The sequence below is a fragment of the Helicoverpa armigera genome, chromosome 5 (genome assembly GCF_030705265.1).
Source record: "Helicoverpa armigera isolate CAAS_96S chromosome 5, ASM3070526v1, whole genome shotgun sequence".
Taxonomy (NCBI): Eukaryota; Metazoa; Arthropoda; class Insecta; order Lepidoptera; family Noctuidae; genus Helicoverpa; species Helicoverpa armigera.
Genome location: NC_087124.1, coordinates 304,881 through 423,612, shown reverse-complemented (window position 1 = coordinate 423,612; position 118,732 = coordinate 304,881). Strand labels below are relative to the sequence as shown.

At 34.6% G+C, this 118,732-nt stretch overlaps 1 protein-coding gene across 1 annotated transcript; it reads right to left on the bottom strand.

Annotated features, from left to right (window-relative positions):
- Positions 1 to 287: 287 nt before the first annotated feature.
- On the bottom strand, positions 288 to 76,252 carry LOC110377648 (uncharacterized). Its single transcript, XM_021336601.3, has 2 exons — positions 74,963 to 76,252; positions 288 to 2,810 (listed from the first exon to the last, which is right to left on the bottom strand). Exons 1-2 carry the CDS (start codon positions 75,717 to 75,719, stop codon positions 1,405 to 1,407), a joined length of 2,163 nt encoding a protein of 720 aa, XP_021192276.3. The 5' UTR covers positions 75,720 to 76,252; the 3' UTR covers positions 288 to 1,404.
- Between the last annotated feature and the right edge of the window lie 42,480 nt (positions 76,253 to 118,732).

Here is a 118,732-nt window from a genome sequence, read left to right as displayed (position 1 = left end):
GTTTGTGTATTATTAGATGAGATAGCATGTCTCTTTGCAGTCACTAGATGTACCTAATTGTTTTTTTTTTCATAACATACCTATTGCGTTTTTATATCAAGGAATACACGACAATAGATACTGCTTTTGATGATTTTTTGTGGTAAAAACTAATGACAGTTTTATTCAGCTTTTATGGACCTTAGTAGAAACCAAAATGAATATTTTTGACTGCTCTTTGACACTACTACTAGTTTTGGAAAGTATATTCTAAAATTGTGAAGGTAAAATACAAGAAAAAACTGAAATTATTTTTAAATCATTTATTTATTTTTCGTCGAAAAAATATCCTCCGCTACAAATATGATAGGATTACGATGACCCGCTAGGGAAGGTGTACACGTGCGAATGGAATGCGTAAGTACAGACTGACTGCTCGTGATCGGGAGCCCTAATGCACACATAGAAGCAGCCAAGGAACATAACTAACTATTAATGACTAGATGGTGCAATAGGTAGGTATACAAAAGATGAAAAAGACGATAAAAGAAAAAAGGACGAGACTGGACTTGTACGTGGACTTTATTTGTCCCATTAAACTTAGTAGTGTTGTGCTAGCAATATCGATATATCTGCACCATCTAGCCACATAATTAATTAAGGTCATTGTGCTGCTTGAAGCTGTGGATCCAACAGAAACTAATCGCCGAGACAGGCTGATAAGCGACACTATTTACGAGGGGCAACGATCGAACACTGTGTAAACACAATAGTACTATGTAGTTATTTTGTCCTAGAACCCCACGCCAATGCATTACTGCCAATACATTTCATATAAATGTAGTTGCACCCACTAGCACCGCCCACAGCCCACCTCGACAACTATTACAATATACTTACTTTAAACAATAAATATCGACAAAACAAAACAGATGTTCGCATCCATAGTAACTACAATAAATCTTTACAAATAAAATCTCCGATAAATTTCATCTAATACGTGACTTACATTACAATATATACAAACATTTAAACATAGTAATACGACAACTGGATGAAGTACTGCTGTACCCTGTATTTACAAAGAAGTGCATTTCTAACACGACAGAGACTGACAACCAACTGCTATAGCAATCCGGGAATAGGTTGTTTTGGCTCAATATTTAAAACTAGTCATAAAACCCTACGAAAGTACCTCTCTAACATTATATAATTTATACCCTAATAAAGAATTCACAATAATATTTCACTACGTGCATTGATTTTGCCAGACCAATTAATATCTAAATCTATTCTCGAATAATTCGACAGTTCTCAACATGGCTGCCGCCCCGCTAGAGATCAAGGGAGCGTTGCTTGTCCTTGGGACATCAATTTTCTTTGAAAATGAAACACTCGTTAAGGGGCGGCCATGGTTTGGAAAATTTAGACCATAATAGTATTACCGATGATACTCTCTTTGCCATCCAATAGTTCAGAGTACCCCGACTCGTCGCTGCAGGCGCTGTCATTGTCCCCCGTGTTTTTAAAGACTTCGGTTTCTGTGCTCGAGTTGAGGCTGTCTACATCAGTCAGATTGTCTATGAGAGATTCAAACTTTCCATCGAAATCTGACATAATATTAGTATCGGCACGCAGAGGGGGATATGTTGATCTTCGCCTGAAGGTGTTCTTCTCACCGATTGGCACATGATTCACCTCCTCGGAGCCAGTGGTAGGGTCTGTGTTATTCATAATGTGAACAGAATTAAAGCTTCTATTGCTGCTCCTCATGTCGTTGTGTTCGAAGCTGGGGTCCATGTAGGAGGCAGTAGTGTCCGCGTGCTCCTTGTGCTCTTCCTGAGGGAACGAGGGCAGGGACGACGGCTCGGTGTCAGTGACCGTGCTGGCGGTCTCGCAGCCCGAAGAAACAGACCCGTCGTCGCTATCCGTGACGAGGTAGTTACTTTGCATTAGAGCCTTACAGTCGCCCTCCGCCACAGCGTTGTCACTCAGTTCGTTCGATTCGGCAATCGCTTCCAGCAATCTCGATTCTTTTTCTCCTTCACTATGACTAGTATCATCGATACGTCCATTCTTTTGGCTTTCCTTCACCAACAATTCCAAAAATTCATCGGAGACGGTCACATTACCGCTTCCGGAGTCTGACAGCGTTCTGTTTATAATTCCCTCGGGACATGATGTCTTCCTCGGGGACTTTATGTCGGTCCTTCGTCTGTCGAGCGTTTGTGAGGAATAGAAGTTGTCCGTCGTGAGAGACGTCCGTGACCAGGGCTCGCTGTTCTGTTTGGCGTTCATCTCCGCCTCCTCTTCGTCTTCTTCTGAACAAAGTTCTTCAATAGCTCCGAGTTTCGGAGCTGACTTAGACCTCTCTAGTGGTGGTCTGTAGTTCATAGCTCCCACGCTGAGCAGGATCTTCCTGCGCGGCATACTTGGGTTTTCATATACACTGTTAGCGAGACTGAGCCTGGCATTTTGTTTTGAGATTCTGTCCTTCTTGAACTCATTTAGGGCTTGCTTCAGTTTGACTTGAAGTTCCTCTGTAATCTTCTTTGATATTGATTCTTTGGTGCAAAGGACGGCGTGGCAGCGGAGCTCGTGCTTGAGCTTCTTGCCCTCGTGGCGGTACACCCAGCAGAAGAGCTTGGGGTAGTGGGGCGGGCTGGCGCAGTACGTGATGCGGTGGGACCAGTACTCGGTGAGCCCGTGCTCTTTGGTGAACCCCTTGAGACCGGAGTTGGTGACGGACAGCTTCATCACCACGTCGGGCTTGGTCGACTGCTGGTAGTTGCGCCAGAGTGTCGCCAGTGGCTTCTCAACACAGTTCTCACCTGTAAACAACAAAATTCAATATTAGTTTTATGCCGTTATCATTTACACGGGGCGTCGAATATCAACGAGACATCAGGTTTTGTAATTTATAGAATATATTATCGTAATTAATTAAATTCTAGTACTGGATTTTGAATATGTGTTTTGAACTAGCTCAACAGGTTTGGAATATCGTCTGAAAGGAAACTATTTTAGATAAGCAAACTTAGTTATAACTTCACCAATTACCGATTAATGTTAAGGAAGAATCTGACAGGTTTGTTAGGCCCAATTCTCAAATTTAAATAGAGGCATATAAAATTAAAACCAGCTTCCTAATTTACAAGGTACTGATAACTAATCAGTCCGTGTTACAAGGCACCTTCGCCCACCTGCACATTGTCAGCGCATAATCTGTTATTGTAATGATCTGTCGATCGCAACGTTTCGAGGTGAACCAGGGAATGTAGTGCGAGCGAGATGCATTCGTTAACGTGCTCTCCGTGACACGGCGGCTATGACGTCATTCAATTTTGGAACTTGAGGAAGGATATTTGAGAAAATGATAAATACTATATAACGACAAAGACACTATATTTAAATAAATATGACTTGTTGTTCCTAAGGATAAGTTCAAAACTATAATTTATAATTAAATCTAATTCAGGTTTATAGATCCCACAAGGCAAATAATTATACTTCTACCCTATACAATTTATCTCAATATTTGTTAATTTGATTTATGGGTGTTAAACAACCCTTGAATTCCCCGAGTAAATAAATTGGGCCGAAACATCAAAGCTGGCGAACCTTTGTGTAAAACTAATGCAATTAAATCTGTTGAGTAAATGTGGTGTTGCGCTGTTGAAGATCAAAAGCGGTTTATTTAAACGTAAAATTCTATAATAGAACCCCGATAAAACCAAACGTTGTCACGTTATATCATGTACGTAAATAAACACGGCGTCCTCTACAATTATCATATCAAAGCTTCTTACACGTAAATACATATTATACATTATCGTTAAAGTGTATAAACATACATAATTAAATATCAACGTAAAACGTGTGCAATTCATTTACAAAGCGTGGCTCATTCCTTAAATCCTTTAGTATCCAAAAGAAGCTAGTTAGCTAAAATCCATGATACTTGATAGTATTTAAACTAAATCAAGTTTTTAGTAACTCGCTTCAACTGTAACAGAATCAGGACACTTCAACAAAGGGACAACAGTATTACATCTCGATATAAAACTACGGCCCTTATAACTTATAGTGAGCAACTTCATTATACTACAGCTGAAGTATTATCTACTTTGCTAGTTCTTCAAGGCTTTATCGATAGTAGGTCAGTGGGGAGAGCTGTAATAATATCCTTACATAGGTATAAGTTTTCTTTTTGTATTGGTTCTGCATAAATTAATCGCTAAAACATCAAGATTTTTCTATGAAAATATAAGGTTGAATGCCCACAAACGACTTACTAAAATATGTATAAAAACTTACTTGTATCTGATGGGATAATATTCTAGTTTATTTTGTTCTTAAAGCACTTGGCTGTCGTAAAGTTTTTATTTAAGTAGGTATAATATTGTGAGACAAATCGTACTGAAATATAATGCACTCAATTATAATGTCTGCTACATAGACATGCATTTGTAGTGAGGTGTATATCTTAAATCTGGTCTCATGCCACAATAATCTAGAAATCTCCTTACCCAATGAGAGGGAAACAGATAAAAACTAACCCAGGCGTTCCGTACATAGATTTATGGCATTTTCTCTATTGTTGCGCATGCACATGCGCTTGGGAAATCTATGAGAAACGTTTTATCTAAACTCGATCGTGTTAAAAAAAGGGCAAAATCATTTATTATGAATACGGAACTTTATTTCTATTGATAGTAAAGTATAGTGTAATAAGTGTCTGGGACAAACTGGAAATAAAACTGTAGTGTCAAAACTGTCTGACACTGACACAATTGACATTATAACAAGGGTAAGGGAGACTTTATTTGATTGCTGTCTGGGATTTTTAAATGATATGGGTATCTGTCAAAATTTTACCGTTAAAAAAATTTCTCATTCAACTTTTGCCCATAAATGTGATACAAAATTGAAGTATACATTTTTGACTCATTAACTAATATTATCAAAAGTTTTAGCCACAGGTTTCGAGTTATGTATTCCATACTACAATAATATTTATTTCGTCAACATTTATGTCAACATTCTTACGATTCCAATTAACACAATGTCAAACAGTAAATCGCAACACTTCGTCAGTATCGATCGTGTAATCGACTTTTGATCGATATCCGCTAAAGAGTCGATTATTGCAATAATCGGTCGTGGTCTGATCTAGGTGCTAATATAATTAGTAACATGATAATTACAATATGTTAACACGTTTCGTGATATGTAACATGTTAACACATGTACAGTCATGTGCAATTATTTGTATCACGTTAAGGAAATAGAAAAACATTTTGCCAATCACTTTTTCTGTGAAGCTTTGCTCTAGTAATTTGTTTTTACATCCTGGATGATTAAGTGTTCATATACGACTAGCAACTAGATGTAAATGCATGTCTGTCAAAGTCAGCCTGGGTACAACATAATTTAGAGAACACGTTTTGAAAACTAGATTTGATAAACCAAAGTAAACGTGAATGAATTGAATGTATAAATGGAATGTGTAGCTAAGAAGGGAGTTTATGATAGAAGATAAGCACCTTTAATCGTTATCAGACAACAGTCTATGCACAGGACAAGAAGAAGAAGAAACTATGTATTCGCATAAAATTATGTCATACAAATAAAATAGTTTTTAAAAGAATGTCCGGGTACATTCAACCCCTAAAAAAATCTAAATCCTAAAAGCCTTTGACGCGGCGCCATGTCCCCATAACTAAGAGATGAATCAACCCATAAACTGTTGGGATGAGTCGCGACTACCCATAAACCAAGCTCGTAAACCATTGGTTACTATGTACCGAGTTTATATACATTTAATTGTATGGAAAGGATGATAAAGAAGCTTGGAATGGGTTCCGGATAAGACTCCAAGAAAACGGGAGGGTTTCATTTTTATTTACATTTTTTGTCTGTTGTAGCCTTTTTTTCTCTGGCTTATATAATGAATGCGAAAGTAAGCTTTTTTATGCGTATATGCTGAAGCAATTTACATGAAATGTTCTGTGGAGATAACGTGAAAACTAATTTACTTGGTAGCTTGTTATATTGAAAACACATATTACCTACATGAGACTATAAAAATACAACAGCCATTAAACATATCTTTTAATAACTACATAGACTTCAGCATTTTCTAATAGAAATCTAAGTTTATTGCTGAATAATCTATCTGAACATCCTGTACAGTGCGCGCCACGCATGCGCGGTAAACATCCACTTCCAAGTCAGGCGCATCCTAATCGCGATGCATTTGTAAATAGTGCTAACTTACCTAAAACATCCTTTGAATAACAAATGAACATTTTGTAATTATCGTACGTTTTTTTAAAGGATTTTACGAATATAGCGAACTAATCAATATTTGTGTAGTGAACTTAAATAGCTGAATCGATTGAGATGACATTAAGAAATGGAGTAGGTAAGGCCTGACTGACATGATTTGGCAAGATACCCTCAGGGTTCGGGAACTTATTCTTTATCAAGCTTGTGATAAAGCCGCAAGTTTTATATAGCTGTCGGCGAAATTTATATATCTAAAGTCGTTTTTGATACCCACTGATACCTACCTATCTCCTAAAAATCTTTACTCCTTGTAGTCTATACAAAAAATTAAAACCTAGTATTACCACAAGATAATTACAGCTTCTTCAAAGATTTATCCACACATTGGATGCATTGGTAAAGGTCAACTCTCAAACAGGTGTAACCAGTTGCTCATGTAATTATGATTGATAACTGCTAACTTATGTAACTGGATATAATCTAGCTCTTCTTAGAAACACTTAATAGTTTAGTTTCCTTGAGAAGATTGTAGATGCCATTTTAAGAGACTGCTAGATTATATAACTCGAAATTAATATGTCGTTGAATTTCACTAAGGGTAACACTTTTGCTTCGAATTAGTTAGATGAATTTTGATTAAATTGTGCAAAGTGATAGAAAAGTCTGTTGAAAAATATAATATTCATAATTTATACTGATGTTAAAATGCTGAAAAAAAATGTCCCAATACATCTCAGGAACTATTGGGGCAATTTCACCCTAAAAATATACGAAGGAAATACTAACTTTAAATTGTACATACTAATAATCATGTACCATTGACAGGACTAGTGCAAAAAAAATATCTAAGATTTAACGAGACCGAGTAGACAGGTAAAGCTTAAAAGGATTTTTATACTTTACCTAGCTGTCTGTTCAGTAAGTAAAAAGGTCGTATTTAATTACTAAGCCCATCGGGAAATTAAATGCCAAGTTCAAGTCAAAAGAACTTTTCAGTCATTCGCACGCTTATTAAGTTTATCCCTTTGAGCATTTTAATTAGTTGGTATAGGTATTAATTGAATATGTCAAATGCATGGGTAGAAGTCGTACCTATGATTTTATTTTATTTTCTGACGTGGACAGAAAAATAGAAAACAGTAAGTAAGTCCGCAATGCAATAATTTTGTCAAAATAATATTTTAATCATTAAGGTTGATCCAAGCTGATAGATTAAAACCATGAAAGAATCATTTCATTAGGTATATAAAAACTTCATATATGAATGAAACACATAAGATATTTCATGTTTTTATGAAGAAATCCGGAACCATTATCTGGAGATTTCAGTATTTATCACAGTGTGAAGTGTTTTGTAAATATTAGATGCAAATCACTAGCACCCGAACTTGAATTTACATAAGTAATGTATTTTTCACGAAACGTCATGTAGGCATGAAGATTGTTCATTATGTAAAAAGTAACGTATGGAATAATTTATGTCTTATTATATGGCCATTAATTAAATAACATTAATTTGCACAACAGGCTTTTTATGCCTAAATTGATACACATTCAACGCCTACGTAACCAAATTATAGAAGAATAGGCGTGGGTGGTAAGCGCCATTATAGCAGCTTTGCCATTTTTACCATAAGTAATTTTATTTATGTCCAACGAAATCAGATTAAGCGTCAATTACTTTAAAAATATACGTTATATGGTTTAACATGCTACTCAAAATTCATGTTAATTACATAACCTTATTAAAATAATTAATTCGCAATATGTTTTCGACCAAAAAGGTTCGTATTCCATAATTTGAGTAGGTTACAAAACTTTGCGGAATGGCCTGCGTGTTTGAAAATTCGAAAAAGGAACGTTGGAACGCGACTGACGCGAATGTAGTTTATTGCGACAATTCTTTGAGTTTAGTTGCAGAATCGGCCTGCCTGCATTGCGCACTGTCCGGTGTGTCATAAGATTTATTTACACGCATCTAGTTTACGCCTATAGGAATGTGTATCTTTATTGCATTTTCTGAAAGATTAACAAAGTTTACTTCAATGGTTTTGAATAGTATACAGGCTATTCAAACGTTGTGGAAGAACAACGACAAATTCACCGTATGACTTGTGATTCAATATCACGTATTTTTTCTAAAACTTGCAGCAAGTCTAAAAACTTATCTCGTACACCCTGAGAAACTGCAAAAGCTATCAAAAAATAAACCTACACCACATTATATTAATATGATTTTTGAGTTTGACTTTTAACATCTATTGCCTATTCGAAAAACGTCAAAAGTATAATTCTGCAACAATTCGCACGTGTCTGACCACGCGTTGAGTAAGCGTGACGTCACAACAGCGGGTCAGTTGTGTAATGTCCGTCGGGACGGCGTGACCACTACCGGAGATGTTGCGGTGACGTGTAATGTGATGATCCTGGTTTCATGTTACTGTTGTTTACTTTAGTATAGAGTATCGTGGTGAACGAGAGAGCAATTTTTTATCATTTTGAGTAACCTGATTTTTATATGGATTTAAGAACCGGGGCGTTTATAAAACGTAAACTCATCATCATTATACTCCTTCCCCTATCCCATTAAAACTTAAAAACTTTTACTATGCGTGTTTAAATATCAAAACCAGAGATAATTCTTTCCTTTTCTTCCCCTATTTTCTTTTCCTTGGCGGGACTCAATTACTAAAAACATCAAAACTTTCGTCAACATGTAATTTTTCGGTAAAAGTAGGCATCTTCAATACTTCAATTACCCAAAATTGTATCTTTCCGCTACCAGATAGAAACACAAATTGAATGAAATCATATATTTAGCTGCCAGGCCTATAATCAGCGTCAAATGGCCCACTTTAATGTTCAGATCATAAGTGCAGGATTGGCTACCAAACTTTCTCCCACACTCACAACGCGAGCTTTCAAGAGCCTCAATTAAATGAGCAATCATACAAAATGTTGAAACAATTTACTCTTACACTAGTATATCACTCGGCTATGCTTCTTCTATTGGGTCTGCATCATAATTTCACCGTAAAGAAATGAGTCACTTGTTTTGCGTAGAAAGGAGTCACCTTTTCTAAGTGTAACGGAACGACGATTAAAATCGAACAATGGATGCCTTTGAATGTTTTTTTTTTTTCTAAAATCAAATTATAGCATTTGAAAAGCAATAGGAAATGGGATTAAGTTAAAGTTAAAAAAAGATAACATAGCCAAGGGTTCCTATAAAATTTGCTAAAAGGTTATTTTCTTTGTTCACCAGATTACGTCTACCAGAAACTACTCCGTCAAAGAGTAAGTAACTGTTCTAACTAATTGCATTTATATGTTTTATATCTTTATATAGGGATTTAATCATCAGAAATACCTACTATATAATAGCTTTTGGTAGAAACACTGGTACATTTGAATACTCAGCACCGCCGCCTAAGATCGATGGCTAGCGGGTAAGTGAACTTGTCAAAGCGGCGCGAGCGCAACTTTCACTATCATCTCGTTACAAACGTTCGTTGAACCGATGCTAGCTGTGGTTACTGTAACCTGTTTTTTTAACATATGATGTAATTGACTTGCTGAGAGGTTTCTTGTGTGATGACGAAAGAAGAATGAAGGAAGACATGTTACACTAACTGTCAATTAAATTGGGACAAGAGGAGGGTGATAATAATATTGGTTTTTGTATTTAACTTCGACTGTTTGGATGAATCCAACAAAAAAAATAAAAAAGATAGATTGTCAAGGTGGTAGAAATAAATAGATAAGACAGGATATTATAGATCCTAATCTACGATGTAGATAAATTATAACGACAAAAAAATTATGTAAAACAAAATATGTATCTGTACACCGGTTATTTCAAAGGAAGCTCATACAAATTGACTCCTAATTACTTATACCAAACATCGGTAGTTTATCTACCTTTATAAAAAATATACATAATATACATTATGTATCCACAAGTTCTTTGAAAATCGTGAGGTGTAAATTGATACTTCAACTGGTTTGTAACGTTTCTTCAATAAGGATTTTTTTCGCTTAATTTGCATGTATTCGTTATAAATTACATCCTTAGGTTATTAACGTTATACTAATCAATAGTTTATGAGTAATCAAATTATGACGTCGCCCTTTTATTATTTTGTTTAGGTGTTTTTTTGCGAAGGTTGCCTGTTTTTTTGCAAGTAAGTTGATTTCTGAAGAGTTTCATGCGTCGATTGAAATGAAATTATTGGTAGGAACATGCATGGGTTTTCTCAAACGTCTCTTAATGTTATGCAATTCAATTCACGGTAATCGTAACAAAACAACTTAATTAAGAGAGGTTTGAGTATTCTATGAAGAGAAGAAAATCTTATGATTGTAGGACTTATCGTAATGGTATGAAGAAGTGTGGAGCGTGACTTGCCTTGCTTACCTGTGAACAATACAAAAAACAATTTGATTAATTTTAGTGAAATAATATAACTAACATTAGGTTCACAAGTGTTTTTCTTTTAATTGGCGGCTGCTTAGCATACATTTTACGAAACAATTTGTAAATTTGCGCCAATTAATTATTCTTAACTTAAAATTAAGTTAAGAAAAAAATACAATTAAGTATTATTTTTTCGAAATAGTGGCATAGATGGCCAAAATACTTATAACATCCTACATACACCGTTGGATAAATAATTTCGTAAAGGTACATGTTTACAATGATAACCGTTTTATATGCCTAAAATATTTCGTAATTCCAAAGCGGTTTTGTATTACGATACGTACACAAATATTGTTACAAGTGAATGTGCGTTTTTATTTATTCTCTCAACATCTGAACAAACATTTATTATATTGAAGACGTCGCAAACATGGCAAAGCTATTCTTAGCAAAAAAAAAATATTATTCACATTCCACTAATTTATTAGATACCTACTCTAGCTAAACAGTCATATACATCATTGTTTTTTTCTTCTAATTGATTACGTATAGAAAAAAATATTTAACGTTCTGCTACTAAATTATTTAGCAAAGTTATGTTAATTGATTACCGGTAGTTTTGAAGAAAACAGTTTCTTTGAATTTGTAGGAAAAAAACTATGTGTTAAAATTCCCTATTCATATCAAACACTACTATTATTTAATAACAGATAGGTAGGTATATAATAAAGAAACAAGTATGCAACTGGATAACCTTGAAATATCGATTATATCTTATATCGATACAGTTTTTTATAATGATTAATTTAGCTTTAATTAAGTCTACATTAAATCTTTACCCATCAATAATAAATCGGTTTTGTTAAATCGTTTTGTACACTTCTGCATTCAATTATCGAAAATTATCATGTTATAAGATGATACATACGAGAAGTATGCATATTTTGATTTTTCACTTTGCATTTTCAAAATAAATACGGATACCCAAAAATCAAGGAAATGCTCACTGAGATAAGAGGCAAAATGATTTTCTTTCTTTATATGCGACTACTAATTCTGCCATCTAGAATTTATTAGATAAATTCAACATTAAAAATCGTTCATAAAATAAAATCACAATATTCAACTTCATTAAACTACTTAGCGCATCTTAACAGAATGTCCAAGTAATAAGGAAATGGTTGCTTCCTCCTGTTTTGTATGCATTGCGCGTCGTGGTCCCGGGCGCACGCGCTTGCTTCGAAGCCGGCGAGCAATGTAATACTTAGACGCGGAAGTGTATCCGTGCTCGAGTTAGCGAAGGCTGTATTTCTTCGAATTATCTTCCCATATCACGTGCGTTTACCTACGTGAAGGTTCTGATGTCTTAGAAATTTTGAGGAAGTCTCTTAACGAGGCCAGTGGTTAATGTTATTGTTTACATTTCAATTGTTTTTCTGGACAAGAATCGGGTATTTATTATTTGTCTTTAATAAAATTATAAATAAAAGATTTCGCAAAATTATAATCTATAGGTGATGAGATCAAGAAAATATGCAGTTAAAATATTCTTAACGACCAATGTGATTAAATCTTTGAAATATGTCCGAGTTAATTTAGTGCGTCGTTAAACTCGTTACAGAATGCACTTGTCAAGCTTTCCTTGTCAACTAGTCCGATTGGTGTCAAAACTGCATTTAGTACTCTACAAGCTTTTACCTCAGCTATGCACATTATAAACCTACATATATGCCTAGGCTGAGTCAAGGGCTGCCTAGGTATGTAGGCGTGGCAGCTTTCTCCTACTCGATAGGCAATCTCAGACTTTCTCAACTTGCACACAATCTGCATGCAAGAATGCACTAATTGTTGCATCCTTGTCTTCATCACAGAGGAGGCCTTTTTATCTCTTTTCTTTGTGTGCATTTTAAAGGCTTTTTCCGGGTAGCTTAGGAAATTGAAGCAGGAAGTTTGTGCTAACTTAGCGATCGGGTCAAATCAATCAATCAAAGTTCACTACCGGTTATATTGTATGTACGACTTCGAAGTTCCGACTTCGACTTATCTTTCTTTTTAATCGCATCGATATAGTTTTGACCTGAATAACATCGTGGCGTAAAAATCTTATTTCCTAAGGGATGTGCGGCAATATCGAGTGCGCTGTCATTTCCCGTCTAGTGATGGTATCGGGTCGATTGTTGTAATCTATCGATGTTTTTATCGTTACAAGAATTTATGAGTAAGTTTATGATCTGATTTTGTAAAAAAATACGTATAACAGTAATCCAGTTAGTAATAATGTATTTACCTGTTTTTGTGCAATAAAATAATAATAGCACTGCAATGCCTATGCGGAAAAACGCAACACACAGGAATTTATTTAACCTACTTTATGATAGGTACATATTAATTAACGAGTTATGTATGTCAATAAGTAACTGTTTTTATCTGTCGGTTAGATGACATTAGCATATTTGAACAATGCCGGCTAAACTAAGAGAGCCGTGGCTGTCGGATGCAAATCGCACAGGAAGTGACGTCTGGAAGGCGGCGCGACATGTCAATAGGGCTGTCACTAGGAGACAATTATTTATTAAAGGTGTTATTAATTTTTGTAGGTATATATCACACATTTAAATAAATGACATTGAATCTCTATTTTTGATATATAGAGGATGATGATTATGAAGGTGAGATGTAGAAAAGTTGTAGCAGTAAATTACTAAAAGACACTATCACATTTTACTTTTGACAGTAATATCGTAGTAAAATGATGTGTAATTACAAATCCGTTGTCATAGCACTCTTATTCACCGTTACATAAAAAGCTTTATATCCAAGTATATTATTAGACATCTTCCATTACAGTGGGTTACTATACAATTATATTACTTAAAGTAATGATACACGGTCGTAATATGTCTTAATGACTGATACAGAATCGGTAATCGTAGAATATGTTTGTACATACTGTGAAATTAAATAAAAGACATAAACTTAATACATTGTGCAAAGTTGTCAAAATCTGCTTATTGCAATATGTATAAATCACATGTCTCTTTAATTTTCGGTCTAAATATTAATAACAATTTAAGGCACTTTCTATGAAGCGTTAATTTTAACATGTATGTAAGTGAAAATAATTTAAAATGTAAATATTTTACCGTGCCATTTCTTTCAACTCAAATTGAATTCCTTGTTAATACAATACATGACACTGAATAAAATAAAAATCGTATAAAATGTGTATCTTTTCCCGTTGACAACCCTAACGCCTTAAAATGATCGGAACAATAGTGATGGGACATATAAGTACCGTATATCATATTTCGACACGACAATGGAGCATCGGCTACTGTGAATGTTACATTATACAATTTCCATAGCGCACTATACATTGCTCCTTAACTTGCTATAATTGTATGGCTAATAAATAAACGTAAACATGTATGCTGACTAAATGGATATCGAAAACTAAAAATAAAACTTCTATGTTTTTGTGTCAAAACAGTTTAAGTACCATACTATAAACATTAAGTTACCTTTATCAACCCTTCTCAAAAATCACTGTGTTGTAATTTTGATTGCTTGTAATTTGCGAATTTTCTGACCAATTCTGATGGCACTTTTATATAACTTATTTATTACGATATAATTTCGCAAAAAAAAATTAAGGTATATTCGCTTGATACTGAACTGTCCATACGAAATATATTTTTTGAAGAGGCAATGTATACAAAAGTATCGATACAGCCGCCACTAAGTGTGTCGCTAGACTTATGAGGACGTTCCCACTGCACAATGGGACATTAAGAGCGTGTACGTCAACCGCGCGCCATTTGGCCTAAAATGGTACTTTTCAAACCACTGTTTCTCAGTAACTACTTATCCTATAACTATGTTATTTTTTAATAACGCAAGGTAATTTCACTGTCTATATAGTTAATTGAACATAAATTTCAATTTGTGTAGTTTAAATACTTAAAACCCCTATAACGTAACAGATGTTTTATAAAATTCCCGTTCAGCGTCTATTTCGAAGCTTAAATTCATGTGGAAACAGTGGCAAATCTAATCATATTTATTTTTTTACTCATAGACGAAATCCCCATGCCTATAGTTAGTTGAAAACATTTTTTGATTTAGGTCTCTATCTTTCAGAAAAAAATATTTTAACAATGTGAAAAATTGTGAATTTCAAATGCTTTTTTTACCTATCTATCTTACTTAATTTAATATAACAATTATTTACTATAGTAATATAACTCTTTCTTTAAAACATAAATTTTATATTATAATTTAATCTCTCGTTTTTATTTTTTTATAAATTATTTAAAAACTACTATAAAACGCTGCACGCGAGTCAACTCAAACCAGACCGCCGCAAGGCTTCACAGAGAGAGGACGTGTCGCTCCGTCACATCGCGTAGGGTGAATAACCTCTGCCGTGGATACCGAGAATAGAGTACATTTCAAGCGCGACCAACAAATCTTGATACATTACTATTTTTTTTAAAGCATATTTTTTTTATCGATTGAGTTGAAATTTTGTTTGAATGTTCAGTTTTAATGACAATGTATGATTCTATATCCAATATGGCGGTATAACCAAGATGGAGAAAAAAATGTTTTTAATGCATTCCTACGATATGGGTATCAAATGAAAGGGCTTGCTATGAATAACTCGAAAAAAAATGTGTCGCGAGTCTAAATCCAATATGGCGGGCTCCTTAGGCTAGAAATCACTTATTGCAGATGTCTGTTACCAATCGAGCTATAATTTTTTTTTTTCATTTTGAATGTACCCAAATTTTGACTTTTGATCTCGAATAACTTTTGAAGCATATAGGATAGATAACTAAAAACTTTATTTGCAATGGTAAACCCAAGCTCTTCACCAATATTTGGCTTTCCGACAATTGTTGTTATTTGACCACAATTTTTCGGTGTGGATGGACTGGACCATTCATATAAACAATCAATTTTTCAAATCGGTCCAGGCGTCTTTGAGAAATCGAGAACAATCAAATTGAGAACAATCACAAAACAATCTAATTGAAACCTCCTCCTTTCTTTTTTTGAAATCGGTTAAAATACAGAAACTCTTAACATTGTCATTAATCATCAGTCGACTATTTAGTACTGTTGAAAATTGTATGTAATATACAGAAAGTCCTCAAAACCAAGGTTTTCATAGGTGCCCGATTTTTTTGCAAAAGAGTGTAAGTATTAACGACTTATTTTCATGCTTTTATATTTTAGACATCCATAGACTTACACTATTTTCCCGCTATTAACTATTTACTAAATAATATATTTTTTGTTCTACCAATTTCACTCGAAAGGATCAAAATGGTTTGTGTGACTATACGTGAAGTATGATAGGCACGCACACAGCCGCGACGCTAGTCTGCGCGGTTTTTTGCGTTGAATTACCTAAAGTTGACATCGCGCGCCGAGCGTACACGCTCTTAATATTGACTTTGTGCTGGTATTGACCTGAAGAAACCTCGATTCGGCGCGAACTTCTCATTGTTTGGAAAGAAATGTGTGGCTTTTACAAGTGAAAGAGTGTTGTAATGAAATTATTTTTGAAAAAACAAGTACAATATCTTTTATTGGAAAATAAGAGTTGAAATAATTATCTTAAAGTTTGAACTTGGATTTGGACAAACTATTTCTGGACTCCTAAAAAAGAGCTGCTTGGCAAATCCTGGAAAAGCTACATACTTTCTGCCACCTCTATAGGCATAAGTTTTAGAGATAACATGCACTATATGTGACCTAATCATAAATTGGTGACTAATCCATACATACACACACTCGCCACGCTCCATATGTCTTTAACCTAACCAATTAACGAACAATCAACATAATTCTCTCATAAAAGAACAACAGTTTAAATTAAGAACTTATTATATTATATAAACATGGCACAATAGGAGGAAACAGTAGTTGCGCAAGAGTTGCGCAACTCCACGACAATTACTATGCACAGTGTTTTTATAGCGTTTAGTAGAAAGTATAGTGCGCTCGCAACCAATTGACGGGTTATGACTGTTTATGGCAGGTTTTGGCACGCAGACTATATGCACGCACGTGGTTATAGATAATCTTTTAAATACGTAACACTTGCTGTTTAATTACAACCCTTTTAGCATATAATTCGACTTCATTTATCTGATTTTCCTAGCACTTATTAGCTTATTAGCACATTTTCAACCACAAGATAAATATATTTTTGTCAATAATAAGATTTTTGTCGTAAAAAAATCTAAATAAAATAACTTCAGAATCCTAAACGTAACTTAACAAGTAAAATTACTAACTTAAAGACTAACACAAAACCTTTAAACACGCTTAAAACTGCAATAAAATATAAACCGTGCAATATAAAGTGATATTAGCATAAAATTCACCTCTGTTCAGATATTGCGAACGTTCTAGAAGCGTCAATATGAAACAGGAATACTAAGCAGGAATAAACTCTGTGGAGCCTTCTCTTGTCATTCACCTTGAAATTCAAGGGTTTTGTCCTAATGACTGAGGAAAATACCGCGTTTTCCTTTTAAAACGGCTCAAAGATAATGAATATTTCAAATGCATCTTGATTTAGGAATGATCATTCTATAATTAATTGCCTTCTTAGAAATATTCATTATCTTTTTACAGGGCTTGTTGTGTATTTATTTTTAAGAGTGCAATAAAGAATAATAATATATTTTTCTGTTTATGCACCTATTTTTTAATTGGCTTTATCATCGAAAGGCCTAGGTATTAATGCTTCTCAAAGCAAGAGGGTCTGAATTCTGATGCTTATATGTTTTTGGATTTTGTAATCTTTCGTGACACGTGTCCATACCGTGACAAACGCATTTCCACAAAACTTCTCGGTCACTGGCTAGGTATCTACTTCCTAGGTTTTTATTTTTAACTTTATGCTCGCGTAACACCACATTATATTTACATCGGTATTATATTTTTAGTCTAACATAGTATATTCTGAAATAAAAGTAGATATATCTATGCAAGAGAGCAAACCTGAGTGTTTTCTTACTGTCGGACTTAAAAGAATTCGGAAATCGGATTATTTATTATCAGACTAATTAAAGAAAACCCACACTATTAGAGATTATTATTAAATAGTTAACTTATCTTTTCTACATAATCAATACGTCACATTAAGAAATAGATTATATTGTGTTATATCACGGTAGAATTAGATAGCTCAAAAGTCTGGAATACCCAATACAAATAATATGATTGATGAATGATAATCGTATTAGGTACGTTTAATCTCTGAAACTAATACCTACCTAGACTGAATCAATCATAGAACAAAGATAAGCATTAGTATGATATTTGCGAGTTAATAGCATATCACGATGATTTATATATTTTAGATTTCAATTTATTCAGATAATTCTTTTTTCAGTAACAATTAGGTACAGTCAACTACAGATAGTATACGTAAATGAATTGTCTCTTAATTTTGCTGTTAATAGGCCTTATCTTTTTATCCGTATTAGGCCTTATCTGTAGCAAAACTGTCGATAAAAAATAGTATACAAACAATGCGATAGTACATAATCTTTGAATTCCACATCAACATATGTGTCTTATACGAAAATTTCATCAAGGATGTTGCTCTTAAAAATTTAAAGGAGCTGACTTAAAACAGTTTTTTATATTCACCTCTATATTAAATATTCTTCATATATAACAGAACCCTTTGAAAAGTCCCGTTTTTCTTGACAAAAGGCCTGAACCTATTCCGTGGAGTGGTCAATCGTCAGTAATGTGTGTACACCACACACATAACCTTGTTCGAATCAAACAAACAATATTGCTTTTTCCATTTACAATATTTTTCCTTGGAAAAGGTTATAGAAAGAAGCCTTTTTGGGGCAGCATTCAGTAATTCTACGAAAAGCGTTCAAAATATGGCAAGAGTTTTCCAAGGAACATTTACGTACATGTTTTGATTGAAGCCCCTATTTTATATACCTACTACTAGCGTTTCAAAACATTGGTATCGGTACAATTTGGTTCGTAATTACACGTAGAAAACTTAAAGTAGATACGACTCAAATCTTAATTGTAGACATTGTTCTGAAAAGTTTAACATTCCGTGAGCGGAATTTATAACAACGTAGAATAATTGTCCCTTAGAAAAAGCGTCATAATATTACAATTTAGTGAAGTCTAGCCAGTCCATAAATTTTAATAAGATTGATATTTTAATGGAAACCGAATATAATGTCCTAATACTCTTTCTTTCTTTTTAAAAATATTTTCAAATGAAAATGTTCAAGGACTTTTTACCCTGTGATCTGCGCCAAAACTGCTGTAAGAGAAAAACAATCGCAGTTTACATGTTACGATCACAAAGAGTATTCGATCAGAGAGTTCATTATAAACAAACATCTATCGTGAATGGTATCTAGGTATGTTATATTGTACTTACAATTTATAAACAACTCTCTCGCTAGGATATTTTAACTGAAACGAATAGTTGTTGCTAGGGAATTTTTAACGCAACATTCACTGTAATTCTGGGTATTTTTTAAATGCACCAGAGTTATGGCAAAGTCCTTTTCAACCCTTACATTTAGGGGTATAAAGCTCATTATAACACGTTTAGAAATTTCACAGAATCTTTAAGTAGCTCGCTCTATGAAATAAGTTGTAGGTAAGTACGTAAATATTACTGAAATATAAAATTATGTGTCGTAAGATATGAAAACTCCTGCTACTTTTTATTTAAATCACGATTGTCAGAAAATTTCAACTTCTTGCATCAAAACACCGCCTCGCTTTTATGAGCGCTTCCCGTTATAGCATCAACGTAAATGCATTTTTATTTACTAACCAAATAACCATTAATATAAATATACCCGTCCTGCATATCTGGCAGATATTCAAAATTCATCATTCACAATTCAAAGTAAGACTGTTTCAGAAGATAGTTTCATGAAAATGTTTACAATGAGTCAGAAAGGAAAGAGGATTTTCCTGAAAACACATTTTTGTCATTGTAACGTGCAAATGTTCTCTGAATATTTCGGAGTATTTGTTTGTTGTTTTAATTCGTTGGAAGTATGACTAATGTTACAGGAATTTATGAATGCACGATAAAATATATCGATAAATAGTGTTATTTAAGTCGATTGTAAATAGCTACTGATCTAACACAGTTCACTCTTAAAACGGTGTTCAAAACAATATTTTTGGAAAAATGTTGTATACAGGAAAATTCCATTTCTTTACCTGCCGTTACTCCGCACTGAATAAACATTTACTTTTCAACCATATTTAACTCATGAACCTCCTAAATTGCTGTGCTATTTTTAAGCAAATGTAATAATTCTATCATCGCGGCTTGCTTTACGACTGTTTTGTTTATTTTAGCGTAAAATCTTCCGTCCATTACGCGTTCGCAGAATTCAATGTTTTTCGATTAAAAACTTATGCAGTAATTCTATTGGTACTTTAAGAATATACCAATGAATAATCCATCCAAGGGCAAAATGTTAAGACAAGTTTTTTGTTTATAAATTCAACTAAATTTCGTAGTATCATTACTTCGAACCATAGATGCAAAGAGCGAACTGTCTAGATCAATGCTACGTAAAGACTGTGCTCCCAGCATGAAACTCAAATATGTGCCACACAGGTAGACAAACTCATAAGAAAATCTAGTCCAACAGGTACCTATGAAAACATGGAATGTGTATGTTATGATAGTTTATCAAAGGAACAGAGGCTGCACGTGTTCTTGGCAATCGAGTGTAGGTCACTTCTAGTCGATGTATATGGATCTAGGTTTATGCGCTCCACTGACCTTTTCTGAAATATCGGAAAAGCTTTAACTTTGAACATCATATTTTGTTTCATAAACACTAGTGTCGTCCAATTTGCTAAGTGACGCTTTTTATTGTGTCGAACTAGAAATTGACTACAGTAACTTGCTATAATCGGAACTTACAAATAAGCTGAAATAAAATCATGCATTTTTTACAGACAGTTGAAATATAAGTACTAAATACACTGCTGCCAATTTCTAACTATTCTATTGCCTGCTTCAATTGGACTAATGTAATATTTATTTAACAATCCAAAGCAATGGGTTTGTCAAAGTAAACTCTTAGCAATACCAAAGCGCAGTCATCTGTTTTCAAAGTTAACACTTGAACTGGCTATTTATTCTCCTGTGAAGAAGTTTGCTAAAGTTGATGTTCATTCATGAAATAAATGAGTTATCTTTATTTAAAGCGAGAGGCCGTTGACTGAGAATTTAGAGGCTATGATGTGTGAAGGACGGCCATTTTGGCTTGATAACGTTTTTTCACCTTATATTTTTTTGGTAATTTATGAGAATTTATATATTGACAAATTATACCATGCTACTAACTACAAAATAATATAAGAATAGCTATATAATAACCGCAATCTGCTTAAACACACTTGTTCATACAACATATATTTCTGAATTGATATTTTCTTCGAGTTATAAGAAATACAAAGCCAAATAATTTAAATAGTATGCAGGTTAAAAACATTGAAAGAGACATAAACATTTTATCGATATCGAAAGTAACATTGTCACCAAACAATATTCATCTTTATCCTAAACTACCAAATTAATAGCGTAACCTAATCCTATTACAGTACATCGTTATAAAGATTATAACTATTACATCACGAGATTAAATTAGTTAACAAACAAGTATATACTGGCGATATTATCTCATATTAGATTAATTAATTAATCAGTGTGCTCTGGTCAAATATTATGAGATCCCTAGTGAGGTGTTCACGTTAAAAGGATGTCAACATGCTGTGGCGAAAATATTTGCAAACTGTTATGTCATCGGAAAAAATGTTAGGAGATTTTAAACATGTGTGTACTCGTTGCTGGTTATAAACATCGTGGACTGTACTTTATGGTAGGCTTTGCTTTGATTTCCTCTGAATATAGGATGATTACTTTTCATGTATAAAACTTCTGTCTATTTTTGTGCTTTATAATATAAACTTAGTAGTGTATGGGCAGTGCTATCTGTCCGCCATTGATAGCTTCGCTTGTAACAAAAGAAATTCTATGTATGAGAAGAAGCTTGTGTCCTGCAGTGGGACGCCAGATTACAATTATATACTTTTGTTCGAATCTTCGCAGTCTCTTAATTTAGTTGTAAGTCTACCTGACTCCTTCAAGCGAAATTAATCACTACTATCTAAACAAATATCTTTATAACCTGTTCAACAGTTGTTTGCCCTAAACTAAACCGATTAATCCGTCATTACCTCAGAAATCCACATTGCTTGCGCAGGAGTCACCTGTGGCGATAATCCCAGATTAGTGTACCGCGTTGCCAGTTACCAAATGTAACTCCCACGTACAAGGCGGTTCCACGACTCGTGAGCCGCGGCGCCTCGTAATGTCAATGACATTTTTGGCTTCAACTGTTTCTGTATGCAAAATTATTTTCGAAACTCGATTTGTGTTTTTGAATTTTGGCAGAGTGATAGCGTTATTTGAGCGAGTGTGGTCAATGTCTATCTATAATATCTTTTCTGTATGAGAAGAGGCTAAGGTCATGAGTGTGACAATAGCTAAGAACTTCTAAATGATTTGGTAATTCATTGGAACAATGTGCAAAAAATTAATTAGGTACTTTGAATTGGTTTGATCATCTCGGACATCACTGATTTCGCTGTGATTTAATTCTAAACCATGAGTCACAAGAGCAACCAACGCATGCATTGTTTCTTTGAACTTGCCTTTTAAACTGAACTGATTCATATTTCCTCATAAAATATTTTCTCTGAATGTACTCTCCCACGATATTTTCAGAACATAAATACTTGTGTAAAAATATCCTGAGAACTTTCTTTCAGAAAATTGTTTGGCGTTGATTTTCCTTTGTTTTGCTGTCCGAAATTCAATTTGGCTTATGTTTAACTGATCACCAGAAATAGTAACAAATAGCAGACAAAAATAGTAAATGATCACCAAAATGAAACTCGCATTTTAATGTAAAATGATAACCAAAGTTTTAACACTTTGCTATCCCATTTAAGTGAAATTACTCCAAAATAAATCATGCGCAAGCCAAAAATAGTAAATGATCACCAAAATTAAACCACCATTTTAAAGTAAAATGATAACCAAAGTTTTTACATTCTGCTATCCTATTTAAGCAAAATGAGTCCAAATAAATCATTGTTATCCCAAAAGTAGTAAATGATCACCAAAAGTAGTGAATGATCATCAAAATTATACCAGCGTTTTAATATAAAATGATAATCAAAGTTTTTACATCTTGCTATCCTGTTTAAGTAAACTGACTCCAAAAAAATAAGTTCGGCCTGATACAATAAATGTAATTACATTATGGGGACCCTTTTCCTGCACTAGGGTGGAAAATTGTCTATTGCATGCCTCTAAACAGTGCGATAAGAGTGTGTTTTCGAGGGAGTGTATTGAGAAACACATTCTTCTTCTTCTTTCTCCTGCCCTGTTCCCAATTTTACTTGGGGTCGGCGCAATATGTCATTTTCTTCCATTTTCCCCTGTCACTCGTCATACTGACACTCACGCATGCATTGCAAGCCGGACACATAACTTAATATGGCATCATAATACTTTATTTGATAATAAGCCTACATTTTATGGCAATCACAGTGACTTATTTAGGCAAAAATAATACATTAATTTGGTCGTCAAGAGTTGGTGATCATTTACTAAATTTGGTGGTCGAATACAATTTAAAGTGAAGTCGTGACTAAAATAGCTGGTACTATTACATTTTTAGACTTTATTTTTCTGGTGTTCAGTAGATTTTTCTGGTTGCAAAACTAAGGGTATCAAAGCATTTTATGGTGGTCATTATATTTGTTCCCATTCAATTTTCAGCCTGAAATCAGTTTTGAGTCTAAAATAAAAAGCTATTTAAGTGATCGTTGAACCTAGCGAAGGTTTTGCTCGTCTTACTAATTGCCCAATGAAGCGATAAATAAAGAACTTAATTAGCTGTAGCGGTAATTATACTAAATTAACTTGTTGTACCTGAATATAGTGTTCTCGTTTCTAGAACTAGGGAGGTCAATGTTCTTATTATTATAAAACTAAAAATATTGTAACATTTTGATGTGGAAATTAAAAAGGTCAATGAACTGTACTAAAAATTTTCTATTTAATGAACCATTATTAGGTTCCAAGGACATATAAAGGCTAGTTAACCTGGATGCAAAACTGATGAATTTAAGATGAAAAATAATAGACCCAATTTCAGTAAAACAAAACCTCGCTATACAAAGCAATATGTGTGCCAATGACATGATTTAATAATCCAAGAATAGATCCCAGCTACCGACGTATCGCGTGCATAAGTACCGAATAAGGCCGTAAGCACAACGTAAGCCTGCAACCGAGCCTTATAAAGGTACAATGACCACGAAATAGCTAAACATATACTATGCACCCCATCAATGAAAATACAACCGTGTGCTACAAAAAATAGAATTTAATTTTAAACGCTGTGAGCTAAGACTTAGATTCGTAGTCGTTGTTGTGCAAAATTAGTCTTTGTTGCTTGGTAATAAGGTTGGTTTTTGTATGTAACTTGTTTAGTAGTGTAGTTGTGTAGGCTAGGTCCATTCATGCATACCAATCCGGTCTGTTAGTTCGCCTTGATATTTTGTTGTTCGTATGCACTTGTCAAGCGTTTTGTCTCATTGTTTGGTAATTAGATTCCTATTGCGATGTTTTGGGAAGTTTTGCTAAGGAACATGTAGTTTAGAATGATCTATCGCCCAAATATAAATACGTATTACAGTTTAACGTGAAAGAAGCATCGTGATCACACAATGTACTGTTTTTCTTCTATATTTAGGTATCCAATCTGCTAAAAAGTTTATCAAATCCGGTTTAAAAAAAATGGAGAGGATTACAATTAACATTGCCGTTTGTTATATTTATAAGTTTGTTATAATTATTTCCGTCCTCACTTTTTGCGGTGTCCAACAGTTTTCTCATTATGAAGGATGGAGATCCGACATTTAACCGTGGCTAAATATATCATGTCCTGAGTTAGGTCATACGAAATTAGCTCTAACTTAGGATACCTTACCTGACTCAATGTAGCCTAACGTTCATACAAGACGTCTCGCTTACCTGAAAACAAAAGAAAAACAATATAAAGATTTGATTTATTATGTTGTAATGAGGTTTCTATTTTTGTTGAATGCATCCTATTTATAGAATTGAATAAGGTCTTGCTTGATTAGTATGCAAGAACTCAAGTCATTAGAATGCATGTGCAATATAGTGGGATCATTCGAAGGATCTGGAAATATGGAGACGAAATGGGATGGCCTTTGCCCAGTAGTGGTACGGGCAAGGAATAAAAATATAATTACTATGCAGAAACCTAAATACATAATGATTTCAAACCTTGATTATACCAATTAGGTGAAAGGTCCTAAAATCTTTCATAATATGTTTTTGTAAGTTGAAACATTGCGCTGTCATTGACATTTCCAATTTAAACATTCGGCTGATATGGATTTGAGATTCTTATTTGAATGATAGAATGATTTTTAAGGCATTTCAAGAACTATCTAAATGTTTATTTAATATACAGATTAACCTATATAGCATTGGAGTTTAAACGGCAAAGAAATACTACTTAATGAGTTTAAACATTTCTAAAGGAAAATCGCTTTTCTAGAATATTCTTAATCTAAATGAACAGTAAATTATATACATTAAAAGATAATAATATTAATTGCGTCTTTACGTTTAATCAAACGACACTACAATAACTGTTTTTATTCAAATAACTAGCTGTTGCCCGCGACTTCGTCAGCGTGGGCAATTTGGAATTATCAAAATACTACTTATGCCGAAGCGTAGGTGTATTCTTTTACATAACAATATAATAGGCTAGTTTCCTAAAAAATAATAATTAGTCCGTCTTGTAGATTGTCCAAAATTAAGCGATACGTATTTTTTCTTTTTTAAATTGGATCAGAACTTGTTAAGATATAGCGTGTTAAAGTTGAGTGTGACGTCACAAGTTGCTACAATTTTCAGGACACTGTGACGTAAAAGGCCCCCACTCCTAATTTTTGAAGTGTATTATCTTTGTCATTTTAAGTTTAATTAAAAAAAGAAAAAATACGTATCCAATATTTTTTGATTATCTAAAAAGCGGACTAAATATTATTTCATTATTTCGACCCTGGAAACTACCCTATTAGGATTACAACTTAGCAGCAGCACGGGTTGATCAATCAAGGCGGTGTCGACGATGTGTGACTATTTATCTAAACAAAAGAAGTAAAGTTTGTGACGTTGAGGAAATCTCTGGATCTAGTCAACCGATTTGGAAAATTATTACGTAATTCTCACATAAAACAAAGGTCTGACAAAGTTGTCATTTGTACATTTTCTGCAGCAGCTGCGACAAATCAGGAGCCAGAAAGTCTGTCAAACAGTTTTACTTGCCATGGATAACGCGGTGTCTAGTTCACTGGGTTGAAGAGATCAGATAGGCACTCCAAGTAAACATTGGTACTCAAAAAGATTCGGTTTGACTGGAAGCCAACACCCACACAATTGCTGGGTGGATGATGACTGAGTCATTAGGCAAGTGCATAGTTTCACTACTTGTATTTCGGGGATTTTCTGTGCACTCACTCACTATGTTATGTTGGAATTCCACCGAAATGTTTGCATTAGTTCACGATCAGGTAAAGTATACGTCCGAGAGAGTAAGTCCAATTCGTGTGTTGGCACTTGATGCCTGCAGTTCTTCCAAGATTTTCAAAATGTACGCTCGCAATTTGTCATTTCTTGGTGGAGCCAGCAGATCAGAAGAAACATAAGTGCTGTGTATACTGTGCGTCACTACTGCACAACGGTAAAATTACGTCTTTATAAATAGCACAAACGTTCGCTCTCTTGCGGAGGACGTTTAAATACCATATTATGTGTCACACGTAGGTAAACAGGACAACAGTAATATTACCACCGAACCGCTTTCAAAGATCTGATGAGCGAACAGACCAGAACTGACTTGATCGCCTCGAGAAAATCGGAGCTCTATGATCATTCGCTTTGGTTCCTACTGTTATTGTGGTTTCTGAAAAATGTATTCAATTAACCAACGATGAATATAATTCTTAGCCGGCCGACTCTTTTGACTTCTCGAAAATCATAACGTTGGTTTTTGTGCAATGCACAAACGGAAATTCGATATATTACACATTCGATATTCACACTTCTACAGAATTGATATTAAAAGGTTTGACAACGGGCTATAGTAGCGTAGCTAAACTAACTGAAACAATTTTAGTGATCCTTCAATAAAGTAAGAGAAGCGGGTGTGCATGATGAACATTAAGAGTTGGTAAATACGTGATGAAGATGACCTAATTCATTACTATTCTAATTTGTTAATGTACCACAAAACTCAAGTTAAGGTGGAGAAAAGGATTACCAAGCTCCCAAAGGCCTGGGCATTTGCAACACGTTGCATGGCATCCTGGAAAGTTACGTAATTCTCAGCCATCAGTTTGAGCAGCGTGAGGGAGTGTCAGGCTTTGGCCCTAGTGAGCCTCACAGGGGTTTGCTGAATCTCCTTGAGGGGCGCGTGATATAACGGGTCTCCCAGAAGCCGGAAGGTCGATGATCCACTCAAAACTAATCGCTCACGCCTACGGTGGCCGGGAGTCGTCTCTCGACATCCGGCTTTCGTGGTGTCTTACCGCAGTGGCTGGGATGAGAGTTGGGAATTTTCAGTCGCTCCACCGCCTCATTCTTTGTCATCCCATTTCTTCTCACTCCAGATCATGGTTTAAACCAGGGCCGGGTGCGATAGGTCGCACAGTCCGCACAGTGGTGACACCCGGGCGCCACCTACATGAGATCAGAGTTGGGAATGTATGTTTGCAAAAACTAATAGAACATTTAACGAAAACACGTTTGATAGTAATTCTGTCTTTGTAACTGAATAATATAAATGATATAAACGTTGCTATATAAAAGGTTTTTTTTTAGACTCAGTCCGTGGGTCTGACTGTGACTGTTCGTAATTGTGAACGGTGTATTTGTGATATAATTCTTAGCTCGATGATTTGTGATCAGAAGTTGAAAGCAAGTATGTCTCTGGCCTGCGACGCGTAATTTGTACGTTTTCAGAACGAACGAACTCTTGTCTTCTGTTGACATCTCGTTGACGTATTGTGACAGGTAGTTATTTCCATTGATGTTAATTTTAGAAGTGACACAATGTTTTCGGTCGTATTTTGCCTACATTATTCATTGCTCAAAAAGTATATTAATAAGGACCTTCTATATATATAAGTGTATTCAAAATAATGTAATATATTAAAACCAGGAACTTATTTTTAAGGATGTTTGAATATTAATTACAATGTTTTTTTTTTATAATAATAAAATCTTATCTTATCTTTTTCGGGACGTGGGTTCCGCTTCCCATGGGAACTGCTGCCCGCACCGGGATAAAATATACCCTATGTTACTCGCAGATAATGTAGCTTTCTAATGGTGAAAGAATTGTAAAAATGTCCCTGATGATGCGCTGATATTTCTTGTAGTGTTTTTAAAGTAGCGGAATACACACATTGTCATATAATTTTTTATTGAAAGTAAGAACATATCATGACAAAGTGAAGTCTGTTTTCATTGATATTTTACCTACTACCAGTTTTATGGCACATCTGTTTCTGCATGATTTTCTTCATCTATAATTTTAGGATATCATTTATTTAAATTCAGTTTTTTGCTCAAGTTACTTATAAAAGCGTTATTTTCTATGTAAAGATTGATAATAGGCCGATAAACTTACAAAGTTCAACATTCAAATATGTGTCATTATTGCACCCGCTGTTGCAGAAACGTTAACAGAAATTATCGTTCATTGCTCATCCCCCGTCGGTGATAGCGTGATAATATATATCCTATATGTTGAACCGGCCCCCAGGTAATATTCATGCAAAATTTGATTTAAATCTATGCAGTACTTTTCGAGTTCAGTGAGACCAAACATACAGACAAACAGACAAACAGACATACAGACAAAAATTCTAAAAACTATATATTTGGGTTCAGAATCGATAATAGATCACCTCCCAAGTATTCTTTTAAAAAAATATTCAATGTACAGTTTTGACTTTCCTATCATTTTATTATATGTATAGATTGATTCAAATGTATGACATTGACCCGAAATAAAGACGTTGATCAATTGCAATCAACGAACGTTTATTACAATTAATTTCCTTCGATTAATTTGGCAAAAAATCAATTGAGCAAGTATGTGTATGTACGTTTTGTAAAACAATTAAGGTTCGTTGTACATATCCTGTTTCGTTAGTCGCGTCCCGGATTGGCAAGCGGCGGTGTTTGCTATGCATGCGTTACAAGGCGGAATGCACGCGATAATGTTCGGTTCAGACTTATGCTTATGTTGCTGTAGTATTGGGATTTCGTGGTATGGAGAAAATACTTTTTTCTTTCGGTTGAGAGTAAATACGAGAGTAAATTATAAATAAAATAACAAATTAAAATTCTACAGAAAGGCTTTACCAAGTCATGTTTTTACTGACATAGAGATACACGCTTTTACGATTTAAGCTAAGACTGTTTTTACGATATTTTGTCATAATATGTGATTTACCTACATGTAAAATTATTTAAATACAAATAAATATCATCATTAATGTTATTTTTAGGTGTTGCATACTGCTTACGTTTTACATAATTATATTTCTAGAAAACTAAAATTAAAATATAAACAAGAATAGCACGAGTTATGTTTTACGGTAATTATTTCTAGAAATATAGTATTACTTAAATTATAAACAAGAAAACTTGTCTTTAAAGTCTTCTGTCATATCTTATATTGTTTTATTGTGAGGTAACATAAAAACACAAAAAGTATTCATCTTACACTTCAAATAACAGTATATAAACAGCGTGTCAAGTTTTTTGTACGACCATATTTAGACTGTGGCCTTCTCAATGCCGAATGTAATACAGCGTTATGATATTTTGTATTGAGTTGGACAGTGATAAAATAAGTGTCGAATAATCTTAAAGTAATATTATGAGATTACAGGATGTTTAGATAGGATTACACTGTAATGTAATATGTTATGTCAGATAAATATTTAACCATAAATGTGCGTTTCATTTCAGGTCATCTTTTTGCTATTTTGCATACCTAAGTATGTCCATGTTATTTAATATAATATATTACTGTGTTATTTTCCCTTTGAATTAAATATCAAGTCGCAATAGTGCTGGCTATTTTATAACAGTAATAAAATGTGTTAAAAGCGATAGCTATTTCATCAGCGTAAATTATTTCAGTAATTTTATCGATCTGTTTAAGTATGACAAGCCTTAATTCCAGTTTCAGATAAGTCAAGGCTTACAATTTGCATTTATGAATTTATTTAGATTTTCTCAAACAGAATACTTGATTAGAATGTTGTTTTTTGACTAACTGAAACCTAGACATTTTTGGTAATGTCTGATTTTTTTCAAGTGCCTGCAACTAGTTAAAGTGAGCAGTTACAATTAACTGTTGACTCACATACCTGGGCGCAGTGAGTCAACTGAACTGATAAACTGTTTGAACTGGGAACTGCATTAATTCCTAAACTAACTGGGAATGCAAATATGTGTTCAATGCACTGCTACAGAGTAAATAAATGCCGTTTGCTCAGAAGAGATTACTCATCTTTGTTGCACTGTTAATTAAGCCTGATTAGAAAACTATGTGTATTAAATTGCACTACTTTTAATGCTTTTAAAGAAGATAATTTATTACCCACCACGTTATGAATGAGTAATATGAAAACAAAATCACTTTATCTTTTAGATTTTCTAAAATTATTTTTAGGAGTAATTAAAATAGGCTCCAGCTGCGTAACAATCTACCACTACAAATGATTTATTGTTTTATATTAATAAAACTTTAAAAAGGGTTTTCTTCGCATTATGAACTTAAATTACTCTCTCTTTCACCTACAGTTTTGCAACTATGTATAATGTTTTTAGCACAACAGTTTCACACACATTTCCGCATATAAACTGCAAATATAAAAGCGTTATGAAGTAGGTCACATATTGTTTTACAATATAACAGTAACGCTATTGTCACCTAATTGGACAAGCTTGTGTGACGGCTGCGCTCGCGCATGATTCATGCACACTTTAATTACTTCTAATTGATGTCTAAGCGAGTTAAAAGGTTAATTCGAAGTACTTTAGGAGATTAGGTTGTTAATGTAAACCGCCTTGAAATTACAAAAAAAAAAAATTTCAATCAGATTAATAATATTATGTTTGTTTACTGGGTAGGTACAAAGAATGTTACTATGGAAAATAATATCAACTGTCCAGCCTTGAGAAAAAAAACTTGAGTGTTATATAAACAAATTGGTGACTCTATCGATTTAATTAAGACCTTCAGTTACTGGAAGATTTAGTTTAAAATTCTTCCAATGACTTAATGTTTAAAGATCAGTATGGAGTACTGTAAGTTCTGGGCATGCGCACTCGTGTCACACGACTGTCATCAGCATTCGTAGCCACGCCCCAATTATATTCAATATTAATTAGTGCTTGCATTTCTCCATGCATCTGCCAGTTTGTTCTGAGAGAACTTTATCACTTATCTCTTCTAAAAATGATGTCATTTGTCTAGGTACAGTGGAGAGAACCGGTCCGATGTATACATTTGATCAAGTGTGAAATAATCATAAGTGTAATACCCACCCTAAAGTAGGTATCTCTAATTACGTTCGTCAGTGAAAAATGTTTGCAATTATCCTTCGCGTGATAAAATCTCTCTCAGATTTTATGGATGGATATTGGATACCTTAATTCATATTTGCTTAACCGGTTTTTAGGGAAAACAAAGAATTCAAACATTCAACAAAGTCTGGGTACAATGCGTTTTTGAATGTGCAAATATTTGATTGGTCAAAATCAACTTCCCGTCCCGTTTTTGATGCCTGCTGAGTTATTTATTATAATAGGGCTTGCGATCATCTGTTTGGCAGTTAAATTAGTATTAAACTGTCAAGCCACCAAAAAAAAGAAAACAAACAAACTTAGAAACCACTCCTTTTTTTTGGAAGTCGGTTAAAAATGGTGAGTACTATCGGACCAACTTTATTAATTAAATATCTCTATATCGTCATCTAGTTAACATATTACAACGATAGTTTTTACTTCATTTCCCTCAGTTCACATAGTAGGATTGGTCACAGTCGTGATGGCGGGTGCTACATTAACATTCGTTAGCTTCGTCGTGACGAGTCCGGCTGGGAATAATTAGTTACTCTGTGATGTATTGTGAGTGAATGCGTGATACTATTGAATGAAAGACTACGTGGGACGGGTGTATGTAATAGGTTTGTGTTAAAGTTACAGGAGTGTGAGTAAAGTCACGCTATAGGTCGTAGCTTATCGGTGGTAATGTACTTTATCTAAGCTATGTAGAGGAAAACATATTTATTTATTTAAAAACATACACACTATCATTACAGTTTACAAACCAATTCGATAGAGGTGATATTGATTGTTTGTACTGTAAAGGGTCCCAAATTATTGAACCTATTTAAAAATTCTTGCACAGTTAAACAGCTTTGCTATCCCCCTAGTGGCTATATTATCCGAATACAGGATGCCCCTAGAACGCGGGTAAACCCGTTGGTAAGGGTCAGTGCCAAATTTTATAATTTCAAATAATTTTCAGGTTCAAGATTAATAGATTTACGAACAATAAATATGTACCTAAGTATCAAGATAAACCAACCAAAATATGTATCAACTTTTAAAAATCTATTCTTCTCCGTTTTTAGCGTATCTTTTGATGTTGTCATCTATGTAACTATGTTATGCAACATTTCTGGGTAACATGGAACTAAATTACACCCGTACAAAAAGCTCGCGCTTCGAAATAACATTTTCGAGTGGCGGCCGACGACGGGAGAGCAAAGTTTTTTTTACAAAATAAAAACAAGTCAAAAACTAGTGCAACTTCGTTTTATATTTATGAACCGGAGAATGTAAAAATGGTATGCTAGATTTGTTGAAATAATTTTACTGGGAATGAAATATAAGCTTTTTTCTTCTCTTGAACTAATTAAATTTCTGCTACGGTCTGGTTTTAAAGTATATTCAAACTAGGTTATTTCGCAACATGGACTTTTATAGAAGGGTTAACACAGGTCTGTATATTTCATGAATATTTTATGTTATGCCCATGCTACATAAATGTATTCCCATAAGTGAGGTTTCTTATTGGATCATAATATATAAAAATACTTACCCGCAGACGCTTTAAGATCCTTAAAATTTTACAAATTGGATAAACCCCAGTTTCAACGTATAACACGTTCTACTAAGGTGACCACATCAACGATTACTTTCATGACATAACCATAGATTACATCTTCATATAACTGAGCAGGAAAAACTGAATGTCCCTAATTTTTAAGCTAAGCAGGTCACGTTCTAGACTTATTCGTATTTCGGTGACATAACGTCGCATGCGCACCTCATCTTCCAAGGATTTACGTTTTAGACTGACTTAATCGATGTCTGCGCAAACATACGCATTCCTAGAGTGACATAACTTTTGCGCAAACTATTGCGCAGTTTGAGAGCAGAAAAGGGTTATTGACATTTGATATTCTGCGTTGTTATAAATATTTCAAATAATTTATGTCCATGTAAAATAATATCCACTGTTCAATATGATAATATAATTATTGATGTTAAACAATTAATGTAATATTAATTTATTCATTGCAAGAAAATTATTTATGTGCGAGATCCTTACACGTGTAATATAAATAAACATCAAGTGCATATTTTATTACCATTACATGTGATTATTTACAAACCAGTACTAGCAAAACATTTCCATCATATAAGAAAAATAAAAAGCATTTCTTCTTAAATTGACTGCTTAGATAAGTTGTCATTTCTTCCGCGTGTTAAGTAATTAGCTTCTAAATCCAAACTTTAATCTTTATAACTTATGTTAAGCTCTTAAAATCATACAAATACCAATTTACGTACGTACTACAGAAGGATAATATTTTATAAATCATCTTAGTGCATTGTTTGATGAATAACATCTGCCAGTACCGAGTTAAAAGGCATCAACTTAAACAATGGCACATAATTTAATTATCTAATGATAGCCTGTCTCATATAATGACTTTACCGGTTTTTCTTAGAACACGTCACTTGGTATAATTTGTTAACAGTAGGTATATGATAGTACATAAGCACTGGAGATTTTTTATAATATTACTTCGTGCGTAACTAGTTGTCACCGATATTAAGTTGACAAATAGTTTCGCTACGAGATTTATTTATTTACGAGTTGAATGTATCCTATATTAATAACGGTTTTTTCGGTTCAAATATTTATAAAGTTGAACATACGTCATGTGTTTGTATCAAAATCTAAAAAAACATAAGACAAAGTATTATATAATATTCTGGTTTATTATCATCAATGGATATCAAGGACTCGTTTACCCTACTATTCGTCGATTTTACACAACAGATGTGCATATTACGAAATGTTATGTATTTAAAGTAGCTATTCAAACATTATGTAAGCCTATGTAAATAGCCTGATAGCTCACAAGCACTATGATTATTGTACATTTATAACAATCTTCTTAACAAAGTATATTCCGATGACCCGAGCGAACTTGTGCGTATGTATTTATGTAAATGTGGATAATTTGCTGCAAACCTGATATAATGGCCGCGGAAACTGTGGATGCACTTTAAATCGTTCTGCTTGTTAAATTGTTCTAGAAATAAATAATAATATATTCGACTAATCTGTATATAGCGACTTGGATTAAGGAAAATTTATTTAATTTTTTTTTTTTTATAAAATAAAATCTGCTTGCTATTGAGTTGAATAGCTACTACCTAAAAATGTGAAACCAGTGTGGTTGGTGGCCTCTTTACCAAAATGAATGCATTAAATCAAGTCAGTTTTGTCAATTTTCTAAATCGGTATTTAGACTTCGTTCTTAGAAGTTATCAATATTCAGCATGAAACATACAAAACCAGCAATCATTTATTTTATACTGCACATGTAACTCATCATAACTCCATTATGGTAACTATTACAGCAAGTTTAACATTCTCTTCCCGGTAGTTTTTACTTTGTTGTTCAAATAACCGGTTGTATTTAATCAAGAGGAAATAACATAACTGCCGAATTAATTATCAATTGAACACATAAGGAAATTATCTGTCTGTGCTTATGTAATTCTGTCTAAAGGAAGTAAAAACTTGAAGCATACAAAATCTTCTCATCATGAATCGATATTTATTTAGCTTTTTTTAGTTGAGGTCAATACTTCAGAAAAAAAAAATATTTTACCTACTGAGATTCTCTTTCATTTAGTTCAAATATTTTGGTATAAAAACTTCTTTAGTCTACTTTTTACTGCTCGTTAAATATTCATACGATAGTAGTTAGGCAAAAATAGAGGAACAAAATTAGCAAATTATTTAAATTAGGACGTACTCGTGTTAGGTACGTTTACAAAACGTGATAAATTGATAACACGAGATCTTCAAAAAATAAATAAAAAATAATATGCAAATAGAAAAGTTAACATTTGCTACATTAGAAGCACGATATTAAAAACGTGACCAATACATTTAATAAGATTAATTATGTAAATTGCACTTTTTTGTTTCTTTTTACCGACCCAGTTCATTGATTGGTACAAATATTATTAATAATGTAAATCTACTTATTATGTCTCAATCCTTTTTTGCAACAAAAACAAAACACATAATTTTGTTTCAATAGCACGTGTAAAGTAAAAATCTTAGTTATTCAAAACAAGCAGTATTTTAAATGTCACTTAAAAATATCGATACACCTAAAGTGGTTCACCTATATTTTAAGTAAAAAACCAAAATGACTTGATTTTGGACTTTGGGTTACATTTTTAACCGACTTCCCAAAAAGGAGGAGGTTATCAATTCGGCCGGTATGTTTTTTTTTTTCTATGTATGTACATCGATTACTCCGAGGTTTATGGACCGATTTACGTGATTCTTTTTTTGTTCGACTCGGAATAGCTGCCAGTTGGTCCCATAGTCATCAGGTCAGGATCTGATGATGGAAACCCTGAGAAATCGAGGGCAACCTTCGAAAGTTGTAGGCATACATAGAGTAAAAACTTGATACTCAGGTGTACGCCTAAAAGCACTATTCAACAGTGAAGATTTGGAGCTGATCTGATGATGGAAACCAGAGAGGGTCGAGGGAACTCGACAACTGAATATGTAAACTACCTCGTGTTTGGGCTTAAATTATTTGTATTGACAAGACCTTTGCAACAGTGAAGGTTTGAAGCTGACCTGATGATGGAGACCAGAGAAAGTCGAGGGAACTCGACAACTGAATATGTAAAATACCTCGTATTTGGAGTTATATTCTTTGTATTGATGAGAACTTCGAACTTCCCACTTGTATTGATAGTGTCAACTATACGTATCACTGAAAAGCTTTAAATAAAAAACTTTTTTACAAAAAAATTTAACCGACTTCCCAAAACACTAAAAAGCAAAAAAACTATTTTTAGGTGCATCGGCCTAGAAGTCGGTGGCAAAATTAACTTAGTAACATCCATTAGACACCGAATTCTAGGCCGATGCACCTAAAAATAGTTTTTTTTTTTTGCTTTTTAGTGTTTTGGGAAGTCGGTTATTGTATTTCAAGATCAAGGAATATAATCAAAATAATACACATCGATAGACAAAACAACTTGTATTGAAAAATATGCAAAAATGTTCCGACCTTAGTAAATGCACCTTAGTTTCCACAAATTAGTATAGGTACTTAACTTTTGTTTTTCTTATCAAATTACACTATTTAATATTTCGTTTAATCCGAAGTCTCGAATACTGTGCAGGTGTCCACGATTAAGGTGACCAAGTGGATATCAATACATATTTTTTACATACATAATTCATCTCACTTTTCCTGCAGGTGGATAAAAATCTACCATTCATAATAATAACCGATCAATACTCAGTAGTTGTCGGTACACAACGGTGCGCACGCGCCGCGGCCCCAATCCGAGCGCCACTTTCTATAACCGACGAGTTTTTACGCGATCCAGTGCATTGCAACATTGCGTTCGATCTGCTATTGGTTATCTATGTGACCCGTTTTGATAGTATGTTACAATGGTAGAAAATAATGGTGGATTGGCCTAGTGACATATTTGCTGAAGTATAATGGTATTGAAAAGATTTCAATGGGTTATTGGCCTGAAAGTAACAAACGCCGTGATTGGAACATTTTGTACCTTTCAGCTCCCAAAAGTGTACTTTATTATTTAATCAAATTGATACCAATATAGAATAGTTTTTTCCAACGTTTTATGTATGCCCCAGAGAAAGAGTTATTCCCAATTTGTCATTAGTACCGATTGGTCACCAACTATTTTTTCCATACACCAAATCCCAATTGGTCATTCGAGCAAAATAAATAATTTAATATTTAAATTTTGAGTTCCGATTGGTCACCCGCATAAAATTTCACGTATTAGAGTACCGTCAGAAATAAAAGTGTTAGAAGAAATTTTAAATGAAAAACTTCGATGTAGGTAAAGGTATAGCTCTCATATAAATATAATAAAATTTACATTAAAAACACAAGTGAAGACAACATGGGCATTTTATAAACCCGAAAATGTGACTCGATACTTTTTGTGCCGGTAACAAAAGTACCAGGGGCCCATAACTAGCAAAGAGATTGTATACATAAAAATGATGAATGATGTTGTAAATTGGTATGTTTATCTACAATTAGGAAAAAAACGTAAAATCCTGACACTCTTGACTGCTATACTCCTGTAAGTTATGCGGTCCTAGTACACGGTGGGCAGTTCCATGGACACTCGTTGATTGGTATATTACTCATCTGATCTATGCGATCCTGGTATTTTGGTTTTGGCCGTGCGGTGTGGGACGCCGTTGAAATCGCGATTTTATTAATAGCGTCTTGCCATATTCGGAAAAAACATAACCAAAATAAATAAAAAAAACATATTACAATATTGTAAAGCTTATCTTGTTGACAGTACTTTTTACAAAATAAAGTACGGATGACCAATTGGGACTAAGCAAAATAAAATATTTTATTGAATGACCAACTGGGACACGTTTTTTATGGATGCCAAATCACTAAAATGACGAATCGGGCATAACTCCAGAGAAATATGTTCGTTAATAGGTACAGAACGCTTTGGGTAAAAACTGTAATAGGTATTTGTTATCAATCAAAGTTTAATTGGAGTAGTATATTTTCCTAATTGGTGGAAACTACACGTTTTAATAATTTTTTGTAGTATTCGTTGTAAGTTGCATTACCACCTATAACATTAACAAGACCTAAAATAACTTACACAGATTTTACAAAATCCTGAATGCGGAATGTATGGTTGCATAAAAATAAACTTTCTTTTACGTAACATGGGTAGAGTGGGCCAAATTGAGCACACTTGTAAATTAAATAAAAGCCAGTATTTCCACGTCTTACGTATTTACTGACAGAATAAAAATGGCAAGCGCGAGAGCAGTAACACAGTCCGATGAAATTATTCAAATGGAACCTGTTTCACCTCACTTTGTTTACTATGAAGACAAACTACTTTGTTTTGCTAATTCAGTAGGTAATAGGTATACATAAAAACTTAATTTTATATGAAGCACTGTTCATATACCTACGTTGAAAAAGATCTCACATTCCAACTTAAGCAATAACTTTTTCGATGAAAAAAATATGTATGGCCTAATCCGTTTATATCCCACGAGTTATTTTTAACTTAATCATACATTCTGTATGTATTTGACTAAAACCGGCTTAGCTAATTCATCTACGTCAATCATATAAGTTGTTCAAGTCCTTCGTTGATACGACATAATGTTGACATGAAATATCTAGAAGCTTCAATCATTACTAATTCAATTTTAACCCTTTAATTCGCAACGTTGCACCGATGCAACTATCCAAACAAAAAAATATATTGCAAGAACCATCATTATTTTTTCTTATTTACAAAAATTTTAATAATGGATATACTTACTGTTGCCATCTATGAAAAAAAATATTTATACAACTCACGCGCATCATTACGTAGTTGTGACCAAAATGATGTCGAGTCGACATTGCGCTCGTGGCCGACCGGTGAGTTTTAATAAATATAAATAGTTTTTATGCATTTATTGACAACTATTATTTGAAATATGATTGTTTATGAGTGTTTACAATTGTGCCATATAACGCCAATGTCAAATTCATATTCTACTATGAAATATAAGCACGTATTTACCGACGTTGCACATTTGCGACACTGCGAAGCTTTAGCATAAGTACTTTTGATTTCGTACGTTGCACGGGTGCCACGTCGCGCTTTTACTAACACTGAATAATTATTATTTTCTTTGTATAGGTTTTGTGTATTTTTTACATTTATGGGAGTTTACGGTATTATGTTTTTATATTGACTGTTCTGAAAGTTTGCAAATGTTCGACTAAGCTAGATTACTAAATAATGAATGAATATCGCTATTACTAGTTAGCTTCCGTCAGCGGTTTCACCCGCATCCCGTAGGAACCACGGCACGAACTCGGATAAAAAGTAGCTTATAGCCTTCCTCGATAAATGGGGTATCTAACACTGAAAGAATTTTTCAAATCGGTTCAGTAGTCTTGAGATTAACACGTTCAAACAAACAAACTCTTCAGCTTTATAATATTAGTATAGATATGCTCCTTTTTTACTAAAACTTGTGTTAACTTATGTATGGTGTTGGTGATTGCTGCATGTTTGTTTTTTTTTGCTTATTACTAGGGAGGCTTAAAATGGCAGAGAGCAAGACAAATTTTAGCTTTGGTTCAAACTCAAATTCGCTCGAGTTCGCTCAAAAAGAAGTGCTAACTGTGAACCAAGAGGTGTACCTAAAAGAGTAAAAAAGTACAAGAGACCTCTTCTTAGTTTCAAGTGGCAGTGTGGGAAATTCAAATATCCAGCAGAGTTTGATATGCCTGATCTTAGCACTAGTAGTAGTAGTAGTATTTTTTTTTTCCTGAAGATATAATAGACTAGCTTCTGCCAGCGGTTTCACCCGCATCCCGTGGGAACTACTTCCCGTACCGGGATAAAAAGTAGCCAATAGCTTTCCTCGATAAATGGGCTATCTAACACTGAAAGAAATTTTCAAATCAGACCAGTAGTTCCTGAGATTAGCGCGTTCAAACAAACAAACTCATCAGCTTTACAATATTAGTTTAGATTATATTACGGAGCACACCAATTTATATTCTGTGCAAAGCAAAGAAGATAAATCTATAAACGTTACCAGAGATGATGTGCGTGATTTTCTAGCTATCACAATTATGATGGGTATTGTAAGAATGCCGTCATATCGAGACTACTGGAGTAATGATTTCAGATACCCTCCTGTCGCTGTTGTGATAAGTCTAAAAAAGTAAGAGCTAATGAGAAAATATTTGCATTTCGTGGATAATTCGGATCTGAATAACGATCGTTATTTTAAGGTTCGGCCGATATCAGAAAAAATAAGGACAGAAAAGTACAGATGCTGTAAGATTTGATAAAATTGGCCATTTTCCAGTTTTTGTACAGCGAGGTAGGTGCAAATACTGCAAAACTGGGTATTCAAATATCCACTGTTCACAATGTGAACAACGTTTGTGTTTAGTTCCCAAAAGAAACTGTTTCTTTAACTTTCATAATGTTGAATAAATATGTTTTTTTAATATATTTTGTTTTTCATTTATATCTACATTTTATTCTGTAACGTGGGCACTGTTGTAAATATACAACACTGATTTCAATCTGTGCATGTTCTTGTGTTTCGCAATGTAGCACATTTACAACATACTATATTTGGATATATATGTTTACCAGATTTTTATTTTCATTTTTTTGAGCACTTGTAAGATCTAAATAAACAATAAATGAAAAAATAATAGTAAATAAATTCAATTTTTTTTTTTGAGCTTTAAAGGGTTAAGTAGATACTTAGTAAATATTAAATTCATTAGTCAAGCAGGTTCTATAAAAAGTTGCATTATTAGGTATTCTACGCAACTTTGTTGAAGTCAACAAAATCTAAGAAAAAAGTAGGACAAACAATCTACGTCATTGACTAAACTTTTTCTTGAAAACAAGTCTGAAGTGTCCCACAATATTTTCGTTCTAAATAAAATAAATCAGACTAAAGGTCATTGACTTAATATAAGTCTGATCGTGTTGTGAACTAGCCTTATGAATATAAAGTTGTTCACATAACATTCTTGGGCCTATAATGTCCAGTACGCATGCGCCTTTCTCAGACCGTTACTACTCGTAAACACATGTAAACTTATTTAACAGATGGTCATAATCCTTGTTCGAGTTAATGTTATTATAGTATACATTGCTGGGTGTGTAGGCGGCTGATAAACATAAATAGCTGTGGTAAACGGCCGTGAATTAGTACCAGAGCAATATTGTAGCGATTGTCTATTGAAGCATACTGTACTAAGTTAAAGTTCTCTGAAGTTTTATTGAGATAAACTTCATGAATTTGCTCTTGAAATAACTTTCTGTATCGTTTACTGAAGTAAGAGCAAACCTAAATTGATAGCCTTAACAACTAGAAGCCGAGTTCTATAGCGGCACCCATTCACAAGCATGACAATCATTTCACTAAAATGCAAGACACATAATAATGAATCGTAAATGTCATTCAACTTGAAGCCTACTATCTGTATTTGGATAGCAAAGGTGAGTAAGCACATTACATAATTATCACAAAAGCGGCTCTTTAGCTCAAACTCGGAGTAACCTACATACCTATAAAAGCCAGCGCAAATTATGTAACACGTCAAATTACATAAATTGTTTTCTCTGAAGACATCGATTGGTTCGAACTTCTAAGAAAATGAATCGAGGCTAATGTGCGCTTATTGCCTTAAATGATGCTGAACTGTTGTTGTGTTATTTAGATGAAACACTTACTTAGAGTAAAAAGGTATTATTATTTGAAATGTGCCAAAATTTACAAGAGATTTTCAAGAGCAACTTTCATTAAAATTTTAATTAGGTACATCCATAAAACCTTCCACGTGTATTCTATAGAATTACAAAATAGGTCTAACTGTTTTCCGTCAGCATTATTACAATTAATAACTCTGTCAATTAAGATCGCAGTTATTACAAGATTTACTGCACAGATTAACTGCTAGAACGTAGTTAACATTTACGGTTAGGAATCTCAAGAATGATGTATGAACAAACAGCCGGTAACTATGTAAACAAACGAATACGTAATATAATACCAGTTTTTTTATTCTTTTTTATGCAACTTTGTTCAAAAAGGTCGCACTTCCCCATATCGAAAAATCTCGAACTTTTTACAAAAGAATATGACATTTAAACCTTTTATGTAGAGGTATAGTTAATGATGTTACATACTCAGGAAATAGAGTTGTGACGTAACTCTCAATATATTATTTTTCAATGAAGCTCTTAAGTTTGCAAACAAACCTTTTTTTGCATGTCATTTTGACCTTAATCACTAAAGCATTACAGCCTAAAATGGCGTGTGGTAGTTTTTGACACAGAGGTGTTAACTATCATTTCCTGTCCGATTTTATAGTAGGAAATTAAAAAAAAAACTGTTTGAAACAGGAAAATGGTGTTCTTTCAAAAAAATCTTTGTATCTCTTTCTACACTGACTATTCACCCCAACTTCAGTAGTATTTTTAGAAAGTGTTTTTGACGAACAAATGTCCCAATTTTCACGTAGTTCGACAAAATGTACTGCAATTTCGCATTTTAATATTCTTTACTAAAGACATTACAATCAAAATGATGCGACTCCTGTTATACGACGATCATTAATAAAGGTAGGTACATACGTGGGAAAATCATTGTAACGATCTCATCTGCGCACGAGTGGACTTCCTCATTTCCATCAATTGCCTTTTACAGCTCGCGCGATGAGCGACAACCTCACCTATGTACCTATGTGTGCGTGTGTATGTGTGTATGTTTAGAGTATTTTCCTGTTATTCCTAGATTGCTTACTGTAAATGTGTTTATTATGCAATGCTTGACATATTTAGAATTTGTTAGATATAGTGTTATGTGGTTTGTTTTGAATTCCATGTTTAGTAAACAATAATATATATTTTTTTTAATAAAAAATCTATTTGCGCCTTTGTTATCTGACCATACATAAAAGGAAATAAAACTGGTCTTAGACTATATTTGCACCATCTACTGGGCAGCTTATATAATACACATCTAATATAGTGATGCTCAGTTACCTAAATAAATGCCACATAAAGTAATTTCCAACTATAACTATTATATAAGCTCCTGTGTATTATTAAGAAAAAAACTATAAATAGCCCATTACCACATTGCACTTCTTCTGCTAACACCACAACTAGGCCTTTTAATATTCATGAAATGCCAACAATTTATTCATAGCTCAAACACAATGATTCACGTAATTATATTTATAATAGATCACGTCTCTCTGTCCTGATCACGCTGGCTACATGGCTATAAGCCAGAGAGTATAAGCCACGCGGATATGGTCAATTATGTCAGCACTGTGGTCTGCGTGTGATGGATTATGGTCATAAAATTATTAATCTTATCGTGAAGGAAATTATGTGGCTGCATAAAGAGTAAATGACAATGTATGTGGTATTGTCACATATTGCTCTCCGCTAATGTGATAATGAATTTATGTAATAAATAGATTGACTTGTGGATTGACAGTGGAGATAAGTTATGTTCTAGGAACTTATCTGATAATGATGTTTATTAAAGTTATTTTATTGTAATGGCTGATGTAATTTTAATGTCTAGTGGCAAAGGCAGAGGAGTGTAAATTCTAAGTTAGGTACTTCCATGTATATGTTTTCCATTCATTAAGTTGAGACTTTCCAGAAAAAATACGATTTCATTTGTTACCTTCATACCTTTGGTACCTTCTAGAAAGTTCCAGAAAAAGTCGTTAAAGTCTGTTACCATTTTTTAGACTATAGTATTCCACGTAGTGAGAGACCGCGGAAGTCACGTGGTGGGACTTGGCGCCGCCTCTTCCGGACACATACGCCATACATTCTACCATGTACCATGATTTATGTCAGCATTCATAATTAGTACCGTGATTATGTAAATGACTCATTTAATGGACGGGCGTTACATTTTGATTTGGATTTTTGTGAGTCATTAAACGGGATGTCGTAAACTATCTCTCGTACTGGTGACTTTCATTATACTTAAGTTAATTTGCTTAAGTAACTTACACTTAGAATTGTCATTGTGATCTAGGCTATGGAAACTTAAGTTTTGTGTTTGCATGAGATTCTCAACAGAAAAAATAATCAAAAAATTAAAAGCCCTTTTGCAGTACAAAACACTACTTAAGTGATTTTTTGCACACTTATAGCCATTTAGGTCCTGAATATGAAAAAAAGATACTTTTAAGAGCTTGTTTGTTATAACAACATTATCTTTGTATAGGAACCTACATAAAATACAATAAAGGTACCTAGTCTTCATCCTTTTGTCATATTCACAAATTGTGCTTAGTCACTTCATTAAAATCTATGACAGAATTAACCGCAAGATATGTCGTATTAAAACATATTCGTATTATATCTCTGTGGTTTGAACATAAACAAACTCGTTGTGGTTATAATTGTAACTCTTAAACGAGAAGATTATCACCATTGTATGGATATTATTGACAGCTAATTAAATATCTTCAGTACGAAATGATTGATCAATCAATTCTTTATGTTGCGATAGTCTTTAGGGATTAATTGCTTGACTACAGCAAAGTTACTATAAATACACATATAAAAAAAGAAAATATTGATATAAATGATGTTTTTCTCGTAATTTGATATATTATTAAATAAAATTTAAATATTAGAAGACAAAGCCAATTTTTTTTCTTCAAATTCCGATGTTAATGACGTTAATTGATAACGGATCCGCCATAGCAACGCCATAGCTATTTTTGTTTAACGAATATCATTAACACCATAAATCATAATACCGTCCTATCATCCGAATCAAAACATCGATTACAAAAAACTACACGTGTCATGCTCAATGATAGATTTTTTTTAGTTTATGACAACACTTAAACAAAGTACAAATGTTTAAGAGTATGTTTAAAAGTTATAGTAAGCATCAAACATACACATAGGTCGATTTTATTGCACTACATCTTTTACCATACAGTATTGTGCCTAATATTTATATGACTAGCTTCCATCAGCGGTTTCACCAGCAACACAAGAGAACTACTTTGCCCGTCTGAGCCTATAATCTCCCAGATAAGTGACCTATTTAACACTGAAAGATTCTTTCTAATTGGAACAATTATTCCTGAATTACAGCATTCAAGCAAACAAACAAACTCTGCAGCTTGATACTTATGTAGTACAGATTGAAGATCCGCTTTAACTTCAGCAAAAACCGTATAATAGTCAACACATGTCCTAAGATTTAGTATAAATAAACACACAAGTATTACGAAGCAATGTTTTTGTCCGTATATTCGAGAGTATGTTATATAAGTGTTGTGCAAACCGATGTGATGTTAGCATAACTAATGATTACTTTGGGAACACTGTGATTTAGTGATGTGCTCAGTATTTGGGAATCAATTTTACACTCTATTTCTTTTGTAGAAAGTTCCATCAATTTTAGGTGCGTCTTGCGTAATTTGTTCAAAGCGTGAGATTTTTTTTCTTGGGTCTTAGTCCACATAATAGTATTTGTATTGTCTATTGATCAAAATACTGTTATAGGTTATTACGAATGTCTCTCTCTCTCTCTCTCTGCCGGTGTAAGCAAAGTAATCCATTGATTTTCAAATTTTGACTACGAAAAAAGACTTATTATAAAAGCTATAAATATGTTGGGGTAATAAATTATAAAAAATAAGGAAGCGGTGATGCAGACGTCACTTTTACGGAAATCAGTCGTTAATATTGTTACATCCATATTTGGGTGCTCGACCTCTGCGATTGTTGAGCCGAATGAACATATCTACATAATTTATCGATACAGCCCATTCTTATCGATTTATCAAGAGGGATGGGTTTCATCAATATACAACGGCAGAATGATTACTTTCCTTCGGCATTTGTAAAGTAAAATGTCTCTTCCTTCTTATCTTACAAGATATTGAACATTTCGAAATGAATTGCAAAAAGTAAGCTTTTACAGACAAATATGGAAAATCCGGTTCGTTTTCCTCCTATTCAGATATTATGATGACTTAGATGAACAAAAACATACACTTAGCTAAACAAATATTATACCTAATTTGTCTCGGTATTTTGGTAATGTCAATAAACAATTTTCTGCTAGTCTCGTCTATCTATGTTCTTATAATTTGTAAGAGAGACCATGGCTGGTTGATCACAGGGATAAGTTGAATAACTGTACCAAACTTTCTACGTTATCTAGATGTTAATAATTAGGTATACTTGTTTTACGACAGTTTCAAAAACGAATAAATCAAAAACTTATGAGTGTTTACTGTTAAATTCCACACTTTGGAATATTTCGGTATTTTATTTACATAGATAATAAAAAAACCAGATGGGGCCTGTTCTCTGACGTCAATAATAATCATTTATATAAAAACGTATTAAATAATAAAGTTCATTGAGTCGTTATTAATGAAGATTGAAGTTTTAATTGTAATTAAAGGGTTCGTTAGCTTTAAGTTTTCGATCAAAGTTTGTTATCAAAAAAATCGCCTGTATTTTCTTTTGAAGGTAAGATAAAATACTGTTGATTGAATAAATAAAGTCCGACTTGTCACAAGATGAGGCTTTCACCGAAACACGTGTAAACTCAAAGCTTTGAATTTGTCACAGATGTGTGAAATATCTCAACAGTTACCTACCTACAAAGTGAGTGATGTGTGTACTGTGGCTACCTTTTCGTTGCTATTTTTATACCGATTGTGTGTAGGTTGTATGTTACTAGAAAAAGTTGTAATATAATGTTAAACCTAAATGACATTGAACATACTTCGTATATTCCCTTCGTTTCCTCAAAAAGTATTAATATGTAAAAGAATGGATCAATGGACCTTCATGATTATAATTATTAGTAGGTACTTAATCTTGGTGTTCTTATCAATTATCCCATTCTCTCGCAATCTTCAAAATAAAGTTCCATATAATAAATTATTTTTAAAGGTTGCGTTTGTGACCGATATTCAGTCCATTGACCATTAATTAGAAATGTAATTACCGCGATAATATCCAAGAAATCTCTCGAATGCGATTATATAATTACCGAGTAAACATAACAAGAGTAATTGTAAATATCGGCGCAGTTCTATATAACTAGTTATTCTGGTATTGAATGGGCGTGTCAGTGAGGCTATTAGTCAAAATAGATACTGGTGTATTAGGTGATCTTCACACTGCCCCGCATCACGCTGCATCTTGCGTGTCGACGCACCTACGCGCGTTCCTGCGGGAGTGCAGATCTGCATCATCGTGCGGGTTTTTCGCGCACTCACGCGCGTAGGTGCGTTTTGTAAATTCACGCACGGCGGCTTCCATTTTCAAATATACACGTCACGCCCATTCAAAATCACGCGCGTCACTGCGGGATCAGTGTGCCATACCTTGCGTTTCGCCCCGCACCTACGCGCGGGGGTGCGTGTTTCTCCGCATGTATGTGCGTGATCCGCATGAACGCGCGTAGATGCATCTTCAGTGTGTTGGACTATGCGTGTTTTCCATACAAACGGAGATATTTCCATACAACGGAAAAAAACGCATCCACGCACTACGCTGCATCATGCGGGGCAGTGTGATAATCGCCTTAGTCAGCGCTCATATCCGTGGGCCGGTTCATTTGATTGATAATACTTATACTTGTTTTGATAACCTGAGTTTCCGAATTGAACTTAATGTCAAAGACGGATAGAAGCGTTTACCTGCAATTTATATCTCGAGACGTTATGAAAGTATCTTCAAAAATTGGGATGTATTGCTTACCATAGTGCAAAATGTGAACTCTTTATACTTAACTGTACATACCTGTAACGAAATAAAAAAATCATTAGAAATAGCTCTTAAAATACACAAATATATAGAAAACTATTTTAAGTGAAAAATACCTTCGTACATTTACTTCAATCCTAATAAAATTGTAATAAAACAGTTCGATACAAGAGTTTCTAACTGTGCGGTATGCCGATAAAGTGTTTGCAGTCTGCCACAGATGCGCTTCGTAATAATTTGGCCGCGATTCAACAAACCACTACATGACTATAACATAGAAGTGTGTATGTCTGTATGACCCGAACAAGGGTTTCATTTTATTGTGTCACAATCATCTGCACGTATAATAATGTGTTTTTGTTTGTTTGTTCATATTTCAGACGAAACAATATGTCACTAACACAAATCTTGATTCAATTTTAAAGTTACCGCAAAGCAAAGTTAAGCACAATTAATTTTATAATCAAAGTTAAGATTATATATTGTTTAGCATGAGAAAGTACCAACGTAAAACAAATACCTTAACAAACGTAGGAAGTGGAGAAGGGTGAGCGTTTTAAGTCTGTATTATTTAAATTTTGACAACAAGCGTACAAAAAGTGCGTTCAGCAGCCAAGTTTGTACAAATGACTTTGAGTTTTTATGAACAAGTGAAAAAAAAATTGTAAAAGTGAAAAAAACCATGTGGAAAGCTTAGTTATTGCAGAACAATGACACTGAAATTCATGATCATGATGATTCATAATGAAGTGGACTAATTTTGAATAGGCCGATGATGCTCATGAATGGACAATAAAACATTGTAGTACATAGGTACCTATTACAACATACACAAACATTCAACGCTACACTTTTCTGTATCACAAAATGTAAAACCATCTGATTTCCAACATTAAATCCGAGGCATCATGTATTTATTAACAACTGTACAAACATTTGGCGACAATTGGCAAAAATTAAATTCATTTTAAATAGAAGTTGTCATGTATTTTTGCATTTCCAACCACATAACTTGTACCAACTAGCGATTTACACCACCATTACTTTTCAATGTTCCTTTAAAAAGTGTATATTATTGTAGTGTATGTTTGTTAATTGGTGCTCTTGTGTAATTCACGAGTGTAATGGCTTCTTATTAATGTTTGTAGTCTGCGTGAGTCGTTTGTTGTATTGGCTTATTTCCACGTAGGTACTGAATTTTCGGCGCGAAGTAAAAATTTTTTGCAGGTGCCTCTGATTTACCATTGCCAATTAAATTGCCTTGTTTTTGGTGACTGCTGAACTTTGTAATAACGAGAAAGTATAATAGTACCTTGATGACAATTTTAAACTAAAAGATAAATAGAAGATACTTTTAACTGGGTTAGTTTGATAATTTTTATGTCAATTTGTTGTTTATTTGAAACGATAAACCATTGTGGTTTTTCTCATAATAAAGTAAAACCTGTCAACAAATAATGCGGCCGGCTAAGGTTAGCAGCTAATTGAATTCAAAGGTTGCCCCACATCAGTTTACTGCCATAGTTGATAACATGGCATTGTGATTGACTATGTTTTTATTGAGTTTATGAGTTACACACTTCCTGCTCACGTGGCCGAGAAATCGGATCGCCATTTGTTTTATCGCTCTAGCTTTTGAGGCTACGTGTAACGAAATGACCATCTTATAGTAGGAAGCAGGTACCAAGAGAAGCTATCATCATCATCATATTAGCCAATTGCCGTCTATTGCTGAAAGTAGGTCTCCCCCAGGGAACGCCAACCATCCCGGTAAAAAGAAACCATATAAGCGCTGTATTATGTAGTAGTTGTTTTTCCCAGGTCTTCATTGTAAGTCAAGAAGTATTTCATTCATCTTCAATTGTTCATGCATGATCACTACGTTTGCTTTCGATTCCTCACACACCATTTTAATGCCATTTCCATGATTTTTAAAAAGCTTTACAATTAAGTGTTAACATTACTCTTTTATGAAACAATCCTATAAAATCCGACTGTCGGGGCCAGAGAATGTAAAACTAGAGAAATTGTCGCCCGCGGCTATTCAGGTAAACCTTAATCAAAGGCTTTTCTTTTAAACAATTATAGCTATATGTTATTTTGTATAACTTGGTTCGTAATAAAGGTGCGTCCTCATTATTTTGTCGTGAATTTCCCGGTCGTGCGTATTTTTCTGCAACTTCGCATTATTATGGCCTAGATACATGAACGCTGATATATCCATACAATAACATATGTCGAAACCGTGTTAATGACGCACTTATTAAATTCTCATTACACCTGATGTCATATCCGCACAATATAACACGTACTGTACTGATGTTAGTTATACCGTAATCTGTTGTAACACTTACATGTTATAAAGGTAAAAAGTTTATTTCTTAAAAGAGGCTAAACTCAGGAACTACTGGAAATTAAACTTAGTGTTCGATAGCGCTTTTATCGAGGAAGGCTATAAGCTACTTTTCATCCGGGTGCTTAGAGTAAAAACTTTTGAAATACAGCAACCTCAAGAATAAGTACGTTTTTTTATTTCGAAAAGACTACATATCTAAACGTAGGCACTATTCAGCCACTACAACATGTCCTGCAGTATATAATGATCACCTGCAGTTCTAAATAACAACATTCTATAGCCCTGTATCGAAGCAGAGCATCAATAAATCTGACGCGACATACCGGCCCTTACACAAGTTACGACGTACCAACTGTGGGCACACTGCTTTAAGCCGGCTAGTGGCCTTTCACACGAGACAAGACACACGACACAGCTGTATTTGGAAGACGTATTGCTTGTTCTAGCAATCGATGCCGTAGTTTGGTCAACGTCGAAAGATCACTCATCCGTTAATTGTGCCATTGACCAATGGTAACATTATCCTTATAACCCAATTCGCAAATACATACAAATAAACGTATAAATCCTGCTTCGAATCGAGAATTTCTTAGAATTTTCGAGGGTCTTCAAGTTAATATTGTATCTGTAGCACTTTAGCTAAATAATGTTTGTTTATACCTATTTCATGTTGTCGTTTCAACATGTTACACTGTTTGCTTCGTATTTATCCGAGCGGTTTCTGATTTAAGCCTGTTTGTCAAGTCATAATACTGCTATTCAGAATTAGGTACGCTATACACATTCACGCCCATGTTTCTGATTATGCTGTCATGTGATAGAATGCTGTGGCGCTCAGTGCCACAAGCCAATTGCGAGTGGGTTCGTTTGAAATACGCGCGTAAACATGTTGTGTGGAGTTGCTCTTAGCTGGGAGATTGTTGAAGCTCACTAAAGTAGGCCGATAGCTAGTTAGCTCCCTAGTACAGGATACTGGTAGTTGATGGCTTCGGTTGAGTTTCAACCTGGTTAGTTACCTATCGGTTTACTACAAACAAATCTAAATTATACCTATAAAATAACGAGTTACTTTTTCTCCCAAACAATCAAATCCCAAGGTTCTGTTTTCCAAGGCTTTGTCGCAAAGCAAACAACAGTTTTAGTCGCCATTAATTTATTTAAACGTTAAACTGGTTTGAAACGAAGTTCGTCAACCAGTTCTCTGAGTCAAGTCAGGTAAAGTCTATTTCTGATGCTTCTCAATATTCCGATTAGAACGGTACAAAAACATCAAATAAAAAGCAAAGAGATGGATGCAGGTGTTGATATAATTAATAGGTTTTCTAGGTTAGGCATGTATAGTAACTACCTATACCTACCATACAAATATAGGTATAATATGTTTCTTTGCAGTACTCGTTCCTATAAGTTATTCTGTGTATAATATATCCAATGTTTACAATAGTTAAGCGAAAAGGTTCACCGCTAAAGTCTTTATTCAAGAAGACATTCGTCTATTTTCTATTGGAGAATAGATAGAGCACATTTTTCGATGTGTTCTATCTTCTCAAGCTAAAATTCCAACAGTTATGCTAATCTATGTAACAATAACATAGACATCTAACATTATTGACTTGTATTATGTGTTTACGTTAAATACTTCTTTCTTGTTTGTTTTGTAAATATGTGCTCGCATGCCATAGGGTAATACATGGTGAATCACCTAGCTATTTGTGTCTGTTTATTTGAAAAATTCCTTCGTATTTTTAGGTAGGTATAGGTTAATAATTTAATAATAATAAAGGTACACTTATCTGTGTAATTTATTATTAATTGAAATACAAAAAAAATGTGAAATAATTGCCATAACGGGCCTGCCTACTCAAAGAATATAATAGTAGTACATTAATCACAACCTAAAAAGAAGGAATTTGCTGATCGTACATGTAATGTCAATGACTTGGTTACTGTGTATAATGAATATATTATTTTCTCTATAATTTAAGAAATAATCAAACAACACTGTTTGGTTTTTCAGGCGCTCAAAATGTCTGTTATTTTCGAATAAGAAAATAACCAACAATAATTGTACGTATTGCTACGCAACAGACAAAGTATTGTTGATTTTAGGCTGGATTTATGACGTCACACTTCTATGACGCCTATTTTTTTTACACGAACACTGTCAATAAATCATGAATGATTTCGGACAAAAAAACCTTTGTAAGTTCACATGTAATTGTGAACATTTTTTACTACCTCTCATTATAAACTTATTATTGTGACCATAGAGGTTTTTAACGTCCATAATATGACGAAAAGGCACTTATTTCCGTGTCCAAAGTTATATGGGTACCTATAATATTTTTTATTATGTGAATGTCTTAAATATGTACGGTGTAATGGTTAGTGGTGAGATAAATAAGAAGAAGTCGTGGTGGCCTAGTGGGCAAAGAACCAACCTCGAGTATGAGGGCGCGGGTTCGAATCCAGGTCAGGCAAGTACCAATGCAACTTTTCTAAGTTTGTATTCTAAGTATATCTTAGACACCAAAGGCTGATTAAAAAAAAAATGGTGAAGGAAAACATCTTGAGGAAACCTGGACTATATAGTCTGAAATCACCAACCCGCATTGAGCAGTGGGACGATATAAAAAAAAAGACTAACTGTAACTGAGATAAATAAAACTTCCGAGGAAAGGAAAGATTAGGAGGAAGGAAAATGGCCAAAGTTTACTCAATTTTTATTTTTTATAATTTAAATTTAAGTCGCGAATCCTATGCCTCCTCCAAAGCTTCATGTAAGTACTAAATAAGTATGTGACGTGAATTAGCAGTATTCAATTAACATAAATCTATGCAAACATTTATTGTGTAATGAGGATAAACTGCGCTATAAAAACTATATAGCCGTGTTAAGTCTTGTTCAAAAATCGCATTTACACGGCTCTTAACTTTCAGAGCAAATGTTTCAATTATCAGCACGCATTCATTAAAGTCACTGTAAGAAATTGTTCAATGAAAATTAATTTATTAATTACGAGTGGTAAAGGGGATCAAAAATATAATTAAACCTTGTACATTTTGATTGTACAATACCATCTCTTGTTCACCACGGTGAATGTAAACAAGATTAGCAACAAGTTTGTCGACCAACCTGAAGGAGGAAACATGAAAAGTGATCGAATTTACATTTAAGATCAAGTCCACTATCACAGGGCAATAAAATCTTAAAATATGTACCTGTTTTTGATTCTTTAAATGTCAATTCTTATAATAAATCAAGTTAAAACCAGTTATAAACACAATGTTGTTTAATAAAGAAAATGATTCAGAGCCGACAAAAATAATATGGAAGAAAATAGCTAAAAATTGACAAATATTTGTCAAAACTCCTTCGAAACTAATCAACTTGCAATTCATAACGTGCAACTGAGGCAGGTCAATGACCTGGCAGTATAACAACCTTCAGAACTTGGTAACAGACCTAAACTAAAGGTTGAACAACATAGGTACTAAACTTTTTATTGTTTTCTATTCAAACGCAATTTGTATCAATATGTTCATTAATTTGTTCGTACACCTTAATAAGTTTTACGATTATATTTTACCTATTGTGATAAATAATTAAGCGATTGTAGATAACAACAACACACAAACAAAAATAAATAAGAAATAACCCCCAAAAGGGTTATGTTCTTTACTATCTGCGATCAGGTAAAAAGGCAACGTTTAGACAACAATAGCACGATGTCATTGCACTGCAAACGAACTATTAATTTCAAACTGCAACTGTTAGTGTGAACATAAATGAGAAATTACTATCTACAACCCTTAATAGCGTGAATAATGACCGGTGACAACATAAAGCTATATGATCGACTGTTCCCTGAGGATTAGTTGACATTAGCAAATGCCACACACACCTTCTGCTCCTAGATTAATGAAACCTTTCATACATGCGATCGGGCTAGACGGAACGGCGTGAAATGAAATTGGGAAATGCAACCACAAATAGCAATTTTAATTACAATGTGTTAATTAAAAACGTGTATTTTAAGGATAGCTCATTACAGTAATATTCGATGTTAATAAAGGTAATTTATATCTTCCCAAAGTGTTGTTTACATGTTGGCAAAGTGAAACCCATCAGGTGTATACACTTACGTGCACGGAATCTGGGATACAATCTGCACGCTTTGGCATCTCTTGTGTTATTTGCAGAATTAATGAAGAAAAGTTGGCAGCCGATGGTTTTGCGGAAACAATACGAAAGAAAGTTGGTCTACATTTACAAGGATAACGTAGTGAAATACTCTAATGTTCATATTTTTATAAACAAAAGAATGAATTTAAACTACCAGACAAAAATGGATAAAGTGACAATTAATTGAAATATCTGTGTCTACAATCAATTATTTACAAAAACAAAATTATCTATCACAATCAACTAATAATCTCATAATAACCAGATACCTAGATTATCTCAATAATTAGCAATCGTAGGTTAAAATCACTTAACTCTTACAGCTTAAGTTAAGTTAATTCAGATTGCAATGTTGGCGATTAAGCGGTGCGCGGTGGGCGGCGCTCCCGGCCGTTAAACGTAACGGGTTCGAGTGCCGGCTCGAGCAAACTACATAACTAGCTATTTTGTTATCACAGCTCAGTTTTATGCACTCTAGTGTAGATGCATGTTGGGATATTAATGTTAGGATCTTGTATTGAATCATGTGGGGGCACCACACACAGATGTAGGTAGTTTTTGATGTCGATAAGCTTAACAGCTCATTAACATGTTGTTAATGATTAAAAATTGCTAATTACTAGCTATCAATAGTTTCTCCCGCGCCAGTAGTAACTACTTCACGTACCTGATAAATGATCAATTTAACACTGATAGTGCTTTTTTTTAATTACACCAGTAGTTCCTGACATTAGTGCGTTAAAACTAACTCCTTCACGCCTTCACACTCTGAGACACTTGAAAAGGGTAGTGTAGCGTAGTGCTATCGAATCAAATAATCGATTAGTGCCAACCAGATGATCATTTGCGATCAAACGATCCTATTCACTACTAACTACATAGAATTCCCATGCTACCTCCTCACAAGGACAGATCAAGGTGAACCCCAGGGTGAACAAACATACCCACGTGTTATGGGACAATATCATGGCGTATCGTATGCCCCATTCAAATGTATTGTCTTTCCCATCAGGTTATTGAGTCCATTAGAGAAATTAAATCTGATATGATGCATTATGCCCGTCCGCCATGTTTTAATGTAAAAGCTTTCAGTACTAATCTTCTTTACAAATAATGTTTGTATTTAAAATTGTAATAGTTTTAGGACTGGCTCAGCTCGAATATACTGTTATGACTGTTTTAAATAATGGTTTGATTATAGGTATTTCATCAATGTTTAATTAAGCAATTAAGTCAGGACCAAAAAAAACTATCACGCGAATTTAATTACATTTATACAGATTTGACATTCCAACAGTATAATTGTAGGTACTATTAACTCCACGTTTGCGTGTCGTGCCATTTAAAGGGGTCACCCATCAATTGTTCCCTGTCAGACAAATTCGCCGTATTAACATCCATTACTACACACCATGCGGAAATAAGGGCAATCTAAAAAATCCTTGGTATTTATCATTATCCTGTCTCCTACAACTCATTTTCCTGTGTTCCTCAAAGTCCTGACAGTCAGAATGCAAGGCCACCGCCTTTCACACTTAACAGGTATCGAATCTCGGAATGTGACGAGTCCTGTCAAGGTCCACTTTCACTTCGCTCGCTTCACAAGAAGAAATTATCGACATTTATTGCGACGAAAAGGGCATCACTTATGTCTAAAAGAGTAATTGTTTCTGCCGACCGCTTCCTCGTTTCACCGGTTTTTTGTTTATCTTTCCTTGAGTAAAAATTCCATGTGCACCATACAGGGTAAATGGCACTTTAAGTACCTGTTTGAAGAATAATATTTTAATATTTATTTTTGTCATAGGTATTTGTATAGCTAAGGCTGATAGTTTTGAAGATCAAATGAACAATTGATTGTCTATTGATAACTCTACGAAAGAATGCATGTTTAGAGTTTGATTATTTTGGCTACGGACCGAATATAATATAAACATAATCTGCAGTAGCTCTTATATTAAGTTTATTCGAGATGTGTTATATGTACCTATCAAAATTTTATACGGCTTCTAGTAATAATTCTCAGGGATTGATGTTTTCGAGAACATTCTACACGTGTCAAGATTTTAATTAAAATAATTTTCATATGTTAATTCGCTTAGTAACAGATATAATAGTAGACAAGATTTGTAATCACAGAGGTCTTTAAATCTTACATCTACATTTGCAGAAAAAATCTTAATCTCTCTTAATTGAGTAGAAAAACTGCATCATTGAGAAAAATGTTTCGTAATATTCCCGCAGAGTAAGGAACAATAACATTCTAAAATTCTTCTTCAAAGTCATTTCATAATGACACTCGCAACTGCCGTACATTTGCAAAATGACAACACGCGAAGTCACAGGGTGGTCTGGTCATGACGTCAGTTTGCAGTAAACACAGATAGTCTGTCGATGACCAGACGATGACGTCAGACAACTGAGAAATGCCTGTAATCCCCAGACAGATAAGGAGTTAGAACACCATAACAGCTTATGAAAAAATTCCAATTTAAGATTATAGTGCAGATAATCTGCTTGCATCATGAGTAATCTCGCGTTGACGTAAAACGCTCCATAAGTTCTTCATATAGAAACTGTGATATAACTAATTGCTCTGTTAATACACTGTTTGGCTTCCCAAATATTGACTCACAATATTGAACTTCGGCCATAGAATTTCCAGGAATATTGGCGTCACAGCTCGCCGTACATTTTAGTGCAAAAAACTGTTTTTCTGCTCAAATTAAATATTCCTCCCATAGTTTGACAATTCCCATGCTTTGCTATTGTTATTGAAGGCAAATATGAACTCAGTTGGTAAAAAATCTGTGACAGGAAATCCTGCAAAACAGCAATAACTAATTTTTTTGACAATCTTATGTAATGACAGGTTATTGCAAATTACTTGTAAAACAATATTAACTTCCAGAGAATAATGATAGTCATATCCCGTATTTATAAGGATTGTAACAGAATACATGTGCTGTGTGCGTAACAGAATACAAAAAGCATACTTTAAAATATATAAAATAGGTTTGCATGGTAACAACAAGGATCATAGTTAAATTAAGAATTTCTTAAAATAAAATCTGTAAGCACTCACGTACGTACACGACAATTTATCATCATATAAAGATCTTTAAATGTTTATAAGTACCAGACATTTTAAAATAACGTAAATGTTAAAACGTTACGAATTATTTTGAGCAAATGTGACGTTACTCGTAACATGTGCTGTGTGCATAAATCTAAGATTTATTACAATTTATGTGTTCAAGTAAATACAAGCAATTTGTTGTATCATTAGTGAATTTGTCATTGTTGAAGTCATTGCCTTCACATGAATCATTTGTAAGTACCATTTTTTATTATGAACAAATTATTTCATCATTTCCAAATCATAATCATTACAGGACTTTACCCTTTTCAATTCATCATTAGCCTGTCATTTTGTGGTATTCAGAAAATGCAGTGACGAAGTTTATTTTTGTAAAATTAATTAATCCTTTAATTGTGCAATAAAGGACATTGGACCTTATTCAACCTTGCAAACTCTAGTACAAGGTATATTTTTGAATGCCCGCAATCATCTTTAATTACGTTTTAATTCTTGAATGTATATACCTACTGAAAATAACGCCTCCCATACAGGTGCAAACGAAAACAAAGACGATAAAATTAATCATACAAGGAAGGAAAATTACAAGGAGACATACGTATTTAAGAGATAGCTAATTTTATAATTAGGTTGAGGTTACCCGATAAGAAAACAAAAAAAAGAAAATATGCTCCACTTGCAGCCAGTACTTTTTTAGTACAATCATATTGTCTTAATCATATCGTGTTCTAAATCACAAACTAATTAAAGATAAAAGTTAATCGCAAGCCACTACAGTGGTATTCTATTGCGTATATACATACCTAAATATTTAGTTATCAGAAATATTTCGGTTTTTAGCATAGATAAGTGTTGTTGTGATCTCGTTTTAATCCACGTGGATTGATAATAAATTAGTATCAATATTGTAAACACATATTAAAACTGTTAAACTTTCTAAGAAATTTGATTTTTTATAAATGCGTAATATGCTTTGGAAACCTCTTGATATAAGCTATACCTGTTGACTCTAAATGGTAGCTACCTGACCGAACACATACTTATCTCTAATTTATGGTACATTAATACTATTTGATATTGTTGTCTTAATAAAATTAATGACTGTTTACTTAGCGGAGTGACCTTTATGTAAATAAGCCATTCAAGTTAAAACAAACAAACAAATCGATGATATAATCATGTACAGTCTTGTATTTTTCCAAAATGTGTTTTTTTATAAATTTTGCCAAGATCAGATATCTGACAATATAAAACGAATAGTTTAGGAAATAATATAAGTTATGAATCGTAACAGTATTGCCCAATGATTTGAGGACTAGCAAACATAAAAAAAACAATTAAGGATCATTTACAATTATAATGAGCACTAATTTATTTAATAGGCTTAGTTCTCAATACTTTCCTAGAAAAACAATAAAACTAGTTTTAACGTTATCTTAAAGGTTTGTCAAAAATTCAACCTTCGGAAGCAAGGTCAAGTATAATTTTCCGATCATGCTTCCTATCATCCTATCACACTTGACGTGACCTGTCACTGAGAATTATCAGAGTGACCTCTGTAACGTGAGCCAGGTCACCAGACCTCACTTAATTACAATCCAACATCGCTACGTGACAGCAATATTCGAAAAAAACACGAATATTTTCTCATAACTTTGCACGACAGACCTTATTGTAAAAACTTCAGAGGTCTACGTGACAAGGTGCTTTATTTTATTTTTCTTCTGACATAGATAAAAGTTGAGAAGTTAAAGCAGCCTTTAGTCGGGTTCTTCAGAATATAATTGAGTTGTTCAACAACATTTATCAGAGCTGTCACAGAGAGTGGCTGGAGATTTCAATTTTGATTAAGGCAAGTAAATTCTGTCTGGAATTTTAAAGCACGTCTGAAAAGGACAGTCCGCTGTCTGTTGGACATTTTAGGGTTATTTCACGAGATTTTAGAGATCTAAACTTAAAGGGGAAAAACGGACCTTACTTCATTCACCGTGATAACAATAGTTAAATTATTGAAAGATATTTTTTTGCTTATTTCTGCTAGATTTTCACAACGTTACGGAACCATCCGTCCATTCGCACTGGCCAGTATTATTCGTCTATTCTACAAAGAGGGTGTTCACCAATTGACGCGTGAAACAGGAATCAATTGAGTACGTCTCACGAAGAGCTTTGATTTGTTACTCGATTGGAAGATCGCGTGAACTCCACGTATTGCGATCACGTGCGATTAACTAAGGTTACGTACGGACTTGGAGCTTCGGTGATTGTTATATCACGAATGTGTAACGTGTGTTATTGTGGTTTTTGCTAGTCTATGTAGTCTGAACGTTCATGTAAGGTCGAGAGTTGAAGTCCATAGTATTTTTTTACCCTCGAAGTAAAAAGAGGGGTGTCTTTGATTGTGTGGCTGGTAATGATTTGAAGGCGATTCTTGATTTGAGAACCTATTTAAATAAGGGCCTTAATCAAATAGTGGTAACAAGATACTGATTTACTAAGGTATTTGATGTTAGTTTGAGCAGTGATTTTATTTCAGAGGGTTTTAAATTCAGTGTAGGTACTTGTTATTTTTTAATATTGAATCAGCAATCTCTTTAAATAACTTGTGACTAAAGCCTGATGAAAAAATAGCTTTATAAGTATCAGCATTGATTCATGATATGCAAATTAAGCGATAAATTAATTACGTCACTAGACAATCATATCATTATCAAACGATTAATGTTATTGAGACAAAATAGAAACACGCCTATACGCACGTATACCTAAGCTGTTAAGGAATTATTATGATAATAGATATTGACAGGAAATGTATCAATTTGCTGAAGAAAAATGGCAAAACTATGTTCTTAAAAGTGTTTTTTATTCCTCCCCTTTTCGATTTTTTTTCCATCATCTGAAGGGACATCGTAAATTCACTGAATCTATCAAACGTCACGTTCCAAGTACCCCCGCGGTATAATGTTCGCAAATAAACAGCAAGCAGCCCGTCCTTCATGCGTAACAACTTGTTGCCGGCTCGTGTTTACTTATGTTGTTGTTTTCCAATCGTCGTAACCGAGTCAGAATCAGTCAGTTTGAAAGAATTGTGCACTATTGCAATTTTGTGATTAAATGAACTGAAAGTTTCCCCATCTCAGTAGGTACAGTTTCCTACAAGGAAAAACAGGGACAAGGTGCTTGGTTTTGAAATAATATTTTAACCATTTTTTTTTTCAGTAAGTTTGTGTTGATGACGTTAACATACCTAATGAATAAAGTCTCTTATCATTATCGTCGGTTACATTGATGATTGTGAAGTAGTATTTGATAAACGTGGGAAAATTTGATAAGATCATTAATAACTGTTACACTTTATGTTCTGTTAGTTAAGTAAAAAGAAAAATATTAGATAAATATTTTGTTTTGATCAAAGTGGTTTGGATCAATATGTTATTTTTTTATAAGGCATTTAACACAGGTCGAAAAAGCTTTAAAATTGTTTTCTTATCAATCGTTTTTTTGACAATCTGTCGAAAATGTGGCTCTGGCTAATGTTCTGCCTTAAAAACTGGTCTAAATCCCAAACAACACAAGTATAGAACATCATTGTATAACTAGTTTAGCCTGTCTCGTGTCCAGCCTAGGTTTCTGCCACGCAATTACAGACCTTGTCTAATGATGCTAAAGTAGATGTTTGAATGAGAATGATTCGATTAAAAACTCGTCGAAGTCAAGGTGAAGAAACCGCAAAGCTGAATAGATTTTTTAATTTGCTTGATTTTGGGGACTTATTAAAATCAAAAATAAAACAATTTATATCCATTTTAGGTACCTACCTAGTCGATTTATATCAATTTATTTTTTAGGTTTTCGTCAATGACCCATAGGTACTTGATATACCTATCTGAATAATGATGATGCATCAATTTAAATATTGTAATACCTTTGTACTGTTGAATACGTTTTATGAATGCATAATTACTCAAAATAAAATATCATTGTTTCTTATCATTTCGAATAAATATTACGAGTGAGACTAATGTTATCTTTTATCATTTATGCTAATTCAAAATATTGCATTGTTTCAGAATTGAAGTGATTTAAACCTTAATAAGAAAATACATAAAATAATGTACGATTTTTCTCAGATGTAAAAAAATATATTTTTCTTTATTTTTATTTTTTTTATATATAACTGTTGATCATTATTTTTCATTTATTTTCTTCAGTAACCTACTGAAGGTGTTATTTATTCAATGTAACTACCATTAAATGGTGTTAAATAGCAATTAAATAGCTTCACAATCGTGAGATCCTATTATTATCCGCTATTTTTATAGAATTACTATTAATTTGAATTAATTGTGATGTCAGCGATTAAAGATATCGTTTTGTCGATGAAGGAACAATAGATTTCACAAGAAATCATTACACCAAGAAGAAAAACTCAAGAAAATATTATTTATGTATGATTTATAACTTATAAACAATAAAAATAAATTAGCTGGCAGGGTTTTATTTGACCTAAAAATACATAGTGACTAGCAAAAATATTTTTATTACATCCAGGTAAAAATATCATCAACAAACATTATTATTATTAACAAAGAATATTTCATTGGTTTGCCCTTCGTGTCTTTGCATTTAATTCGACAGTCAAGGACGATTCATAATACACTAACATTCGGAATTTAGTATTGCTCATTCATTGTAGGGCGAAGCTTGTCAGCGGAAAAAACTGTTTTAAAGGAAATCATCATAACATATTATTATTTTTATTTATGTACAATAATGCGAAAAAAATGATAGACAGTTAGATAAAATATATTCTCTCATGCGAAAACATGACACGGTGTCACGGTTCCTTCACAATGCAAAAAAAATGCAGCAAATATAGTACTTACATAATATATTTAATCAACAGTACCTAGGTAACCTTGAAAACTCTCCATCTTTGTACTTTATACCAACATTCCCAGCTTATCAGTGAATAAAACCGAGTATGAGCTGCAGTCACCGTGAAATCGATTGAATGCGTCGCAGGCGCAGCGTAGCTACCGGTCCACAGATTAATTTCAGCAGAGTGCTAATTATGTAACGGTTTTACATGATAGATTGTTCGTCTCACACAATGGTGTATGGTAATCAAAACTATATTCGGAGGTAATATTTTGAAGAAAAACTACTTAAAAATTTTGTGAAAGTAATGCAAAAAAATATTTTGCAAGTGCATTTGCACTCTGTCTTGTTGTTTTAAATCAATCGCTGCTCCGACAAAAATGTAAATTGGATTATTCCAAACTGTTACCAGCCAAACATTATTTTAATTAAAGTACAGATAAATCTATTTTTACAAGACAGACATACCTACAATAATAATTAATTAATATCTTAAGGTGACAGATGACACTAAGCAACCATGTTCGTTTATCTTATCGCGTAACCCCGTCGTCACCCTAACACAGAGTAGTCAAATACATATTAAGCTGCAGTATCATAATTACTGTAGCTAAGCGAGTTATTTACAAACTGGTGCTGTTATCTTTACTCTGTGACATTGTTATTATAATAAACTCATGTGCTGGAAAGTAAGCACGTGCAGTAGGAATTACAGCCGGACTCCCGACACAAGTCCTCTTTTGCAAGAAAAGTAATATTGAACTGGGTAAGGTAAAGGTCCTTTTGAGAATTGGAAATACAGATGAAAATCATTATTAGTGCACATTTAATAGGTCTACTTAGAAAGAGAGGAAGTTTCCGAAATTAGGTGGATTCCAATTAGAAGTGCCTTGGCAATAAAAAAAATAATAATTTACTGAATATTGATTCGCATATTTCACAGAAAAACTGAGCGATTACAGTAAACGTACTCTATTTGCGGTCATAATTTTCTTATCTAGAAAAGTATGGGAAATTCTTAAACGTTACACTGAAAGGTAAACAAAACATATTTATAATTCGTATCACCAAGTAATCCACCTTACTGTTACATATACTGATCTTGTTGCTTGGTATAATTATCTCGCGCGGTGTTACTCGTATTAAACGCTAGATGGCGCGATACCTGCACAACTGCACACTGGTGCACTCGCCTGTACTGATTGCATCGGGGCTTCAATCGTGAACAAGTTACGTCTTATAAGGCGTTTTTAGTTTACCTGTTTGTTTCCGAATTGGTTAAACTAGTTTATGAGAAATTCATTAATTTTCTTATAATAATGTTCAATTTTCTTTTCTTCTAATTATATTTTTATTTTATTTTTGTAATAAGTTAGATAAGTGCCTCACTAACGCATTACATTGTAATTATCTGTAATGTTAGTGATAAGTTTGATAAATAAATAAATACATAATAATATTTTTTTATTGGCAATTTAATGCAAAATCATTTATTCAAACTTGGCTACAAAATGACACTTTTGGAACGTCAAGATTTACAAATGACAGCCTCCAAAATGCCCACGCTTCACCATTTCCTATGTGAAAAAATGTACTATCCTTAACTTAACCTATAAACAGGTGATCTGAAGGTACATTTAAGTATTTCGCGTGTTAATATTATAACATCGTTAAGAATGCATATCGTTCTTTAGCCGATTATTACATAAGAACAGACAGTAAACCACGATAATTCAATAAAGGTTATGAAACGCACTTGCGTAAAATATTACGAAATTCATACGAGTTTTATACTTGTACTTAAAGTAATTAATATCATCAATAATTGTGTTTTTATTGCGGTACTATTGCTATTTAATGGTGTTTTATATTAAACACGTGTCTCTGTAATTAATATTTTTATTTTTAGCAGTAGGTAAATGATTAAACGTGAGTATGTAGGTATATGTATGTAGGTAGCATTTACCTGTTTGTATGATATTGACCTGAAAACTTTATACTTTGCATTAAAAGCAAAATAAGTGTATATACATTTTTCATTTTCATAAAATCCATGTTATAGACTGTTGACACAGTTATCACGAAAACTACTTTTTCTAGGATTTTGTAAAATGTTTATAATTAAATAATTATCATTTTTATACAGATGGGAATACAATTAATATCATAACTTTTTGAGTTAGAGTTTTTTTCAACTAAAAAGTAATGATTTTATTTCTGTCACAATTCTCTTAAATGAGGTAGGTATCTAGCAGAAATGTGACATAAGTTTACACATTCCAAGTATTAATTAAATAAAAGACATTTCAGTAAATAAGTTCAATAAACAACGCATTGCTAAGAACAATATCGATAAGGAAAAAACAATATCCGTACAATTTAAACAATTACAAATTGTTTTAATTCTCATTCGCCATGTTTTTTCCTGCGTCTCTTTGTTCACATCGTACCAACGTGCGAATAAGTTTTGTCAATGGTTGCGTTATGAGTGCTTGCAGTTATTGTTGCACCTGAGTGGCTTGGTGTACGAATTGGTTCATAATTGCTTAAGTCAGCTATTGAAATGAAATATTGAAACGATTTCGTTTTAATTGATCTGTTTAAGAAAGACTTATTCTTAGCATGTTCTAGGGTTTTCTCAATTCGATCATGTTTTTTAACCAGAAATCGTTGAACAACCGTCTGTACCTATTAAAAGTAAATCGAAATAGTTTTTACTGTTTACGTAACTGAAACTGGCAAGCTTAAGATATAACTCAACCAGCTAGCTAGTTGTATCCTGTAATGTAAATAAGGTTGTATGCTAAAATGCAGTGAGTGTCGGCTTACCTACATATGCTAATGCACCAAAGACACACAGTTTAGTCATAATGGGTTGGCGCGAGTCCAGGCCGCGCTTCCGTGACTTTGTGTGCTTCAGCCCTTAAAACACAATGAACTGTACAAAATCTACTAAAAGAATTTCAGTAAGTATTTCTTTTTATCACGGTACAGTTACATTTTCTGCGAGAGAATATAGGGCATTATTATAACCGGCAAATCTTAATTACCTACAAGTGAGAGTTGAAAAATATTTCAATCTATCATTAGTAATTCCGCGTATCTAATTAAACATCTTTCATCTCACAATGCCGAAGAAAACGAGCGTAAAATATCGAGTATTCGTATATTTTCTCATCGCATGAATGTCATCGTTAACATTCATATTTGTCAGCGATGGAATTAATTACCGTCGGCCGGAATGTAGGAATATTTCACGCTCATCGGCCGAGGCCTAATGCATTGCAGTTGGACGCGAAAACGTCACAAATATCTACAGTTGATCTTGAAATATAGGTACAAATATCTTTAGTTGATCTTATATTATACAGATATCTACACTTGATCTAATAATATAACGAGCTTGGTTTCTGTAAAGGATTTGCTCTAGATTAGACGGATTCTTATTTAAGCCATATATGGTGAACTGTGTCAACTGATCAATTAATGCTACTGGATGTTGGATATTTGCTATTATAATCAAAACTGCCATCCTTTAATTCTCATTTATTATTCAATCAACGTAGAGATTCTCCGTAAATAATATTTTCTATTAAAATATATGAAACAGTGAACGTATAAACATGACCTAAAATTCTAGAAAAAATCATATGCATTTAAACACGTAAATCGAGCGTATTATGACAGAATTAGCATTGCAAAGTATCGACAATCTGTGTCAGTGTATTTTGCATGGAATGCAATATTGCGTGAGTGCAGTTTTTTGAAGAATAACGTTATTTTTCTGTTCGCGTTGGAATATAAACAAAATATTTTACGATAGTCAGCAAAAATGTGCGGGCGGCGTAAACAGTGCGCACTGACGCGATAAAAGCTGTGTTTTTAATCTGCTCAAATAACAATGGAGTCATCAATATTTCGAAACTTGATATTAAATAAATAATACAAAAAATCTTTTATTTTGTACGTCCTTGCTCAAATGGCCCATAAAGAGAACATTGTCACGTAATAAAACAATTGAAAAATATCACGTTTATTATCTCGCACGCGTAGCTTTGTACCTGTCTGTCATTTGACTTCTATCGCTGTACCACGACTTCATACCTAAGTTCAAGGATAAAACTTGAACGTTAAAAGAGACCTTTCTTACTAGAGGATTTTTCGGTCGGGTTTTCTGCGCATACGCTCGAGCCAGGACGATGAAGCCTGAAACCGCGTGAAAGATATTTTACTGCGCTGAATCTGTCGCACAGAAGAAGCGAGCGACAAAATCCGTAAGTGCGTAAGCACTGTAATACAGTGATTTGTGTCAAGAAGTTAGTCGACTCACGCATAACTTCACGACGTTGACACATGTCATGAACCGTGCAAGGGCTCATATTTTACGAGCTCATTGTGGCTACATTTAAACAAACAAAAGCCGTTTAGTACTAAAACCTTTGAAAACAATGGAAAAGGTTTAATAACCGAAGGACATAAAAATATCGCGACCTTAAACTCGCTTTGCTTGAAGTAGGCAATTAGGTATCGATTTCAGTTACAGAGAGCTGTTAAAGATTTTTTTATTGTATCAATCGTACTTAAGTGTGCTATTAAACGTCACCGATGCCTATAAATCGATTTCAACGTGTGCTCGCGATGACTTCATTATTCCTTTTTTCAATATTAACTTTCAACATATATAAAGAAACAAATCCTTTAGGTATCACTACCCCAACTTGTTTTTTCTTCTTTCTTTAACAACACACCTCATAAACTGCCGAACTACTCGGTCCCTCCGAGAGGCACAACAAGTGATCCGTAATAAACATGCGGCGCACGCGCAGGTCCCAAATCTGCATTACATTCGGTTGCCTCAGTGACCTTCAAGCTTTACTTTCTAGGCGCAACCAACCGTGGCGCTACGTACGAGGCCCGCCTTATATGTGTAAGAAAATACTTTGAAAATGTTATTTCATAGCTCTCCCAAGAGTACCTGCTACTTCTCGCATCCGGATGAAAAGGAGCTCCTGTCCTGTCCCAGGCAGGTAATATTTATCTATGTGTTTATCAAATTTTATTTAAATCGCTTCAGTAGTTTTGACGACAGATGGGCTGAGTTACTTTCGCATGCATAATATTGGGTAGGTACTGCCTATGAGGCTTGAGATGCAGCTGTGTTTATTTTAATGAGAGATAGGGACAATAGCAGCATCAGCTTGTAGGTTACTGAACAATAATATTTATACAATTCATTTGCTTATAATAACCAGTGATGAGTTTTAGGTAGCTGCAGTGTAAATTGCAATACCATAAACCTACTACAAAGTGCCAAAAGCATGTGAATTATTCGTAGATATAATCATGATAGTTAATACACAGCATAGACAAATAACTAAAGGGTCATGAAAAAAACAATCATGAAACATTCATACTAACTGACGTCATATTTCTTTAAGGAAGATAGGTGTATTTGTATCAGGTAAAATTATTTAAAATATTACACAGGTAGATGCCATTGCTCATACTAACTACACCAGTTGGTGAATATCCCCTTAGTCACACATCAGGTGATTCACGGGAACAAAAACATTAAAAAGAGTTCCCCATTCAAATGCACTGGAGTGTAATAGGAAGCCGCTTCCAAGGAAAAAAGCGTAACGACCTTATGCACCCGAGTGTAATAGGGAATATTTTAATTGGAGTTTTATACTGCAAGTAGCTGCAGCTATGGCGAACATGATTTCAAGTTTAATCATTTTTATCGCACGCTCGTTATTGCGTTGTTACCGTAATCGCTTATTATAGGAAGTGTACATTACACGGTTTTACGATGTAGCTATGTGTGTACATAATATGTAGGTACCTACCTACCTTACTACTAAAGGGAGGCAGTTTAATGGGCTGCCGAGTACCATTTAACACTGCTCAGCTATAATCTTTGTAGTTTATCGCAAACGCGTTATTCATAATATTTCGCAATTTCACGCACTGCGGCCGAAATGTGTAACCAATGTGCAAATACATACATGCACACACACTATATTGATATGCATAACCACGAACAATGGAATACATAATCTGCAGATGAAAGCTGCAATTGAGAGAAAGAGAGTATTATAAAAAGTGAAATTCTGCTGTCAGGTATGTCAAAAACGAATAGAATAAAGAAAGAAATATGTCTAATGTGTCGGTTGCACCTGTAACGAACTGGGTTAGAGCGAGTGCCGATAACCGCACGGTTATCAACGGTAGTTAACTTGCTGGCTTGCTAACATCGGGACCCCGTATCTGTGCTAGTATCAATATTCAGAATATACTACTAACTAGTATAATAGTTTACCAATATTCAGAAAATTCATTCTAATGAGAACCTTCCGCTAATGTACCATTTTTGTACATAAAGTGTAAATAAATCAAGAGTAAATAAAATAGTGTAAATAAGCCTCCTATAGATTCAGTAACTTATCTGACAAATATGGGCTCCTCTATTAGGTATCAAGCCCAGATGTCAAAGTTTAATCTGTGGTTAATTTCAGTTAGATAATCATTCTAATAAATAACATTGATAGGCCACTGTTCTTCAAGCCAGGACAGGCGATAAAGTACTCCTTATTGTGCCACTAACACACATTGAAGTAACAATTAACTATGAACTAATTGAGCCGCGTTTAGCATATTAATTACTGCTTCAATGCTAAAGATGGCTCGAAGTACGACATGTAGTTATAAACTGCGATATTGATAACTCATGACATCAACGATTGTTTGAAGAAACTTCATTGAAGTATTAGATTGTTCTAAAAAGTGATACTTATTCGGAAATAAATTATGTAATTAAAGCCTTAAGACCTTCGAAGGTAAACCAGACAAAAAATGGCAGTTTAAGGCGACAGGTTATGGTAACGGGTTTTTTGGTCCTACGATTAAATTGAATAAAAAGTTGACAAAAAATGATAAACGGAAGTGTTAAATTCTATAATTATTACGATTATTACGCGTCATTTTTATAATGATTGTAGTAAATAACTGTTGGTTAATTACACTTTTTTTATTTTTATGATAAACAGAGGTCAATGAATATTTAAGTTGTATGGTTATAAAGTGTTTAAGGTACCTACCTACTTGTCACGTACTCTGAAGCGAGAAAAATTATAAAATTTAATAATCTACACACTTTTAAGTTAAACTTCTAAATATAAAAATACCGTTCCTAGTAATTTAGTGTAACAATTATGTCGAATATATTGCTCTCTTGAATGGCTTAATGCTTAGCATATTACAACATAGAATTCAAGGCCCAAGAAAAAAATTCGAGATACAAAACGCGAATATTTTGGCCAAGGCAAGGCAACGCGGGCGCAGCCATGGCTCGACAGCCACAAAAAATCTTAATTGTCATCATAAAGCATAGTTACGTGATACCAGTCACGGTTTGATTACAGAAATGATAGTTAATTCATGTCTTTTTGTTTTCTTTTCACATGAAACATGGTCGAATGTACTCGTGCGAGGTACGATTTCGTGGAGTAACTGGTTTTTAAATTAGTTCTGATGAATGAAGTCACGGTTTAAAGGGTTGAATGTAGGCAGATGAAATCGTGTAGTATAGATTCGATATTTATACATATAATAAAATGATAGGGAAGTCAAAACTGTACATTGAATATTTTTTTTAAAGAATACTTGGGGGATGATCCATAATCGATTGTGAACCCAAATAGGTATGTAGTTTTTTGGATTTTTTGTCTGTATGTTTGTCCCGGATAAACTCAAAAAGTACTGCATGGATTTAAATCAAATTTTGCATGACTATTACTTGGGGGCCGGTTCAACAAATAGGCTATATTATCACGCTATCACCTACGGGAGTTGAGCAATGAACGATTAAATAAACGAAAATTCTATATTGCCCACGCAGACGAAGTTGCGGGCAACAGCTAGTTTTTAATATGTGAAGAAGTCGCTTAAATTATAACTGCTGGAAAATATGTATAGGTACCTAAGATTACTTATATTCAACGTAGAATGAAGTTTCAATGAGTGCGATGTAGGTATACATATAACTTTTTTATATCTGAAAGATCGATAAAATTAAGACGAAAGATCATAAACATTAATCAAAATATTCATAATTGACTATAATCATTTCCTACAAAAAGTTAATATCAGTAGGTATTTATGGCGTGTTTCCCTATCAAAGTTAAGATTTAATACCAGTTTAATTATGTCGGTAAAAAGTAACAATTTGCTTCATAAAATCATAATTACCGATATGGTACATGTAATGTACGTACTAAATAAAGTACGTATAATACAGGGTGTACTTAGTTACCATAAATAGGATTTACTTCATTCAAGCATACAGTAGGATAATTTTTTGATAAATACTTTATTAACGTCAGAAAATTAAGACATTTTGATAAGCCTCAAAAATATAGCTTTACACATAAATGACTGATGAACTGAGATGATTGATGTCAGTATGTAAATAAGAATTCCTTTTATAACATCAAAGCTAAGGAACGGTGAACGTTTCATTACAACCGACTAGTACATTCATAATGAAGAATAGCGTTAACAAATGCTTCAAAACCAGTAGACTAGGGACAAATACGAGACAAATCATACAAAGGAAATTAGACTTTAATGTTTAATTGATAGGGTTTATATGGTAGATATGAAGTCGGTGGGCTTAGTAGACGCCGCCGAGCGTGTCAGTGGGAGCGACCGACCAAACAATGATGCTTGGAATGCGATACGAAAAAAGAGTGCGAGCGAGAGCCTGGGAGCAAGCGAGACGGAGAGCAATCGTGCGCTTCCGTTGTAACATGGGGTCCTATAGCGCTCAGGTGGAAGAAGATCCCATAATATCAGGTGTTCGGAGATAACGTGAAGTTTGAGCACATACGTTGATAAGGCATTTTGTTCCCACTATCACAGCTTTTTAGAGCCGTTACAGTATGATTTGAATCAAGTTCCCATGACAATAAATTTAAACTAAGCTAGGGTAATTATAGATAACGATCATGGCTATAAAATTCCAAAATACAACCAGAAAGTTGTTACTGCTAAGTACCACAATAACTAGTAAAAGTTTCCAAAGAAGATTTACACCTGCCAGGTGAAGTGCTACATCGCATTTTGAACTCATAAATAACATCTTCAATGATCAGGCCCACTTATTAATTATTAATGATGAAGACAAAAAAAAGAACAATAGAAACATTAGCAGTATGTGACTGTTATGATTCTAAATAAATATCATCAGATAATGATGAACAATAATAAAGATTAAATTAGACGTATTGCGACCGGAGACGGTAGCCATACGTGTCGTACAATATCATCATTTAGACAGCCTTGACGATCATTGCTAAATTCTAAAGGCAAAATGGACACTGAACTATAAATTATTCGAGTTTCTTAAACCGCGTGTCGAAATAACTGCAATATTTTACATTCCCCAGATATCTTAGGAGGTTAGAAATGTTATGTTTTATTCAAACATACGAGTTTTGTTTGACAAGCGTCTCGTAAGTAGGTGTATCCAATAAACATTCATTTGTATGCTAAAGACAAGTAACGGGCCCAGCGTGCATTTAGTGGGTTATAGCCAATGATAATGATAAGATAAAAAAAATGAAAATACCTTCCAAGAAGAACAGTTCTCATGGTCAGTCATTTATGACTTGAGATAATACTTAATTCGATAGCAAATAACTCAAGGGTGGAATTACACGTGTACGATCAACCACTGATGTTATTTTCCTAAGTGACAAGAAAACAATAAGATTGCACACAATAGGCAATAATTTGTTTACCCACGTTGCTACTGCATCTCTAGGAATGACCTTGAATATAACATTGAAAAAGTTCAATGATTTACAAGAAGAAAAAAATATACCGATAAATCGGAGATAGCACTGTAAACAAAAGTGAAATATAATGTTTTTTGTGTATGTCTGTGTCCGACAAAAAGCTGGCCAGTGTAAAGATTGTAATAACAGTGAAAGGCTAGCCCATAGCTTTCGAACATTTCCCTCGCTCCACGCTCATAACCTTCAATAGAATTAGAAAACGGAAATTACAGTTAATACATTTTGTAATGCATATTACCGAGATCGCCCTTCGAGCGAGGAGGAATGAAAGTAGCCACATTGTCTTTTATTTCCAAGTCAACTTGAAGTAGTAACACCAATCGGTTGCTAACATGATACGTGCGTCAGAAATTAAAATTATTTACTTTAAGATTAATAAAGCAATTCACGCCTTATCATTAATTGGTGTAGCTCGAAATCACGCTGATGTCAAAGGTAAAATTAACAAAAACATGACACGTTGGCTTCACGTGGAAAAGGATCAATTAACACCATCAATCAAAAAAACAGCAGTGTTGACTAATGACCATAATAACTTTAGCCATGATCTTAACATTGTGCGCAGTTAAGCTTATCTCATAACGTGTCACGTACGATAAGAATGTTAACGATCTCGGATCAAGTAAAAGACCATTAGGATGCATTGTGCAGATGCTGCGGCTTTCACTCGTGAATAAACTCCGTGTCCAGGTTGACACACATTCTGATCACAATCTTTTATGCTCACTTCATTGACTACTTCAACTTTCTTTGGTTCGGGCTTATTTGAATTTTTACTTTCTTCAATTGCGTGAACCTGTCTACATGCAGTAGAACATTTGATTTAAGCGTAACTACTTCCTTCTTTCGTTTATGCAATTTTTCTATGCCATGTATCTTTTTCAGGGCCTTCAGAAATAAGTAAATAATAATAATCAGCGAAATATTTCATTTCCACATTACAGTGGGTTTCACATCCTTGCACGAAGGACGGTCGAGACTTGATTTTGCAACAATTCTTATTTCCACAGCCTTGAAACTAATCCTATTAAATATTTAGAGAGCATCTAAATCTTTAAATGTAAATAACAGCATCTGTACAAATAGTGCGCGATCTTCACCCACTTATTTCAAGTTTATAGATTTATCATTATCATTCTTTACATAGAATTTTTAAATGTTAGTTTTTGCTGTATCATCACATGATAAGGCTTGTTTAGTTTCTCTCGGTTTCGGATGTCTCGGCAATTAGCAGACACAGCGACGCATGACAGATGCGCCTAAACGAAAGTCTTCTGATTAACATCGACATTCCTTTCGCTTTGTTCCATGTATTTATTTAAATAAAAACGTTTACATCTCGTGTTTGCATACGGCTCCTGCATTTTACATTAACATTGTCATTCGGTGAAGCAGATAAACGATGCCAAAATGTTTCAAGTATTTTTTTTTATTCTTTGGTATCAGTTGTTATGTCTGCTAAAGCTTATTATTGAGAATACAAATTAGTGATTATTATCATTAACTGTTATGTATCTTTTGCGCCTTAAAACCGAGTGTGAATTGTGGATATTCGACTTAGCAAGGTGTCATATTGTCAACAACGCAGTTAGGCGTACATTGGCATGATTTTGATCTCCGAGCTTAGTTTGACGCATGTGTATAATATTTAGCATAAAAACATGAGCCAAGAATCGAAAAGGATACATAATTACATACTATTTACTTATTGCAAAGTGTTCGAGTAGAAGCCTATTGAAATGGTGGGCACAAAAGAGAAGCCTTTATCCGAGGAGCCTAGCATAAAAGTATTTCTAGAATGCACAAACAAATCCTACAAAAAATGTTGAAAATGTTATTATTTATGTAATGTTATAAGACTTTTTTTTAATCGAAGGTCAGACTTATTCCAGTTGTTATCAAATAACTCCACGATGTCAGCTCGTGATTGCAATGGACATTCAAATTAGATATCGCTGTAAACGGTGCATTATGAATGTTTAATATTCGCTATTTCGAGTTAATTTACTAATTTGGAGATCCGATCGTTTTGCTCGGTCGAGTCGCCTTGGACCACTTACGCAACCTTAATAACGATTGTATTGACATGACTTTAAAAAACTATACACCATATTACGTGTGTTGCCATGAAAAGATATTGTGATTGCTACGTTTTCTACAATAGTAATATAATAATTTGTAATAATTCCTTTAAAGATTAGTGTTACCGTTTGATTTATAACTTCCTAGTGAACCAATCTTTTACATCAACCATATTGTGTTTGAAAAGCAGGTACGTTATTGTAATTTGTACGTGCACTTGTGTTGAAACCAACTCAATACATAATCAATTTGCTCATTGGAATGTAGCAACGCGGAGTTCCGCAGGGCGGCAGCTTAGGGCCACCGCTTTTTCTGCACTTTGCGAAATGACCTATCAATTTGTTGACCTAAATTCTTCATCTGATAACTGTAGGTAAGGTTGAGCAACAAGCACTTTTATTAGAAGATACCGTAAGTGATAATATTATCTAACAGGCCGTTGTACTCGCTGGAGAGAGACAGAGCGTGACGAGATTCGTCGAACCTAGGGTAACCGTCTCGGTTGTAAAACGACCGAAATTCACTTTTTATGTGGACCTACTATATTTCATACGAGTATTTCGTAATTTTTACATAGGTAGCTTCCTCTTGTTGGTTTATATTTGTAAGTAATAAATAATAGTGACTCACCTCTAGCCCAGCCGGTGAGTACGTTTCCGAGATACGCCACTTTGTACACAGGATCGGGATCACTGATGCGCACGCTGTTGGTGCGCCGGAGCAGCTTCCCAATTCCTCGGGAAAGCCGACCGATGGCACGAGCAGTGAAGTCTTTGCCAGACGCGCCGTCAGCCAGACACACCTCGGCCGGCAGGATGGACCTGGTCTGGCCGTTCTCCTGCATCTTGTGGCCGATCAGCCTCGGCATCGTCAGCGGTAGTGACTTCTTCTTCTCTGGAGTCAAGGTCTTCGCCTGGTTCACACTGTACACATTGCAATTCTTTTTAAAGCTCTGGCCGTTTACTTCTTTGGTTTGATCAGCTTCATCAGTCTTATCAGATTTGTCAAACTCTGTCGTTTTTATTCTACCGTTGAGATTTTCGTTCAAGTTGTTGTTGTTTATGTTGTCAGTGAATCCGTCGCTGAACCGGCGTTCGGAACTGGAGCGCCTCTTCATGAGAGACGGGTTCCTCAGCAGTATGCTGGTCTCACTGGAACTTCTGTTTTTAAGAATGTGTATTTTCTTGACCCGCGTGACGGCGCAGTCGACCTCGTCAGCACTGACCATCCTTTCCGTTTTGCCTTCTTCATCCAGGAAGCGCACTCTGAGTCCATTCGGTTTGCAATCACTAAGTGTTTTTTCCGACTCTTGGAGACGTTCTGATTGATTTTTTGCGCCTGCGTCTAAGCAGTGGCGCTCGTTTTCACTCAGCGTTCCGCGAGCCATTTTTCTGTTGAATGTTGTCACTTTTTGTCAACACTATTACATTATGGCTAGGGAACTCGTATCTGAGGTAAGTTCACAAGTTTCCGAGTAACGTTTTAACCGTATATCACTGTCTACTGCAGGAGGAAAGCTGTAAACACTAAAACCGAACCAGTCACCACCTCGCTAACTACTAAACACACACAGAGTAGTACACACCTCGTCCATTAAAGAACGACACCGGTTTGGAATGTAGCCTTCTCCACTTACTCAATGCACTTGTCCGTTTATAAGAGAAAATGTTAACAAAAACGTGAATCGATTAAAATAAAAGTCGATTGACTTAATGAAGAGATTTCTGCAATCAGTAAGTGATTACGTTCATTACACTAATCAGTCACTTTGGGTATTGTATCGGAGCGAATATCGCTGAGGCGCGGCGCGTGCGCGTGCGTTGGGTCGCGGCGCTGGAGTGGCGGGCGGCGCGGCGGCGGCGCGGAGGCGTGCGCCCGCGCACCGGTCACTTGATCCCGGCTTTGATTTTAATGATCCGACTACTTGTATCGCTGCGTTAACGCATCGCTGTCTGCACCATCCACCTGGAACCAATAACAAAAGTCACTTTAATGGCGTCGGAAAGGGTACTCTACTATTGGATTTATGAAACAAACAGGTTGTTTGCAAAGTATTTTATTTAAATTTTATGTGCGCTAATCAAGTTGCATCCCATACCTTTGCAATAAAAACTGCACATTTAATTTTATCTAAATTAGATCAAAATAAACCGGACAAGGTGCATGACGAAGACTTTATAAATAGAGATTCTGTTGGGGTTAAACTCGAATCCGACCCACACTTGATAAAAAATTGAGATAACAATTTAAATCGTATCATTACGTGACATTAGTTGACACTTTGAGGAAAACAATGGCGGTGACATCACAGAATCATCGGAATTATCGTGATGCAGGAGTTTAAGCGTTGCCCGTGAAATTAGTTACTGGAACAGGTATTCCTTGTCATGTTACTAATAGTTGCCGCATCAATAAGGATATTGTGGTAGGATAGGATTAGCAGTAAGCATATTATAGTCTTCTTATTTATTACTTTTGTTCTTCTCGATGGCCCCGTAAAAATCACTGATAAAAATAACCTCAAAATAGAAGATGATATACTTAATGAATTAAACAAATATGAGAATTTACGACATGTATTCCAGATTTCACCATCTTGCCTCAAAACATTGTAAAGCTGAACAGCTATTGTAGTGTATTGAACGCTTTAGTCTCAAGAACCACTAGACTAAATCTGTTATAGTTCCACGGGACACAAGGAAAAGCACTGGAGGAAGGTAAAGACATTTAATGGACACTAGAGAGCTCTAGAATGAACGTGTACAAAAACAATCCGCAATATATTTTTTTCAGTCACTAGTTTTATGTAAAATTCTATCATCTATCATCTATGTGCTTGTTTGCCTAGCCTACTAGAGGTTTTTGTACATTTTGTTACCGACCAGTAAAAACGTCAACAATCACTAATTGAATGTCACAAAAGAATTATTTTTTGTTCCAATCGTCTTGAATAAGATTTTTTTTAGGCAATGGTATAATGTTTGGGTAGTTAGTTCCTGCCTTCTAACACCAATGCGAAACTTTTCCTCAGATTGTGTGTAAAAAGTATTTTCCTCATCTGTGCAGTTGGTGAAATGTTCTAGATCGTAATTGTGAGGTTTTAAAGAGCCAGTGAAACGGGAAATTGATTTGATGTTTTGTTAGTGGTAGACTTAACTGGAATATGGTTAAATCTATGGTTTTTATCTGTGCTTTTTATGGATAGGAAATGCAGTTGTTTGTATTATATTATTGCTGCTGATGATAAATAAGTAGTTCAGTTGTGACTGTGCCGGATAAAAGCATTGATTAACGTAAACAAAACCAATAAGTGAACCAAATAATCATTCTCTTCGCATACTTGGATATTTTCTTGCTGTGTTTTGATAGGAGTTTGGTTGTAGGGTTATTATTTGGATTTATTTTGGCATTTTCCAAATAAACATGATTCAATTCCGAGCCGATATCCACAAAGCCGTATTCATTAGATTCGCATTGGTTCGTAAAACAAAGAGTGGAAATCCTAGTGGCTTATATCTAGCACTATTGTGTTATTCAATGACTGTACAATAGTGCCTTCACCGAAATTGATTTATTTGTTTAGATTGACAAGACTCCCTCTTGTTACCGTTCATATCTGATAGAATATTGTTTGAATTAGGATTTTGAGAAAAACAATGCTCTATTGTCATTATTCGTGTATGATTTAGGCATGTTTCATGAAAGATTTAAAATGAGTTTTACGGCGACAACAGTTCACTTACACATTTTCGTAAAATTACATGATCGTTAGACACTTCACATAACAACAAATCTTGAACAAACAACGCAGTGAAAATTGTGGTCAGACATTCCACGGACAGACTAGCTTAACAAAAAACTAGCTGTTACCGGTTATTTACTCAGGCCACGTGCCTCCCCATGTGATTTACATAAACATATACCTATTAGTGTTTGAATAGCTACAATGAAAAGTTAATGAGTTCACATCAAACAAAAACAACTAATCAAAAACTATTCAGAAAAGATCTTAAGTTTTTGTCGTCCGCATTTTTCCCGCTAAACAAAAAATCATAAATGTTCTCCGGTATGTACTTATAGACTATTAGACTTGAACAAAAACCGCGTATGTAGCAATTTTAAAACAATTTACTTCATTTGTAATGTTTTCCGTTGAAATGTTTAAATGTTATTTTGAATGATGATAGTGTAAGATTATCAGCCTTGTGATCACCTCTCAGAACTTACTAAATAGTCGTTTTCGTTTAGGTATCAGAAGATAAATGATTTTGTACAATGCCATTATTTATTTGTCCATTGTTTCATCACAAAACATTACTGAAAGAAAAAGAAATAATAAAGTTTGAATTAAACAAATTACTTTTAAAAATGTGTAATTTTGACTAAGAGGTACATTATATGTATGACAATTGTGGTATACATATCATTAAGGCCATTTTACGTGCAGATAAAGTCATGGTTTTTTGGTACAGACGTATAGATGAAGCCTTAATATAAATAATATATTCGAAAGGTCTGTTGCTAAAAACGGAATTTCCCTAGGGTTTGCTGGAAGAGAACACTTTCAATTAATATAAAGTTAATTTTAAGTTTTCAAGTTTTCAAATAGAGTCTTCTAACATTTAGTTATTTATCTAACTTTATTACAATCACAGTTATTTAACAGGAATTTTTGCTCCAAAATTGCAACTCGAATAAGGACAAATGGTACTTTTTATGTAGTCCCATGTAGTAGTTCCCTAAGGGTGCGTTCATGTCTATGCGTGGGTGTGATGGGATGATTGGAATATATCACCGTCATCAGGGAGCACACTGATTCCCCAATGGACCAATAATATTTGTAGCGAGAACGTTATTTATAGATCCCATGAAAATATATCCGGAAAATTAATGTCCTATAAAAAACTCCGAAGTATTCGTAGAGGTTTTATTTTGCTATGGAAAAAAATATTTAATGAATTACAACTCAAAAGATTCGCGATGACGCATGTCCAGTGGGATGACTATAGGTAGGCAAATTTTCCCAGCTTGAGGCCTTTGTCTTTTGTCATTTAAAAGGTGTTGACATGAATAGGTATTAGGTACTATTTTCGTAATAAAAAAATAAAGCAGGTTTAAAATTGAGAAAAATAAGCAATAAAACGATGATACACCCTAATAGGTATAGAAAATTAACTAAGTACATAGATGTCAACTGCAGACTATTTAACTTACTGCATTTTTTGCTACTGCAAGAAATTATACGTTTTTATCACTCAGGCATATCATTGCGCAGGTACACATACATATGTGTTTCTGCATACTACAAGTAGTATGTTTGTCAAGCGTGTTTGTGCAAGTTAGTAGGAGGCCTTGACCTCTCTCATTACTCCCGGTGAGATCACTCACAAACGTTTGACGACACGATAATCACTCTTTTTATAGCACACTACTTACTTTAAACGATGTTTACACGTTCTTTTAAACATTTATGAGAGTTTTGAGCGACTTAGTTACAAGAATGCGCTGTTATTTTTGTAGAATCATCAAATTAGCTCTCTCGCAATGTCTTGATCGACCAAAACACACCGATGTACCTTCTGGTTCCCTTTCTTACAGCAGGCCAATGATTTGACTTCGAGAGATTTGTACTTTGGTAGGATTGGAGCCGAATAAAATATACGTACTATGCTTTTAGACCTTTGCAAAACAGGTGCCACATTAGGCAGCCCTTTGAGAAAAAGTGTTTAAAAGGTTTAAAAAAAAATTCCATCCGAGTATTCTGAGTTTTCGAAATAAACATCTTTCTGTGATTTTTATGAATTTATGATGTTCTACAGTAAGCAGTTACAATCTTATGCACCAAAGCCGTTAATTTATATACAGGCGGATAATTTCCATAAAAGGCTGTGTTAGACAATACATGATAATATCAAAAATACCTATTTTACGTCATATTTATCACTTCAGAAATAACTTAAGTAAATGATCTTAAACAATCCAAGAATAAGTAAAACAATCAAGGTATACTTATATTAAAGACGAGTGAAGTTGCTGGCAGTATAGGTAGGTATGTGAGTTTTATATTTATGCCTTTTTCAGCATCATAAGATATGATCGGGGCCAGGTTAGCAAAATAAACACTGATTTTCCTCTTTAGACAATATTGTAGGCAATAATATGAATTATACCATTGTGTAAATAGGTACGGCACCGCGGCTTGTAGGATCTTCCTCATAAAGTAATAACTTTTTTTTTTATTTTTATTTTTTTTATTTATTCACAAACACAGCTATCATTACAGGAATATCCCAAGGCGGTAGCGTGGTAACATAACTCCTCTATCATCTATTACTATTTATAACACAGTACAAACAATGTAGTTTTTGTGAAATCATTCAAAGAACACGAAAATAAATCGATCCTCTCAGCAATGTCATTCAGTGTACGCAAAGCGCGCGTCACTGGCGCTTTATCGAGTAAATTTGTTCGCGCGCGTGGCACTGTTAGTAACCGTGGTCGCCGCCGTCGCATAACGTAACCATCAGGCACATTCAGACCTATCTCCTTTAAAACACCAGCATTATACGTCATACCACGCAACAGCTTAAAAACATACGTGGCAACCGCTAAATCCCTTCTCGTCTCCAGTTTGTTGTACCCAACCATGCCGATTACGAACAAGGTTGGGTACATCAACGGATAAAAGGGATATACCCCATAAAGTTTCAAGTATAAATACCTGGTAAACTTATTCTGTATGCGCTCCAGCATAAGACTATACTTAATCTCATGTGGAGCCCATACTAAAGCGTTACACTCCAGCTGTGATCTCACCAGAGCATTGTACAGTGCTGCCACCGCGTTTATGTTTGTAAAATCCGCAGCCCGACGAAGTATGAAACCCAGGCTTCTGTATGACTTTTTACAAACATTTACAATATGTTCACGAAATGTTAACTCGGTGTTTAGGCGTACCCCCAGATCACGTACATTTTCTACCCGCTCCATTGCCGTGCCATATAACTCATACTCATAATATTGCGGTCTTTTCATTCTGCTAAAAGTTATCACCGAGCACTTCTTAATATTAAAGTCTAATTTATTCTTCCTACTCCACTCTGCCACGCTATTTATATCCTGCTGTAGACGTGCAAAGTCACTCCTATCTTTAATCGCCATAAGCAACTTAAGATCATCCGCGAACAATAGACAGGTGGCAAATCTGACAGTCCCAGGTAGGTCATTTATCATTATAATGAAGTTCAAAGGGCCTAGATTACTGCCTTGGCTTACTCCTGACCTCGTATAATACGGCTCAGATTTATACCCACCATATTCTACGAACTGCCGTCGATCCCTCAAATAACTGGCAAAGAACTTTAGCAACTTCGGAGTACATCCGACTGCTGCCAGCTTTTCCAATAGTATGTCATTATCCACCAAATCAAATGCTTTTTTAAAGTCAAAGTAAGCAGCGTCGACTTGTAGTCCAGCATCAACATTTGGAACCACGTACATCATAAAGTTCAGTAAATTGCTGGCCGTGCTACAAGCCGGTCGAAATCCATGCTGGGCGTCTGACAGTAAACTAGACACCTGGTCTAATATGCACTTTTGTATAGTCGACTCAAAAACCTTCGCTGGTGCTGACAGAATTGCCACCGGTCTATAGCCACTCACGTCAGAATCCATCCCCCCCTTTGGTACAGGGATAACACGCGTGATTTTCCAACACTCTGGAAAATAGAAAGATTCAATGCACAGATTATATAGATGCAATAGAGGCTTCGCTAGCACCGCCCGACAGTCTCTTATTATAAAAGCAGGAATACCATCTGGCCCCGCTGACCGTTTTGCCTTAAGTCGATCGAGCGCTTCCGTTACTTGGTTTAATTGTAGTCTATCTATATGGACACGTGAGCTGCTACCGCCGACTGCGGCCATCGCTGCACTTACATCGAGTCGTGGTTCCTGACTTTCGTAAACCGAATAAAAGTATTGCGCAAACTCTGAGGCACACTCAGCTACAGGTAAAACTTTACCATTTTTAAAGATATTTTTTCGATTACCTGCTCCCTTTTTAGCCCTTACATAGTCCCAGAAAGATCTCGGATCTTTTTAAACCCTGCTGAACCCTCTCCCGGTGATGGTTATGAGCACGCAATATTAAAGTCTTTACCATGGCCCTACACCGAGCGAACACCTCGTAATCACTGCTTAACCCACTTACTTTGTATCGCTTATGCAGTATTGACTTTTGTCTAATATACTGAATAATTTCACCAGTGTACCACTCAGGGTACCTGTACCTTGAATTTACCTCCCTTTGCCTTTTCCTCGGAACGCAATTGTCTATAATGTTATTTATGGTATCATAAAAATAATTAATCGCCTTCTCTGGGTCATTTATGTTATACAATGGATTCCAATCGTTCAATGTAAGCAATGAGTATAGCGAGTCATAATTTGCTTTGGCAAAATTCCACTGCGGCCACACGCCACCCGCCTCGGTTACAGCTGAATGTGGTGCTATGGAGTCCGTGGATCTACGTTCTGAAAGTGAACATTTGCCTAATGGTACGCATATTGCGAGCGGCGGATGGTAGGGATCAACTGGCACCAATGCTTCGTCCGCCTCACTCACACGCACCTCGCTCACCCCCGACGAACACAGTACCAAATCCAACTGACGGCCATTACAATTTGGTACTCCATTAGTCTGAATGAATTCACAAAAACTAGTAAAGTATTCGTAATAATTCAATACATTATCATTACAAGAATGCAAATTAAAATCTCCTATAACAACAACGTCCTTATACATAACACATAACTGTTCTATAATTCTAAACAAGATCATATAGTCATTCTCGCTACTATTCGGTGGAATATAGACAACACAACACAAAAATAAATATCTACTACGCATATATACATTAGCACAAACCAGTTCAAAAGCGCATCTGTCGACGTTGACGTCACCAGGTACTTTAACACCCCGTAGTTCGAACCCGTGTGTGGCCACGAGAAACGCGCCTCCTTGTTTCCGCCCATCTGATCGGTCACATCGTAAGATGTGATATCCCTGCGGTATAATTTCTGCATTTTCAATTGAATCATTGCAACCAGTTTCGGTAACTGCAATTAAATCAGCTCCGGAAGATTCGACATTGGTACAAAACATATCCAATTTAGTACGCAGACCTCTTGCATTCTGATAAAAAATTTGAATATATCTATTTCCCGTCGTTCGGTTTATTTGTTGATCTCCGAAACCAAATCCATTCAGAAAATTCTGCATTCAGAGGCCACACTTCTGGTTGACATAGCTTATTATAATCTCCCTCCGGGATTCTAATAATGAACGAAGCATAGTCCCTTTCTGTCTTATGCCTAATTTTATCAATTTTGACATTTATTTCTGGGCCACACACTTGCATCACATGATCGGTTAATTTTTCCACTGTAGTTTCTGGATGTAATCTCCAAACGTGGAGGTGTTTCTTACGTTCTATTGCTTGAATTTCCGTTAGGCTCGAATTTTGTCCCCTCTTTACGTCCTTATTCAGAATTTTCCCTTTCTTCTTCTGGACTGTTATCCACCCCTCATTATTATCTTCTTTGCTATTTATCTCAGTATCGATTGTTGGTAAAGGATGTCTCATTTCCAGCGATAAGTCTTTTGTCATTGGTAGTTCCACTGTTTTCGTGGCCACACTCGATGTCATAGCTGAGGTACTGGCGGTGTTGCAGATATTCTTGCCACCCACTTTATTTATATTTGTTGGTTGTTTACAAATCACGTCGACATATTTCAACGGTGTTTTGGATAATTCTACCGTCTCTTCTAATGTTTGTGACGCTGTGGTGACATTAAATTGCTGTTCTAAGTATTGATTGCGGGTTCTAAGTTCGGTAATTTGATTCTCTAGTGCAAAAATTTGATCAACTTTTTGTTCAAGTACCGTCACGTATGAACGTAATTCTTGCAATTCACTTTTCGTAGAATTTAATATTTGATGCATAGTCTCCATCGCGTTTGTCTGGGTTTCTAAACGTGATAATACCTCTAATCGAAAGTCCTTAATCTCTTCCATCAAGTTGACTTTATGTTCTACCATTGGTGAGTCTAAGATCTTTTTACGACTTCCCCGCTGAGTATTGACATTGCTATCAATTGGAAAAATGTTTGCTTGGCCAGGTGTTCTGTTAATAGGTGTATCAGCGTTGCGATTCGGCTTGCGTTGTGAGCAAATACACTCAGGGCATACCCATTGATCTTTATCTTCTTGCGTGAATGATCCAAAGTTTTCCGTAGGTATTCCAAGGCACTTTAGGTCATACACTTTGTTGCAGGTCTTTTTGGAACACTCAATAAATGGCATGTCTATAATGTCCACACTACAACCACTACACTTCCGTGACATTTTAGCCAGAAAAGTAATTATCGAAAAATAATTCTCGGATACGAACACACAAGACGTCCGCTCTGTACGCGCGCGCGTTAATCGTTTATCGTTAACTTATAACATAACCGTTGTCTTTGAAGTTTGCTTATAAATAAACGAGAGGAACTTCTTTCCTTAAAGTATAACTAATTATTTTAAAAATATTACAACGTTTTCTATTTAAATATGTCCTCACAGGAAAAAATGCGGTAAGTATTTATTAATTGAGATATACTAAGTTCGATTTCTAAATAAAATCGATCTCAGTGGCGTGCACTGGGAGAGGCCTATGTCCAGCAGTGGACTGCGATAGGCTGATGATGAAGTTCGATTTTGTGCGGGTGCGCAAAATACGGAAACACCAAATTTCCTAACATTTTTGTAGTAACAGCATCTATTTCATAATTATAAACAGAAATCAAGAAAATCGCGGTAAAATCAAATGTAGGTATATGAACTTGCCCTAAGGTTGCCTCGTGTAATGAATATCATGAGTGTTAAACGCGATATTAACTCCGAGATGAGTGAAACGTGATCACCGACACTCTTCAAACATTATTAATATCAAAACAATATCAAGTGAAGCCTCAGATCGTTTAATAACTTCTCGAGAGGTTTGCAGATTGAAACACGAAACAGGACGGAACAGGAACTTGGAAAATATACAAGAAAATTTTTTTTATGGTTCAGTGGTTATGGAAACCCGTAAAATATCCTAACTGCGTAAACCAACCATACTTAATTTATAACTAATTTAGGATATCAATTTTTAACATACACTAGTATATAGCTTAGACTTCACGCAGCAATGAGACTTTAAATAATCTTGAAATATTCGACTTTACTTTTCTCTTTTTCTTTCAGATTAATTCCCAATTTGTATGGGGTCGACGCCATTAGTTTATTGCTTCCACTTCCCTCTCATTATATAGTTAAACTAACAATCACTCCCTTCCTTATCTAGACTTAATAAGATTTCAGCAAGGATAAAAAAGTTAGCTTAACATGCGTAAGAGACATGACGCAGATATCACTTAATCTGTTTAGCAAAGTAATGAAAGTTAATGGACGAGAATAAGCGAGTGCTTAGGAAACTTCATTTTACTTCTACTATACTCTAGCTAGTTTTTACGTAGTCTAGAATGTTCTAAGAGTTTTACTATAACAAAGAACCTTCTGGTTTAACGTTTCATATTTTTTCCTTCTATACAACCTTATTACCTAATATATAATAGGACGTTTATTTGTTGCAACAGTTACAAGATGATCAGCCAGGATAAGATCATTGTGAACCTTCTTTTTAAATCGCAGGAAAATGTTGAGGAAAATTCTTAAACTTTTAAGTAGTGTAAAACTCACAACGTTATACCTAAAATATACACTGTGGGAACCTGGATGGTCAATTTATAAGTTACCCCAAAATAAATGGATGAGTTGCGTTCTACAAACATTTGAAGGGATACAATTCCAATGTTAAGTACTGCTTCATAAAACTCGATTAGACAACATGTGATTAATCATTGCCATCTTGAAGAGCGTAGTGTTGCAAGCTCGAAAGTTCTGGAAAACATCGAATGCGTCGATTTCTTTCAATGCAGCGATGAAGCAAGTTCTGTCGTAACACACGCTCATCTCATTGAGATCTTGATAAAGAATTGTGTCTTCTAATGTAGGGGTCACGAGTTTTCTTTGAGATGGCAAAGCGTTTAGCAATAGATGGCTTAAATTGGCTCAAAAGATGCCATTGTTTGAGCTTAAGAGCATTGAATTACTTTCGATTCATAATTTAATATAGGACCATTGGATAAAGAAGCATGCTCATAGCTTACCTGTAATTAGGTACAGTCAATAGCTATGATTTCATTCGTGTAAGTAAAGACGGAGAACTATGAAAAACTATGTATGGATGCAGTATTGTATCCTTGTTTTTGGTTTGTTTGTTTGTTGTTGGTGATGGGTGGTCCTCTTTAATTAAGTTAATTTATAAATTTATCTTTAGTTAAGTTACTAACAATAGTGTTTAAGTGAAAACTTGTTTTGCTAACAATTTATGGATCTTTTATCCGAAATAAATATTTTGTCCGAAATAAATGATTATTATATTATTATTATTCGCTAAGCATAAATTCGTAATGCGTATGACGACGCAAAATATTGTAATCATCTACAATAGTCTACATACTTATTTACGAGTATTGTATCCTCACAATCGACAATATTCAAATAGCGAATAGAAAGAGACCATTCTTTTAAAACTCTTTCTAGAACAATCTTGCACTTCTATATCCTCACATAGCTTGTCTAGACTCAGTCTAACAATATCGCGACACTGACCTTGACCTCCTATATTTAGTCAACAAGTGAACTACACACCATCCTATACGAACTACACACCAATTTGTTTGTATTACAAGAGGCGGATGACTAAAGGTATATTATAGAAAGTACATACCGACGGAGTACCTATTAGTATAGATCTAACAGTACATAGCAGGATGTACCTAAATGCTGAAAAGTTTGTATGTCTGCTTGATCGCAGTAATCTCAGGGACTAATAGTGGATCGATACCATTTTTTTTTTCAAATATAGCTTATCATTTTTTAGCTTATCATTTTTTTTTCAAATACACTTATCGACGAAGGCTGTATGCCTTTATCCGGGTGCAAGAAGTAGTTTCCGCGGGATATGGGTGAAACCGGCTGACTTACACGGCTACAAATAACATTTATCAATAAATTGTAACTCATTAATAAAACTGTTTTAAAATGTCTCGACTTTCGCAATATGATATTGCAACAGCACATCGGAACAACACACGTGCTTCACGTTACACGGCTGGAGTTGTCAGCTAATAATATCGTCCCTGCAACCGCGACCCGTTACTAAGCTAACAGTTTGCTCTTGTGTCATCACTACTGGGTACTGGCAAATACTAATTAATATTGTAAATGCCTATGTCAGTAAACTTTCAAAAGATGAATATTGATCTAGGTGATATTTCGTACAGAGACAAATGGGGATCAGAAACTTAGGTGTGTTTCGTTTTATCACGGTACTTACTTAAAGAGGTTCGATACCTAAACGAGTGGAGTCGTGTAAGACTGCTGGTTATATTTATATCAATATAACGAAGATTACTGGATGTTTAATGACGTATTATGAAGGAGCCGTGTTTGATTAGGTTTCCTCAATGTCAAGTATTTTCGTTACAAGCGTTAATGGCTGCGAACTGTTTGCAAAACATCTTCAGATTATGTTAAACAATATCGTGATTGAATGAGGATGCTGCCATATTACAGTGGAATACTGAATAATCTGAAAATGAATATGATCCGATATGTAAACTAAGGATTGGCAGCATGAAGTTTTTCAACAAAAAGATAATGTAGACCCACCATAATCATATTCATTGCATGGCTATGGCGTCCCCTCTTTCAGGGAAGGAATGAGCATCATCATTCATCACGCTTGCTGAAAGTAGATTTAGATTTTCAGATGTTTTAAGTACAGGTTTCCTCAGTGATGCTACAAAACCCGTTATTCATTGATGTCAAATGTCTTATAGTGCTAGTTCAACGCATTTTACAACCTGACTTGACCCCTTAGAGAAACGAAATAAAGACTAGTTTTTATCCCATGTTTTTACATAATTATTGTCTCCATCAATAGAGAAATCAAATTGAGAGTGACAATAACACTCGTTGTTCGTGTGAAAAATGTAAGTTTTAATGATGTCGACAATAGTCAAGATAATTGCGAACAAAACATTTTTACGACTTTTTGTGTAGAAGCCGTGTAGAAGAGACACTTGTATGAAATTATTTATGGTCGTGACTGTGTACTATTGTCTTGAGATGTGTACAATGTCCAGTGTGATACAACTTCCAGCTATGATGTAAGTGACCCGACCATCATTTGTTTAGCAGTTACATAGTCTGTGACTGATGTTTTGTAACACCGCGTCATCGGCCCTCAATAACAAACAGTCTCATTACTGCAACCCTTGTTTTCAAAACAAACAAACAATTAAATATACATTTTGTACCAGCTGTACTTATCGCGATTTATTGTCCTTTTAGGTTTTTGCGCAGATGCAAAAGTTTATTTTCAAATTAGTCTAAAAATATTTGTGAGCAAAAACTTTTAAATGACCAGCTTTAAAAAGCAATCAAGATTTTTTTTGCTGTAATTATAAGTATCTGTAGATACCAAAAAAAAATATAAACACATACATGTTTACTAATCGTTTAACACTCATACAGCCTTCACGATACGATCGATCACTTGTACCTACTTCAGACACTCCATATCTCTCGAAAACTGTCAATTCTATCCAAAGGTTGTCTATAAGATATTGCTTTTGCGCGATAAACCCACGAATTTTACTATTGCATAATTGTCTGTTTGTATCATTCTATAATTTCCTATTTGTTTACAATAAAAGGATATTCTACTCTTATCCCAAAAAAGTAATCGCAGTTATTTTTTGCACAATTCTACCTGTTTCCGGGGGAATTCCGTAGAATCAGAATCCAACAAAAGAATAAATAGTGTATTCTTGGTCGCACACCTGCGCTTTGGCAAAGCATTGTCGTCACGACGGGAAACACCGTGAGACACCATGCTCTATGGGTAAAGTTAGTAAGGTCGAGTTGAGGGTGTTGCCAGGTACAATCGACGGTCACTGGGGTAAGAAGTTTTTGAATGGTGGGAGAAAGTCTATCGCTATATTTCAATCCCCTTTAAAAAGTTCAAACACTAAGTAAGAGGTAAAATTATAAGATAACAGTTAATAAGCATTGATGTCATTGTATTTAATTACGCATTCAAAAATCTATAAATAACAGTTAATAAAAATAATTATAGTAGGTACATTAATCATGATTTTTTATGTTTATAGTACTTTCAATGGCTAAGAACCAAATCCAAGGTTTAAACAACATGACGAATCAAGGCTTAAGTAAATAAACAAAATAATGTAAACTCAACACATAACAGAATGCCATGCTTGTGATGTCAAATCTATTAAAACGTGGTGTTCTCATCAACGGTAATGTTATTCACAACGCGTTATATTGATTGAAGACTCATAATTTACGACCGCCAAAATAATTAGCTAAGACGAGAGACCAATTTGTCGAGTTTTTAACATCAAATATCTTAATTACGAAACACGATTATTAACATTTTGCTTAAATACGTTAATTTGGTTTGGATTCGAAGAAAATGAAATAGGCTCTTCAAGTAGTTATCAAACTTTATTATCAGACCTTTTAGAATTGAATTCCCTTTGATTTTCTTTGTAAAGATTTCGAAGATTTCGTACATTTTTGGAACAGTTTCAGTAGCCGTTTTATGTGAATCAGACAGAAGAAGATTCAAAGCCATTTGGACTTGAATTTTATTTTGATTACAATCCAAATTATCCACATTCCAGACATCAAAGCATTCCGAAAGTAAAATGAAGATAATTCTTATTTTAACTTAAAAGTGTCCTTAGATAAAATAATTATTGTGTTTTGTTACGTAAATGAAATATGATATAACTTCACCAGTAACATCTGTATTCTTCCAAAACTTTTCCTCAGCACTTCTTCAACATCAGATAAAGTAATTTATAAAATTAAAGGCGACACCTGGTAACCCAGAGTTACACAAGTTGTTTGGCTTACACGTGACGTGAATGCAACCACCCAAAACAAAAATGTGAAAGACTGCCAAGTTCGATAATATGGGAATGCTTCGCCTATAAAAGAAGTGAGATCTGAATAAGTACCAAGTTCCATACACATACCTCAGTTAAAAATAGTTACTTTTTAATGATGTTACTTGGCAAGTTTTCATACACCTTGTTATAAACCTACTAAACGCAATGAATCAAGTATTTAATTTTATATTAAAACTTGCCAAGTAATCATCATTAAAAAGTAACTATTTTTAACTGAGGTATGTGTATGGAACTTGGTACTTATTCAGATCTCACTTCTTTTATAGGCGAAGCATTCCCATATTATCGAACTTGGCAGTCTTTCACATTTTTGTTTTGGGTGGGATTTCATTTATTTTTGTAAGGTTGTTTATTTTATTTTTTTCTTATGATGAAGTTAGTTAAAGAAATGTCTCATTTATACTATTTTTTAGATTTTTTAATAAGCACTATGTTTCTTACAAAGAAATGAACTACATTAACTAAATGGACTAGATTTACCAACTGACTGACATGACATGTTATCATATATTATGTTCGTGGACCAAAGTTACACATTCGTTATTTTCGAAAGTGATTCACACTTGGCCGTTTTCAGATTTTTACTTTACTTTGACTAAATACAAACCTTTGTACCATTCGAAGATATATTATATAAATATAGATAAATTTAGTTCGTTTTAGTTCCTTAGGGGTATAAATTTACACCGGGTATAAAACACCTTCATTATTTTGAAACCGACTCACACTTGGCCATTTTCAGATTTTTCCCTTTACCTTGACATAAAGACCTACCTCCATGCCAAATTTCAAGTCAATACGACCATTGGAAGTGGTCTAGGTTTTTGATGAGTGAGTCAGTGAATAAGTGAATAAGTGAATCAGTGAATCAGTGAATCAGTGTATAGTAAAAATAGCGATTTTCTGACGTCAATATCTCAAGACCTACAATAGGTATATTAATGAAATTTTGTATTTTAGATAAGTGAGGGGGTCTCAACAGATACTAGAAATTTGATATGCGTAAATAAAATAGATTTTGAGTTACAGGGGGGTCGAATTTGGCCCGAAATGGTTCGTGTAATATAACCCACGGCCGGTGTGTCGCTTTTTTTGCTCGAACTTGGCGGACACACTGCCGTGTGTCTAGATGCGCTTGCGACGGTTGATACATATTCAGATTTTATTGCTGACGGCGCGAAGTGACGTCACGAGTACGAAGACGGTTTAAGAATGAGTTTTTACATGTATACTATAGGTTGTAAGTACGTTTGTGCTCTTCAATGGAAGCCTAACTTCTAAATATGGTGGTTTATTATCTCTCTTTTCTCCTCCGTGATTATCTCACGTTTATAGTGTTTGCCTGCGTCACACGTTGAAGGAATCAAAAGTACTTACAATAGGTTTACGTCGTTGCCTTTAGCATTAGCATTATGAAAATCTATGGATACTAAAAACAATGAAGAGAAAACATTATTTGTTTGTTTATTGTACCCTTTGGAAAAATGATTTCACTGTAGTCAGCAACATCATCCCTTGCTAACATAGGCAATAATTTGACCTACTATGAGAAGTTCGCCGAACACGAGTGTAACCGAGTTACCAAGACTTAGCAAATCAAGCTAGTGGGAGATATTTCTTGTGTTATTGTAGAAGGCAGAAAGTCAGAATGAATGAGTATTATTAAGAGAGTAAATAAAGATAGGAAACACAACACTCCCCTAACTTTCGGCTCGTGTTTCCTTCAGTTTTCCTTGTTTTGGTTCACGTGCTGCGTATTAGCAATCAATGGCGGTGCTTCGTGATTAATCTTCACATCTCGGTTCATTAGTTCGTCATTACCAACAAACTAACTTGTTCAAAACAATGTAACATTGTATGCGGATTTGTGGTTTGTGAAGAGTTTTCTTTATAACTTGCAGCCAATGTGTTCGGTCGACTGTATTACATAACTAATAGCCAAGTCTTTTGATTCAATGTATGTATCTAGCTACAAATGCAGATTCCCATGCTCTATCGCTGAAATAGTTTTGAATTTCAATCTATTTCACAACTGTTTGGTAATCTAGAGATTATTTGTACGTTTGTTGAAAAAATCTCTCTATAATGTTTCTGAATTTCAAAATATATGTGAAACGAAGTGGTCTACGACATTCTAACCACAAAGTTAGGAACAACAGTCGTTTGTTGCAGTCGCCATATCATTAATGCAATACATCGGATGGAGCGAGTTAAGCAACACTTGCAAGCTTCACAGAACTGGACATACGCTGACATACACGGAATATCCTATGCTCTTACAGACCTCTCACACTTGACTATATATCGTCACTTTAGATATATGAGCTCGTGTCTGCAGGCAAATATATTTTTTAGGGAATTTACGAGTTAACACATCTGGATCGACAATGTGCGATGTTCTATGAGAATCGGCTTACTGATGAACTAATGTACTAACTAATGTAAATAATTACTAAGTTAACTAAAGATACAGGACTAAGCACCTAATCTTTTACTTTATGATAAGCTCACATAACCGTGATTAGTGGGACTCAATCCAAACCCAAATAAGAGGTTTATCAAAAAGACCTTTGCTCGGAGATTAAAAAACAAAAAAAATCGTAGAGCTCTTAGCATCCCATGGAGTTCGATTACCCTTTATGCGCATAACAGTACTTTTGATTGAAGATTCGAGATACCTCAATACACATTTATATAGATTGATCCCGTGTGAGTGTAGGCACTCCTTAACAGCACATGTGAAGTACGACACAATGCCCTGACGTCAGCAAGTCGATTGATATTCCGTGCAAAGGACTGCGGTTTACGAAAATTTGCAATACAAAGTATATGTTTACTGCTAGTTCCCGAGAAAATACGCCTAGCAACTTTAAATTATTAAGTACTTTTGATGAGATATACCTGTCACAAAACGTAACGATCATTTAGTTACGTATAAGTTCAAAGTTTTATTAAATAGGTTTTCTACAGTAATTTGTAGTTCAAATTATCCGTCAACCCTTGCATTAGATGGTTAGTTAAAAAGCCACTTGCCTTCACGGGCCGTCGAGATCAACACCACTGCCGATACGTAACGGGTCCAACGCATCTCTGCAGTCTAAATTGTATAACCTAATCTCGAGTGAATAATTCATTGTAAAGTTTTGATAATTAATATAAACCAGTAATAAGTTGTGCATTCGCATTTTTATTTGAACATGCAAGCGCGTATTTTTGTTTGCTCGAAACACACGTAACGACGAAAACATATTTTCCAGTTTTCAGGCGATCAATACTAATAAAATTGAATACCTACCTGTATCTGTATTTACCTCTCACCACAATTGATTTACCCTTTTCCAAATTAACCAAACACGTCGTATTAAAATCACAGAACACGTTGAATGGGAACGTTGACATAGGCTGACGTGGCCAGTTGACCCTGATTGTCAACCCAACCCTTGCTCAACATGCGACAATCCTGAATAATACTTATTGAAAAGCTTTCCCTCATTTCAAGGATTGTTGACAATTTGATAAACAATGCGTCAAAATACAGGAAATTATGATTTTCCTGTATTTCTCTTGTGTAGCTTCAAAGTCAAATCATTTATTTCATTTAGGCCTTTACAAGCACTTATGAACGTCAAAATTATAACTAAGTTTGATTCTAGTTGCCCATTCCAAAAGTAGCTTCCTATGGAGAAGAACGGGCAAGAAACTCCATGGTTACTCTTTTTAAAAATAATATAGTATTACAGTTTGTATGTATTGATACATACAGTAAAAGCATGCGAAGATCATGTAGAATCGCAAAGACAAATGAGGATAAAGTGACAATTAAAATGCTACATGGTGTTCACATTTACAAATTGGTTTATATTTTGGTACAAAGTTACAAACAAATAATCAAAAGATGAATACAATTTTATTTGCTGGTGTAGTTTTAATTTGTTAATTAATTAGATATTGTCAGTATGTCCTATGGAGCAGGACCAGCATGTTTCCAAGCATTTTTATCTTGAATGTAATCTTCTAATTTATAATATGCTTGCTTACAAAGTGTGGCTTTTATATGAGTTTTAAACCGCAAGTCATTCAATTCCAGAATGTTGTCTGGTATTTTATTATAACATTTGACACAATATCCCATGAAAGATGTATGTACTTTAGATAATCTAAACTGCGGGATAGCTAACTTATTTTTATTTCTAGTGTTATAATTATGTCTATCACATATTTTATCAAACAAATGTAAGTTTTTCCTAACATACATGATATTTTCATAAATAAATTGGCAAGGTACGGTCATGATATTAATTTTTTTAAACAGTTCCCTAAGAGATTCACGACCACGTAAGTTGTACATAGCTCTGACCGCTCGCTTTTGTAAGATAAATATGCATTCAATGTCAGCAGCTCGTCCCCACAGCAGAATGCCGTACGACATGATGCTGTGGAAGTAACTAAAATATACCAGTCTAGCTGTTTCTACGTCCGCTAGCTGCCTCATCTTTCTAATAGCATAGGCGGCCGAGCTAAGACGACCCGCAAGAGATGTTATGTGGGGTCCCCATTGTAGTTTTTTGTCAAGAGTGATTCCCAGGAAAACTGTCTGATTTATAAATTCTAGTTTTGACTATTGAGTATTATGTCACATTCACTACTTTTACATTTGGCAATGAAAATCGAATGCATTTTGTTTTTTCATTAAGAGCCAAGTTATTTGCGTTGAACCAATTTTGAACCTGGATAATGGAATTGTTTACGTCGTCTAGGTTACGTCTACGTCGATCAATATTAAAAATAAGAGAGGTGTCATCGGCAAACAACACCATCCTAGGTTGATTATCAAATAGATAGGGCAAATCATTAATATAAACTAAAAGAGGAACGGACCTAATATGGAACCTTGTGGTACGCCCATTGCCATCATTGAGCCCAGTGAATTTACGCCGTTTACTTGAACTTTAAGTTGCCGATCGTTTAGATACGATTTTAATAACTGGAGGGATGTATCTTTGATTCCGTAATGCTCTAGCTTCTGCAAAAGCGTTTCGTGATTTACGCAGTCAAACGCTTTTGAGAGATCGCAGAAAATTCCAATCGAGTCTTCAGCTTCCTCCCAAGCCTTAAAGATGTGCTTGATCAAAGTTACACCAGCATCGGTTGTACAGCGACCTTTGGTGAAACCGTATTGTTCGTTATGAAAAATGAAGTTTTATTGAAATGGCGCAACATTTGTGCAAGCATCAACTTTTCGAATACCTTGCTGAGAACCGGTAAAACAGAAACGGGTCTATAGTTGTTTGATTCTTTGCTATTTCCCGATTTAAATAAAGTTACTACTTTACTGTGTTTCATTAGATCAGGAAACACGCCTTGGTCTACGCTAACATTAAAGATGTAAGCTAAATAGGGTGCAATAGTTTCAATAATTGACCTACACACCTTGACAGACATACCCCAAAGATCTTCTGTTGATTTTATTTTAAGATCTTTAAAGGCCTTAACAACAGCCTCGGGGCTGGTATGTTGAAATTTAAATACTGAACAGCATGGCTTTACATTTGTTTTGAGTAAATCGATAGATACGGCGGTTGAAGAATTTAATGATTTTGTAGTTTCGAAAGGTATTTTGGTGAAGAATGCTTCAAACTCTTGAGCTACTTCAAGGTTACCGTTGATGAGGCCTTTATGAGTTTCTAGGCTAAAATCAGTTTTGCGAACTTTTCGCCTACCTGTTTCGTTATTAATTACTGTTCAAGTTGTTTTTATTTTATCCTTAGAATTTTTTATTTTATTTCTAATATGAATAGATTTAGCCTGTTTACAAACGTTTTTAAATATTTTCGAATATTTTGAGACGTGGTCACGGAAACTTGGATCGGTGCTATAAGGCTTTAAACCATAAAGTTCAAACAGCTTTTGTCTACTTTTACGAATACCAGGAGTTGCCCAGTCACTAAATAAGAACTTGGACTTAATCATTTTAGTTTTAACTGGAAAAGCTAAGTTGAATTGTTTGTTTAATATAGAGAAAAATCGGCGTAAATATCACTTGAATTTTTAAGATTTAAGCTATGTGCACACAGTTTATCACCTAAAGTTTGATTGAATTTATCGATTTTTTAAAGTATATTCCTAAATTTTATTTGTGTTTTCTCTGGTGGAGAGTTAGTGCGAAAAGTGACAACTTGTCCGCTGTGATCAGAGGGCAAGTAATTCACTATTTCCTTATGTAGGTACTCACAGCTGCAAAAACATTATCTATACAAGTAGCAGTAGTTGGTGTTATCCTAGTAGGTTCTTCGAAAACGTTACGCATATTAAATGATTTAAAAGATTTAAGAAACTCGAACTTACAATATTACTTTCTAAAATATTAATATTGAAATCGCCACATAAAATGACTGACTTACTACTGCTACTGACTTTTTTCAAGACATCTTCCATGACAGAATCAAATACACCAAGATTCTGGTGTTGCGGTGGTCTGTAGACACACACTAACACATGCTTATCTAGCTCAACACAGGACAATTCAATATTATGTTCCACTGACATATCAACTATATCTTTTCTTACTTTATATTTAATAGGATTTTTTACTAATATTAAGGAGCCACCATGTATCATGGATTTCCGGCTAAAGTAACTAGCTACAGAATAATTCTCAAAATTAATAGATTCTACTTGATAATCTTTCAGCCAATGTTCTGTAATACAAATTACATCAAACTTGGTTTGTTCTAAAACTAATTCTATTTCAAGAAGTTTAGAAGAGCAACTCTGAATATTTTGGTTGAAAAGTTTTAAAATATGTTGCTCACTCTTATGTTTTTTACAACTAACTAAGTCGCCAGAAGATAACTTGCTACTATCTTTAAAATTATTAAATACTGGAATATCTTCTGTTGTCTTAATAATTAGTTTAAATTATTTATATCAGAGTGTTCTCCACAAATGATAAAACTTGCATAGAAGAATCTATGTTACCGGTGTGTTCAATATGGTTAGAATGTTCTAACATATTGGTGGTGGTGGTAGTGGTGGTAGATAGTATTTGTGGACCCCCCTTCGTACACGACGTCATCATACAACAATCTATCAGTGTGCTGTTAGTGTAACTATACAGCATACCCTCGTCCCTTACCCTATAGTTTATTATATTAGATATAATATTGTCAATATTATAGGCTATCAACATAGCAATAGTGTGTCTGCAACTACCAGGAACAGATACTGCTCCCTTGATCAATGTGAAATCACTAATAAACTTATTAGTGTCAAAATATAAAAGTTTGTCGCTATGACAACATGTCAACATGTGTAATGTGCAGTTTAAATTAAATATACATTTATTTTGATATTCTGAAAAACTATCAGAATAAGGAAAAGCACATAACATTAATTTTCCCATATTCAAACTAAGTAAGGTGTCAATACCTTTCACAATGTCCGGCTTGGTCTTTATAAGAAAGGTCAGCGTAATCGGTTGTACGTAATCAGTGACTGAAAAACAGATACCTATAGGCTTCGTTTATTAGATTTATTTATCCAAACCATGTGTATCCATGTATCAGCAAACAGTGTGGAAGCTGCTAAGCAACTACAAAACTTGTATATCCTATCGTAATTACTCTGCAGATCAAATATGCGAATATTCATCATTACATATCATGTACATATATTGACAAAGGCCTCCAGGATATGTTTACAAAGCTGAAATACGTCAAGTGATTGCAATTTAAACTAGTATCATTCGAAGCGACACGACTCGATGATCAACCAGGTTTTGTATCACAAATAGGTTTTCCGAATTGTAGGCAACCAGACACTTTATTTATACTAATTTGCATTGCACCGACATAGCAACTAACAAAACTTTTTATTTACATTAATACAACCACCACCATATCTATATAAATACAGGAAAATATGTGTGTTCGCGTGCCACCCGCCCACCATATGCCTACTCGTCTAATTGATTACTATACTATAGAACAAATGACTCGCGACATTTGCGGTTACACATAAATAGCATTTACTATTATATGTACTGGTTTTCAATAATAAAGGCTGTGATAAACAGTTCAAAGATGAAACTAAAACATGGCTTATGACTCAAACGTTGTCTGTAATTGGCCATATGGAAGAGAAGCCTATTGTTTTAATCTTGTGTTGACTAACATCGAATACCACAACAAAAATAATTGATCAGTTACCTATTACATTAGGGACTATTTTCCGTTAGCAGTTTTTGAGAGATTGGGCGTCCGAAAAAAAAACTAGAGCATAAATAGCCTTCCTCGATAAATGAGGTATCTGACACAGAAATACTTAATTTCTAAAATTCGATCAGTAGTCCTGGCAGTAGTTCCTGAGATTAGTAAGTTCAACCAAATAAAGAAACTTTTCAGTTTTTATAATAAGGTGGTATAGATATCGAATGGTCCAACATGGACAGTCCTTAATTATTGTACCTCTAAGTAGCAACAAAACCCAATGTAAAAGGTTCATTTACGTGTCCACCAAGTTTGGAGAGTAAGGTATGACAGAAAGTAAAGTTTCGACAGTAGTACAACACGAACGTCAAGTTAACGTCAGGACAACTTTATCGTCTCCATCTCGATACCAAACTGACAAACTTCAGCCGTGGTACTTTTGTGATGCCTAGGGACAAGGAGTACGAATGATAGAAAAAAGTAAGTTGTAATTTTGTAATTTTGATCGAACAGAATTTTACTAGCTGTGTCCCGGAGTTGCCCTCGGGAAAACTCCTTCGATATGAAGTAGCTTATGATTGTGACAAAGACTATAAGTAATTTAATGTCTAAACGTGTTAATTCCTTCATTAGTTTCGCCATGAAATCGTTATCCTTATCCTAATATTATTTATCCGAAAGCAACACCTTGGTTTTGCCACCTAAACTACTGAACCGATTTAAACTAAACTAAAACTGATTAAAATCTACATTCTATCCGGGTGCACGATATAGCTCTCTCGTGACGCGGGTAAATCGCTGACGAAAGCTACTAAACTAATAAACAAAGTCAGCATAATTGTATTATTCCATAGGTAAGGGATTATCAGTCCTTGAACAAAGTTTATAACAACAATCTTAGGCCAGGGCCACTACGCCATATAATAATTTAATATCTTATGTCATTAGGTATTCTTAAGGTAAATACAGGTAGCATAGTAACATAACATATAGACTTATGACACCGCACTATATAACGGTCGAGATGACAACTTGCATAACTAATGCGTTCTTATATAACTAGTGGCCGATGAGGAAACTCGCTGATGACACTTCTGTACCAATATTATTTACCTATAAATAAAACTACTTTGTGTTTGTTTGTTTACATGTAGCAAATGTCTGGAACTAAGGAATTAGCTCTTTTAAATTATTAGCTGAGTCCAAGCTTATCTAAAGGTTACGACTGCCACTGAATCGCTCTACAAGCTTTTGTCCAGAGGTCGGAGTTAGACATTTATTTTGTCTTATTTATTTTGATATAAGTCTGTGTAATTAATATTTTTTTGCTTATTTTTTTTTATTTTTACGTGTAAGTAAGTTCATTATGCCATAATTTACCTGGGTATACATTAATGTGTCAGTTTCAATCTCCTTCCTCAATTATTCGTATGATGTAGCAAGTTGTTTATTGAATGCAGGTAAAAACTATGTAGAAAGTATCTGGCTATTAGATAGTATTTAGTAGGTCAGTTTTTACCAGCAGAAAGATAACTTTATTTAGTTTTTCCTACAACGGTTTCATTGTTTTCATTAAAACCATACTTATAAAATAGAGATAAACTTTAACCTTTTATTTCTATATTTAGAAAACGTTAAATGAACTATTTAGGCGAGTACCAATAAATATAAAGTTAGAAGCAAATGAAGTGCAAATTATGTGCTTTTCGATAAAACGAGCAAATAGTTTTATCGCAATGCAAAAGTCCACGAAGTTAGTTTCTTGTTAGATTGCAATATGCACAACCAGTGTATCATGTTATTTTTTTGTGAGTTTTCAATTAATACTAATGTTTAGAAATCAATTGAAATTGTTTTCTGTTTATTTGTAAATTCTTTAAAAAAACGTGTTTTGAAGTTCAGCTGACCTCATCATCACCATCAATTTTAGAATAAAAATTTAATATTAGACAATAATAAACACTTTGTCATTTAGATTTAAGCGCCCATTTTATATACGATTTTCCTTAACATCCGCTAATCTCAAGTTACCAGGAAAGACAATCAACAAGAAATAAGACAAAGCAATAGCGTTGCGGTTGCATATTTCCATAGAATTCTCATAACTCACATGACAACCGCCATTGATTGACGAAGTCTTACAAAACGCGAACTATTGTTGCAATGAAAAACTTCAGGAACCAATCGACGACAGCCGAATACGCAATACTATTCTATTGTAAACTTCAATCCTAGGTATTGCAAGGCCTAGCAGATAAATAATCTAGGATGTATCCTTCCTTTAAGTTTAAAGTCTGAAATCGCCAAACCGCCTTGAGCAAGACTAGCGATTAGCGCTCATTTCTTCCTTTTATAATATATAAAGAGAGCACTGTGCCTTACAGTAGGACAATAAAAAGGCTGATGATAATGATGTCTTTCTCCAATCCTCACTATCAGAAAAAAATGCTTAAGTGAGCATTTGTTTGTTGCTCTTTAAAATGCGCTGAACTGTAATGATGATAAGATTTAGAGGATATTTAGAGGCCGCATTACGCGTAAAAGTTTTCTCCGTACTCAAGAACAGCTACAAACAGCTAAAGAGTATACATAATAATGTTCCAACAAGTCAAAGGAAACGCTCATTTAATTTGAGTGCAGCTTCACTTAGGTATAGTGGTATGGATTTCCCAAGGTCGCGGGGTCATGTATGATAGCTAATTTAAGTGGATGCATTGTTATAGCACTAATTGCGGTTAGCATCGTATATGTTTATTGTTTGTAGGTAATTTGAATATAGGAGAATAATACCTAACATAAATATCGCAGAAGAGTAGACAAAAGCCAATGAGTACATTGAGGGGGAAATACGTATTTACGTGAAATCTATCAATAACACTAAAACGTTGGTCTAACTTTTATTTCCGACTAGAAGAACAAGCAGTAGAGATATTCCATTCTAAATATTTGCAACTCGATTAGATCCTTAGCCAAGAAACTTCTAAGTGCTGAAAAACTTTTAAAGGGGAAGTTTGTTCGTTTTCGTATATAAATGAATGTTCAAAAACTTAATGCAGCCTAGAAAATGGTTGCATTAAGTTTTGAGGAAATATTATGTACTAGATAGATCGATAGAGTTCAACCTTTGAATGACTATACTTGTTGGATTAGACCTAAGAGTGATAGATAATAATGTATCAGTGGATAGATGAAGGGCAAAGAATACAAGATGGATTGATCGTGATAGTGAATGATGATAACTGATGGTGGCAACTTAGAGAAAATCTAATGTGTATTAGCTGCTAATGTTCCTATACATATTCTATTACACTAACTGCTCCACGCTGTTTCACCCGCGTTCCAATAGAAATATTTACTTCACCTGAGTAAAAAGCCTGTCTCTTTTATCAGGCTCCAGACTGCAGACTTGCAAATGGAAGTTCCTGACTCTTCCCAAGCAAGTATTCTGATATTCAATTTCCAAGTTATCAGAATTGAAAACTTTATCGAATAATAAAAGCTGCGATTGACTTTCAAGCCCAGTAACTTCGCGAGAAGCAATTTTCTAGTTAACTACAACTTACGGGAGAAACTTTGCACCGTCTTGTTCAGTCTAACAAAATGTATGAGCTTCATATTATCATTTTGCATAATTTTAGACTACAGAATTTGTATCGAAATAAATCATGTGGTTGGAAGCTAACGTCATTAACTAACACTTTTTTAATGATATACATGTTTTATAGCAGTATGTCAAGCATAGAAGCCATTGATATTTTGTTCTAAGATGTATGGTATGCTATCATAAAAATGTGAGAGATAAAACCGCCATACTTTTATCATAGTAATAATAAAGTGGCTATAAAAACGATGGTAGGCCGTAACTTTGATATATTGCTAACTTACATCCGCATACAACTTTACGTAGCCTTTTATCTTGAGAAAAGGTACAACTATCAACATAAATATCAACATTCCCATTGCTGGATATATGCCTCTTTTCACACGGGGATGGTATGACCAATGCTTTCCTCAAGATAGATTAGTGATACGAGGATTCTCAAGTCCAGGTTTCCTCGTGATATTTTCCTTTTTAATAAACAATAGTGTCTACCTACTTAGGAAATAGTACACGTTTGTAATTGCAGGCGTTCCAACGTCTAGACCACCGCGAAATGTGATGCAAACAAACATAAAATAAATTAGTAACATATAAATTCACGTATCACGTACTCTGTTTTCCTCAAACAAAATGGTACAAGGTCATGTATTGTTTACTCGATATTGGTAGTCTATAGTGTACGACGATTTTATTAAAGTTTAATGCCTTGTAAACCTATACCGACCACAAATCGTCGTAAAATTTTAGGCACACTTTAGGCAAAATAAAGTGAGTCAGCGATTATTCCTCTCGTTTCGCCTAAAACCACATAGTAAACATGTGTTTATTACATTTTCAGGTCTAAACGTAGGGCAAAGCAGTTTTTGTTCAGAAAAGGGTTTATTTCGTTTCTGACTGTAGGTCAAATATTTTGAAATACAAATATTCATTTAGAAGATTTAAACACTGTTTTGTGTAGATGGTTTCTATACCAGTATTTGGATGTATGTAAGTACAGCATTTTACTCTATTACATGACACAATTTTCTGCAGAATTAATATACACGTATGAAAAGCCAAGCGTGGGAATGAAATGTTATTATGTCACAGTGGAGTATTTAGATATGGTTGGCGGGGAAAATCGGGAATTATGAAACTTTTTCAGTTAAAGTCTAGTTATAACGTAGTTTTAGTAGGCAAAGGTCAGGCCAGTTCATGACATTTACCTAATATGTGTTTGTGAACACAATTGTTGGAATTGTGAGTTGTGAATTTGCCACGGTAATCTGATTCAAGTAGTTGTTAATGAGTAGTATTAATTGTATGAGAGCAAATGAAGACTGTGGTAATTTTCTACGTAGGTAGACTCCATTTTTGCTACTGTGGACTATATTCCACTTTGGCCCATTTTCCCCTACACTGCGTTCAGATACAAAGCGAATGAAAAGCAAAGCTTATTCTCGTCAACTGACTGAAGTGATTACCTGCTGCTCAACGGCATATGAGGACATTGTTTATTTTATAACTAACTATTCCCGTGGCATCACCCGCTTTGTGCATATACATCATATGAAAAGATTCCATTGTTTTATTAAAATAAACGTTGTCTTATTTCAGTAGTCAATATTTTTGTATACAACATAGGTACGTATGGTAGTTTAAGTTACATATCTATGGGCCTTTGTTACCTGATAAAAGATACCTAAATAAAATAAAATAAAATAATTGTTTAATCTATTTTTGATTAACGCGGCACTGAAAGCGTTTATTTAAACATTGTCATCATCATCATCATCATCAGCCTATCGCAGTCCACTGCTGGACATAGGCCTCTCCAAGTACACGCCACTGAGATCGTTTTTTTTTAAACATTGTACGCATTCAAAATTCTACTATTTCATTTTGATTGCAAACAGGCGCTGGAATTTTATTTATTTTGTACCTTTATTCAATATTTGTGTATATCGAATTTGTGCAGTTTTCCACGAACCAGGCACACACAGTGGACTAGTCACAAACAGATTAACAAATGGTTGCACTCTAATTCCCGGTACAGTGTTATTGCCAGGGATTGTCACAACCGTGTGTAAATATTGTAGTATTTTGGATGTTTAGCTTCCGGAATATTTAATTTTAAATATTGTAACCGCAATGGCTATTTTCATTACGCTTAGTAATATTACAAAGGCGAAAGTGCAGAGTAACTTTTGTACAAAAATATATTGGCCGTTTGATGTTTCAATCTCTAATCTTATATCAACGGATAGACAGATTATAGAAAACCACTTATACGACCCACACACGACACCTGACCGCTCGCCGCCCCCGGTGGCGGTGAAGCGGAGAACCACAACGGAATCCATTTACCAAATCCGCTTACCCAATTTCCCAACATTTTTCAACATGGAACTATATTTTTCCATACGATGAGCGGCGCCGGCGGCGTGGCGATTTTCACGCCTATACAAGCATCGCCAAACTATTTTAGCTGTTTAACTTTTTACACTTTTTAGCATTAAATTGTTTTGTCGACTATGGAATTTAAGCTACACGCTTAGTCGATGTTATTCAGGTTACTTTTTTGTTTACCCCATATGAATAACTAGCTTTTGCCCGCGGCTTCGCTCGCGTTAAGAAGTATTATTATTAATTAGGTATGGTTTTTGCGGCTTTACTTTTGTTTAGCGTGTGTAAAAAATTAGGGCCTACAAAACTTTCATCAAATACGTTGCAAATATGTTAATAAAGGGTCAGATCAGGCTACGTTTACTTTCAACTTTCATCCCCTATTTTATCCCCTTAGGGATGGAATTTATCAAAATCCTTTCTTAAGGGTTGCCTACGCCATAGTAGCTTTATGCATGCAAAGTCTCAGTCCGATCGGTTTAAAATTGACAAAGTTTCATACAAACTTTCATCCCCTATTTTATCCCCTTGGGGGTAGAATTGATCAAAATCTTTTCTTAGCGGATGCCTACGTCATAACATCTACCTGCATGCCAAATTTCAGCCCGATCCGTCCAGTGGTTTCAGCTGCGCGTTGATAGATCACTATGTCAGTCAGTCAGTCAGTCACCTTTGAGTTTTATATATTTAGATAAACTGACTCGCTGAAAAAGGTTCTAACTAAAGGATTTCATTGTAGAAGATGACGATGCGTAACATGGCATGCGCTGACATCACATGTTTCTCAAGACTTTTACTATGAAATATGTATAGTGTACCTAATTCTCTTTACTACCAAATAAGTAGATAATTTTACCAAAATGTTTAATTTATGTTTAATCTCCCTTTTAGGTATTTTCACTGCAAACAAAATCACCTATCACACAAACTACTGCACAGTATCAACCCTTCACGAGCGAGTGCTCAACAGCGTACAATCATAATTTCCCCGCGGGTCAACTCGACCGCGACCGCCCATAACCACGGCTTAACCCTGCACGCATCGCTTGCCCGCGGACGATTTCCCGGCTTTCCACCGGGGAAGCAATGGAGCGTGGGGTCTACTTAGTGTTGGGAACATGCTTTGTGATTGATAGGTGAAACAGGGTATAGTTACGACAATATTGTTGAGATGTGAAAGGCTGTCTTTTTGATAGTGTAGGGTTATGCGTACATAGTTGTTTTTGGCATGTTATGTATACGATATTGGAGTCATTACAAACTAGATATTAATGGAACTAAGCATTAGAGTACCTACTATATACTTCCTAGGTATACATGTGTGTATCTCAGTGAAAATTATAGGAACATACGATGCCATTCTCAAGTAACGATGAGGATTTTTTCTGTGTTCCTGCGACAAACGTTGAAAAGCCGGGAACTACTTCCTAGGAACTTTGAAATTCAAGTTATTACCACAAGGAAACTAATATACCAATACTTGCCAAAGTTGAAGACTCCATGCAAATATGATTTATGCAATATTATGTGTAGCTACGTTTAAAAACAATCCTTCACAAAATCTGTCAGTGACATTTTACTGAATCCATCTCTCTATAGCTTCTAAAACTATCAAAAAGGCTGTAAGCTCTTTGACCTTCTCCTCTGTGCAGTGGTGACCTTTCTCCCGACGAGGCAGGGGCGGCCACGTGCCTCGCAGATGTCAAACCAATTAGTGTAATTATGCCTCGAGCTACCACAACTCCACTGGGCTACTCGACTCTTCACGTGGGTGTTCCGTCACCAATTTAGTCACATTTTTAAAGCTAATTTTTCAGTTTGATGAATTGATTTTGTCCCACAAATCTCCTATCTAGCGGCCATCCATCATGTTATAATTTATTTTGTTTATTTGAAGGAAATTTTGCTGATTTTTAATAATTGAATTTCGATCCACTGAACAGTCGCTTTTGCTCCATTTGTGTGCAAAATTCGTTTATTCACATTAGGATGAGCTTAGCTAAAAAAGTACTAGGTAATTGTGCGCAATGTGTATTTCGCCAAGTTAGTATTGCGTAGCGTTTAAAAGAGCAAATATAACAGAACATAAAATTGATTATTTATCCTCACTTAAAGACCAATCCCCTAAACTGCAAATAAAAACGTTTACAGCAGACATGTAATAAAAATTGATGTGTGGAGCCCGAAAAGTTGTGATCTCCCGAGACGAACGTGCCCGGACTATAGCAACAAACTGATTCCGAATATGTTAATACCTCGGCATTAGGGACCTCAACTCTTACTAAAACGAGGGGATATTTGCCCTAGACTGAAAGTTGGCAAATTAAACAAGTATTTAAGAGTGTAATGCCCGATTTCTGTGACTGCTCTGCATGCGAATTGTCTGTTTGTTTTTTGTTATAATCAGTTTACCATTGAAGAGCTTGTTTAATCGTCTTTGGAAGATTAGGTTCACAGAAATTTAATGTTCACAGATTCAGCTTTTTGGCACATTAAAAGGAAAGTTACATTATCAGCAAGCTATAAAATTAATTTCACTTTAATAAACAGTAAGAAATTGCATTCCTTGTAACACAGTTTTCATGGAAAAAATCTTTCTTACACCGCGTTCTAAGCACCTATCCTAATAAGTTTTTCGGAAGTTTTATTTTTCTGTTGCTTATAAATTGTTTCATAAAGTGACTGGTGAGCCGTGATACACAGCCCCGGGCGTCGGCGGCGTGCCAGAATAAATGGCTTTCTTTATGAATTTCGCGTGTAAAATATAGTGAGGTCAAAATAATAGGCTTCTGGCTTCTAGGTTATGAAAAGTAAAGTAAAAAATTAAGCCTAAAATTATATTACAGGGATAAATGAAGCTTAGCTATAGTTAGCTGGTAATACATACGTTCTGTGGTTAAGGCCTTTAATATTTTTATAAAGGTATGTAAACTTTCCTAAAAAATGTAAACAAATGTGCCTTTTAAAAAAAGAGGCTGATTCTGATAGGAGCTTGACATTTGTTTAAGATAACCTTTAAAACCACGAGTTGTCTGTTCCCACACAATTTTCACCCACCAACCACCTGAAAATATTTAGGATTACATAAAATGATAAAACGCGTACAAAAAGATAATTTTCGCGTAATCCCGGGCCCATAATTGCAAAAGTTCTGCGGTCACAGCTGGCCGGGACTGGCGGTGGTTCCAATAAATATGGTGGCCGATCTGAAACTACGTGTTTGTATAGGATTATAGGACGGAATCATATTTACGTTTGTGTTTTGTTTAACACGTTTCTACCTTATTTATTAACCAGCTTCCGCCAGCGGCTTCGCCCGCGTGGTGTGTTGATAAAAAGTAGCCTATGTGTTAATCCAGGGTATCACCTATCTACATACCAAATTTCAATCAAATCGGTCCAGCCGTTTTTGCGTGATTAAATAACAAACATACATCCATACATTCTCACAAACTTTCACGTTTATAATATGAGTAGGATTCTCCTTTTTGTTTGTAGTCGTTAATTTGGTTTATATCACACTGTGAAAGTAACGCTCAGTATTTAATATTGAATTGAGTACTATAATTTCGTTAATAGCTAATTAAGAGATAGACGATTAGATATGATTACTATTAGCACAATGTCTAGACATTGTATTTTATGACTATGGACTGTCTGTGGGTGGTTATAACAACTTAATATCACACAGATCCATTAAATGTGGACTAATTCATTACCCATAGCAATATACCGCGCAATTTGTGAGTTCATAAAATTTTACTTGTTATTGGAAGTTCCTTTTATAAAAAGAAATGATTAAATACTAGATAGCTAATATTATGTATAGGTCTTGATTGTGTTAAAAATTGACAGATTCTGATGATGTTCTGTATAATTATGGAGGATAAAGCACGTAGTTATAATGATGAATCCGTATTAGACATGCATTTTGATCCTTATCTAATCATTAGCAAAAAATCATTCACTATGACTCGATTGCACAACTTTACTGAACACATAGGCTAAATATTTATTTATACATCATTCTGTCTCTTCCAAATTCAAACGAAAGAATGAGACAGCATGACATTTTAAATGTATAAAAGGGCAGAGTATTCCATTCGTTTACTAATTGATGTTCTTGTGTATATTAATGAATTGTGTACTGATGGCGCCGAGATAGTGCCAACAGCTTCTGTCTGCAGACGTGTTGAGAATAGATCAGTAATCCTTGTTAGATCCTGTTCAGAGGTGACAATGGATCTATTAATAGCAGAGTAATCAGGCTTACGAGATTACGTAGTGGTGGAAATTACAGTTTAAAATTACGTTTTAGTTGATTTACGAAATAAGAATTAAGAAAACCTGACACTTCTTTAGTACAGAATATTATTAATGTTTTTTTTACCACACCATCATAGAGCAAAGATTGGCTACTTTTTCACACAAATTCAAATGCTAAAAAACAGCTTAATAATCTCAAAGGATTCAAATAAAATTTATTAGATCCTTGGTCATTTTTCAATATAAATAAATATGTTTGCCTTCATTCGTTCATTGTATTCTACGAACCAATCAAGTTGTGCACACACATGAGCAGTCATAACAACCTCTTTCAGTTATTCAGTAATTTGGCAGCAACAGTATTAATTTCAATTAATGTACATAAACAATTAACATAGCTGTACATACGTACAGTACAATAGTACATAGTACGACGTGAACTGAATGTGATATGCAATTAAAACTCGATTCTGTGTCGCTTTAACCCGAAAACATTTGTACATGCAAATTGTTCTGCTTGTTTTCCATCAAGTAATGTTTTAGCGAAAATCCTGTGTTCCACAAAATGTTGTGTTGCAATTATGTGAAAGTTTACTTTAGTCCTTATTTTGTGAACCAGCGCCAGTGAAAAACATTTATAAAATAGCGCAAGTATATATAATGTTTGCTCTTGGAAACATATATGGAATCTACAGATTAAAAATGGATTTTTGAATATATAATTTTACACCATACACGACAGTATTAAGTCATTGAAAAAACTATACATACATACTAATAAACTTCTCTAAAGACAGCTTGAAGTTCGAAAGACACACCATATATTAACCGTTGTATGTCAGGGGCACAGTTTAGCCTTCCAAGGACACTGATTAGGGCCACACTAAGTAAATATTGTCTCAGGAGGCTTCGCTCCAACGCTAAGATGTTTTTCTTGTAAGAGAAAAAGCCTTCGCGAAAATGCCGAACCTCGATAACCCAAAATGACAGCCTACCCTAAATAATTGCTTTAAAAATGCTCTCATCGCTCGCTTGTTTATGTAGCTCTAGAAAATAAAAGCCTGAGTTCTCATAGCAAAATAAAAATGACTAGAGAACAAAATTGGCATTATTCAAAAACTTCTGAAAATACGAGTCTATAATACACGAGTACTTATGTACCTACAAAAGTATGTTACCATCAACATACTGTAAACAGTCAACGGAATATTAATTTGAATAGTTTTCCTCTGACATTTGCGAGTGTTCACAATAGAATAATAACGACATTTTCATTCATTTGCGATAAACCAGTATAAACAACAGATGAAAATTAAATTACCATAGTGGAATTATTGGTGGCATTACAAAAGCACTACATTAGCGAAATAACTCGTTCAGTGAATCATTCCTTCCCCACCTCCCCCCGTTTTCCTTCCCCTCCCCTCCCTGGTCTCAGACGACGTTCCCCTAATGCATACAAATGTTTCCTGACAACTAACTATAAGGAACTACTCGACATTCTGTGCGGAACTGGGGAACCCCTTTTAACAGGATCATTCGGAAAAGTATTTGTTAAAACGCGAACGTTGGAACCTACCTGGAATGGGAATTAGGCAGGTATACTTGGTTTATTCAAATACCGCCTTCCTTTTCATTCCCTTTTGTTGAATTTTAAATTGAATTTGATGGAAATATTTTCAGTGTCGCTGTTTCATTTACATGGAAAACATAAACCTAGAACGATTTCAGCCTGTCAAGTTGCATCACAAGCCATGGTTAAAGAGTCTTGTTTCCATTGTCAAAGCCTCTAATTTGACTATCCACTTGCATACAAAGAACTCCAAAATCCCCCATTTCCCTGCATAAAGAAACTCCTTCTATAAATAACTCCTAGACTCGCGGTGAAAGTCAAGAGTCTTGGAGCGCGGAGCGAGGGCGCGACGTTTCGGATCACGCGACTATCGAGTTACCTACTCACTCCAACAGTTGAGCCCTCTAGAGTTTTGTATGCCGAACAGTTCGGAAGCAGGAAGGAATCGAATGGAATAAAGAGAGATGAAAATCTCAATGTTTATGTGAACATAAAATCGATTTTAAGAAGTTGTGGTAGGAAAACAGTTCCAATGAGCGATGAAAATGAAAGCCACGTATGAACCACTAGTCATGCAGCTAAACTAATATAAAAGCAATGTGATTTTATCGATATCCACAAATAAATAACGTTTCATGCCCCCCGTTTCATGAGGATGCTATAACAATAACTTCCTACAAGTTACAACGATATCAATTAACAAACAAAAGTGTATTCAATCGATCTCCAGACTTCTCAAGTTGCGACAATGTTTCATCTGACTCGTTACGAACAGAAACTCACAATTCCGAAGAACCGAAAGCTATCGATAATTACGAGGGTACGACACTCAGATGTTTTATTGGTGTTGCTTTTAATTGGACACCGAGATACGGATTAATTAAACATAAAGTTCTGAGTTAGCAGTGAATCGAATAGGTAAATTAGATAAATATTGATTTTAAAGAAGTCGTTACGGTTGCTGATAAGCCAGAAACTCTGACAGACAACTTAAAAAGTCGGGTTGGGTTGCCCGGGTGGTCACTGGGTTGAAAAGGACTGATAGGTAGTCGCTTCTTGTAAAACATAGTCAGGTACTTAGCTGCATCCGTTTATACTGGGAACCGATTTCAACACAGTTAGGAATAGTCTTATGTTGTGACATTGCTGTACCTGAAACTATGTTGTTGTTTTTTTTTGCAATTTTTTTTGATAGAAGAATTGACTCACAGTATGTATTGATGGCAAAATGAAACTCCGATCCCATGTGACCATAACTTAGTTACGTGGGTGTATTCATTATCTTGATAGTTTGCCCTGGCATATTTATTTATTCTTCCGGGAAAACAAAGGTCATGTAATATTCTGTACTTAGTCACAATTTTCTTCTAAAATGTGTTTCTCATTCTAAACAAATTATTATAATCAATGCACAGTGTTACAAGACAGTTACCTCACTTGGCAAAATAAACAGCAGAACAGTGATTGCACAGCCAACATCTAAAGTAATTACATTACTAACCAGGTGCAGATTGAAAGTGCTTCCAAGAATAAAGACGAAGTCTTGCTCATGCTGTATTTTATGTATTTTTACTAGGTACGCATAAAATGAGAGACTCCATTACGTATAAACTAGTGTTTTAGTTATTTCCTCCTCAATATAGCCACTCCAATACACTACAAGTAAAATGAAAAACGACTGATGGGTGTATGGGTTGTAATATACATAACTATTTAATTAACACTGCATGCCTTCTTTTAAAACATCCTGATTTTTTTTAATATACTCCTTGTTAAGCGGTATCGATAAAGCTTTGCCAACCATAATTCCATTGCTTGATATAAATACAAAACTCTTTACTACGAGTATGAAACAAAAGCGCATCTGGCCCATCCCTTCTGACAAAGCAAACTGGACCAGCTCACCTATTCATCAAGAAATCGATATCGCGGACACTGATTTACGTCACAATACTGTATGTATACCTTACCATGTTTTATTTATAGCGTAAAGCGAAAAGGGAAGCGTATATAAAAGCTAAATAAACTCGATGTTTTGGTAATAAAAAGGCATCCTTAAAATATGTCTCAATAATCTATCATATGTATTTCAATTCAATATCCCATTCAAATCTATTCTATCAATATCTTGAAAATGTTACAAACAGCTAAACATCCACATTTCATAATACTAACCAAGATTTTCTTTAGAAATCCGTGCCAAATTAATTCTGAAAGAACCCAATTAGCGAGCAAAGATAAATTGATACATGAAACGTAAGATTTCTCTCTAGATGCTTTCGTACAAATGAACAAATTATGAACACATTCACACTCCGCTGAGCATTTATTCAGTGCGCGTATTACCCGTGAGAACATTTACTTATTTATTCATTGGCATCACCAAAGCTTTACAAATATATACTCTCGACTGTGTAGGTACACAAAGTCTTCTGATGTATTGAAGAACTTAAGTGTACATGAAATATGAGTTATAATATTGTCTTTGCAATTTCACATACTAACGCCCGAATACTGAGACGCCACACTGCATAAACATCATTCTAATTCTGTCTCAATATGTTTTCGTCAACAGAAATAGTTCTAAGTAGAACTTACAGATAAAGCAGCGTTTCAGTATTTCGAGGTAAGTACTGTATAAATCTCCTGGGACTGCGTAAACAATAGAAGAGTACAATCTAACAAAACCATTAAAACGAGTTAAATAATTCATAGCGTTTCCACTGGCTCCTGCGAGTTTTGCACTGAAATATTCAGACGCCCCGCATCATAACCTGATTCACACGGGATAAAACATCCAGCTTTCAGTAAAGTAGCATTTACTTAAGAAAGACTGCTGTATTACTTTACTTAAGTGAATTTTGAATAATTTTAACACTGTTGTTTTGTACATAATGTTTTTAATTTAATATCCCGCGCAACAACATTGAATACTAACAACTATTTAACGAGCTTTTTAGGGCGGGGACTTGAAGAAATGCTAAGTACAAAGTTTCTATCTGTGGTCTTTAAATCAAAAGACAAACGAGCTTGCTTAAATTAAAAAGATGATACAATCAAGAAAGATGCAACTCAAACGAAAAACGCAAGTAGATACAGACCATCTTGGTCCAATCTCCGCGAGTGTCAGCAGTTTGCAAGTATTCGCCGCAGTCGGGTAATGAATGTGGGAACTTCCCCGATAGCTCCGAACTGGCCGACACTTCCCGCTTACGTAGTCTTTTCTTGCTAGTTAATTGCTTGAGGAAATACTAGCCAGTTGCCTCCGGTTTTATCTCCATGTTGATAAAACTGGTAAAAAGTAGTTTATAAAGTTACATACGGCCCTAAGCCTAAATAAAGTATATCAATCACTTCCGATGATCTGCCGTAAAGCGTAATAAAATATAGTTAATACACACACATTGTGTTTTTGTACTTAGCTTTATTAACACCTACGCCTACTGCGTATCATGTGATGTATTTATTAACTACACCTTAAGATACATAACAAAGTTATTTAATCCTGCAAACATCTCAAATTACGTCTAAACAATAACCCTTATACATCAATAATTCCCGTTTCCTCTCAAATTACGCTAATTTGCCCACAATGTATCCCTTGGCTAATCAAGAGCGTGAAAGACGGCCTGTCTACCCGCGCGCTAATATAAAGGATGAACCTGTCTGCCTGTCAGGATATTAAGGCAAAGCTGTGGTATCCTGCTCCTAGTCGGGCTTCTGAGCAATTAACTTGGTTAGTGTATAATGTGATCATAATTAGTACTGGTCAGTTCTAATACGTTTACGTTGGTATGATTTTAATTGGTGTGTTTTGGCTAACTGATGTTACACTATAACGAACTATCTTCTGCCGACGGTTGCACCCGCGTCCGTAGAAATTTCATGCACCCGGATAAAGATTAGCCTATAAATTTCCACAATAAGTGGCCTAACTAACATCATAATAATTTTCAAAATCGGATTAGATATTTCTGAAATCAAGCAAACAAACAACTCTTTAGCCTAATCTTCAACAACGAGATGGTAACATAATAATCGTACATAATTCTACGAGTATAAGGCATTGTCGTCACAATAAGGACATACTGTCACTCTGTCCAACAAACTTAGTGTTATGTGAAAGGGCTGACAGCGCGATGCGGGTGCACAAAGCCCCATTATCCCTTTGTGGTGGCCGGCTTTTGACCATGTACGTAAAATTGGAGCAAAACAATAACAACTGTCGACCAGGCATGTAACATAGTTACAACTCTAGTCTCTAGAGGGACTCTCTATTCTGTGATGATGATTTCCGTAAAATAGAAGGATTGTTTGCTTTTGAATTGAAAGCTTACTTACATTAAAGTAACATTTACTCTATTTGTCTATCTGTTCGGCCACGTCAAATCTGTTGACTACCAACGGCATCTTCTTCTTCTTAGCGTTTATCCCGTAACGGTACTTTTATTTAATAGGTACTTGCTCAAATGGTCTGGAACATGAGAAAGTATAATGTATGTATAGACTACGACATTGTATCCAGGTACGTGAGTTAGGAACGCGGGAACGGCTCGTAATGGAATATGCAAAATATCTGAACATTTAATCGTTTGTTAATGCATAAGTGCATGAACATTTCCATAGTTGTTTTCAGTAATAAAGGAGTACAGTAGAAACCTCGCGAACTAATTGTCGCGCGTCGTGTTGCAATCTCATAACGGTGGGGACGTAAAGTGAGCTGCAGCCTTTACCAATTAAATTGTAGCTACGAGGTACCACGATACAAGGAATAACTAGATGAGACATCGGTACACTAATTAGGTTGAAAATGCTGAGTAACTCAATTTACTTTGAATTAAGCTGATTTCGAATTTAAATTGACTTACAGTTGCATACAATTCGTCTGAATAATCAGTAATCTAGAGAATTTTCTTATTAAAAAATCAGAGCAGAAAGAAAACAAGGAGAAAATGGTACACATTGTTCATCAATTAAAAAATACATAATCAACTGAAAATGTTTTTCACATTCCCGTAAAGGAACAAGTTCAAGCGTAACAAGCCACTTCCATTGACTACAGATCTACGGCCCCAGCTCCCCAGTGCTCGGTGCTGGAAACTCCACCATTTTACAATTATTTCACGTCGGACGACATTTCGTGGAAAGCCTCCGGTTATTGCGACCGATGGACGTATTTTTCACAGCTTGTTTTTTATTTTGTGATAGCAGATTTTTCGACGATGAAAATCAGGTTTTACTGTAAACCTATTCCCGCAAAAACCGATCCACTGAGTCTGTTTACAAATAGGTCGTTTGTTTTAGACAGTAACAGGTTTTTGGAGAAATCTGTTCTTGTCATATTTTTTAGATGGAATATAAAATTCCACTTACCCATATCAGAATAATACCGTCCAACGCTTTTTATAAAGGGTCTATCGTATTACCATGTAACAATTTATTTTCACTTAAGTGTTTACTTTGGTATTTTCCATTCATTTCATGTCTATCCCATCAGTGCCCACGTGCACGTAAATTTCCACAGTTGCTCAAGTACTCACAATGACCGCCAAGCTACATGATCAAAAGGAAAAATTGTAGCCTAATGTCATTAGGTTCCATGATGATCTGTTCACTTACAGTTTGTCATCAAGTCGTGTTTGCGAGCTAACACAATTGCAACTCGTTAGTGTCCAGTATAATGTACATAATGTACCGTACCTACTCGTGTACACAATGCCCACTGATCGAGGCTTGCAAGGGCACGCCTATAATGGAGGACAGAGAAAATCATGTTTATTGTGAAAAAATAGTGAAAGACAACTAGATATAGAATACACAATAAGTAGCTCGAATAGATGATATACAAATCAAAATAATAAATAGCTTATAATAAGTTGATAGTTGAGTAATTATTGAAGTGTTATTTTGCCGTTAATGTCGCTCGACCATTTACACAACTAATGAAGTCAATATCGAGTGAAATGTCAAACGAGCCCTAATCTTGTACAAACTAATTGTTTTATTAATGGGACTATTTATTGACGTAGATATCCATTTGTTTTGCTAACAGTTAGCGTTATTGCAGCTTGATAAATCTGTAGTTGTAAGATCGACGGGGGCTAATTTATTTTATTCTGATTGTACCTATCAACTAAAAAGCCATGTACCTGTGCTTAAAAATATCACAACTATCCACGTGGCAGGTAATGATGGCTCACACTACACGAGGCATTCAGACTCGTTCACGGTCAATGCTATCAGATCAAACCTAGGTACTCATTCTGTTTGTTTCGTACAATATGATCATCGAATATACAGATTACTGTGATTAAATTAATTCATAAATGCAGGTCAGTTACTCTCTGATTAATAAATAGTTATGTTTACTAATTAGTTTCCGTTATATACAAATTTAAAAAAAAATCGAAAACTGATACCTATCTATTTCAAGCGTTTTCTCTCCGCCCGCTTATATTACCTTCCTTCTTACAAAAGTGCATACCCTGAATACCTAAGGGGTTAGACTAGAATCTGCTATAATAAATTGCAGTGCATACAAAATCAAGGACTGGTGAACCTTGACCATGGACAAGGACGGGTGACGTCTGCCAACCCTCGCATGGTGACAGCGTGACGTCACAACGTGGGACTCCCCCCAATGTAGCAATTGATTGATCACTGCAATCAAACCTGTCTGACTTAATTGTCAAATCAAACCACTTCATTATATAGTTTTTGTTTAGACGATTATAATAATGGTTATAAGTTTGATTAATCGATCGAGGCTAAGAGTGATTTACTAGGAAAATCTTACAATTTATTTTCATTTTCTATTCATTTTCATTTTCTATTGTTGTGGCGTGTTTATCATTTTTCCTTATTTTATTCTTGGCTTAGCTCAATGTAACTGATAAGAGCTTCACATGGACATCAAATGCATTAAAAAAAAATTAAAACAAAAGCTTTCAACCAAAACAAACCGGGTCTAAATCGGTCAATCCCTTTTAGAGCTAGCTACGGTTAAGTGCCACAGATACATAACTCAAACAGACGGACAAACATAGCAAACAAACTTGTAACACCCCTCTTTTTTTGCGACAGTTATAAAAAAAATATACCATATACAAAATTGAAACGCAGTTTGCAGTGCTATCTCATATGACACACATGACCTTCATGTGATGAAATGCATGATGCCAGTGTCCCGCAGACGCCATGCATGCACGTCACGTCACGACACGGCACTGACGAGCGACACGACAGCGTGACGTCATCAGAACTGATACAATCTGTGTTAGCACTAAGTATAATTTGTTACGGTAATTTGTGTTAAATAGTTATTAAATATAAACATTATGTTTTTGTGTTTAAATATCAAAACATAATTGTTGTTTTCTTTGTGGAGTTCATAACGATAAATGCAAGTGACTTTATTTTCAGATACTTTAACGAATCAATATGACAAAAGTTTTTTTTTTATTTACTTATAAAGTCTATTACTAAACTAAAAAAATAAATTTAAACCATCTTAGACATTAGTTTTAAAACCTTGCTTCTACTGAATCCTGGACAAACGAAGCAATTAATAACAGACATTTAGATAAACCAATTTCGCGATTTCTCACTTCAAATCAAATAGGTTTATTTTATTCGCAATTCCCTTTCAGTCGACACAGAGAGCTTAATATATTAGAATCGGGAGCGAGGTGGAACGTCGCGTCGCTCGATACCCATTTAGGGTTAATCCGAATATCCGTTAATGTAGGATCGTATGGTTCTGACTAATCTCTTTGTCCTAGAGCATCAAAGCCCCTTTTGATAGGAATCTTTCCGGGAAAGCGCTAATCTGTAATCTATCAGCACTATCGCAATAGTCAGAATTTTATTCTGAAAACTATCCTTTGTGAAAACCATCAAACGTTAAAAAGTCGTGGTGGCCTAGTGGTTAAAGAACCAGTTTTTCAAGTATGATACTGTGGGTTCGATTTCAGGCAGTTTCTTTTTATGTAAACATGCAGTAAACATGCGAATGATGATGACGATAAAACGTCCCTAAACGTTAAAAAGAAAGTGATTGTAACGTTTAGTGTAGTAGTAGGTAGTCTAGTAGGTAGAAAAATAAAAAAATTTAGTAAATGGTATAAAAGTCTATATTCTAGGAAAAGATCGGCAGAGCCGGGAGTGGGTTTAGAATAATCGAGCTCGCGTTAAGTTCTGGCCCGCTATA

Bases quoted from the DNA above. Each gene is read 5' to 3' on its own strand.
- LOC110377648 (XM_021336601.3), bottom strand. From the start codon at position 75,719: ATGGCTCGCGGAACGCTGAGTGAAAACGAGCGCCACTGCTTAGACGCA. The intron at 2,811-74,962 runs GTGAGTCACTAT...TGTTGTTTACAG, and splicing joins ACTCACCGGCTGGGCTAGAG to GTGAGAACTGTGTTGAGAAG.